Source organism: Sceloporus occidentalis, unplaced genomic scaffold, assembly GCF_023333645.1.
Source record: "Sceloporus occidentalis isolate IW3139 unplaced genomic scaffold, rSceOcc1.0.p SCAF_33, whole genome shotgun sequence".
Taxonomy (NCBI): domain Eukaryota; kingdom Metazoa; phylum Chordata; class Lepidosauria; order Squamata; family Phrynosomatidae; genus Sceloporus; species Sceloporus occidentalis.
In genome coordinates this window covers 5111825-5233720 of record NW_028317013.1, presented here as the reverse complement: position 1 = coordinate 5233720, position 121896 = coordinate 5111825, and the positions used below count along the sequence as shown (strand labels likewise).

The window sequence follows — 121896 nt, the reverse complement described above, 5'->3', positions numbered from 1 at the left end:
AATCCTAAAATAAAAAAAATATACAACATTGCTTAGGTTTTCTTCTACACTGTAGGTGGCACTACTGAACAACAACTCAATTTACCTTATAGTGTACTATATTTATTACTACTGACTTAAGGTTAGCGAAGGAGAGGGGTTTATCATTTTCACTTAAAAAAAAAAAAAAACTACTAAACTTTGTATTTTTCTATATAGAAAATGTAGAATGGTGCAATGTGGATAGAGATGCCTTCGGGGGATCTCTTATATCTTGTGGTTGCCAATGATGTATTGGCACACCTTCTATGGATGTATCTGTATTGTATGTGTGCCTTATGAGTACTGTTGCAGACTTTACACAAATGCTATGCCTGTATACCCATGGTTAGAATGTCAATGTACTCTGCACTGTCAGTCTGTCTTGTATTTAATATGTATCACCTGCCCTAAATAAGCTCCATTCAAGTTAATGGTTTTTCACAGATTGAATTATGCACTATAAGGGCTTCTTGCTTGAGAAAGGCCTTGGCCCTTGATGAATGAAATAAGGGACATGAGAACAGACCTCTGCTGCAAGCTGTCCTAGCAACTCTCTTTTTAGTAAACAAACCCTAGAAACGGTTTATGATCCTTCATAAAATCCAAAATATCTCTAAAACAGTCGTTAAAACATAAACTTCAAATATATACATTTAAGCTATTTGGCATAACCTATGATAAAATAGATTCCTTCACAACTTTAAATAAATACAAATGGGTGGAAATTCTCTGAAAAAGTCAATTGTCACATTTTAACCAGGAAATGTATTGAGAGCATAAGATTGACATCCATTTAAACCTCAGTTTACCTATATGTATTAGGTATTGCATAGTGTGGTCTACATCACAAGCGTTCAACATACAGTGTCTGCTGGTTTTTATTGATGAGGTCACGGCTTAATTTTCCACAACTACAAAAGATAAAAATATAAAACATCTGATTAAGCGATGATTAATGTTAAAGTGTGAGTTAAGAACTAAGCATTTTTAACAGATTTGTGAAAATAAAAAAAATATATTAGGTAGATTTTTGTTGCTAACCAACTAAAGAAAAAAGGACCAAAGCTGCATCACAAATGGAATAATATAAGCATAGATGTGCGCCTACTCTATTCTAGAGGTACAGGTGGCATGGCAGGATAGGGCTTGAAATCCTTATCCCAGGAAAAATCCATTGAAACAACTCGGTAATAAAGCAGCACAAAATAGGCAGTAGCCATGCTCACTGTGAATTAGCCAGCGACGGCAAGTTGCAGAAAGGAGCTAAATGTAAAACCCAGACCACAAAATGAATTTACATCATTGTGTAAATGATGCCCAAAGTCCTTCTTAAACTAAACACCCTGGTGCCAATATTATGCACATCTGCCCCCCAGAAATGCCTTATACCCGCTATATGTAACCCTGCCTCCCAGATATGCTTTTTAACCCCCTATTTGCCACTCTGTAAAAAAAACCTCGTCTTGTAATCGAGCAAATACGGTACATACTAGAGGAGCCAAGGTCTAGGGGATGGCTGAGCTACTTAAGTCACCAGCCTTTGCTTTAAAAGTGGAGTAATCCGCAGGAACGTTCTCCTAATTGTTTTTACCAGCATGCATTGTTTTTACCAACTTGTGCATAACTCTTCCATATACACAGTGACGTCTCCAGCTTTCATATTTAGGGGGGGCACATGGGGGGCCAGGGACCAAAGTAGGGGGCCAATTATAAAACGGTACATATACTATATATATATATATATATATATATATATATATATATATATATGCGTTAGACGTGCATTTTTAACTACATCATATGTACTTATCTCTTTGAAGTGATTGAAATCTGATTTATATTTGAAATATATATGAAATTATATATATATATATATATATATATATATATATATACATATATATATTAGACCCTGCTGCCGATATATAGAAATATTACACCCTGCTTCCGATATATATTATTAGCCCCTGCTGCAGATATATATTAATATTATAGCCTACCGCCGATATATATTAATATTAGACCCTGCTGCCGATATATATAAATATTAAACCCTGCTGCCAAAACATATATAAATATTAGACCCTGCTGCCAATATATATATAAATATTTGCCCCTGCTGCCAATATATATATATAAATATTAGACCCTGTTGCCAATATATTTTATGTTGAAAAAATTGGACCCTACCCAAGCATTACCTGGGCACCGCTCACTGCTCCCTTGCATGCAATAACTCCCTACCACACCAAGAAAAATATATTTGCCACACTGACTGCAGCTAAGGGGAAGGCAGTGAGAGTCAGTCCTTCTGACTGCACCGTGACATTGAAAGGTCCTCTCCCCTGTAATCATCCCTTTGTCCCCTCATTCACTAAACCATACCGCTCTTTTACTTACACCCTGTAGTTCAGGTATAGATCAAATAAACAACACATGTAAACAGCATGTGCATGTATAGATCAACTGAATAAGAAATACAAACCCTGTATTTGCAGGTATACATAAATAATGTATGGAAGCATAGCAGATACAGATCAACAGAATAACACAAAAACCCAGCTTTGCAGGTACAGATCAACTGGAAATCACATAACAACTAAGATAAAACCCCCTAAATTACAGGCATAGCTCACAGGATGCAGCTCACCAGCCCTGGTGTCCACACTGCCCACATAGAACCCGACCAGCACCAAGAAAACATTAACAAATTACAGTCGAGAGTTTGTTTGTCCCCAAACAGCCCAGCGTGCGCCGATTTTGTCCCCAAACAGCCCGCCCTGACACCAGTACAGGCTCTGCAACACCGACACCCAAACACACACACCAGGACAGGCTCTGCCACACCGACACCCAAAAAGACACTCCAGGACAGGTTCTGCCACACCGACACCCAAACAGACACACCAGGACAGGCTCTGCCACACAGATACCAGGACAGGCTCTGCCACACTGACACCCAGACCAGGACAGGCTCTGCCACACCGACACCCAAACACACACACACACACACCAGAACAGGCCCTGCCACACAGACAGCCAAACACACACACCAGAACAGGTCCTGCCACATCAACACACACCAGGACAGGCTCTGCCACACCTACCCCCAAACACACACACCAGGACAGGCTCTGCCACACCGACACCCAAACACACACACACCAGGACAGGCTCTGCCACACAGATACCAGGACAGGCTCTGCCACGCTGACACCCAGACCAGGACAGGCTCTGCCACACCGACACCCAAACACACACACACACACGCAAGAACAGGCCCTGCCACACAGACAGCCAAACACACACACACCAGAACAGGCCCTGCCACACAGACAGCCAAACACACACACCAGAACAGGCACTGCCACACAGACAGCCAAACACACACACACCAGAACAGGCCCTGCCACACAGACAGCCAAACACACACACCAGAACAGGCCCTGCCACACAGACAGCCAAACACACACACCAGAACAGGCCCTGCCACACAGACAGCCAAACACACACACCAGAACAGGCCCTGCCACATCAACACACACCAGGACAGGCTTTGCCACACCGACACCCAAACACACACACACACACACACCAGGACAGGCTCTGCCACACCTACCCCCAAACACACACACACACCAGGACAGGCTCTGCCACACCGACACCCAAACACACACACACCAGGACAGGCTCTGCCACACAGATACCAGGACAGGCTCTGCCACACTGACACCCAGACCAGGACAGGCTCTGCCACACCGACACCCAAACACACACACACACACACACACACCAGGACAGGCTCTGCCACACCTACCCCCAAACACACACACACACCAGGACAGGCTCTGCCACACTGACACCCACATCCAAAATGCTTTCCACACTGGTTTGCTGTTTGTTTGTTTTTCCCCCTTGTGTATTGATGCCCCAGCCAGCCCCCTTTGGTTTTAATGTATTTCCCCCCACACCCTTGTGTATTGCCCCATGTGGATTTGTGCCCCCAGCCAGCCCCCTTTGTGCATTATGCCCCAACACCCTGGTGTATTGATTTATGTGATGTCCCCAGCCAGCCAACCTCCCTCCCTCCCTTGTGTATTGATGCCCCTCTTTGCATTGTTAATGAGTGACCCATGTATATTTGTGACAGAATGACCTGTCATACAGGGCCCCAAGGTAGACAGAGATGGCTCCAGCCTGGCTGCATAACAAACATGGCTCAAGCAGGAACTCCATTGTGTTAACAGGATTACTGCCAGGAGGATTTTTTTTTATTTAAAAAAAAAAAAAAAAAAAAAATATCCTCCTGGCAGTAATCCTGTTAATGGGATTTGTTAACACAATGGAGTTCCTGCTTGAGCCATGTTTGTTATGCAGCCAGGCTGGAGCCATCTCTGTCTACCATGTAAACAGCATGTGCATGTATAGATCAACTGAATAAGAAATACAAACCCTGTATTTGCAGGTATACATAAATAATGTATGGAAGCATAGCAGATACAGATCAACAGAATAACACAAAAACCCAGCTTTGCAGGTACAGATCAACTGGAAATCACATAACAACTAAGATAAAACCCCCTAAATTACAGGCATAGCTCACAGGATGCAGCTCACCAGCCCTGGTGTCCACACTGCCCACATAGAACCCGACCAGCACCAAGAAAACATTAACAAATTACAGTCGAGAGTTTGTTTGTCCCCAAACAGCCCAGCGTGCGCCGATTTTGTCCCCAAACAGCCCGCCCTGACACCAGTACAGGCTCTGCAACACCGACACCCAAACACACACACCAGGACAGGCTCTGCCACACCGACACCCAAAAAGACACTCCAGGACAGGTTCTGCCACACCGACACCCAAACAGACACACCAGGACAGGCTCTGCCACACAGATACCAGGACAGGCTCTGCCACACTGACACCCAGACCAGGACAGGCTCTGCCACACCGACACCCAAACACACACACACACACACCAGAACAGGCCCTGCCACACAGACAGCCAAACACACACACCAGAACAGGTCCTGCCACATCAACACACACCAGGACAGGCTCTGCCACACCTACCCCCAAACACACACACCAGGACAGGCTCTGCCACACCGACACCCAAACACACACACACCAGGACAGGCTCTGCCACACAGATACCAGGACAGGCTCTGCCACGCTGACACCCAGACCAGGACAGGCTCTGCCACACCGACACCCAAACACACACACACACACGCAAGAACAGGCCCTGCCACACAGACAGCCAAACACACACACACCAGAACAGGCCCTGCCACACAGACAGCCAAACACACACACCAGAACAGGCACTGCCACACAGACAGCCAAACACACACACACCAGAACAGGCCCTGCCACACAGACAGCCAAACACACACACCAGAACAGGCCCTGCCACACAGACAGCCAAACACACACACCAGAACAGGCCCTGCCACACAGACAGCCAAACACACACACCAGAACAGGCCCTGCCACATCAACACACACCAGGACAGGCTTTGCCACACCGACACCCAAACACACACACACACACACCAGGACAGGCTCTGCCACACCTACCCCCAAACACACACACACACCAGGACAGGCTCTGCCACACCGACACCCAAACACACACACACCAGGACAGGCTCTGCCACACAGATACCAGGACAGGCTCTGCCACACTGACACCCAGACCAGGACAGGCTCTGCCACACCGACACCCAAACACACACACACACACACACACACACCAGGACAGGCTCTGCCACACCTACCCCCAAACACACACACACACCAGGACAGGCTCTGCCACACTGACACCCACATCCAAAATGCTTTCCACACTGGTTTGCTGTTTGTTTGTTTTTCCCCCTTGTGTATTGATGCCCCAGCCAGCCCCCTTTGGTTTTAATGTATTTCCCCCCACACCCTTGTGTATTGCCCCATGTGGATTTGTGCCCCCAGCCAGCCCCCTTTGTGCATTATGCCCCAACACCCTGGTGTATTGATTTATGTGATGTCCCCAGCCAGCCAACCTCCCTCCCTCCCTTGTGTATTGATGCCCCTCTTTGCATTGTTAATGAGTGACCCATGTATATTTGTGACAGAATGACCTGTCATACAGGGCCCCAAGGTAGACAGAGATGGCTCCAGCCTGGCTGCATAACAAACATGGCTCAAGCAGGAACTCCATTGTGTTAACAGGATTACTGCCAGGAGGATTTTTTTTTATTTAAAAAAAAAAAAAAAAAAAAATATCCTCCTGGCAGTAATCCTGTTAATGGGATTTGTTAACACAATGGAGTTCCTGCTTGAGCCATGTTTGTTATGCAGCCAGGCTGGAGCCATCTCTGTCTACCTTGGGGCCCTGTATGACAGGTCATTCTGTCACATCATTGAACCCAGCCACCCACCCCCCACCTTTGTGTATTGATTTATGTGGTGCCCCAACCACCCTGTTGTGTACTTATACCCCCTAGCCACCCCCATTTTGTATTTGTTGTCCCAATGCAGCCCCCCCCTTTGAATATGGCTCCCCTTCCTCCTATTACCCCAACTTTTAAATTTGTTTTAATACTTACGTTTTTGCGGCCATCCTTCATTGCTGCTGTCCTCCAACATGCTCTTCTACCTGTCACGAGGAACTGTTCCGCGTGACTCCGCCCCCTTGAGCGGCCCATCACATTGACGATGTGACGTGCCGCTCAAGGGGGCGGAGTCACACGGAACAGGACACTGGGCGGCACTGTGCAGGCACGCTGGCCGCTTAATGATTTTAAAGCGGCCAGCGTGTCTTACCGCCGCTTAAGGACTCACGGCCACATCGGCTGCAATGGCATCTCGGTGTGCCGGCCAGTGTAGATTCAGGGCGGCCTGGGGGGCAATTGCCATGGCCCCCTCTGGCCCCCCCCCCGCCGACGCCACTGCATATACACCCTGTGCAATTATTTGCACAAAATATCATATTGTAACTAACAAAATGTTAACTCACTCTGATATTGAATCCTAGGAGATCACTCACAACTCCTGACACCGCAGAAAGGATGACCACACGTGTTATGTTGTAAATTAATGGGTTCATTGTCAGTCCATACAGACGAAATGGTGTGTCTATTTCCTAAAAAGGATTGAAAAATTAACATCAATTAACTGCAAAAGTTAATGCAAAGCAACTGATTCCTCCAAAAAACGTAGGAATTTGTCTCTTTCTCAATTAAGCACATTGGTTGCTATCTTAAGCCAACACAGGCTCACCCAGGTATACATACTGTATTTATTTATTGGCACGCCATTGCATGTCCTTAAATTGCTTTGGTTATTTAATTATGTGACCAGTTGTTGATCACCAATTTTCTCGATTTCATGTTTTTTGGTTACTTATAAAATGTCAACATACCCCATTCATATACAAGATCGATTTTTGTTAGAAGTATCTCCAAATTATTATATGCTTGGATAATAATATATGCAAAATATGCTAATTAAAATTAGCCATTTGAATCAATAGAAATTAGAAGTCACTTCTTTCATCATTGCTTAAAATGGCTCCAGCACATCTTATGTTGCCATACCCAGCACACGTCAATTTAGCCATCCAAACTATGAATCCCCTATCCCAGCCTACAATACTACAATCCCACATACTTTAATGAGTTTTGAGGACAGCTTCAAGACGTTGTTCACTATAGTCAGTTGTTCTTTCTTGTTTGGTTTCTTTTCCATTTTAAGGTAAAGGTTAATCTGCAGGAAAAAAAATATTTATATATACACTATATGACCAAAATTCAGAGCTACTGAATTTAGGTAAAATTGAGTGCCGAAATGCATAGTGTGTAAAAATAGTCTGTCATCTGTAGCATCACTCACTGCAGAGTTTAAAATTGCCTCTGGAACCAAAATCAGCATAATCACTGTGCGGTGGGAGCATCATGAAATGGGTTTCCATTGCTGATATAATTTATGTTTAGATTTTGAATATATTTATATATTCAATTGCTTTTTTTGTGTGTGTGCGCGAGGGGTGAACAGTGTGATAAAAGCAAGTGCCCCAATGGCCAGACAAATAAATGTCTGATAATGACTTACATTTAAGGCTGTCATGGACCCAGGGTTGCAGGGCAGGAGTTCCTATTGTTTGTGGGCGTTTTGTAGGGCATTTGTTATGTCATGATAAAGTGTAGTTGAACTACCTGACCATCAGATAACTTTTTCCAGGGATATTACTTGGAGCACCTTGAAGCTAGGACAGCACAATTTGGTGCAAAGATAGCTAGGGTTTCTGGCACACCCTGGGTTTGAGGGTATCCGGTTGGGTGAGGAGATCGAGGCCTTTTCACCCCAGTTTGAAGTGTTTGCTTTGGAGGGGCTGATGACTGTTTTAGCAGTATTGCAGTGTGTTATGGGAGGGGTACTTGATGGGGAACTGCTTGTACTGCTGAATATGCTATTTTATGTTAATGACCCCTGTCTGGGATAAGTAGACCTGCCTGGTTGTAATAAAGTATTCTTGTTTTTCTAGTTTGGAATATAGTCTCAGTCTACATGTAGTCTCAGCTCATGGTGCAGAGAGAAGACTATAATCATTTGTTCTATTCAACTGCTATCTTCACTAGCTATAACAACTTCAAATACTGATTGGATCGTCTTGAGGAGGGCGCCTAAAGGTTTCAGATGACTGAGTAGTTTGACTGTGGTGATAGCAGATGGCCCAAAATAGCAGAGAAAGCTAAAATTAATGGAGGTGCTCAGCCAGAGCCCCAGGAGTCTGTTATTAAGGTGGGCCACACTTACCTCTTCTGTTAATAAAATCGATACATTACTGTATTTCTTGTTGGTGTCAGAGCCCAGAGAAGTTAAGCGCAGAAGAAATATCACCAGAGATGTCTCCCATATTAAGAACTCCCAGTTATAAACATAGTTCAGGAAAATGGTATGTCCATGAAGGACCTGTGTCAAGAGAAGCCCAGAAGAACATAAACATTAGGTTTTTAAGCTTTTGACAGGCCTATATTTATCAATTCTAAGAGCATCTTTTCAAAATCTGCTCCAGCTACGCTGTACTGGCAGCGTAATCCTGAAAAGCTATCATGCCTATTGGTACTCTTGCAAATTATGCATGGACGATAAAGGGGCAGTCATTGAAGTTGCATATTACTAATTTACCTTAACTTTTTTAGCACCATTAAGCTTAGTGAAAGTTTGGAAAGCTTTTGTAACATGTCAGTTGTCTGAAACGTTTCAATACATGTATTCTCCTTGAATTCTGCAGAGTAGAGAGTGTGACACAAAGAGAAGATATAATTTTCTTCATAATATGGGACATTGGGATTTATTCAATAGTACAAAAGTTGCCAGTTTATAGTTTCAACTCACCAACATCCCTATACTTTGGGGTTCATTCATTTGGCGTTTTCAGGAAAGTTGTGAATTCAGTTCCTTTGCTTCCCTATATATTATGAAGGCCCATCCCAAATAAGCTTCTGCATGGTTTGCTTCTTATAACGCATAGTTTAATGGATCTCCATATCTATGGGATTTTGCAATATGCTGTGTCGGCTCAGCCTAGCTAGAGGAACCTGACAGCGTTGACTCTTTATGATGAATAGTGAAGTGAGAGATAAAACCAAAACACTTGTGAGGGACTAACCTTGTTATGTTTCTGCTGCATACATGCCTGAGATGCACCTTGCTTAAAGCAAACAATTTGACTATGCATTACACTGGGACCACCAAGCTTTTTTTTATTTTTATTTATTTATTTTTTACAAAGGAAGCTGACTGGGGATGGACCTTAATTACAAATTTTTATGTCCGTAAACTGAAAAACGTATCTCCTGAATCTCTTTGCAACTCCCATTTTATTTAATAAAGCCCAGAGCAGAGATCTTCCTCTGACAAAATAAGGAGTACACAAAGATGCCTATCTATACAGGTAGCTTACTGTATGAGTAAAAGAAGGGCAATTGTCAAAACTCTAATGCAAAATAAATCAATATAAAATTTTTTTTTTTTTCCATTTTGATTTTTAGGGGCATACTGTTAATTTTAAATTGTCAGCAATTCAACTATATTACTGCCATTTAGCATTGATCACAACAATATCTATTGACCAATATACTGTATACATCATTAAAAAACAGAGTCACATTTTGTCACAGATGTAATTTGTTACATATAGTTACATGCGTCCATCAAGTTCAGCCTTTCCTATATCTGTTTATTTGTTGCTGTTGATCCAAAAGAAGGCAAAAAACCCCAGTTTGGCTCTTTCCAATTTTGCACTAACCAGGGAAAAAATTCCTTCTTGACCCAAAATGGCAGTCAGATTTCTCCTTGGATCAATAAGCTGTTTCCCCATAATTGAAGATTATATCCCTGAATATTATGTTTTTCCAAATATCCATCCAGTTGCAGTTTAACACCTTCGTGACAAAGGCTGATTTAACTTTTTGTACCCTTTGTGACAATGGGCGTTTTAACATTTCTGCGCTGCTCGTGTTTAGCTGTAATTTTCTTCTTCCCTGCTTACTGAACCCACACACAATAGATATTGTTTTTTTCAGGACAAGAAGGGCTTTCTTCAGATGACATTGTTTTGATTGTATCATATTATTTACTATTAAAAAAAGTATAAAATATGGTGAAAAATTGAGAAAAAAATGACTAACTTTTAGTTGAAAAATCTTTTACTCATCTATAAAAGGTAATGAAAAAACCTGCTAAATAGATTCTACTATTTGTCTACTATTTGAGTTTAGAAATACCCAATGTTTTTATGTTTTTTTGCTTTTTTCTACATATTATGGAGCAATAAGTACAGGTAGCGGTTTGCTATTTCAAAGCCATTTTTTCCAAATCTGGTAATTCTTCCCCCCATGTGCCATTTCAGGTATCTTTGAAGCTGGCCAATGCAATTTACCCCATCAAGTCATATATTTTTGAAAACTAGACAGCCCAGGGTATTCGAAATGCTAGTATTTTAACCCTTTCCAAGCACTAATTCTACCATTAGCCTTTGTCAAACTTTATGGTAGTAATTTTTTTTGCATTTGTTTTTTCACACACATTTTACTTCAGGTATGAATAAACAGGTTCTGGTGTATGTCACTATCATAAAACACCCCAATATGTGTTTAGCAACATCTCCTGAGTATAGCGATACCTCACATGAATGATTTTGCCTGGCTGTTTGGGGAAAAAAGGGCCACATTCGGGGCATGCGCATTTTCAATGTTGAACTTTGGCGTTTGGCGATCAACTGCCCATGCCCTATTTGGTACATCTTTGAGCCGGGCTATTTCAGTGTGCCCAACAAAACCATATATTTTTGAAAACTAGACACCCCAGGGTATTTTAAATGCTGGTATTTTTACTCTTTGCATGCACACATTTTACCACCAGAATTTTTTCAAAGTTTGCAGTAGTATTCTTTTGTGTGTATTTTTCCCCCCACACACCTATGTTATGTATGAATTTACAGCTCCTGGTATATGCCGCTGTCACACGACACCCCAATATGTGTTCAGCAACATCTCCTGAGTACAGTGATATCCCACATGCATGGGTTTGTAATTTTTGGGGGGAACATTGTTTGGTGTCGCTGGATGCCTCCTGATCTAGGCATTCCAGCGACACCATTTAAGTTTAGGAGGTGATCGTTGATCGCCTCCTAAACGCTTTTAAAATGGGCGTCCGCCGCCATACAATGACGCCCCGGGGAGGGGCCAAACATGGCCCCTGTTGCCAATCGTGGCGCCGTTTGGGTGAAAAAAAAAAATCGATCACGGATCGATTTTTTTTCACCCGTTTTAACAAATGACGGACCTGGCACGTCATTTGTCGTAAACGACTTGTTTTTCCGTGACGTGCCCGGACCGGCAATTGTCATCAAGGGGTTAAACGTCTGTACAAACTCCGATAAAACTACCTCTGCAGGCAGAGAATTCCACATCCTTATTGTCCTTACTGTAAAAAACCCTTTCCTCTGCTTTAGACTAAATCTCCTTTCTTCCAGTCTAAACGCATGACCACGTGTCCTATGTCATCAATCATATTATAAAACCCTACAAACTTCAAATGGTAGAGGGGTTGTTCACAGGGGCGGGCTTGGGGTTAGTGGTCCTTGGATGCAGTATTCCTGGGTGCCTCCCTACCAGAACTAAAACACACACACTACCTTGCTGTAACACCCTATCAGTCATAAAACATATACTTACACACACTATCTCTCTACCCCCCCTCACACAAATAACCTTAGGCTCACCCCTGACACTGATACCCACACCCAGCACTGTATGCTCACGCTAACACCATACTCACACACTTATGGATAAGTTAGTCAATTACTTACCTGAGCACAGCAGAAGAAGGCAATGGAAAGGGTTAATAAATAGACAGATGACACAATGACATCGACGGATCGCTGGGGTCCTCTTTTCTAAAAGCATGCAGAAAGTATGTTACTTTATGGAATAAAGCCCAGCTCATCACCCAGTGGCACAATTTAACTCACCATTAGGTAGGAGCGCAGTGATAACCACATTTTGATGTTTTGCACTTTCTTCAGCCTGAAGTGAGGAATTTCAGACTTCAGAGCTTTCCTAGCAGACGTTAAGTGACTGAAAAGCTTTGCAATCAAGAATCTCTGCAAGTGAGGTAACGAGAGCGTTTTACAGATCAAACGAACGTATGATAACACAAGTAGCATCCATTGAGCAAAATTCATCTGTATCATAAAGCATAAAGCCTTTATATAGAAAAAATATACACTACGCATCATGTAAACAAATACATGTCCTTAAAAAATGGGTATGTAGTAATAATACCGTATGTGAAGAATTTTCAATCCAGACAGAAAACATGTCAGCTTGATTTTTTTGGGGTGCCAGAAAAGAAATGCATTCATAAGGAATAAAATAATAGTACTAACATTAGATGCCAGCAGTAACACATGAATAATGGGATTTAATACTTATGTATGTTATATAACAAAGCAACAACACTATTTTTATGTATTTATTTGTACTCTTGCTTCACATGTATGGCATCACTGTGCCCTCCAATTTCATATACGTAGATTATTTAAATATAAAAAAGGCTATCAATGTTTCAGCTAACCCATGCATTCTTTACAAAGACCTGCAAGGATTAGTAGCTGACATCAGAAGGTCCCAGGACCCAGAGTTCCCCCCTGGTGACCTGGGTAACCTGAGCTTCACCCAAAGTCTCTGGGTAAAACCCGGATAGTTTCCAGGTTTGGTTACTATTTTGTATTTAATATTTAATAACCAAAGGCCAAGACAGGAGATTTCATCCGTTTATTCTCCATGTTCACTCATTGAAGACTGAATCGGATTCCATCAGCTCAATTACAAACATTTCTCTGTATTGACATTATTACAAACATCTCAGGGCAAATCAGCCACTTAAATGTTGACATAGTAGCAGGTCTTACATACAGCACAACACAAAATACTGAAGGTCGTCTAAGTGAAAAAGAATACAAAACTAATGTTTAATGGGTTCTACATCAGTGTAAGAATTAACATTGGTTTAATCTGGTATATATATATACTATGGCAATGATCCAAGAGCTTTTATCAACCGTTAACAATTAACGCCCACCCCCAAAAAATCATTGCAAGCATTTCAACATTTTCCATCCATTAAGGTATCGGGTGATTACTTAAATATGGATATATTGGAAGCCATTTTATAGTTTCCGGACATAATCTGTCTCTGAGATGTATTGTTAATAGAAAATGCTGCATTACTAGATTTGCCTACTCTTCTGAATCCTTATCTTTTATTTTTCCTCTTTTTCAACTGTGGCTTATTACAGTGCTGCTTGGATAATTAATGTCATGTAGCATACAGATGTGGTTTTGTTATGTGCTTTATACACTTGAGATGTACTGAGTGTTTTTTGTTTTTTCTTTACCACAGAGCTCTAATTCAATTTTGTAGTTTAATTGAATAATTTCCCCTCAGCTTATCCAGAACACAAAGAACCACTAGAATCCATTCACTACTCCATTCCTCACACACCTGTCTTATGGTACCATATGCACAAGTGATGCATGAGACTTCTATTGCCAAGTCTAGTACAATCAACAAAGAACATTTCCAGAGAAAAACAGTAGGCCTCATTACCTAATGTCCTAATGTATTGGTACTATAACAACCGCTGCATAAAATTGTTGGTGCTATATAAATATATACATAAATGTAATATGAAGCCTCCTGTCCCCTGATGTAGCCTGCCTATGCAAGAAAGAGCTATGAACAGGCAGCCTGCTGTAGCACACGTGCGATAGAAGACCCTATTTGCTCAATTGCTGCCAGAACCTTGCTTACATTACAAAGTGCCGGCTGAGCCGCCCATTTGATCCCCATTCGCACAGCCTTTACTGTGAGAATGGGGATCAAATGGGTGGCTCAACAAAAAATTTTGGTTGAGATGCTGCCAAATGATTTTTTTAAATTGAGAGGGTATTATAGGGAGGGAAAGTTAATTATGTAGGAAAGGACAATATCACTATGCTCAATGTTTTAGCAAACAGACTCCAATCTCTTTCCCTGTAACCTTAGTAAACATGGGAAATCAGCAAGCAAGCTGGGTACCTACACAGAGAAAACTGTGAGGGAAAAACCTATTGTTTTAGAAAACCAGCCCTGCTTGTAATAGAGAGACAATGCAATAAGTGCGCAGCAGAAAGCAAACGACTATGTATAGCTAGAGGGAATAGTAGTAGAAAGAGGGAGGTGGTTCTGCAACTTTACAGATCTCTGGTCAGACCTCAGCTTGGCTATTGTGTACAGTTTTGGAGACCCTATCTCCAAAAGGATATTGACATATTGGAGAGAGTTCAGATGAAGGCTACCAAAATAGTAAATGGTTTGCAGGATCCATCAGGAAACAGTACTTTATTGAGAGGGTGTTAGAGATATGGAGGCTAATACAGTAAGGGAATTTAAACATGCATGGGATAGACATAAAACTATCATGAATCTAAAGACAAGATGAAGGACTGAGTCTTACATCAGGAAAAATGGGGAGACTAGATAGGTCGAATGGTTCTTAAATGTCTTCCAATTCTATCTTTTTATTGAAAAAGTATTCCATGTGTAAGCTAACATTTTTTGTAAAATAGCACTATAGGCAAGGCCCATTATTTCCTGTCATTTACCATTTGTTAAAGCCCAACATTATAAACATACCTGTTTGTATGTCCTTTCTGCCACACACATCAAAAAGAAGAACATCCATGTAAGGCAGACACGCAGCACTAGATTAATAGCAGTAAGAGCCAGCAAGAGAGATGTTGGGGTGCCGCCACAGAAGATGGTTAGAAGCTCTTCTCCAGTTAACGACAAGATCTGCTCCAAATCTCGTTGACGGAAAAGGTGGAACAAAAATGGGAAGACAGCCAGGCCGATAGTGACTGCGTTTCCCAGCATTTGATATCCCACACCGTGGTCAAAAGCGCTCACCTGTGCACGCACAGACAGAAAATACTTAAGCGCTTAAAACAAGAAATATATTTATGTAACGTCTCCATCTAGGCAAGAATAATAAAGGGTAAAAAGTGAAAGGTAGAGTAAGATAGATATAGAAATGTAAAACATTTTAAAAAGAGAAACACACAATTGCTTCTTTACAGAAACATCCCCAAATTCACATGTAATGGCACCTGTGGAAAGGGGGGGGGGGGTAGATTACAAGTGGGAGCAAGATAAAAGGATTGGGTCCACATCTGGACTAAACTCTCTTTAGGAGAGCCACAAGAAATGCTCCAAAGAACAAACTATGTACAACAACTGCAATACTAGCTCAGCCAAATGCTGTTCCCGCACACATTGTTTTTTCAAGGCAAGTATGTTTATTTTTTCATGCTGTATTTATATAGCTGTATGTAACTCATATATAGCCTTATAAAACATAAACAAGGGAAGAAAATGGAAAAAAAATAAAACACCGTTTTCCGAATAATTATGTTTCCCTAAACAGAGAAGTTAAATAAAGTTACCCAAAAAATGTTTTCATTTACTTGATTTCCTGATTTGGAAACCCCTTCATATGTGTGGGATTTTCACTTATTAATGGAAATCACTGGGCAAGTGTCACATACCTGGCTGCCGGTGCTTCTGGGTCCTCGGACCGGCAGCCACCGAGGAGAAGGGGGAGACCTCCCACCGTGCCGCGGCAACCGCAGCCGCCACGGAGAAGAGGGAGACCTCTCCCCGTGCCGCAGCAACCGCAACCACCGAGGAGAAGGGGGAGACCTCCCGCCTTGCCGCGGGAGCCGCAACCGCCGCGGAGGAGAGGTAGACCTCCCGCTTCTCCGAGACAGCCTCCGCCGCCGCGAGGAAGGTTCCACGCGTCGGTCGTCCTCTGCTGGAGCCAGGTCTGGTCCTGCTGCGTGCACACGGTCCTCTGCGCGCCACCTAGTGGCGCCAGCCGGTACTACGACTCCTTTTAGGATTTTACGATCCGCCAATCCCAAAATGCCCGCGAACCGGAAGTGACATAACGGCACTTTGAAATTTTGGCGGGAATTCGGTAATTGATGCCTGGACTTCCTCGGCCTATATAAGAGCCTCAGAAACATCCCAACCTTGCCTTCTGATGGTTGTACCTATCTTGTATAGTGTCTGCTCAGTACGCGTTTCTGTTGATTCCCCGTTACCGACCCGGCTTGTTCCTGTTACCGATTCCTGGCGTTTGACTCTGGCTACCCTCACGACTACCCTGACTTCTGGCTTCCTGACCTCGGCTTATCCTGCAACGATCCTGACTTCTGGCTTCCTGACCTCGGCTTGCTCATTGGCTATTCTGTGCTGGACTTTTTGTGATCTGTCTATTGGACTTGCACACGCTGTTCTACCTGATTACAGGTTCTATCCTACGCTGTGCGTGACAGCAAGTTGTAGAAAGGGCACATGGCATTTTCCAATCTGTACATTTGTCAAATTTGGTATGCTGACATAAAAAGACGACAACTAATAGTATTTTGCTAGGGTCAACTGGGTCTATTCACTAAGTAGAGTTCTCACTGCATCCCATCCCCACATACAATAAAATCCCTTTGGAGGAGCCCATGTTCTAACCTGTGCCTCTCTCCCTCCTTCCACCCCCCCCCCCCGTGGGACAGAAGGGGTAATGTATAAGAGAAATCACTGTCTATCACCTTGGCATTAAAACAAGGCAAACCTCTTTCTCTATCTGAGCATATAACCTGGTTCTCCTTAAGTAACTTGTAATGACACACAACCCTGTGCACACCCATATGCAGCACTGCCCAACCTTCTACCATAGCAAATGTACTCAATGCAGATTGCATAGCTTTAATATGCTTCCTTGTCCTTACACTGCAAGAACTTATTGTCAAGAGACTTAATGTAAAGCTGTAACATGAAAAGCAAGAATTAGAAATGAATCTGTATCAATCTACTTTATTTACCGTGGGAATTACTACACATGAGCAATTTCAGACAAATAACCCCTCCGTTGACAGACATGAGCAGTTTCCGACAATTAACCTCTCTTTTACCAGGTATGAGCAGTTTCAGAAAATGAGCCCCTCTAATACTAGACATGAGTTGATTCAGAGAGAGTTCCCAGGCATTGTAGCGTGATAGTATGTCAATAACAGATACCACAGATAAATATAGGTTTGAACAGGAATATTGGAGATGCAAATGCTTGTATATTTTATCTAGTGTGAATAAGGTGCACTTTCTTGTTGATCAGCCACCATGGCTGAGCTGGTTGCTATGTAAATACAAATGTTATAGAGAACAGCTGCTAAACAGGATGGGTAAATTAATTAAAACTAATCCTAATGGTATTAACATGATTCTGAAAGTCGGTTCTGGGGATCTGTGAAGCCATACATTTTATTAATGTGATATTTATGGAGTTAACCTTTTCCCCATATTCTTGCTGAGCTTTACAGATTCAGGTATATTCAGAAATGCTGCTTTGAAGGTCAACACTGATATGAACACAATGAGTATTTAAAAATAAATTACAAGTATGCAATAAAGATGCAATCCAACAAATCAATGATATATTTAAAAATTGAACACAACTTGTCTTTTTTTCCTTTTCAATTAGGCATACAGATTTGTTTTGTGAATGCATTAAAGGCACCGTCATGTCCATATTGCACAAGGCTATTAATTTATCGGAAAGTACCTCCAGTTTAAAACACTCTGCTCATACACTTATAGTTCCATGCCCTGTTTGCCTGCATAGCAGGCTAATGTTCAATCTTGTGGGCTGGATAGTAGTGGGGTGGTTTAGTCTTTTGGTTGCCCCCAATGCTAAAATGTGTAGAGGAAGCCATTCAGAGGTGCTTTCATCCAAGAAGTGAGCAGCAGCTACCTCTGAACAAACAGCATTTCTTATGCCTGATCCGGAAAATGTGGAAAGGAGATAAAATTAAGGGAATTTATAGCTCATAGTTAAGTTCTTTTCTTGTAAGCCCACAGTCATTGCAGTACAAATGAATCATATAAATTGGCCATATGCTCCATTCTCCTAGGCTATATTATCTTCAAATGCTACAGTAAGTTCAATTAACCAATCGCAGAGCTCAGCTAAAAATGCAAGAAATAAAAAAAGGGTGGAGCTCCCTGCCCTATGGGCTGATGAGAAAAATGTAAATTTTTCCCACAAAGATACTATTTAACCCCTTACAGTTGTGAGCCCGTATATATATATATATATATATATATATATATATATATATATATGTGAAGTATATGCTACGTTGTTATTTTTCCATAGTACATAACTTTACATTTGTCTCTATTGCCACTTGCCTGTCCAGTCTCCCACTCTCTGTTCTCCTGCAGAGAAGCAACATCAATGTTAGACCACATTATCCTACCTGATTTTGTGCCATCAGCAAACAGAGACATGGCAATATGGGAGATAGTTAATAAACAAATTAAAATGAAGAGGACCTAAAACAAGTACTGAGGGACTCAATACCTTGGTCCAGTTTGAGAATTTTCCATTTACAGCCATTTTATCTTTTAGCCAATGTCCAATCACATACATACATACATACATACATACGTTTTCTCCTAAGCCTATTTATGACACATGTACATGTACAGTAACTGGTTGTCTGGCCCCCAGGCCTCCCTAAATGTTAATAAAATGGCCGACCGAGTGGCCGATGTGGCCGCACAACCGCCATGACTGTCTTTAACCCCTTCAATCCCAGGGGTATTTGGTACCTCAAAGCCCAGAGCAATTTTGCCATTTTTGGGGTATGTCGGTTTAGCGATGATTCTCTTTTCCTGTGAATAGTGTACCCATATAAACTATATATTGTTTTTTCAAGGAGAGATAGAGCTTTCGTTTGATACCATAGTTGGATGATTAGCTGAAAATTTAGAATGAGAAATTTAGTAAAAACTAGCGAAGATTAGAAAATTAAACAAATTTTTTTTTACATTTTTCCTCTGAATCCTCACAAAATTAGGTAAAGTGATGGAAAATCCCCTCCAAGTTTATCAATTCAGCTGTCCTGATTTCAGAAATACCTAATTTATATAGATTTTCCAGACTTTCCCAACACCAGGGAGCATACTATAAAGGTGTACAATTTTGTATAATTTTTATGCCTATGGCTTAACGGGTTTGGGGGTTGTGAACGGGGGCAGAAGGGTTATACTGGCTAGATGTTATGCTAGGGCAATGGGAAGTAAGGTTTTTAATAATTTTTTATTATCTTTTTTTATATTTTTTTTTTTTTTTTTTTATTTTAATTTTTTTACATTTTCTTTTTATTTTTTATATATTATTTTTACACAGAAATGGTTAGAGGTCCTCCTAGGGACCTCCTGAACATGCCAGTGATGTCACAATGACATCACAGCTCACATTATAATTTTTTTTTGTATTATATATATTATTATTTTAATGATTTATTTAATATTATTTTTTAAATGAATTAACTTTTTTTTTTTTAAATCGATCGGGCGATCGGGCACTTTCAACAGTAACAGCTTACCGGCTTTCATACTGGAAGCTGTTACGGGAGATCGGGCAGCAGAAAGCTGCCAGGGGGGAGTCCAGGCTGTCAAACGACAGTGCATTCTGACTTTTCTCAAACATCATAAGAAGATATTGCACCATTGGGTTTTCCTATTTTATTCATTTTAGATTAATGGAAGAAATAAAGAAAATATTTTTATTCTGAAGAGCCTCTGATACCATCTATGTTTGTGAGTGTATCCATATCACACATTTCATTACCATTTTTTACGTTATTACACTATTATATATATTTTTTTCCCCACATGTACATGCGCCCCTGTCTGTTGTATCTGTTGCTGAACCCTGAGAGGAGTGTTATTGGGCTGCTGCAGTATTGTGGGAAGTATATACATTTTTTAATTAATATTTTTTTTTTTCACATACATACTGGTGTTTATCTTTCACCTTTGGGTTTATAGTCTCCGGATGTGACACTCTGACCCCCCATCCCGACTTACCAATCCATCGCCAGACTCCCTAGTGGGGGCAGCCGGCGTACGTGTGCGCAAGGGGCGTAGACAACCTCTGCTGCTGATCATCACATCTGCCAGGGCTTCTATGCCGGCGCTCCGTCATAGATGTTCCCCGGCTGCCAGAGAGGAGGACACAGGTCCCCTGCAGCGCTGAAGGGGATCCTCATCTCTGGCAGCCGGGGGAAGTCTGTGTGATGCGCTCAGACAGCCTACGCTGCTGCCGGCCTTTCCGCTGGGGCTTCTATGGTGGAGCACCGGAAGGTCATGTAACCATTACCATTATAACATGTTCCTCTCATTTGGAAGGAAAGTAAATAACAGAAATCCAAAAAGTCAAATATTAAGTTGCCCCGTTACCATATGCAAAGTCACCTTTCTCATGATTATTCCACTGATATCCAGAACTGACATATCGTCCTTTTTACACTCGTTCTTCTCCCATATTATGGCACTTACTCGCTCTGATGTAGGGCTTGTACCTTGAAGCCAAAAAAGATGATTCTGCAGAAAAAGAAAAGATGTCAGACAGGAACAGCTCTAAACAACACTGAATACCTGAGGGAACTCAAGCATGCAATCATCTTGAAAGAAAAAGAAAATCCTTGTTACAGACAGAAAGTGGTGTATTCTGGCCTAGAGCCGCAGATCTGTAGGACAGCATTCCTTCATCAGGCTCTGTGGTGCACAATTGCTCAAATGGGCTGGTTGAAGAGACATCATTTCCTTTGTAAAAGGCCAATTTACACTATGGACGTGTGTGCATAGCTGGCACAAAGGCCACAAGAGAAAAACTCACAAGTGGTGTATACCCTTCAAAAGTTTGAGGTCACTTAGAAATGATATTTGTTCCATTAACATCAAGTGAATCAGAAACACAGTTTACACATTACTCATGTTTTAAATGACTTTTGTAGCTATTTTTTTAATGGACTATCTTGTTGGGGGTACAGAGAGGTCCTTCATCAGCAACCATCGTTCCTGTGTTCCAATGGCATGTTATGTTAACTAATCCAAGTTTAAGTTTAAAAGGCTAAGTGATCATAAGAGAACCCTTTTGGAATTATGTTAGCACAGCTAACCCTAAACTGTGACCCTGGGTGACCCTAAACTTTTGAACAGTAGCGTACATATATACACAAAGGGTATAAAGAAATAGTATGAAAACTCACACTCAGACTGTCCCCATATCACAGGTGTCTAAGGGCCCCTGGAATGCAACCTCTACTCCAGGTGATCTGGCGAGGAGATATGGTAATGAATAAGGATGAAAAACTGGGAGGGAGCTGAGGAAGACTCAGAAAGTGGTCCCATCATTTGTTTACATTACTAATATTTGCTTAGTCTTTGTATTTCAGACAGCACATACTTAGCCTACCATAAAATCTTCGTTACCTATAGAAATGAGTGTAAAGTTCTACACTCTACTGACCATTACACCAACAGGGACTTTTATGACACTGCATTCTAAATACATGGACATTAATATGAAGTTGGTGCCCTCTTTGCAGTTATAACGGCTTCCGCTCCTGCCAAATAGAGAAGTGTAATTCATTACTCCGAAGAACACGTTTCTACTGCTTCATAGTTTAGTGGTGGAATACTTTACACCACTCAATCCGATGCTTGGCATTGTACTTGGTGATGAGAGGCTTGCATGCAGCTGTTTGGCCATGGAAACCCATTCCATAAAGCTCCAGGTTTTGTGCCAATATAAATTCCAGTTATTAATTTTGAAAGATGAGGCACATTTTTTAGTTTTTAAAATTACTCGAATTATTTTAATAGCAGAGGAGAACAATTCAACTAATTATATAATTTTACCATTTTTTATGGTTGCTTTTTAGTTGAGATACACATTTATAACAACAATCCCCCTAAACATCAGGCCCTCTCACCAGCTGAAAGACATCTTTGGTAGGGACCTTGCGTCTTCCTCCAGCATGACGCTGATTGAAGGTGTCATCACTTTCACTTTCGCAGGATGATCTGCACTGAGGACCATGCAGTAGGTCATCTAGAAGCATATCTTCAGTCTCTGAACCCAGCCGGGTGCTCTCTGAATCACGGTGAGAGATACTGTAACTATGAGAACTGACACTCACTCCAGATTTGGAACCCTAAAAATAATATGGAGTAAAACAGGCCAGTGGGTTATGACATGCAACAATGGAGTACAAAACTAGACCCAATGCTAGTATCACAGCCACAATTTTTTAACATACAGGTACATTGTTAAATCCGTTAACCTATTTCAATGTACAAGTGGGAAGTTTTAGTTAGGGCAATTGGTTGTTGTCTAGAATGAGAAGGTCAGAGGCTTAGAGGTAATGTACGTTCTACTTTATAAGCTGAGCATCATTTCAGAAAAAACATGATACTTAAAACATTGTTTGAGGTATTTACTGCAGGAAAAATAGGCATACTTCATGGGGAGAATGGCTCTTATCTGCCATCAAATTTCTATGTATGTAATTTCTTATTCCAGAATTTCAGAATGCTTAGTGATTTTTAGCAATTCTCAAATGATACTTGGGTAATGCTTTCTGGAAGAGTGTAGTAAGCATATGTCATGTTTCTTCTATATCAGTCTTCATTACAAAGAGATTATAGCCTACAGTATTAAAATGTTGTCTTTAGCCAAATAAATGTATTTATTTAGTCTAGAAAAAAGGCAACTAGGGTGAGTATATCACAACATACAAGTATATAAGTATATTTTAAGGTTATGTATGGTTCTTTCAGGGGAAATACATACTCCAGGCAAAACATAACAAGAAGCCAGTTGTATTTCCAATGTAAATAGAGAAGGGCATCATTTACAGTGAGGACTGTAAAACTCTGGAATACAAGGTGGTGACCAGATGTACTGTGTGTTGGGGGGTTAATAATAAACCGGATTCCATTTTTGTCTATCCGTTAATTTACCTTTTTCATTTAATAGTGGAGGATCTAGTTACTATTCAGAAGGCTGCAAGGGTGCAATTAATACATCCTCATTTTAAATACACTGATCAGCCATAACATTATGACCACCTGCCTAATATTGTGTAGGTCCCCCTTTTGCTGCCAAAACAGACCCCACTAGACCTCTGAATGTGTGCTATGGTATCTGGAACCAAGACATTAGGAGCAGATCCTTTAAGTCCTGTAAGTTGCGAAGTGAGGCCTCCATGGATGATGCATCCTGGTGCCACATGCTTTCAAGGTAAGCGACACGCACTCTTACACACATGTGAAAGAAAACGTGATTTATCAGACCAGGCCTTCTTCCATTGCTCCATGGCCCAGATCTTACGCTCATATGCCCATTACAGGTGCTTTCAGCAGTTTACATGGGTCAATTTGAGCTACAATTTGGGCCAGCCTTCGCCCGCCACGTGGATCAATGAGCATTGGTCGCCCATAACCCCGTCACCAGTTAACTGGTTTTCCTTCCGTGGATCACTTTTTTTGCCATGATGACAAGATTATCAGTGTAAGTTGGTAGTGTTATACAACCTCTTGGGGTAGACAGAAGTGGCAATGTGAGCGAACTTGTACTGGCCTCAGATTTCTCTGGTTTCTCAGATTTTACTAGCAACTCACAAAAGTTGCTATGTTTATTATACCCTCTTCATCAGGAACTTGTATAATCTTACATGCAATTTGTATTTGCCAAGGCAGATTATTGATTAGGAACGATGGACACATGCCTAGGGGCCCCTAGGTCACTAAATGTACCTCCACATTATAAAAGCAGGATTGTGTGTGCCATGGAGGATCTTAATCCTGCTCTAGTATTACCTGGCTGACAACAGATTCTTCTTCTGAATCCACAAAGCTATCTGAATCGTGAGCAGGCTGACTTTTCTCTACCACTCTGTATTTCTTCTGTAAAAAAAAAAATTATTATTATACACTAAAAGTGTATAAAAATGCAAGTTAAGAGAAGAGACAATCCTAAAATTGCAAGAGCAGATCCAACTTTTTCCTCTGTATCAGTAACATCATTGTCAAATTATTTCTATTATAATAGGTTTACAAATTTTGCTGTCCTTAACCTTTCCTAGATGCACAGAAATGGCAGAAAAATATATGCTTACATTTAATTGTGAAAATGGTTTGCTTAATAAATATGCAATTAAACAGATGGTTCTCATTAGTCATATTAAACATTTTGGTAGAGCACTGCCCCCTAGCCATGCCTTTAACAACATCTTCCAAAAATGCACCCTTCTGCAGCCACTTGAAATGCTGAAGGATTATTGCAACTCTATTGGTAAGAGTATTGCACAAAGAGGATAGTAAAACTGAACTATCCATTTAACTATCAAAAAATAACATTTAGGCCAAACGGTATGCATTTTTCAAATATTTCAATTTAAAGACGTTTTAAATATACCAACCTGAGGAATTTTAGTAAGCTGTGATGTTGGATTCCTCCTTTTCAGAGTGCAGCCATTATCACTCGATGCACCATCTACGCTTCTACCAAGGGATAGATTCACCGATTCCACATCTTCCTCGCTTGTCAAATCATATGACATCCTATTCCCGTTTTGTCTTGACCAACACTAGAATAAATTCAAAGCACAATATGGGATTGGAAATTGAAATCTTTTGCCTCTACGATATACTACATTTACTTATGCTGCTGTGGTCCTTGATCTACATTTATTTAGATGTTATAAATAAATTATATTTTCCACATTATTAACTTTCAGAGCACTTCTGGTAATGCAATTATGTGCCTGTCTATCTGGCACTCAGTGGGTTGCCATATAGATTTGCCCCCTTCAATCAGCTAATCAGTGGCACACAACATTGGACAAGAAGGAGGCATTCTCCTGCAGTGCTGGAGCTGCAGTTTCTGTTAAGTGTTTTTTTGTTCTTATGTTTGAAGAATGCATATTAAAATACTCTCAAGTAAGGGGAAGTAGCTCTTGGCAGAAGGCTGGAGATGCTAAATTGAGTCATTTTTCCCCAAGTCCTACATTTTACAGTACTAGGTGAGAGACTATAAGAGCAACCATGTTTTAAGTGCCTAATTGGCCAAGACAAAGATTTCTCAGCCTGGTGCATAACTGCAATGTAAACCATTAAAAGTTAGTTGTACCATAAACCTCTTGTACACATCTCCACTTCTATACAGAACTTTTGTATCTTCGTGTAATTAAGTGAACCAATACAAGAAATTAAATTACACACACGTACCTGCTGATTCTTTTCCCGGTCAGACATGGTGGCTTTGCAAAGTGCTGTGTTCTTGCAGACATAATCTTCTCTATTATCTGTATCATCCATCTTATTTAGAAAGTTCTTCTGTTTCACCCTGTGTGAAAAAAAAAATTTAATTAGAAATGTTATACTGGCTAGAAACTACACTTTATGCTAAGCTAATTAGACATCTATAAGTAGACAATGCACTTGTATGTATATGTTCCAATGCTAGGTTTTCTCTAAACAGTTTCTTTCCAATGGATCTGAGATTTAAGGGGAAGTCCCATGAAAAATATATTTTTTCTCCTTAATATAGTACTGTACATGGTAATGCACGTTGGCACTGACAAAACTTGATCCAACCTTATTTTATGATTATCAACTAATTATCCTATATTCAACCTGGAGGCTGCCATACTGGACTTTTACTTTACAGCAAAGCTAATGAAGTCCATTCCAAAGAGTTTTTGGTCAGGCTGGGTAATTAAAAGTGAACCATTCTCTTGTTTACCACTAGCAGTAATGAGTCGAGTGTCTTATAGACTGGAGTAAGAAAACACAGTTTATACTCATAAAAATGGCGGATATGCAGCTGTCTGAAAACATTAAGTGATGTAAAAACTAGAACTAGAACTGTTGCTGGGTATTGGGTGTGCCCCTTGACATCTTTGTCTCGATGAGAATGGTGTTTGCGTCTTAAAACTACCCACCTTGTGTGTATCAAATGGGCAAAGGTATCTTATACTTCCTTTTGTCAGGATCTGTATCATTATTCCTCCCATTATGCTAACTCTCCCCCGTTGTTAAGTTGCTCATTTTGTTCATTGTTTCAGGCAGCCTATGTAAGGTTGGTGGGGAAAAAGGTGATAAAACAAGACAGGAAATTAAGTAGATAATGCTGCCGGCCCTGTCACAGACAGTCTCTCATCTCAGCTTTTATGAGGTGGCATTTTTAAATATCTCCAAAAATAAACTGTTTGACAATAAAAAATCAAGCTAACGGTGTAAATAAATTACCCCAAAGCAAATAACTCTAAAAGTTTAGTGATCTTCACATCTAAAGCAGGCTGGTGCCTTCACCGAATACTTAAAAGAAGAAAAAAAAGAATAATGTGTTTATGACTCACTGCTACTCCTGTACAATGGTCATTGATGTATTCTGGTCTAATCGGTACAGTCCTCCATAGTTTTTTTTCCAAGCTGCTTCCTTTAAAAATGGGGCACCAGGATATGATGTCATATCCAGATGCCCAGCAGTAAGAAGAGCGGTGTGGAGGAGGCTGTAGGCCCTGCATTAGGCGGTAAAGGTAACTACATCACTGGTAATAGTGATTTGCATATGTTTTCCCTTTGTGTGCAGATACAGGTTGGAACATACATAACGTGTCAGGAAAGAACTGCATTGTAACTGAAGCATTTAACATGTTTTTATTTAAAAACGTCAAGTTAGGATCGTAAAAATTCCAAACATTTAATCGTCTCCATCTTTCATGATGCTGCTGAAAGTATATATTTTGCCATTTTCATTATTGTAACTTAAAGAGGTTTACAAACTTTTTTAATACTCTATTTTAGACTTGAAAAGACTATTTTGTAACAACACCCTCTGTTTGTAAAGTGATGTAGCCATCTGCTTGTATACTCCTTGAGATAATCTTAGCTGTGTAAGTGCAAAGTGACGGTTTCTTAGTATGGCTGTACCAGGGATCAGAATATTTTATTTTATTTATTCAAAAATAGTTGTATGATTAGTTTGATTGTTGTCCTGATCCTTTAGCGCTAAAATAGGACCAGATCATCTTAAGAAGCAAATTGGTGCTGCTATTTTTTACTTGCACTCAGTCCTAAAATTAAAAAAAAAATACTTCAAAATATATTTACTCTTAGCAAATATATTGGTATAGTATGTCCTCGTCATGGCCCCATGATAAGGACTTACCTATTACAGAAAAAAGGAGGATTGTAAGAAGAGGATTCCTTAAATCTTCTGCTTAATTCTCTTTTCTCATCGCCAGCAAGTGATTTTCGATACTTTCTATGTGTAAAGAAAAACTAATATTAAATATTTTCTTACTGACTTTTCAAGATTTGTATTTTTTTAATCATTTATTAAGCTCGAAGACATTAGCAAAAAAAATGTAAAACCTATTTTCTTTATGAATCCTGTCTACTACATTGTGAATGATTTTGTGGATTTAATGATCATATATGGTTTAGAATTTGCTCTCACTTGTAGTGTTTGATATGGTTACTTTTGCACCAAAATGATTTATCAAGGTACGTTGTGGAACAAGGAAAAACAAATGAAACCATTTATATGCCAGTATTCAATCTTTTAATGCACTACCACTGTTTAATACCACTGGTTTTGGCACATAGACTCTTGGTCTATCTCAATGCTGGGGCTACTGTGCCGTTTCTAATGCTTTGGTCACATTGTATACCATTTCTTAAAGCACAAAAATATATGAAACTAGCTCATCCGAGAACCAACAGCGACCTCAGGGCCGGCCCGACAATGGAGCCGAGTGGGGCAGCCGCTCCAGGCGGCACTTTTGAAGGGGCGGCACTTCGCCGCCCCAAGCCCTTTTTTTTCCTTTCTTTCTTTCTAAAGCGAAAGAGAGAGAAAGGGGCGCCGAGTGGTTTTCGCTTACCAAGCTGTCAGTACCCGCTCGGCGCCCCTCTCTCTCTCTCCTCTGCGGCGAGTCTTCCTGTTCGGTCTCGGTGCCTGCTTGTAATGCTGAGTGCCGGAAGATTTCCGGCGCTCAGCATTACAAGCCGGCACCGAGACTGAACAGGGAGATTCGCCGCAGGACTGCTGAAAGGTAAGTACAAGGGGGGGGGGGAAGGGTAGATAATATGGGGGGGGGTAGATAATGGGGGGGGCGGCATTTTAAAATTCGCCCCAGGCGGCATTTCGCCTTGGGCCGGCCCTGAGTGACCTAATAACTTGCTCTACGGTCCCTTACTACTTGGGGACAACCCTGGTTCTAGTATACATCTCTAAGTTACTGTTCAGTCTGACTTCAACTAGTTTCATACCTCTTCAAGTTTAATGTTGAGTCCAGGCATGGAGTCTCTTGTTCATTTGTGCCTAAAGAGACACTTAACTCTATCGCTCTAATGATGCCTACGAAGGGTGAAATGTGTGTTTGGGCTTATGGGTTCCCTCACTCATGGTTCTCTTCTTAACTTGAAGTGCCCCTACGTGGGGCACTATAGGGCAGGCTATTAAGTTGCTACTCTCAAACCTCTTTGTATGAATCCAGCTTCTTGCTAATTCCAAGAGCAACTTTTATTATTTCTGCTCTGTAGGCAGATGCATGCAAAGCAACATTTGCAGACACAGAAATGTACCAAGTGAAAAATGTGAAACAATAGATAGATACATTTGGGTGGCCCTCAAGGATAGGCATTAAGTGTCCCAGAGTAGAAGAATTTGGGCTAAGAATTAGGTAGAGAAAAAAGACTAAATGAGGTTTAAGGTTTTTTTTGCCTTACCTTTGTCTCTTGCTACTTGTCCCTGATATTTTATTGCTTTGTGTTGATACAATCTGACAATGAACAGTTCCTAGCAGCAGCATAAGGCACATCGGTCCGGTTAGCTCACTAACACTTGCAGCAGGCACCATGGAATACAGTACGATAGCTGTCACTATACATATATAAACCAACTGGAGATTAGAGCCATAAAGAAATGAATGTACTTGTACATATTCTTATGTTACAGCAAAAGAACAAATTACAGACAAGGAATATATAAAATACAATAAACACAAAAACAAATGATTGCCAATATTCCTATAAGGTTTTACAGTGCTAGGTTGTGGGACTTTTACTGGCACGGACTGAAACATCAAAAGGAAAGGAGAACAAGCCAGAGCTAAGACAAATAGAATGAGCTCTCCCTTAATTGACCACTTTATGTTAGCTAGGTAACAGTGGTTTTACTCCAATTGATTTAATCGGAAGTACTTTACTGTCACCAATGAGAGAAGATTTTTCAGCATGGCTGAAAATACTGTGTCAGGTAAGTGTTTTATATTTTATTTATTTTTGTTTTGGAAGAATACATATTAAAGTGCTCAGAGAGTATATAGTAGGGGTGTCAGAAACATTAGACTGTCCCTTTAAGCTGGTATGATCATTGTAGTCACATACATTGACATTAAAAATAATCTATGGTCCCCTCTCTGTTACCTATCAGTTCCTTTGCTGCTTATTTTCAAATTCAACATGCGCTGACTGCTTCATGATACAGGCTGTTTGAGCAGAAAAGTGATTGATTAATAATTGTGGTTTAAATTGTGGTCTTGGGTGCCCTTCTAATGATGACTGAGTACTACTTTCTGTTTGTAGGCTGGACCTGTCTGTTCTCTTAGCTGAAGGGAATGTAATTAACCTTGAACATAAGGTCAGTCTTTCCATTTCAGTAAACCTCTGAGGAACAGAGCTAGGAAGCTATGATCTTGATACACTTTGGGAGATGTCTCCTGTACGGACAGTAAGACGCTGTGGGAGAAGCTTTGCTTTCAAATTTCAAATTTCCCTTACATATTCTGACATGCATTAGTAGTATTTTAGTTTTAATGTGCCAAGCACAGTGACTCTTTTCTTCTGGATTTCCTTACACGTTGAATTAAAAAAATTAAATTTTAAAAAAAAGTCTATTGAAAGAATTATACTATCCAGGAAGTTCTACTTTCTTTTTTTTTTTCTGCAAATAAGTATGTGTTTTTAAAAATATACTTGCCTGCATGGCATTTAGCTGGGTAGCATGGAAATATGCAAATGTATATTAGGATATTCTGCAGAATCTCACAATCCATTTTCAAATGAAAAACACCAACATTTTAAGAGACCATACAGCTATAATACGCATTAAAGTGCATATGATGGCCAGAGTGTTCCTTTAATTTATAAAAAGGGAAGGTTATTGAAGCGATATTTGTTCTTGAATGAGCTACTCTTGTGACCTTGTTATGTATGTAGGAATCAAATTAATACAGTACAGAGAGCTTTATAAAGCTTATTTCGTGTTTGCCGTCAATGTTCTCAGCAGAAATTAGAAATGAAATATTTCCAGGTGGGGTTTAGGCATTCAACGTTGTTTGGGAAGTTTCTAATGCTGTACTTAGTTGCAAAAATCTTAAATTCAACAAAACACAATGCACAAAACACAAACATCCTTAGCTTAAGCAAGTATATACAAGATTAACTTAGTTTTGAAATATTTTATAAACGGTCATATCCTGTTTTAAAATAACATACAGAGAACAACTAGGTTCTAACGTCTAAATGTCTTCTTACTTAACTAGAATGTTTACAACATTATCTGTCAATACCTTGTAAAATGTAAAGTACCAGTAACCAGATAAAGACCCAGGGACTGGTCACCTGCATCCACCACTTGCTAAACAATGGGAAGAAAACAACTCTTACTAAGCCTTTCCGAGTAAGAGATGTCCATGGGCTTTCAGGCTTGGCTTTGGCAAAAGTTGACCCTGGGGCAAAGGACAATAAAAAAAAAACACTCTTAAAATTGAGAATTGTTTGCATTATATATTACATGCCATAAGTAACTGTATTCCACCTATAGATATGATTCAAGGTTACAATCTAATTTACATACTCAATCAGATATGCCTCCAAGATTGTGGTTTCCATGAATGTTACTGTGCTAGGGATTGTACCAACCATTTACAGTATATGACATATATAATTATTTATTATTTCTATACAGTGGTTAGACAGGACATTACATGTAGTATATAACATAGCAATTTGACTTACAAAAACAACAGGTGAGGAGGGCCCTGCTCAAACGAGCTTACAATGTTCAGGGAGTTAGGGTTTATTATACAAGGGGTAAAAGTGCCACTGTTAATGATGGACCAGCCACACTACTATAAGTATTGCAGGAGAGGGACTAGGAAAGGTGAGTTAAAAGAATATGGGAGGAAGAGCGTTAAAGTGTAAGTTCATAGGCGGCTTTAAAAAAGTGGGTCTTGGGGAATTTTTTGAAGGACTGAAGGCTGAGAGAAAGATGACTAGGCCAGGGGAGGGCATTCCAGAGGATAGGGGCAGCCCTTGAGAAATATTGCAAGCGTGTATGAGAACTAGAAATCAGAGGAGATGACAGAAGCAGATCATTGGATGGGCAGTGAGACCGGGCAGGAGTGTATTTAGAGATGAGTGAGGAGATGTAAGTACAGGAAACCTTATGAATGGCTTTGAAAGCAATAGTCAGAATTTTGAAATTAGCTCTGAAGGCCACAGGCAGCCAGTGAAGAGATTGGCAGAAGAGAGAGGTGTTAGTAAAGGGGGAGAGATTGGTAAGAGGAAGACCAGTTAAGGACAGGATTATGATCCTGTCAAAGTGGGAGATAATGAGGTCATGGATAAGGTGGTAATATTGTACAAATATAGGTTTTTAAAATTGTTTAAAGATCATGTGCTCCTTAATGAAGTTTTTCCAACCTTAAATAATTCTCTACTGGGCAAAAACTATTTTTCTTGTAGCTGTTGGAAAGGCTTAATTTTATCATTTTGTAGAATATCCTTTTAAATAAACAATACATTTACTTCTCCACAACCTGAGGTTTATAATATTAATAATATCTGGTATTAAATCTAGGGGAGACAAGCTAAAATGTTATATGAACAGTGTAATGGGTTGCTTAGTTAGGGTTATAGATACCCTATGAATCCTTCGTCTGTCCCTCCAGGATAGTCTCCAGCCTCAAAAGGCTAATAGATGGATCTTTGTCTTAGATCACAAAAGTAGTCACGACCACCATGATTGTGAAGAACAAATGGAACATTTTATTATTGTAAAACATAGCCTTATATATCCACATAATTGAATTAACATTAATAAACAGATACATGTAGACGACCCAACCTTTAATCCCCTTTGGCTACTGAATATCCTCCTGGCAGTAATCCTGTTAATGGGATTTGTTAACACAATGGAGTTCCTGCCTGAGCCATGTTTGTTTGGCAGCCAGGCTGGAGCCATCTCTGTCTACCTTGGGGCCCTGTATGACAGGTCATTCTGTCCCAAAAAGAATGCCAAAAAGAGTTATCCTTCTTGTATGGCCCATCCAGAAGAGATACATTTTTAATATCCAAGATTCCTGATTCTATTTGAAGCCAGGCCTCTTGATTGGCCCCTTTCCTTTGTATATTAAGTATGCGAGCAATCATTCAAGCGTAATGAGTCTTTTACATGTGGCATGCCCAGTCCATCATCTCATTTTATGCAAGACAATTTCTTCATGCTTATCGTGGGTTTCTTACCTAACCAGATACAATTCGAAAAGGCGATTTGAATTATTGTCATCCAAATATTTCGTACAAAGAAGTTAAATTACATTTTTAAATGAATTGAAAACTGAAATAGGCATCAGGTCTCGGAGACTTTAATTGATTGGAAGACAGTTGTTGTAACATTTTATTTCTATAATATTCATTTGGGAATATATATAACAACCAGCCCTATTCTCCTTGTAGTTCCAATGTAACTTTAGGAATGCCAAACATCTTTTTTTTTTTTTTTTGTTCAATAAATAAGTCATTCATTTTATGTTTAATCTCTTCTATTTTATTGAATCATTCTTGTACAGTTCTGATAACGGGGCACCAGTGGCGTCGCTACAGGGGGGCAAGGGGGGGGCAATTGCCTGTTGCCCCCCTGCCGAATTCAGAAAAAAGTCGCAATGCGACTTTAAATCCTGTTTTTTTTAAAAAAAAAAATTTGAATGCAGAGGAGAGAGAGGGGCGCCTAGCAACCACTCGGCGCCCCCCATTCTCCTCCACGAGGCCTCTACCTCCGTCGCGGTGCCGGCATTTCATCCTGAGCGCCGAAATATGACGTCATATTTCGGCGCTCAGCAGTGAAGCAGCGGCCACCGCAGCAGAGAACAAAGACAGAAGCCTCGTGCTCCCGTCGCTGGACCTAAAGGTGAGCGAACTACAAAGGGGGAGGGTAGATAGTGAGTAGGGAGAGGGGTTAGAAAGTGATAAGGGAGGGAGAGGGGGGTTAGAAAGTAATAAGGCAGGGGCGTCCAACATGCGGCCCGCGCCAGCCAGTGCAACCGATCTTACCCGGGCCGCACCTCGAGCATGTACTGGCTGACTTGGCATGATAGGATTGTGATTGCTAACAGCAATCAAAGTCACATCATGCCTAGGTTCCAGCACTTACACATCCGACCAGTAAATGCTGGAACCTAGGCATGATGGGACTGTGATTGCTGTTAGCAATCACACTCCTATCATGCCAAGTCAGCAAGTACATGCTGAAACCTAGCTAGCTGCCCCCCTTGTGTATTGATGCTGCCAGCAGTATGGGGTCTGCACATCACTTACAGCCACCCTGTACCAGCATGTACTGGCTGACTTGGCATGATAGGAGTGTGATTGCTAACAGCAAGCACAGTCCCATCATGCCTAGGTACCAGCATTTACTGGTTGCCTGGGTATGATAGGAGTGTGATTGCAGTGTGGACGCCAGGGCTGGCTTTGGGGTATGCAACCTGTGATCTATGCGTGTAATTTAGGGGGTTTTAAATATACCTTTTAATTACGTGTTTTTTTGTGAATTCCAATTGATCTATACCTGCAAAGCTGGGGTTGTGTGTTATTCTGTAGATCCATATGTGCTATGCTATGTTTCCATACATTATTTATGTATACCTGCAAATACAGGGTTAATATGTCTTATTCAGTTGATTAATACCTGCAATGCTGTTTCCATGTATTTATTTCATCTATACCTGCGATGCTACGTTTCATATATTATTATTGTATACCTGCAAATACAGGATTTGTATGTCTGATTCTGTTTATTTGAGATCACAAGTGAATTTCAGTTGATCTATACATGCAAAGCTTGGTTTGTGTGTTAATGTGTTGATCTATACCTGCTATCGGCAACTGGGGCTAATGTTAATATATATGGGCAGCAGGGGCATCAATACACAAGGGGCAAAAACACTAAGGTATGTAGACGTCTGTGACGTAGATTGTGTCCTGCTGTTTGTGTGTTTTTGGTTATCAGTGTAGCAGAGCCTGTCCTCGGTGTGTGTGTATAGGTGTTGGTGTGGCAGAGCCTGTCCTGGTGTGTGTTTGGCTGTTGGTGTGGCAGAGCCTGTCCTGGTGTGTGTGTTTGGATGTGGGTGTGGCAGAGCCTGTCCTGATGTGTGTGGGTGTCGGTGTGGCAGAGCCTGTCCTGGTGTGTGTGTCTGGGTGTCGGTGTGACAGAGCCTGTCCTGGTGTGTGTGTCTGGGTGTCTATGTGACAGAGCCTGTCCTGGTGTGTGTGTCTGGGTGTTGGTGTGACAGAGCCTGTCCTGGTGTGTGTGTCTGTGTCACAGAGCCTGTCCTGGTGTGTGTCTGGGTGTCGGTGTGACAGAGCCTGTCCTGGTCTGTGTGTTCAGTTGTCAGTGTGGCAGAGCCTGTCCTGGTGTGTGTGTCTGGGTGTCGGTATGACAGAGCCTGTCCTGGTGTGTGTGTGTGTCTGTGTGGCAGAGCCTGTCCTGGTGTGTGTGTTTGGGTGTCACTGTGTCAGAGCCTGTCCTTGTGTGTGTGTTTGGTTGTCGTTGTGGCAGAGCCTGTCCTGGTGTGTGTCTGGGTGTCGGTGTGACAGAGCCTGTGTTGGTGTGTGTGTTTGGTCATCTGTTTCCTGGCACTTAACTTACAGTAGGAATTATTTAATTTATATTTATCCAGAGATAAAATGCCCTCGTGAAGTTGTAGTGACTTCAGGGGACAAAACGTTACAAGGCCCTGAAATCATTTAGTGGAAAAGTTATTTATTGTGTATAATATTTATTTCAAGGATTAGTCGCACTCAATTGTGGCTTCAGGCTTCCCATGTTGAATGATCAAGTATTATTTTAGCCCAATAACAAAAGTATAATTCCATAGCACATTACTTTTGGAAATTATTAATGCCCCCCCAGTTTGACTGTGGTATCTTGTGTGCCCCCCTATATATTGTTTCTAGAGTCGCCACTGCGGGGCACCTCTAATTCTTTTATCTTTAGCACCCATTTCTGTTTAATGACCTCTTAGTACACAATTATAAGTGCACTAGACCTTTGGGGTAGATACTTCTTTATTATTATTTTCAAGAAGAAAATGAAACATTCCTTATATAGTTTCTATCTTCCTGTCTACTAAGAAGTGCATTATTCAGGTGCCAGTTAGAAACACTTCCTCTATTATTTGTTAAAGTAAGATTCATAATTATAGCTTTGTGATCTGACCAAGTAATCTCCTGTATCAAAACTTTCCTAACCTTATTCGTCATACTCACATTCCCCAAAAATAGGTGTTTTTTAGAGTAGGCATAATACGTTTTAGAAAAACGGGTGTAATTCCTATCTGTGGGGGTGAACAATGTGGCATATATCTAAAAGTTTGTATTTATTTATCAATTGTGTAAACTTACAAGGCAAACTGTAATTTTTTACCCTAAAAAAATCACCGCTTTTGTTGTTTCTATCTATGGCAGGGTGCATGATGCAGTTGGAATCCCCTGCAATTAAAACCTTTTCTTGTCTCTATCTTCAGAAACAATTTAGCCAGATAATATATTACAGAACTATTTGGAGCATAAGCATTCAATGATACAGTACACAATTAATTATGGATTCCACTGATTATATGATGTATCTTGCTTTTTTTTTCTATTTAATGATAATTAATCTGGAAATCCAAGTCTTTTGTGACAAAAATATCCACCCCTCTTTTTTCTTATTCCCTAGAAAGGAGCATACTCTGTTAGAGGATGTATCTGGCACAGAGTGTAATGTATCAGAATTTGATCAATGGGTTTCTTGTATGAGGATTTCTTGGGCAGCTTCTTTGTTAACATAGACAAAAACAATAGCTCTTGTAAAAGGATAGACCCTAAACATTAAGTGAGAGGTGTTTTACCATTCAAAATCCTAAGACAATAATGTCCACTCCCTTGCATATCTTTCTTGTATATATATATATATATATGTTGTATTAAACAAAAATAACTAGTACCAATAGCCCAAAAGTAGACATGTCCCATTGCTCTTGATATATTGTGAGGGGACAGCAAATTTACACTGTTCTACAGGCTGTACACTCACTACTTTACATTGTAGCAGAGTGCCATTTCTTCAGAGTTGTCACATGACAAGATATAATAAAATATTTACAGAAATGTAAGGGGTGTACTCACTATACTGTATATTCAAAAAATATTTTTATGTACAATGGAGAATGGGATACCCAAAACTGGTAACTTAAAAAATTATAAAGTTAATATATGTTCAATTAGATCAAAAATCTGGACAGCGAACTTTCATTAAATACAGATAATGAATGAGGAATTACTTGGTTCCTTTGCACCCAAATGTAGGTTGTTTTATCTATTATATTTTGTGCTTATTGTTTATTTAATTATATTATTTGTAAATTGTTGATATATGTATAATAAACAAATATTGTCCGTTAGAGTAGCAGCACTGTGGTGAGGGATAGATGTTGTAAAGTATGTACTTTATCTAATGCTAAAAATACATCTAGCGAGCACCAAAGTCATAGTTCACATTCAGCCCATTATTCACTGGGCCACCCTTAATTGGGTACTTGCCTCTGATCAGGTCAACATCTATGAGGTCAGATTTGATATGCACCATCTTCTTTGGCTTGTTCTTGATGCCCTAAAAAAACACATGCATAACAACACTTTCATAACTGTTTCATGTTGGGAATTCTTTTCAACCATACAGTTGTGTTGATGTTTATATAAAATCTTATCCCTCTCACAGTCTTTTGACGTTACTGGGTAAGACCACAGTTACACTTCTTCCCATTAACCTTATTTGTTTTTTTGTAATATAATGTAACCTTTCAACCTTACTCCAGAAGGTATCCTTTATTTGTGTAAACTCAACCAGCTAAATATCCTCTGTATAAACAAACAATATGTACACAAAGTAATTTTGGTGCAAATTAATATTTATGCTTAGTGGACTAATGTAATAATTTCTATGGTGACGAGAATTGATCTTTTTGAATATCTCTCTTGTAGTCAAGCATATGAAGCTCTGTTGTTATTCTATGCCTCATTGTTATTTACTTATTCATGAAAACTATCCCAAAACATCAGTGGACATAAGGTTCTGAGTCACTAACTATAAGCAACCTATATGTAACCTGATGAGGAGGAACTGGAACCCAGAGGCCTCATACAGCATCAAGCACCAAAGCCTGCAGGCCGGTGTGACCTACCATGAGTCTGAAGCATAAAAGACGAATCAGACAACAAGAGTCCAGGACAAGCCGTGTGGATAACGAAGAGTCAGGAGCATTATAGTCAAATCTGAATGCAGGAGCAGGGTCACATGATTTACCAGGTCAAACTGCCAAAAGCTAAACTGGATCACTAGAACCAACAAACCAGAAAGTGAAGCATGGATGCGGCCTACTTGCGAGCGGTACCACAGAGGTAGCAGTTTGTCACGTGACACAGGTGCTATTACTATATTTATAATAATTTGGCTGTTACTACAACTCTCCTAACATTGATGTTTTTGTTTGCCTCTTTTGAATTGGCTTAAAACGGTAATTGAGTACCATGTTCTATCCCAGATGAAAATCATACAGTACTATGGACAAAAACTGTATTTTGCTTTCCTCAAAAATACAGTAGATGGCGCTACAAAACCACAATAAAAAAAAAAGTTTTTTAGACAGTGATGGAAAAAGAGAGTTTGAGAACAACTGAATATTAGGTTAAATACAATGAAATAATATTTTAAATCATGAATCAAAACAATCAACTCTGGTTTTGGTATCAAAAGCCTAGTCCCACTACTGAGTGATTTAATGATGCTACATACATTCCCCTTGATTCTGTCCATTTTTTTAGCCCACCATTTTAACCCTTTGGTTACACCCACTAAGTGACCGAAGCTTTTTGCTATTTTTATTATACCTTTGTTCACACGATTCCCCTTTTCTATGTTTAGTATACCCACACAAATTATACATTATTTTTTCAAGGAGCTCTCTCTTTATACTGTATGTCATATGTAGGTATAGTATGAATTAAATTAAAAAATATCCCACGCGGATAGCGTCACACACACAGCGAGGTGTTATAGACACTGATGCTAGGTAGGACCATAAGTAGTGGGTTACAACAAGGTCAAGGATGAGCCAAGGTCGGGGTGCCAGATTCCTGGTTCAAAGTTTGAAAAGCTTATGACCACAGCCACCAATGGAATAGTCCCATTCAAACTGTACTTTAAAAGGGGAAATTACAAAAATGCATAGTAATATTATTATTTATTGATATAATGCACCAGCATATTCCGCACCATTGTACTACAGTTTGCTTTAAGTTAAACTAGTTAAGTTAAATAAGTTAAAATAGATTATATACCCCCCTTAACTTATTCTGCTTACTAGAATGTGAGGTGAACACTGATGCAAATGCAGTGTAGATTTTATTATGCTGACTTCTACCTAATGCAAGGTCAGTGTATGAAAAATTGTGTTTCTGATACTCAACTAAAATCCATTATTTACTAACCTGTCCAAATTCAGTTAAGATTTTTTATGAATGTTTCTCAGTGACAAAGTAACCATGTAATCCCTCTTTCTACTTACATAAGTTTTTTGTATATTTAATTTAATAATGCATATTAAACAGTAGCCATTGTACTGTTTTATTATGACTGTAAAACGTTTTATTTACAGACTGAAAGCCAGTTGGTTGACCATCAATGATTTCCTAGAAGAATTCAGAGTGTTTCCATGATTAGTTCTGTTACTTGCATAATTATTTCCTAGACAATGAAAATGTAGAATATATTTCATAGGTTGAAGAAACATGGCACCCAGGGCCTGGTCACAAATACATCCCGTGCAGCCCCTGGTATTACTTTAAGTGATATTCCTGCAATATACATCTGAATCCTTTACCTTAATCTCCGTCTGTTCCACTGATTTCTCCCACATCTGCTGGTCATACGCTCCAATCTATAATGATGGAAATACAAAGTGTTTGAATATTTTCAATGCAAAGCCATAACATGGATCATGTACTGTTATTTTTTGTATATTTACAAAAAAAATGTGTTCAAGCAGTCTTATGAGTTTCTTTAAGTTTAATGTATGTTCATCAAGCTAAGTAATAACACTATTTCTCAAACATTTCAGAAATGATAAGTCTGGTTATTTTTTAAGAAGCATATAGCAGAATATTCAGGATCCTTTCCTGTTTCTAAGACATTTCCCATTGAAGGCACCACTTAGAGGTCGGTGAACATTATTAGAGTTTGTCTATATTTTCTGTTATTGTTTATAAAGTACTAATCATGGTTTGCTTTTTGCCACTGTTAGTTAGTATGTAATACCTCTGTGTATCCTTTGTGCACACTAATGCCTCTCATATAATTTATATAATATATAATAGACTGTTACCTTCTTTTGATACCACGATATGGCATCTCCATTTTCAGACGGTATGGTCTTCAAGCCGAACATTAAGAATTTCTAACTATAGGAAAGAAAAATTCATCAGATCAGTATTATATTAGGTGACATCAACAATGAGCTTTGATGAACCTTGGTTTGAACTCTCTTATCCAAGATGGCTATTTGCCCTGATAATCTATGTTTCTTAGTAGAGATGTAGCTTGTTTTTACCGTTGAATATTATGAATTAATAATTTGTTACAAATTAGAAAGATTGGGATGTCGCTTGCAGCTATATTGGTGGCTGCATGTATAGTTAGATGGCCCTCCTCAATACTCGCCCCAGGGGAGGCAGACTTCCAGGAAATCTCCCAGTATCCCAGTCCAGCCCTTTGTAGGTATGTACTGTAGGAAACACTGCGTAAAAATTGTTGGTGTTATATAAATAAAAGGATAATAATAGTAACCAGATAAACTAGGAATAGTGCCCTCCACTAATATTGGAACACTTAGAAAATATAAGCAAAGAATGCTGTGAAACAATTCTTTATTGTCTAACCTTTTGATCTTTTCTTCAAAAAATACACAAAAATACTCTACTCTCATGGATATCAAACAATTGCAAATATATAAATATATATGTGTGTGTGTATGTGTGTGGCACAATTATTGGTACCCCTATGAATCCACATGAGAAAAAATATATTTGAAGTATAATCCCATTGATCTTTTACATTTTTAGTACACCTGCTTGATTATGAACAGGAAATTGTTCAACCAGGGGTATAAATTTTAGGTAATACATATGCCAAATTCCCTTAGTCATCCATCACAATGGGTAAGACCAAGAAATATAGCTGTGATATTTGGCAAAAAGTTGTTGGGCTTCACAAAATGGGAAGTTGCTATAAGAAAATTGCAAAAGCGCTGAAAATACCCAATTCCACCAGTCAACTAGAAATGTTATGAATCATCCTGGAAGAGGATGTGTGTCTATATTGTCTCAATGCACTGTGAAGAGTCTTTTTTATGTTTAAAGTCTTTAAAATGTTCAAGAATTCTTATCCAAAAACAAACTCAGCCGTCTTCAATTTGACAGACACTACTGGAACATCAAATGGAAGTGTGTTCTTTGGTCAGATGAAACCAAAATAGAGATTTTGGGCAATAAACACCAGATGTGCGTTTGGTGCACACAGACACGTAGTCATATGGAAAAGTACCTCATGCCCCCGGTTGAATACCATGGTGGGTCTTTTGGGCTGTTTTTCTGGCAGAGGACCTGCACGCTTTGTTAGGATACATGGCATCATGGATTCTACCAAATATCAAAAGACATGAAATGAACTCCTGACTGCCAGAAAGCTTAAAGTGGACCGTGGTGGGATCTCCAGAACAATGATCCACAACATACACCAAAATCAACACAAAAACTATTTACTGACCACAAATCAAGGTCCTATCATGACCACCCCAGTCCCCTGACTCAAAGAAAGATCTGGAGAGTTTCTGTATCGAGCAAGGGTCTCAGATCCCTTGCCGTGTACTCTCCAACCTCATTATAGGAGAATATTTACTGCCTAGCAACTGCTGACGTATACGGAAGTGTCTCTGTAAATGGAACAGTAAGGACAGACAATCAGCATTACTATTCACCTTCTTTTACCTTCTGAGGAAGCTGAGACATTTATACCTCAAGACATCTTTACAAAATTGCACCCTTTTCTGCATATGAACAGAGAATCTACCTCATTAGAACTTCATAAACTGCTTCATTTAAACATATCTGGTGTTCACTTTCCCTTGTAAGTGCAATTTTGTATGTTGTTTGCTGCTGTTTTTTCACTTGCTATTACTTACAAAGCAACTGTATCACTAGTAGTTTTAATTTGATTATTTTGAGAATAAAGTATCTATTTTATGGGAAATCCATCCCATTATACTGTCTCTATGAGTACTATTTGATTGCTTTTCTATTATTGTATGTATTTTACCTTTTATACAAGCTCCCCGGTTTTTTGATTTTGAATTATAGGAGAAGACTCAGAGCTGCTATCCCAGCAAGGTGGGGCACAAAGTATTGACTAAAAGAGTGCCAATAATTATCCCACACACTTATATCACATTCATTTTAATAAACCTGTGTTGTGTTTGCAATTGTTTGGTATTCATGGGTATTTTTCTGTATACAAAATACAATATACAATAAATTTTTTCACGGCATTCTTTGCTTATATTTGCCAAGGATGCCAATATTAGTGGGGGGCACTGTATATAGTCAGATGTTGTAGAGATGTGTGATAAATAAAAACATAACCACAAAAAAAAACCACTATTTATAATAATTGTATATCAGATAAAAAGTTAAAAATATACTGACCACAAATTATAAAGTACATTAAACAAGCAGCATGTACCAGCACCACAACAGGAGGATACTGGAGCTGAGTGACCTAAATTACAGACTGCACCCGCAAATCGGGGGCAGTTGCCAAGTATTAAAATAAGCACACAGTGTATTTCATAACATAAATCTGTAAATACATAGAAAAGATCACACGGATGTATAGTGTAAACACTGTAGATGTGTATATCACTGACAGCCAATGTAGATATTTAAAATAATAGTTAATGCAGAGAAATATTAGTTTAGCTGTACTAAATAAAATAAAAGATTCTTAATGCCATCAGACAGCACATTCATATTACCACCCTACAAACAGAACATCAGCATTTCACACACACACACAAACTAATGCTACTGATCTAGGAGGATCTTCATTTGTTTTTATGAGTTGGGCAGGTAGCAACAGACTAACAATATAAAAGAACACCATATCTGAGTAATCCCCAGATCCACGGATTGTTACTTACAGTTTACTCTCCAGCCCTGCATTAGACAAAGTGACTAAGCACACAGCAAGTCTCCATTCTGCTCAAAGAGAAGGTGATCAGGCTACATGCATATTCATGGATCCCCAGTCAGGTGTCTGATTAGCAATAAACAGTGAATTATACTAAAAACACACACAAGTACAATCACTTCCTCTTTCCGGGTCTGTGATGAAATCCTTTGAATCTGCAGTGTACTTAAAGGGCTAGTGCCTTCAACCTTTGGAACCAAACTAGTCTGTTTTTTTAGATTATTATGTGTTACTAGCCTGTGTGATCAATGCTAATCTATGATGTCTCCTGTCCACATTGTAATAGAAACATTGTGATTATACAAACACTCTTACATTGTTACAGAGTATACTTTGATAGTGGCCTACCTTTAAATAAATCTTTAATTAAAAAAAATCAGATTTACCATGTATGAAAGTATTCTCTCTATCCAAGCAGCAGAGTACATATCTTTTTCTAGAGGAATAAATTAAAGAATTACTATTAGTAGTAGTAGTAGTAATAATAAAAATGATGAATAAAAACATATAACAACGAACAAAAATATTACATTTAGGGCGTGGCCTGACCGCAGAGCTGAATGGCGGCTTAAGTGAAGAGCTCTGCCTGCGTGTCGGCTAAAAAGCTTCGATAAAAGCTTTCCACTGCGGATTTTTAAGTTGCTACAGGTGGGCTTGTTCCCTGAGACACCCCTGCGATGGCGTCTAAACATGCCAAGCGAGGTTCCAACCGACTACCTCAATACTTTGAGAACCGGGCGCGTGCTGGCCTTCCGTCCCAAGATGGCGACGAGGCCTCCCTCGTGTCTTCGCAGCCGGACCTTGCCACTGACGACCTATCCTTACGGGAAGATCAACAAGTTACCCCCGCACTTCTTCAACATATGCTGGAAAACTTAAAGACCTCTATGACAGACTCTATCAAAGATATGCTCTCTGACTTTAAGCAGGACCTAGTCCAATGCGGACTGATCACCTGGAACAGTTTGACGAATACACTGGGGCCTATAATATAAGCTGGTTGACCGCCATAATGACCTGGCAGACACCGTTCTCCAACTCCAACTCCAACTCAAGGTGGCAGATCTTGAAGACAGGTCGAGACGCAACAACTTACGGCTTCGTGGGGTCTCTGAGGAGGTCTCGAATAGCTCTCTTGAAGAGTTCGCTAAGGACTTTTTCCACTCTCTTGTGCTGGAGCTTTCTGCTACTGATCTCCTTATAGATCGCATACACCGGCTCCCGAAGCCGAAATCGCTCCCTGTGTCGGCCACCTGTGATGTGATTCTCCGGCTGCATTATTTTAAGGTGAAGGTGTCTATTTTGTCTGCCGCCAGGAAGAATCCATCGTTTCCTGCGCCATATGACAATATCCAGCTGTTTTCTGATCTCTCCGCTGCGACCTTATCTGCTCGCCGTAAGTTTACATCACTTACCTTGTTATTACGCGAACACTCCATCCAGTACCGTTGGGGTTATCCGACGAAGCTCATTCTGTTCCGAAATGGTGTCCAATCGGTGGTGCTGTCTCCGGCTGATGGTTTCCGACTCCTCCGTTCTTGGAATGTCCTGTCTGCGGATGATGACCTACCTGTGGCGGATGTTTCATCTTCTCCACCGCGTCACATCTCCATGGAATGGGAACTGGTGAGGACTCGGCGCCCGAAGACTGGACGGTCTCCAGTACCGTGACTGCTTCTTTCGCCGTTCTGGACTTTGTTGGAGTCTCCGGTTGTCTGTTGACTGCTCCGGGAGTTCCTCTGAGCTGTTTTCCTGGATCCCGTGAGTGCAGCCGTAGGACTGCTTCGTGGTCTTCTGTTTTATTTTGGGGTTTGTTCCCCTTATCTTACACATGCCGATGTTTTATCCTTTTCTCTTTGTTTATTGTTTGTATTTATACATTGTGCATACTGATTTCCCATGTCTTTAACGTATTATGGGCATACGAGCTCATTGCTGCATCACACACACGTACACTTTTTTTTTTTTTTTGTCATTACACGCGTTGTGGCTGTGTTCCCTTAGTGCTAGGGGCTTCTTGATACGCGGTTTTTCCTGGGTTCCCTCACTACATATTGCTTAATTGCCTTATACCACATGGCCTTTATTGGGCATCTGCTCGATTGTATCCCATATTTTTGGGTTGTTTTGTGTATATAGACCCTTTGCTACATTACACGCACACGTACAATTATTTTATTTTATTATTCTTATTTGTTTCTCACATATTATGGCCCTTTACTACGCGCTGCATATCTGCCCTGTACCACATAGTCTTCTTATGACTTTTGGTGGCTCTGGACATGGTGGTCCATTATTACATCACACACATACGTACATTTATTTTTTTTTTTCTTCTTTCTTTTCATTACATGCGCTATGGCTGGGTTCCCTTAGTACTAGGGGCCCCTCATGTACCGGTCTCGGTGACTGTGTGCCCTTGTGAGCTTCCTGTTAAGCGGTTTTTCATATGTTCCCTCAATACATACTGCTTGATTGTCCTATACCGCGTGGCCTTATTGGGCATCTGCTCGCCTGTACCCCATGTCTTTGGGTTGTTATGTGCATATGGGCACACGTACACGTATACTTATCTTATTATTGTTGTTTTTTTATTTATTTATTTCATATATTTCTACACATGCTTCTAATGTGTTTTTGCCCTCTCTTGTGCCTTCCTGGCATTCATATTTGACTGAGTGCTTTTTGCCTTACCTACTGGTTACTTTCCACTCAGGTTACTGATACATTTGCATTATGTTTTATTGTCACCTGTATTATTACATCAATGTTACTTTGTTTCTGCCGACACGGAGGCTGCCTTCTGCTGGTTTTGTTGCTCCCCCCTATCGGAGTGCACTGCGGCGACACTTTTTCTTCGCCTGTCAGTTCACACCGTTTTGTGGCTCTTTGACGCCTCGTCTCTGACGGTTTGTCCGAGCCTTCCTCCTATCCCGTTTTCTCCTCCTCCCCTTACCTTTCCTCTCTCCCTTCCTCTCTTCTTTCTCTCTTCTATTTTCTAAAATGAGCCTTACCGTTCTCTCTGTTAACGCCAAGGGCCTCAACACTCCCCAGAAGCGGCGCATGTTTCTCTGTGAGCTTAAGTCCAGGAGGGCTGACATGGTGATGGTTCAAGAGACACACCTTCTGAAATCTAGCGGCCGTTGTTTTAACTTTAAGCTATATCCTACTGAATACCACGCTATGTCTGATGCCAAGATGGCCGGGGTGGCTGTACTTATCCACAAGAATGTCCATTTCCAGCTCCACTCTAAGCTCTCTGATCCTAAAGGTCGTTTCCTCCTGCTCACGGCTGATCTTAACGGGACTCCGTTCATGCTACTCACTATATATGCTCCTAATGACAACCAACTGTTTTTTTTGGAAAAGACCTTCCTGAAACTTCAAAAGGTCCGAATGGGCCGCACAATTAACCTTCCTCCTGTCCCGACGCTAGACTCCTCTGCTACCATGTCCTCCAAATATTTGAAGGCGCTTACATTGCAAGGCAACCGTTTCCACCACCTTCTTCACCGCTGTGGACTGTTTGATACTTGGAGAGTTCTTCACCTCCTTGGAAAGGACTATACGTTTTACTCCAATCCTCACTCCAATCCTCACTCCAGCTACTCTCGCATTGATCTTATTTTGGTCGATAAACTTACCTTACAGTCTGTCCGCACCGCCTCCATTGGCAATATCACGTGGTCCGACCATGCGCCGGTTTGGATATCCCTTTCGCACGGTGGCCTCGATCTTCCACCACCCCTTTGGAGATTAAATGGCAGCTTACTTCAGCAGTCCCCTGTTTGTGTCTGAGACCGAAACAGCTTTGAACCAGTATTTCGAATCCAACGCGACCCCAGACCTGCAGCCCTCCACGCTCTGGCTAGCCCATAAGGTGGTGATCCGTGGCCACTTTCTTAGGATTGTCTCTCAACAAAAGACGCACTCACTTTCCACTCTCACCGCCCGGCTTACAGCTCTCGAACTCACCGATAAATCTTCTTGGTCTCCTGCTACTCACGCTGAATTGCAAACATTGAAAGATGAAATTCACGCACTTAACCTTCAGCACACTGAACTTGCTTTGCGATGGCTTCATCAAACATATTACTCCAAAGGCAACAAGGCCGGTACTTTGCTGGCGCGCAGGCTTCGTTTACATTCATCGTCCTCGACGATTCATTATTTACAAACACCAGACGCAGGTCGGATCTACAATCCTAAACATATCGCTGACCAGTTTGCGACCTACTATGAATCTCTCTACAACCTACGGTCCCACCCACATGTGCCGCAGCCGCAAGGCCAACATATTAGACGTTTCCTGGAATCTCTTCCTCTACTTCAGTTTTCGGAAGATTGTTGGGACGATCTCACGAAGCCCCCTACAGTGGACGAAGTCACTCTAACGATTGCTGCCCTCAAGCCTCATAAAGCGCCTGGACCCGACGGTCTGCCTAATTCTTATTATCAAAAGTTTAAGCATATATTGGCTCCCCACCTCTGTGACTTATATACTCATTTGATGGGGCCTTCCCCGCTTGCCTCAGAGATGGCTGCTGCGCATATTACTACAATATCCAAGCCAGGGAAGACCCCGACTGCCTGTGCAAATTATAGGCCAATTTCCCTTTTAAATACGGACACAAAATTGTATTCTAAGATTTTGGCTGACCGCCTGAACTGTCTCCTACCAACTCTGATTTGTAACGACCAAGTCGGCTTTGTTATGGGTCGCCAGCCATCGGATAACATGTGGCGGATTACGAACATCATCCATCTCGCCTCCTCTCGTCGCCAACCATGCCTTCTCCTCTCCTTAGATGCGGAGAAGGCCTTTGATAGGCTCCACTGGGGCTTCCTCATGGCCACTCTACGTGTGTTTCACCTCCCGGATGCCTTCATCGCAGCGATTGACCGGTTATATGTTTGTCCTCATGCAAGTGTTCGTGTTGCTGACTTCCTCTCCCGACCTTTTGACATTTCGAATGGAACGAGACAAGGCTGTCCCCTTTCTCCGTTACTCTTTGCGCTAGCCATGGAGCCTCTTGCTATAGCGGTGCGATCGTCTCCGGATGTCAAAGGTTTTTCATGCCATTCTGTCAAAACGAAACTTGCCTTGTATGCTGATGACGTTCTACTAACCATTACAGATCCTCAGCGCTCTCTGCCGGCATTGCACTCTCTCCTCGAGGAGTTTGGCACTGTTTCCTATTATAAACTCAATTGGGGAAAATCCCAGGCTCTGAATCTTGGCTTCCCTTCGGAGGTGATTGCCCAAATATCGACAATGTTCCCGTATGACTGGAGATCTGATTACCTTACTTACTTGGGAATTTGGCTCACTAAATCTGTCCACACTTTGGCTAAAGTGAACTACCAACATATCTGGCGAGCGATTAAGGAAGATATCCTTCGCTGGTCCAAATTTGAATTGTCGTGGACGGGTAGGATTGTCTCCTTCAAGATGAACTCTTTACCGAAGCTACTCTACCTGTTCCGGACGTTGCCAGTGCCTATATCGCATACCCTTCTCCGTGAAATTCAGTCAACTGCTTCCACATTCATCTGGGCCAACAAGAAAGCCTGGCTCTCCATTCGTCTCCTTCAACGACCCAAAATGCTGGGAGGCCTGGGAGGCCCAGATGTTAAGAAATATTATCTGGCTGCTGCCCTCACACAGACTCTCCAACTGTTCTCTGCTGCGGCGCGTGTGGCATGGGTTGACCTTGAAAATGCTTTCGTTCGACCGTGGGCACTCAGAGACTTACTTTGGCTCCCGAAGTCTGTTCGTCCACCGCTGCCGCATCTTTTACCCACCTCAAAGTTGTCACTGTCCTTGTGGGACAAATACCATACCACTCTTGGGTTTCCATCTACCTTATCTGCACATGCGCCCATTACGGTTTTACGCTCATTATTGCCTCATGTCTCCGTTGACTCTTGGCTGCAGGCTGGTGTCCTGACCATTAACCATTTTATTTCGCGAGGTCATGTCCGCTCTTTCCAAGAATTAAAAGCCGATTATTCCCTCTCCAATAAGGATTTCCTAAAGTTTCTACAATTCCGCAACGACATTCAGAAATACTGGAAACCCACCCCGTCTACGGCCTCCATGCCTCCAATTATTAAGCTTTGTCTTCAGGCTCCCATTGTTCCGCATGCCATACATCTTCGGACCCTGAGCTCTCCAATGATAACCCGGGATTGACACCGCTCCCTCGGGATCACCCCGAAATAGTGACTCTTTTTTGGGTGGGCATTGCTGGCCATAGAACTGTATGGAGGCGCCGGACTATCTGGGAGGTGATGAGATACCTTTAATCCTATCATGTTTGTGTGTATAAATACCTTTGCTGTCCTCCATAAAGTCTCGGCTAGTGCTTGGGGTAATATGAAGGGTTAATCCATTGAGCAATTAACCTTTCAGCGGCAAGGAAGATCTCTATGGCGGAGCTACTCGGTCCGAGTACTGGTCTCCGTCACACAATGTGTACCCCTCACACAAAGACATACTTTGTGACATGCGCTTGCATTTGACCATAGTTTTTGAGACTCCAAATATCACATCTGACCAGAGAATCGGATATTTCCCAAAAGGCAGAGCTCAAAGACATCAAAGTCAATTTATAAATCAGTGACAATGAGGTCCTCTCCGGTTCACCTCCTAAGTGCAGGTTTTAATTAGTTTACCATTAAGCTTGCAATGTCCCAAGTCTGCTTTTCATTCCTAGTCCAGCCCTGTGCCCTCCCTGCCCCCGAGTACCTTTGTCCACTCCTTCACTGTGCTACACCTCTGTTTTCCTTTCCCTGTGTAGTTCAGATAAGCAACACATGGAAACATAGAATCGCAGGTATAGAGCGACTGAATAACACTCAAACCCAGCCTTGCAGATGTACTGTAGGTCAACTGAAAAATCACAGGCAAACTCAGCATTAAATATGTAGCTCAAATAAATAATTCATGGAAACCCTAAATTTACCCCAGCACCCAGATTGCACACATAGGACTTGTCCCAGTACCTGGATCGCATCCACAGGACCTGCCCAGAACCTCGATTGTATCCATAAGACTTGCCCCAGCACCCAGATTGCATCCGCAGAACTTGCCCAGCACCAAGATTACATACATAGGGTTTGCCACAGCACCCATTCTGCACAAAGACAGACTTGCGTTAGCAACCAGGTTGCACAGACAGGATTTGCCCCAAGACCCAGATTACACACTTCAAATGGGCCAGTCCGAGTCAGATCGGCCCTGATTGAAGATTTTTGGACCATTCTGGGGGCACTTGCTGAGCAAGCCTGTCCCTGGACCTGGGTGGGTTTATGGATTATAAACTAGTTCATTATAAATGCTACCTCTTATAATGACTTGTAACACAGCAATACTGTTTTGTAGCATGTAATCAATTTGTATCAGGAATTAAATCCATTTCTTGTTGGCAGAATTGTGTTTGTAGAAATCATATTATTTCAGTGAATTTTTGTATTTCATTATCCATGCTATTCTTCATTTGTGGGATAAAGTCATAAAGTAATAAGATAAAAATTATTCTCTTAACTAATAAAAAATGAACAGTGTTCAAAATAATAGTTTTCTGATGTAATTAAGGTGTAAATATACAGTGGAATTAAATACTTGCATTTAAATGTGGCAGGAAAGAGATTTTAGGCTTTATTTCAAGTTTATTTCAACGAAATTGGCCTTTATGTATTTAAATTACTGGCTTACAACAACTACTTACTGTGCAAATCTAACAGATATTTCAGCATTTAATGGATTCTTAGCTGAATTTACATAAGATATTAGTACAGATGTAGATGGGGTGAATCCAGAGCCAGATCTCGAACGGGGCGCTCACACAAACACACACAGACACGCACATCCAGACATTTGCATTAATGTATGAATACAGACTCTCACACCAACACAGCCAGATACTTACACACACCCAGACACTCAGCGCTTACACACACACCCAAGCACTCAGCGCTTACACACACACTCAGCACTTACACACACACCCAAGCACTCAGCACTTACACACACTCAGCACTTACACACACACACACACCCAGGCACTGAGCACTAACACAAATCCATACACATTAACATACACACTCACATACATTCGAACATACCTAAACAAAGACACATGTTCACACACTAATATACCCAGACACCCACAAACATAATAACATAGCCAATAGAAAAAAAAAGAAAACTTAAATGGCTTTACAAGTTGCATAATTGAGTGTCAGATTTGTTGTCACCTTATTAATAAAGCTTAAATGTAGTATATGGGGTTAACTTCCCTCCTCCTTGGCCAATAACCTCAAGTTTGGTCCTTTATAATGTAGAACTGACAGGGATTTTTCATTGTTCTAGTCTCAACTTCCTCCTCACTTCACTTATCATTACAGGCCAACACCGGAAAATTTCTCTGGCAAGAATGGCTGGGCTTGTCTTTGTAATACATGATTGGTTGAGGACCACTTAACAGAATAAAATCAGGAAATGTACTCTGCTGGGCTGCATTCAAATCATTGATACATACGGGCGTTGCATAATACTTGTGCATGTTCACACACAGAGTTTATATTTTTTTTGGCAAACATTAATCCGTTACTTAGCCTAGAATGGACATAAACACTAGACTTGTGCATTCGTTTTCAGACGAACTTTGTTTTTAATGCGAATTGCCCATTTCGTGCGTTTGTATGAATCAACGAAAACAAGGGCGATCTCTGACAAAACTGACGAAAATGAACTGTAAAAGTGACGGAATTTGGATTCTTTAGATACGTTTGTAACAGGTTCACCAAGAGAGCTGTAGTAACTCCCAGAGATCACCCACATGTATCCTCCTGTTGTCCCCGGAATCACTTCTAGCGCCAGCCAGCATGCGCACCTTGGAACCCTGCTATGTGTACCCAATAAGTAGACACAACTACCTTGAACTGAGTACAGCAGGAATGAACAGTTTATTGTTGTAAAACATAGACTGATATAGCCACAGAACTTCATTAACATAAATTAACATTGATAAACAGGTAGACAACCCAACCTTTAATCCCCTTTAGCTACTGAATATCCCCCTGGTAGCCATCCTGTATGACAGGTCATTCTGTCACAACGTTGCCAGGTGTTGCCGCCTTTAAAAGCCATTTTAGCGCTCGCCGATGAGGTAAAGTGCGAGGGACTGTCAGTAGGATGGTGCATATCAATAACTGATAGGTAGTAGTAGCCAGAAAAATGAGAGGAGGTCTCAATGGTTATGGCTGTGACTGGTGGGTCCAGCAACCTGTGGGAGGTTTTTTTTTCCCCAAATGTATTTATTTATACTTTTTTGTCACTGGCCAATTGGCATTTACAAGGGGGAAGGACGAGCATTAGCTATATATATATATATAGTGTGTTGACGCCATTTTAACTTGTCAGTAGCAGCAGTTACAGACTGATGGGAGTTGGAGTGTCAGACAGTGACAACTTAGCAGAGGCTCATTAATGCCTCAATAATGCTCATTACTCATAACCAATACGGCAAGTGACTTAATCGTTTATTTTAGTGCAGATAATGTACTGCTGTGAGGTGGATTGGAGAAGCTGTAGTGACTACTGTAGTGTATTATAGGGACCGCAGTAGACATTTTTCCCCCTGTGCCTGAGCCCATTTATGCTACTAGCTAAACCCGTAATTTGTGGACACCTCAATTTTTTTATAAATAAATATTGGTGACAAACCAGGCATTATAATATATTATTTGGGAAATTCAGTCCTGCTCCTAGGACTGCATGTGCCTATGATGTGGCAGTGCCTGCCTGCCAAGGCCCAGTGCCCTGCTACTACTACTGCTGCTGCCGCCACACTTCTTTAACCGTCCTTACGCTGGGGGATTTTTTTTTTTTGTGTCTAGGTGTCAGGGACCTCGCCCTTTTGGGAATGCCTGACAAACGTCAATCCAAATGAAATCTCAAAATTTCATCCGAAACCCCCCCCCCCCAAAAAACGAGTAAACTGGTAAACGAGATTCCTTGCCCGAAAATGAACAGCAAAAAATGCTATTTTGCTTGCTGTGCACATGTCTAATAAACACACTCCATCTGTAGGGTGAACCTTCAAAATGTATTTATTGCTTTCAGTCATAAAAGGTTATGTGCACATTTCACAACCTATTATAAAAAAAAATAAAATGTAAGCACTATACACACAAAAAATAGACCTAAAAATGTATAGCCCATTTTAACAGATTCCTAACACAATATATACAGTCTTTCTGGAAAAAAAGTTATTTTTCTTCTTTTTTCAAATGATTTACATAATAGTAAATTATAATGATTAACGATAACTAGTTATCGATAATAGTAATAACAACTATTTGCCAATGAGGCAAATTAAAGAAAAGTAGACAGATTATAATTGGCAATATTTATAAAGACTACTTTCGGAACAAAGTTCTGAACATGATAGAAAAAGATGCAATTTCACTTGATTGCTTAACATTGCCACATTAAATTGCTGTTAAGAATGTCTTATGGAGTATAGCCGTCACTGTAGTTTGAAATCCTTTACTCCACTATAACATTATGAAGAGCTATACCTATTCAGAAGCTAAAAAAAGAGGAAGAGCTTGGCTGACCCTATATAATGTATAGTTAAATCAGTGAGATTTAAGTCTTATAATACATGGTCAATGTGTGATAAGACTTAAATCTCGCTGATTTAACTATACATTATGCATATCCAGTTCAAATAAATAGTGACGCAATTGTTGAAACCACAACGCCTCTATTAGCCAATTGAGATTTAGCAAATGAAAGTTTTTTGTTTTTTTTTATATAACTATGTTCTGGCTATACAGCTTCCTTTTTTTTTAGTAACTCTGGTACTAACCACTATGAAAATCCCCCATCCTGTGCCGTTCATAAAACATAAACCTGTGTTATGCCTTGGCAAATTGCCAAAACAAGATCTATCTCTTCCAACCTCCCGAATTCAAGCCCTCCTTTCCATACTAATTAACTTTCAGCCCTGTAAGATCACCAAAAAAATTGCAGTAATTGGATTTTATAAAAAAATATATTTACGCTCATGTCCAAGTAGCCACTACCTGAGTTTTCTTTTACTCCTTGGTTTGTTTACACGAAGTTGTAAGCACATGATTCTAAAGCAGATATAGTGGGCGCTACTCCATAAACAAGTTTAAATGTATTTTGTTTAGTACAGGAGGTTTGTATGAAGCCCTCGAGGCATTAATTGAAATATCCCTGCCCTAGGTTGCTACCTAACACGAGATATATTAGGTTTCTAGATCATGTAATGCAGATTCAAGTTTTGTGGCGCAAAAAACAAAAACAAACAAAAAAACCCCAGCAACGTAAGCAGGTATTTTTTTTTGTTTTAATTGGAGTCTGAGATAATAAACGCACAATTCTCAGAGGTTATCTTTGGTAACCGATTCCAGGCCATCATCTACCCTTGAGTATGTATTCAAAAACATTTTGAAGCGTTCCAAATAAAATATAGTGGCTTTGTTGAAATAAAAGTTACAAGCGGAATCCAAGCTAGTTGTATTACATGGTACACAAGACAAAAATTGTAAAAAATACACATTTACAATCTATGAAATTCTAAAAAATGAATTCAATTATTTAAGAACCGTAGGCTTAAAATGTATTTGGCTTTGTCTTGTATACAATCATATTAATATTTATTCTACTGCTACTGATATCTAAAGTGTATAAACAAAGTGCTTCACTCACAAGAGACAACATGGAGGACTGAACTAATGCCAATTTAAAAGAAATAAAAAGGAACGCGACTGGTTGAAAAAACAAAATATTTTGATATGCATTTACCTTATACCCATAGTTGTCCATTTAAATAGTCTAAGGTGAACACTGGTGTTAGATGTCAATGTTACAGAAGAATGCCCAATAAACAGTAAGGAAATATTCTGTTTAAATTACATACAAAAATAATGACCTCTATTGGATATCACCAATATAAATCGTATAGGATTCAGGAGCATTTGTGTATGCACATACCGTATATACCCAAACTGTATGGAATTCTCTACAATATCCTTAAATAAAAATAAAATAAAGTCCTTTAAATAAAAAAAAAAACCACAAACATACTAAACAAGAACATACAGATTCAAATAGGAACTACCCCCCCCACACTGCAAAATCTACTTAAGTGCTTCATCTACTGTAGAAAATCTTGCAAGCAATATTTTCAAAGTAGCTTTTATTATTTTTTTTAAAGAACTTGTACTTTTAGTTTGTGCAGCCATCTGCCATCGTCTGTTACATGCCACGTCACTACATTCCTAATATTTAATGCCCCAGTCTTCTGTTAAAAGGCATTGTTTTTGTATTCTGTAATGTGTCATCTAACACATAAACGTGATGTAACTATACCACAGTATATCATAAATGCAACGTGTTACTCCCTATGCTACTCAAATCACCACAGCTACTTACACATCCAAGGAAGCCATAACCCCCTTACGAAACAAAGTTACTTTGGGGAATTGCACACGAAAAAGGAAAATGTCTGCTGTAAAAACTAGAAGCTCACAAAAAAAAAAAAAAAAAATGAAAAAAAAAATAAATTGAAGACACAAACTAAAATATAAAAAGCAATCTTTAGAATATTTTAATAGTAAAGTCAGTTGGGTGAATGGTACAGGTTAGCTTGTGTCTGCTGCGGGTAGCTTTCCAGCTTCTGTGGTGGAATGAGTGGAATTACAAAAGGTCCTTGTGTTGGTGGAAGTGGAGGTTGCTCTGGCTCTTGTTTCACACTTTTGGGTTCAGGGCAATTTTCATGGGGTGGGATGTCACAGTTGTTGTCAGAAGGCTGTTGGTACTCTATATTGGAGCTGTATTGCTTCAGCCGTATGTGCCAAGCTAGGCTGCATACAGCAGATACAGTCTTGAACTGATGAATTACATTACGTGGGATGAAATAGATATCATTGTCACACAGCTGGATGCGTGCGTAGCGGATGCCTTCCCTTCTCATTTGGTTGAGCTTTGCTTCATCCACCCACTGAACACACTATAAACGAATTGAAAACGCCAGGAGTTAAAAGATTTCATGAATAGATCATATTGAAGATGATTACATGAGATATAGTTTAGATTGTATAAACGTGTTATTTACATAAGGTACAAATGAGCCCACTAAGTCGGACTTGGCTACAAGGACCAAGCTCCAAAGTGCCATACGTCAAGTATGTTGGCAAACGGCTTTATCACTCAACATTCTCAGGGGCGGAAATACTACCAATCAACATCGTATGGAGAACAGAATTTTTCTCTTCTAAACTGATGGCTTTTTACTTTACACAAACAAATGAAGTGGAACTTCAACTGGCCATGGGAAGTACAATCTTAGACATGACACTGGAGTCACAACAGTTTTTGAATCACATTTCTGTGGCACATCAGTTTTACTGAGAAAACAGAGGAAAGCGATTTAAGTCTACACTGAAATGCGTAACAAAAAAAGTTCTGCAACATTTGATAGTACCTGAGAAACTGGTGGCTCATGGAGATCAAGTTGTAACCTCTGCACCACATGTGAAAAGTCCTCTGCATGAAAGCATATCACATCTTTGGTTATGCGAGGTTGATCACTCCTGAAAGACAACGAAAAACTGGTCACTGAAATGTAGGATAATATTCCAAAAGTTGCTATATATAAATTTGTAGAAAATATGACCTTACAGAACTGTTATGTTACCAATATACACATTAGTGCCAAGCAATAATCGAAAGGCTCATGTGCAGCCTCCTTAAATAATCCAGGTATGTGTTCTGGGAGTGTTTTAACTTAAAAGAGTCAAATAAACACGGAATGGATCATGGGAAATTTTGGCAAAGTTGCGTATAATGCACAGGGCATGCCTGGGTGACGTCATAGCTACAAACAAACAATATACATCTCATCTGAATAACTCAATAGCCCCCCCAAAGAGTACCTACCATTCTCCAAACTGCACAGCTTTCAGAACTCCTACAGCAGCTGTGCTTTCCCAGTCAAAACCTTGTCCAACGTGATCAGCGTGGGCTCTCGTCCTGTCCTCAAAGAGAACTTCACGGGGTTCACTTGTACGAGGTAGGTACTGGAGATTTTTTATTTCATTCATTGATCTTAAGGAAAGGGGGGGGGGAGTGTTTATTTAATTGACATTTATAGGTGTGTATATAAAAGAGAAAATTGTTTTGGATTGCTATTTCTATACATAAATTACTAAATCTGTAAAACAAAACAAAACCACACCATAGTTGCAGCACATAATTGTTCACATAATAATTTAGAGGAAAAAGAACATTCCCTAGACAGAAACCCGGCTTACCGTCTACGTTTGAATGGGGATTTTGGCATGTCTGCAGTTGGAATCATTTGTTCCCCTGGTCTCACCCACATGATTGGGCCATCATCACTTTGTGACCGGCACTCAAGTTTCAGAGTAGACATGGTCCCCCAAGGTAATGTCATCTATAAGTACAAAAGTCACTTGTTAAAAACACCTTTACGTCACTAAATATTTTTTCTTATACCTAAATATATAAGAGGTGATGTATAAACAAAGACCCCTTTGTCGTAAATTTTCCCTCGTCTATAAATGTATATATATATATATATTATATATATATATTATATATATATCACATATACACACACATTCCATCTGAATGGCCTTATGCATGGGAACAGTGAGATTTGCAACCTTTATACACAATGTAATGCAACTTGTCCACAGCAGAAATAATGTAAGCCAAAAGTGGGTAAAATGTTTAAAAAAAACCCCCAAAACATTGCGCCTTCATATACAGAGCAACAGTTACAATTATTATGCACATAGCACAGCTGCAATAGTTGTATTCTTGCACAACAGAGAGAGAGATCTCATATGAAGCACACATTTACACTACTGTTCAAGAGTTTGGGGTCACTTGAAATGCCCTCACTTTTGAAAGAAAATGCTGTCCGTTAAAATAACATTAAGTGGATCAGAAATACAGTGTACACGTTGCTAATTTTGTAAATGACTATTGTAGCTGGAGATGGGCTGATTTTAATATCTTCATGGGCGTACAGATGCACTATATGAGCAACTATCGCTCCTGTATTCCAATGGCACAATGCGTTAGATAATGTACATTTATAAGGCTAACTGTTGATTAGAAAGCCTTTTCGCAATAATGTGACCTCAACTAATTATATATATATATATATATATATATATATATATATATATATATATATATATGCACATATACACACACACACACACACACACACACACATGAAAACGTGCCTTTAGAAAAGGGGATTCCTCCAACATATCCAGAAACTCAGGGAAAAAGTCTCCAACCTCTTCATCAACGGCTCCCACTAAGCTGATCTGCCGCATTGGACCTGCTCTATATGTGCCACAGCAGTATGTCCTGCTTACCTGAAACAAACACAGAACGTCTTAATCGGGTGTTGAGTTATAAAGCCAAGAGATAGTTTATTTAAAACAAAACCAAAACAAAAATAGGAAAACTCATCTCTCATTTCTACTTAAACAGCCAATTTCACCCTATTGAGCTCCTTCTCGCATATCCTTCCCTCTATGTAAATGGTGAGGCATGGGATGCAACTGCGAGCATAAGACACAGACACTGCTCACGGCTCTGCAAGGAACGCCACATCTACTTTCTCCCGTTCTTTTTTATTTATTTTTTTGAGAAGTCTTAAATGGATCAGCTCCATTCCCTATAACTTAAGTATACAGTTTTACCTGGAGGTTATCAAGTTTGTGAAGTAACACCAAATGGAGGGAGTGAAACTGGACTTGTGGTCACCTAGAGTGATCTATAAGAGATTCCTTGACTCCCTGATACCACAGAGCATTGGCCTCATGCAGGCGACCTGTTGACACAAGGACTGTTTACTTTTCCTACTGTTGTGATGACTACTGCTGCTTCTTTGTAGTAAGCTTTACATTGATTTATAGATTGTTGGTGCTGTGACACAGTGCTTACAAATGTATGAATGTTTCAATGCCTAAGGTGTACCCTATTTAACATAAATTGACTTCATTCATGTTCGGTCTGTATATACTTGGTCAAGCTATTGATGTTTGTGTTCCATGTCACAGTATGCCTTGTATATTAAATGTATGTCTTGTGTAAAAAACAAAAAACAAGCTGGGGCCCATTCTAAGCATCTGCATAGCACGTCTGTCACAGGTATCTTTGAAAAAAAAAACATGGTTGACTGCTAGGTTTATTGAAAATAAATGGAGGAGTGACTTGGGTAAACTGGTTAACATGTTTTCATATACACCTGAGAAGCAATCTTGACTGCCCTATTTGGGTGAAAGAATCTATGATAGGATTTCACAAATGCATGTTAACAAAAAAACTATGCTTAGTACCTGCATATGGAAGTTGGAGATGGTGGTTGTCTCTATGTCTTTCTTGCCCAAGATCTCCATCTTCACTGGGGTGTTAGGGAAATTAAAAGCAAAGTAGTCCAAAAAATCCGGCAAGTAAGCAGCAGCTCCGTGAACTACGGCCAGTGCATAATAAGCTGCACTCTTGTCATTTTCTCGAAACGTCTTCTCCAGGAATTCCTCAGCAAACCTCTCCATCTCCATGGGAGACAAAAAAGAGAGTTCGTCCATGTAAGCATGCAAAACTGGTGCTCCTCCATTTGACTGGTTTTCCTCATGCATCAAACGGCTGAACTTAGACTCGGTTTTCAAGGTGCTGGTACGAATGCAGTGCTCTTGATGAGACGCAAAGGGCATCTGAACTTCCTGTGGAACTCTGTATTCTTCAGTACCCAAATCAGAGCGGCAGAGTTGCTCATCCAGCAAGTATCTGCAGGACTCCTTGTTCTCCTCAACTACAGCATCCTCCTGGTCCAGGGTATCCTGGTTGATTCGAGTCAGTCCAGCACAGAGAGTCTGTACTTCCTTGTTATACATTTTCAGCCGCCGACCTCTCAGGTCATCCCTATGTTTCTTTTTCTTCTTCTTTTTGATCTTCTTGAGGAGAAATTCATGACCTTCATTCTTGATCGCACACTGGGATTGACCATTCTCATCTGTAATCTCTGTGGATTTAAACAGAACTAAATTAGTCAAATTCTGCATAAATGTAGCTGTACATATGCATACATATCTGTACAATGTAGCTTGAATGTGGAATAACACCATGTATAACCTGCTGCTTATTCTATAGAACTAAGTCATCGAAAGTCGAGGTTTTTTGTGTAATATATAGCATTATAATGTTTAAGTAAAAGGTGGGGGGGGGGGCACATGATGGCACAGAGCATATACTATGCGCCCAGAGATCTGTTCATGTTTTTACAAAAACGCATTCATGTTGGTTTTGTTTGCAACATCAAAGAGCAGTATTAACATTGCAAAAAACAAGTTATGAAAGAAAACAAAAATCTCCCATTCAACCGAAAGAGCAGCAGAGAATATATGTTGTCTAGCAGACAATGTTTACCTTACATTGTTTATTGTTCCTCACAACCAGTTTGCATGTTGCATTTTCCCCTGAAAGGTATACTACGTCACACATTTTACTAGAGTTTTGCATTAACTTTCGCACAAACTTTATTTTTAATAAAAAAAGAAGCCCATTTCATGTGTTTGTACGAATCAACAATAAGGGTGATCTCTGAATAAATTGACGATTGTTGATTGCAAAAGTGCATGATTCGTCCATTCGTAGCAAGATGAGCAATAAGCATTAATCTCAGCCTCTGCCTAGCTACCAATACTGCAAGTTAATTGTTTATTTTTAATGCAGAAAATGTACCATCGCAGGGTGGACTGGGGAAGCTGTAGTGTATTACAGGGACTGCAGCAGACATTTTTTCCTTTGTTTCTGAGTGGCGTTTGGTTGATGAAGACAGTTGCCCATTTATGCTACTAGCAAAACCTTTAATTTGTGGATTTTTTTATTTATTTATTTTTATAAGCGCACTATATCACTTTGTATTTGATTTTATAGTGCACAGCCTGCCTTTCTTTCACTGACAGCACACTGGCGGCTGCCCAAATATTTGGAGAACCATGACAGGACCACTGTATCAAGTGTAGGCAGAGGCGCACAGGGTAAGAGGAGGGAAGGACCTGAAGCAGAGGGGTTATATAGCCTTGCAGAGGTCATGGATGAGCAGCACACATCAGCTCACATTCTGGAAGATGCAGTGGCTTGGACCACAGGCAGGTGCAGCAATGTGATTGGGGTTTACTGAAGGGGTAGCAAACATGGAAACTTTGTGGGTTTAAGTTAGACTTGGGCACCAGGGGGCTCTTAGTGTTCATCTTCGTGCTCGTCTTCGGGGGGGGGGGGGGAAATCTTCGTATTCCGCGAATATTTGCCTGTTCCCGTCTTCTCTTCGGGCGAATATTCGTGGACATTCTTCGTGTTCGGTTTTTCTTCGTTTTTTCCGGTTAAGGGGTTAATATGGGGTTAACGCAGCTCTGGCGCCAGGAGTTTAAATGTACGTATGAGCAACTCTATTTGCCGTCAGCAGGGGGCTCGTCTGCCATTGGTTGATGGCAGACGAGCCCCCTGCTGGCGACCAATAGGGTCGCTCGTACAGACTGTTAAACTCCTGGTGCCGTAACTTACCCTGCAGAACCCACTGGCCTCCTTGTTCTATCAGTTAAATGTCCGTACGAGTGACCAATAAAGTCGCTCGTACGGACATTTAACTAATTGAACAGGGAGGGAGACCAGTGGGATCTGCAGGGTAAGTTGCAGCATTGGGGTTTTAAAAGTCTGTACGAGCGACCAACAGAGTCGCTCATGCGGACATTTAACTGATAGAACAGGGAGACCAGTGGGATCTGCCGGGTAAGTTTCAGCATTGGGGTTAACTTTTTTTTTTTTTTAAAGGGTTAAGGGGCCGTGCGAATGAGCCTATTGGTCGCTTGCACGGCCCTTTAACCTACAGATTTCTGCTCCCGTTATCTAACGCAGCATCGAAGGGGTTAACGTGAGCGGAAATCCATAGGTTTGCTGTCAGGGGTTACAACTTACAAAGGCCGTGCGAGTGAGCCTATTGGTCACCTGCAGGGTCTTCCTCTGGCATCAACCAATTGGGTGATGCCAGAGGAGGTCCCTGTAGGCGACCAATAGGCTCATTCGCACTGCCCTGTAACCCGTGACGGCGAACCTGTGGATTTCCACTTCCGTGAACTGCCGCGAAGACAAGGTAAGTTAGAAGGGGGGGGGGGGGGTGGTAGACGAAGACGATCACGAAGATCTTCGTGGTGTGTGTCTTCGCCTACGTTTTACCGCCGCTGTCTTCCCTTCAGCGTGTCTTCGGAACGAACACGAAAACTGACTCTTCGTGTTAGTTTTCATGTTTGCCCGAAGACGAATGCACAAGTCTAGTTTAAGTTGTGCATCATATATCACACTTGGTGGTAAGGGCAGCTATTTCAACTGGAGGGCAGTATAGGTTTTTGAAACAGACTGAAAAGTGCCATATGATTGCCAGGTACTTTCACTGCAGCATGAAGGCAAACAAGCAGCTGAGGGAGGAGCAGGAGAAGGCAAGCCTAACCCACCACTGTTTACATCAAGATGTAGTTACCTCCTGGAACTCCACCCTGGACATAATGGAGCGGATCCTAGAGCAGTAATGGGCTCTTCACTCTGCAATTTAGGGATGTGACTGAGGACCAGAGGCAGAGCACTGCCACTTTGAGCCAGGTCATGCCCTTACCTACCTTGAACACATGTATGACTTGCTGGAACAAAATAAGGTCTTTCCATGCGGAAAAAAAAAGTGGAAAGTGGAAAGTTGATCAGTAGGTCGCATGCAAGCCACCAAGGACACCCACAGTACATGCTGGCCACCCCTGTGACCAAAAGGGATAAGGGCAAGTTGGCTCATAAAAATAATGTCAAACGTTGGAGACATCCTAGTCCATAGGGTGCATGCGAAGCAGATATTCCCAGCAGCAGTAGTGCCAGACACATGTCAGATTCCCAATCCCTTGCACCCATGCAGAGCAGCTTCACTAGACCCACGGGAACATGACCCGCAGAGGCCCTTGATACTATTGGTGGGAACAAAGCTCTCCCCTGCACCTCTTTCACTGTCCTTAATCTCTAGAGGAACATTTTTGCTTGCCGTGCGCAAGTCTAATTTTTACTGCCATGCTTAGTTTATACAGAGAAGTACTAAATTGCAGTATGCACATACTTATGATTCAATAGCTTTTAGAACCACCTTTAGCCGCAATAACAAAGTAATAATCTCTATAGGACTTTCAGTTTCTCACATGTTTGTGGATGAATTTTGTCCCACTCTTCTTTACAACATTGTTTCAGTTCATTGAGGTTTGCAGGTATTTGTTTATGCACAGCTCTGTTAAGGTACCGCCTCAGCATTTCAATTGAGTTGAGGTCTGGACTTTGACTTTCAGATATTCTGTTGTAGAGAGCTGGTGTGCTTGGGATCATTGTCCTGTTGCATGACCCACATTTGGTCAAGCTTTAGCTGTCTGAAAGTTGGCCTAACATTTGACTTTAGAATTGTTTGGTATACAGAGGAGTTCATGGCCGACTGAATGACTGCAAGGTCCTGTGGCTCCAAAACATCACTGTGCTTGACAGTTGGTATGCAGTGTTTGTGCCAATATGCTGTTTGGTTTTCGCCAAACATCACCACTTTAGCCTCGTCTGTCCAAGAGGAGTCTTGTAGTTTGTTCAGATGGCACTGCCATGCTCTTTTTAGAAAGAATGGGCTTTCTCCTGGGAACCCTTTCAAACAAATCATACTTATTCAGTCTAATTTTACTGTCATGACCTGCTAGCTGAGGCTTGCAGAATCTGAGCTATAACTCTTGGGGTTTTTTTGCAATTTCTCTGAGCATTGCATGGTCTGATGTTGGGGTGAATTTGCTGGGACATCCACTCCTTGGAAGATTGGCCACTGTCCTGAATGTTTCCCACCTTTGAATAATCTTTCTTAGTGTAGAATGATCGACACTGAATTGCTTGAATATGATCTTCTTTTCTAAGATCATCTCCGATGGCTTTCCTCCTTGAGATCGTGAATGTTTCAAACCAGAAAACCTTGTCTTTTATAGGAGGTGGTAACACTTGCCAATGACTAGGGCTGAAACAACTAATCGATAAAATCAATAACGATTTTAATTATCGATTAGTTGAACTGATTTTTATCGATTATAAAAAGGTTTTATTTAGAGCAAATGCTCTGAAAAACTCCTCTCCTTATATAATCCGACCTCAAACAGAGATCGGATTATAACTCTAGAATCCAGATCCCCCGCAACGCTGCGGGGGACCTGGATTCTCCTCACTTCATAGAAGCCTCAGCGTAAGTGAAGGGCAGTAACGGAGGCTATCTGTGCGCATCGTGCAGACCCCCACCAGCTGACAGAGAATCGAGGTTTCCTGCAGAGGATCATCCTCTCTGTCAGCCGGTGGGGGTCTGCATCGCACAGACAGCCTCCGTTACTCACCTTCACTTTCACTGCAGCTTCATAGAAGCCTCAGCGTAAGTGCCTGTCAGTAACGGAGGTTCACAAAACACCAGGGAGTCGGGAGAAAGGCAGAGTGGCGTATGGGAGGGGGGAGGAGTCAGAGGGATGTATGGGAGCCACCCTCCCATACACCACTCTGGCTCCTCCCCCTCCCACACGCCACTCTGCCTCTCTACCCGGCTCCCTGGTGTCTTGTGAACCTCCGTTGCTGACAGGAGGCAGAGTGGAGTGTGGGGGGGGGAGGAGGCAGAGTGGAGAGGGGGGAGGCAGTGTGGCGTATGGGTGAGTTATAGTGGTGTATGGGGGGTATAATGAATTTCAGGGAGGCAGAATGGCATATCTGTGGGAGTTAGAGTGGTGTATAGGGGGAGGTAGAGTGTTGTATGGGGGGGGTATAATGAATTTCAGAGTGGCATATCTGGGGGAGGCAGAGTGGTGAATCATGAATTTCAGGGTGGTACAGAGCATTTATGGGGGGGCAGAGTGGCATATTAGGGTGCACAGTGGCATATAGGGAGCTGTAAGGCATAAATGGGGTGCACAGTGGCATATTGGAAGTTATAAGGCATATAGGGGGCATAAGGCATATCGATATTGGGCATATCAGGGGGGCATAAGGCATATCTGGGGGTAAAAGGTATATCAGGGGGCTCAGTTGCATATCTCTGGCATATAAGGAGTATAAGGCATATCAGGGGGCACAGTGGCATATCAGGGGGCACAGTGGAATCTCTGGCATATAAGAGGTATAAGGCATATATGGGGGAAGAGTGGCAAGCTGGGGGTCAGATGTGCATAACTGGGGGCAGTTTTTTATTACATTATTTTAAATTGAAAATTTATTTTTTCAATTAAATCGGATAAAAAAAATGCAATCGGCCAACTAATCGATTATTAAAATAATCGTTAGTTGCAGCCCTACTGATGACCAATGAATCAAGGACATTTGTTTAGCAGTACCTGTCTGCTACTTAGCATCTAAATTCCTATGGAAGCAGCAAGTGTGTACACGTTTTCTTCATTTTAGCTTTATTTGTGTTGAATAAATCATGACATGGTATAATATGTTGTTTTTAATGTTTAGACCTGTTAAGGACCAGATGATTATGTGCTCTTATATAAAACCATAGAATTCAAAGAGGGTGTACTTTCCTTTTCACATGTGAAAGATAATAGAGCTAGATGAATTTTGCTGTAAAACTTTTTTTTGGGAAAACAAATGGTGTTCTTTAAAAATATATAGTATATATTCGATATTTGAGTAAATAGTCAACTTAATACCTTCTTGGTGAAACTGTACAATCATTTCAACCTACACCGCTTTTGAGGTTTGTTTTTATTAAAAAATTAAAATAAAAAGGTTACCAGGGATTCCTTAAACAGAATTTACGTTAAAAGCAAAACACTTTCCCCTGGTTTGATATGCATAATGTGCGTATAAGGAAATGCCTTTTGCTTTTCTTACTTCCTGTTATCAGTTATTTTCAGTTTTTTTTTTTTTTTTTAAGTTCATGCCCAGTTCATGACACCTTCAGTAGCAGTTACCTGTCTTTTGAATATGTGAAGTGTCTAAGAATGCTAACCCAACTTCCATAGCGTATACGGTAAAGCCATTTAAAGGAGCATCCATGCCCAAACTCAGTGAAGCACTCCCAATATGTACTTCAGCCCCATCAACCCCTGCCCATTTGGAAGTACTCCCCATTGGTGTATGTCCCTTCAGATGGCTACTTAAGAGAATGTAGCCAAGCCAATGAAATATCATGCTTATATATACACAAAATCCAATGTTTCAACCTCCATAAAGGACCTCACCATAAACTGTTAAGAGCTAAAATGCACCACTTACAGCTTTAAAAGAAAAAAACAAAACAAAACCCTTTAGCTTAGAGCTGGAGGTAAAGTGAGAGTCAGTTGCCCACCCCCTCTGTCAGATAAGTCCTGAGTCACAGGATGTGTGTATTCAGAAGTAATCCTGGCTCTGATGCTATGGTCAATTCAGTCACCTCTCCAAATGGAAAAGCATATATTGCTACTCATTATTTAGGCAAAAATCAAGTGATTACCAATGAGACAGGGAAGGCTTAAGGCTAGGTAGATTTTTAAGCCTGGGTACTCTTAGGAGACCCCTCCAACTTTGGTCCATCATGGAGTTTGGGTATATTCTATACGTTTTGGTTTAGCAAAGCTTTGGGGGGGAAATAGTAAAACAGATCAAGATATTATGGATAGATAACACATTTTCATAAGTGAAAACATTTGGCATTTATAGTCGACATAAGTTCATTTATAGAATGTTTTATATAAGCATTTAAAATGAGTCATGGTATAACTGTCAAGAGATAATAATCAGCCAAGAAGCAACAGCTGCTAACCATGTATTTCTAGGCTATTAAACATCTGCTAAACAAGTAAGCCATGACACACTACAAAAGAAAGATAAATTATATATATCTCTCTCAACAGGATTTAGTCAATTTAGTTTATACCCAGAAAATAATTTTCTGTATTTAAAAACAAGTCAAGATCAATTTTTAGTACAAGTCTGAGTCAGTCTGTCGAATCAGTTGTTTATCCAGTTTTGCAGCAGAAAAGCTTTTCATACACATACGCCTTAGATTGTAAGCTCTTGAGCAGGGCCTTCAAAAGCCCACCATTCCTGAGTGCAACTTTGTGTAAAAGTACCATAAGGCCAGATGGCAAGGTCACGGACAGGGTGCTCATGTCCGGATGTGTCTGTATGAATGTATATTTGTTGTGTGTGTTAGCTGTACCACTTAACCCCTTCGCGACCTTTGCCGGTTCAGGACCGTCATAACAAGAAGGTCACTAAATGACCTTTGACGGTCCTGAACCGTCAAAAAATTAAATAAGCTTAGAAAGTGATCAAGGATCACTTTCTTCGCTTAAACGGCCTTGCTGCAATGCCTCGATGTCGAGGCATTCAGCAAGGCCGAGATCGGCATCGGGGGCCATGTCTGGCCCCTCCCCGGGGCGTCAACAGCCGCCATACATTGTATGGCGGCGGACGCCCGTTTTAAAAGCGTTTAGGAGGCGATCAACGATCGCCTCCTAAACTTAAATGGTGTCGCTGGAATGCCTCGATCAGGAGGCATCCAGCGACACCAAACACTTACCGCTGCCGGTGATCTTCGCCATCAAGCAAGATGGCGGCGGCCCGGGAAATAAAACAATAAAGACGAAAAAGTTCGCTAGAGGGTCTCCAGACCCTCTAGAGAACTGGCTCCACTTGCTGGTTGAATACAGGTACTGCATTAAACCATGCAAGTCAATGGAGCCCAGCTTTCTAATCACTATGTGATTAGTAAAATATTCAAAAAAAAAATAAAAATAAATAAAAAATTGAAAAAAAAAATAAAAAAAAATGTGCTAACATTTAAAAATAATTATGCAGTGATGTCACTAGATGAACCATCCAGTACCAGCAAAATGTGTAAAAAAAAAATATAAAAAAAGTATAAAAAAAATAAAATAAAATTAAAAAATAAAGTTTATTATTTTGAGCAAGTGCTAAAATTTCTCAAAAATCTCAACAAAGAGTTAAAATAAAAGCACTTCAAATACCCAAGGGGTGTCTAATATATATAAAAAATGGCTGATGGGGTAAATTGGAGTGGCCTAGCTCAAAGATAGGGCATAGGTACAGACTGACCAAAATGGAGAAAAAAAGCGCACTTCCCAAATGTGGCATTTTAAATCTCAAACAACCCGACAAACCCATGCATGTCGGGTATCACTGCACTCAGGAGATGTTCCTGAACACACATTGGGGTGTTGTTTGACAGTGGCATATACCAGGACCTGTATATCTATAACTAAAGTACAATTTGTGTGAAAAAAAAATAAAAAAAATTACTATCACAAAGTTTGACAAAGTGTAGTTCTATAATTGGTGCATGGAAAGGGTTAAAATAACAGCATTTGGAATACCCTGGGGTGTCTAGTTTTCAAAAATATATGGTTTGAATGGGTTAAATTGAGTTAACCGGCTTCAAAGATATTCCAAAGAGGAGAGGGAGGCACAATGACCAAATGACCACCTGAATTACGCATGCCCCAAAAGTAGCCTTTTACCAGCCAAACAATCTGACAAACCCATGCATGTGGGGTATCGCTGTACTCAGGAGATGTTGCTGAACACATATTGGGGTGTTGTTTGACAGTGACATATACCAGCACCTGTATATCTATAACTAAAGTACAATTTGTGTGGAAAAAAAAATAAAAATAATTACTATTACAAAGTTTGACAAAGTGTAGTTGTATAATTGGTGCATGGAAAGGGTTAAAATAACAGCATTTGGAATACCCTGGGGTGTCTAGTTTTCAAAAATATATGGTTTGAATGGGTTAAATTGAGTTAACCGGCTTCAAAGATGTTCCAAAGAGGAGATGGAGGCAGACTGACCAGATTTGTTAAAAAAGATTTGGAAATCATAAAACGCTGCTTGTACTTATTGCCCTATAACTTACAAAAAACAGCAAAAAAACATAAAAACATTGGGTATTTCTAAACTCAGGACAAGTAGTAGAATCTATTTAGCTAGTTTTTTTACTTGCTTTTTTAGGTGAGTAAAAGATTTTTCAAATAAAAGTCATAAAATGTGTTTTTTTTTCAATTTTTCACCATGTTTTTTTAATTTTTTTTTATAGTAAATAAGATGATACAATCAAAATAATGGTATCTGAAGAAAGCCCATCTTGTCCTGAAAAAAACAATATATAACTTATGTGGGTACACTAAATGGGTGAGGAGAAAATTACAGCTGAACACAAGCACCACAAAAGTGTCAAAACAGCCTCGGTCCCACAGGGTACAAAACGAAAAATGAGCCCGGTCCTTAAGGGGTTAAATTTTACAGTGCTACGTAATTTGTTGGCACTTAATACATTTTGATATATATAATATAGTCAAAACAGGTGTCTATAATGAAGGAAGATGACGACAAAATACAACAAGTTCTCAGAGGACACAGGACTGGGTATATGGGAAAGAACATGCTGATATAGTGCATCAAAACTAGTTATGGAATCCATGGTTACACATGCAAAGCTCGGGGGTTATATAAAAATAAAAAAATATAATAAAACAAAAATTCACATTAGCATATAACATAATACAAAGACAGTTTCCTAGCTGTTGGGTCATTATGAAATAGACTTTATACAAATACTTGCCATTGGTTCTTTGGGGAATGCATACAAATACACTCTCTGTTATATTACATAAGTAACAGCAATCTAATTACAATGTTTCACCAATCCCCTTCTAATAAGCACATAACACTTAAATCCACAAACCAATGATCCAATGCTCTTATGAGGGCAACATAACAGAAATAGTGACAAGTGGAAATGTAATAAGAAAAACTTCTCATTGCATTAACAAAAGTAGCACTTTATAATAACTAAGATTTTTATTAGGTTCTCTGTTTGCATCCGGTATAGTTCAGAATAAGCATACTTGGTACAATAAAATGCATCACACGCCATGTTCTGTAACAGAAGGTCTGCAAATTTTGTCATTTAAAAAAAAAAAAAAGTTATATAGTTACTTTGTCAGCCACCTAGCTATGACCTTATTTGCCTGCTTTCAGACCTTATGCTGTTGCAGCGATCAGACCTCGAAGATCAGAACTGGTGTAACAATTTTGACTCTGTGATGATAAAGGGCAATCCCACGCCATACATAGGCTACATGTCTTCACCTGCTATTGCATATGACATTACAGGTATGAAGAACACGGCGTCCTAGAATTAATGACCCTCCGAAGTGCCCTGATCTCAACATTGAGTCTGATTGGGATTACATGAAGATAGAGATGCAACTGAGGCTACCTTAATGCCCACAGAAGAACTGTGACAACCTACCTGCCCGAGTTCCTTATACCGTATGCTAGAAGAATTGATGGCGCCTTTAAGGCAAAGGGTGGTCACGCCAAACATTTATTTGATCTAAAGTTTTCTTCTGTTCATTTATTTTGCTTTTTTTTTGTTAAATGATAAAAATAAAATGATTAACATGCCTTTTTGAAACCACTCTTACTCTTCAGCATTTTTCCCTTTAAGTGCAATGCACCTTTTGCCATACCTCAAAAGAAAACGCCTCATTACACTCCCTCAACTACATGATCCCGGATATTTATCCCACCTGCAGCATTAGAAACATCATTCCTAGAACTGCTGAATATATAAATCATCATTTGCGTAAAAATTGTCTAATTCATAAGGACCGAAATATATATATTTAAACCTTCATACGAAAGAAAATGTTTATCTACCATGGTTTAGAAAAAGACATTTAGTACAGAATTTTTTTTTTTTTTACATTAAAACGAAAACCACATTTTACAAGTCAAGCGCAGAGGACGTGAAAAAAAAATACCGCGCAAAGGGCATCAACTTTTCTCAGTGGATAAATTCAGTTTTCAACACATATTCACAAGAAATTAAACTCAGGTTTTATGTTCAGCAGCACTGACACTCTGATGCACATATTGCTTTGATGACATTGAAAATCAATTTGACAAAACCAGAAATGTAATTTAAAAAATAAATAAATAAATAAAATAAATAAAAAAGGGGGGGGGGGGGTTTGTCGTTTTATATTATAAACTCCGGCCAATACAAAAACACTACAAGAGCAAGCAAAATACACTTTCACCACAGCCCTATCAATCCAAATGCCATCACTTGTAATATATTCATAAGCTTGCCTGGCAGGACTTCTTTCTGAAGACATATTCTCAAGTTTTAGTTTCACCATTAGAAGAATCTAAAGCATTTATAACATCCAGTTGTGGCGCTTGTCACCCAAGCAACCAATAGAATCAGTAGGATCTCCATTTGGTTGCTATAGTGATAAAAATCCCATTTTCCAAACTGCACCCCAAAACAACCTCCTGGGTCTACCCGAATCAACCTATTCACTAATGTGCAATGGGATCATTCAGATAATCAACACCGATGACCAAATCATTTAATCTAAACCCCCCCCAGCATTTGGTATGAGACCTGACAACCAGTTACATCACTACACAGCCATGTATTACTCTGTGATACACCCCGATATTCGACTCACTGCATAAAAAAATGAAATCAACGCCCCCCCCCCATTAAGGCAGCTTTTGCCCAACATCGTCCCATGTAGTCTCAACTCCTTGTCTCACCCTTTTTGACAGGTTTCAGTAGATTCTCCGCTCCTTCTCCACCAGCATTCTCCTTCTTCACCCTGTGTTTCCTCTTGATCTTCTCCAGAGGTCTCTCCAGCTGAGCAAGAGTAAATAAGGCCTGGGTGATGGAGGGCACAGGTTGGGTTGCCTGAGGAAGCCCGGGGGGAGGAGGTCGGAGCAACAGCTCTTCTTTCCCATGCTGATGGTGGTGGTGATGTCTGTGGTGGTGATGATGATGATGGTGACAGCAATGATGGGTGTCACTGTCAAGCTTCCTCCTCTTGACTTGCTTCTCATCATCCTCTCCTCCGCCGTCCTCGTTTCCTTTCTTTTTCCTCTTTTTCTCGGACGACGGGGAACCCTCCCTCCGTTTCTTCTTTCGCCCCCCTTTCGCTTTGTCCCTTTCCTCAGAAAATGTACCCAGCTGCGCAGCCATTTCAATTTCCCCCAACAACGACTTTTAAATGGCCCAATAGCAGCCACTGCGCATGACCTCAGCGCAGAGCACCTTGGGAGATGTAGTTTTCTGCGGTAACTGGGACATCATTGGAGAAAGCTACGCATGCTTAGTAATCCCAAGCCTCACTGGAAATGTAGTTTATCATAGGGAGGGTTGTAGTCCGTGGTGCTGGGCTCGTGCTGGAGAGCACGGAGGTTTTCGTGACGTCACTGATTGCATATTTTAATCTTGCGACCACTGTTAGATTCGTTTTCGAATTCCAGTCACATCCGATGTGATTCAGTGTATTTAACATGATAGTTTAAGGCACTTTGGGGTACATTCGGAGTGATATTTGACTATGTTTTGCCCTGTCCTGCAAGGGCATAGCACAAACTATATCAGCAACGTGGTTGTTACTGACCCGTGCTTCCCAACGGTAGTGCTTTGTGGGGGATAGTTCAGACTGTGCCACTGTTATGGGACAGAGGTAGATCTGGTGGAACAACAGGATTCGGGACCGTAATCCTGTGCTCCTGATTTCATTTTCTGGGGTCTGGGTCACAGATTTATGCGCATGCACATTAGCGCTTCTACTTTGTGTGACCCTGTGCCCTCTAAGCTCCGCTCCCAGTCTACCGATTTTCCCAGGGTAGAAGTTAGGAGAGCCTACAATACAAGCATACCCAGGATCTCTCCGCATTTGCCCCTGAGTCTCATGTTGAAGGGCCAGAATCTGGGTCACACAGTCTGGAGCTGGCTCCTTTATAGGTACATACAAAGTCATCACGGTGAACAGATCACAATTAGGTGCTAAAGTGGCAATACACGTTTTTGTTTCTTAAATCCTTAAGGAAACACATAAGCAAGCTTCACGTATATTAAAGGTAATGGTAAAAGTAAGGTTTGTAGAATTGTTAGATAAAAACCCATTACTAAGCTGTTGATTCTCAATTCCATCTAACAACTCCCCATCTTCTCTAAAGAAACCAGCCTCCAAGCATACAGGGCCCATACCACACAATTGGGCCTTCAGTGGTGACCTGAATATACTTTATGGTTTAGAAACTGGCTTCTGTGTAGAAAAGCAGATGCAAAACTAATTCTCCCTCAACCTCCTAATAGATTTAAAGCATGCATCCTCTTTTCCTTCTGTACTAGTATGCATTATGTATGTTTATTTTATTGTTAGTTTAGTTTTTTGTTATTGTTATTGTTTATATTCACTTTCCTTCTAATAGTACTAGGAAATCTGCCATAGATATTTGATAAAGATTACGTTTTAAACTTGGGGGAAGTTCCTTTCTCCATTCATCACATATATAGAAAGGCAAAAATGTAAAGAACTGACTTGTGGCAAATGTAACATCCTGCGTAATGTTTAAAGTCACTGAGATCCTCACTATGACCCATTATACAGCCAATATTTGTCAAAGGATGACATGCCTATTTGCTGGATTTTATACACCTAAACTCAATAATCCGGAGGGGTGTCCACATACATTTGGTCACATAGTGTAATTGCTACTGTGACAAAAATAAAAAGTCTCCTACTATAGAGAAGGCTGCAACTAAGCAAACCTGTAGGTCGCAGTAGCCATCATGGCACAAGCATGGCGTGAATGTCTACCAAGTAACTGGGTCACACAAATGACATGAGCAGTTACTCCTGCCCATATTAAGCTCCATATGAACAGGCTAAAGTCGGCAATGGATCCCACAAAGTTCCATGGTGACTGTTCTAGGGCTGCTGAATGTGGACATAACTAATCCTCTACCCCCTTTTTGGGATTAGAGGAAAAACCCTCTCTCTGGTACTTGTCTTGCTGATCTCCCCACGGGGTATAATGGCCAGGTTTCCCAGACCTTACTTCAGGCTCTGCTGTAACATTCCCTTCATACATATACTCCCATTCCATCTTGTCTGCAGTGCCTTGCTGATCTATCCACTCACAATATCTGTCAAGCTCTCTTACTTCTCTCTACTTATTACTTCCGCCTCCACATTTTTAGTCTCTACATATTTACTTCCATATTACCGCATTTGGTCGATTATCAGATGACCCCATACCTCAACTACAGCTCCAGCAAATCACTCGCACTACTGCACATGCACACAACTATACACATGCGCAGTATGCATTCTCCGTTGTCCCAGACAATGAAGAATGAAATCAGGATGCATGATTGTGGTCCTAAATATCACTCTGTCCAACTCTGTCCAGAAAAGCGGGACAGAAGCAGAGTTCGGCAAGACACCAAGATAGAATGGCAAAATCAGGACAGGCCCACACAAAGCACGACAATTGGGGGAGGCAGGTAACCCTGATTATGAGACAAGTTTCTCAAACTTTGGACCTTAATGAAAGAAAAAAGAAAAGGCCTGAATATAAGACAAACTTATTGGGGAGAAAAGCAAAATCACTCTTTTTACTCTTTCTCAAATTCTGTCAATATCTCCTTACCTTCTACACCAACTGCTTTGCCACGTCCGCCTTTAATATTGATTGGTCCCTGGGCAAGCCTTCCTCACTCACTGGCATGCAATCACGCTCTGCACTTCAAACACCAATAAAAACAACACATACAAAAAAGCATTAGCCACACTGACCCTAGTGTGGCTCCACATGTCCTAACCACACAAATTTAAGGGGAGGTGAGGAACACAATACTATACAGATAACATAGCAAATGAATGCTGCAGGTCCGGCTAGTGACCCGAAACAGACATACGAGTCGTGATCAGGGCTGGCATTAGGTGTTCAGGCCCCCTTTGTGGGCCTCCCCTGTGGTGCCCCCTTGTCTGTCATCCCCTGCAGAGTCCTTTCTCCCCTCCTTAACCATGCTACACATCTTTACCTCCCTCATGTACTTCAGGTATAGATCAAATAATACATGGGAACAAAGTATTTGAGGTATAGATCAATTGAATAAGACATACAGTCCCTGTATTTGCAGGTATTAATAAATAACACATGGAAGCATAGCATTATAGGTGCAAAGTGACTGAATAACATACAAACCCAGTCTTGCAGGTAAAGATCAACTGAATATTCACATGTAAATTCAACATTGAAGGTATGGGTCAAATAAATAATGCATGGAAACCTTAAATTGCAGACCAGCCCTAGCACCCAGATTGCACGCATAGGACTTGCTCTGGAACCCAAATTACACATGTAGGATTTGCCCCAGCACCCAGATTGCATCCACAGGACCTGTCCAGCAGTCACAATGGATGGACATGGTGATGTTTTCCCCAAACAGCATGTCTCTGCCATCTTTGTCTCCAAACAGCATATAAGTGCCCCCAAACAGCATAATTGTGCCATCTTTGCCCCCCAGTCTACCTGTGTCATCTTTGCCCCCAAAAACCCTGCCTGTGTCATCTATGCACCCCCTTTACACATCCACATCCGTCCAACTGCACACTTATACATATATGTGTATATATTAATAAATACATACTCATTCACACACATTCACTAATTTACTCCCTCACGCATTCCCTAAGCTCATGTGCAGATTTCTCTGTGTTGCTTGTTCCTGCTTTCCCTGGAAAGTACAAGAGAGGTTGCGAACAACACAGAGGTAAATGCTTGGCCCATGCATAAGTGGTGGCAGGGGTTGCCCCGGCCCCTTAGAGTAGATTGGTTGTTGCAGGCTCAAGGGACAGGTGCTATGGGTCCCACAGGAACAACTGGACCCAGGGCAGCTGCCCCTTTTGCCTCACTTTAAAGAGGCAGCTCCAATTCTTCTCTCGCCTCTTGTTCTTCTGTCTCATTTCTTCTGTCTTCTTTTTTCGGCTGTTCCTCCCCAGTATCAGCTCTCTTATCGAGGTACTTCCAAAAAAAAAAGGGCGGAGCCTCCACACACAGCCTTTCCCCTGATTGGAGGAACAAGGCTCTGCTCTTATGCGGAAGTACTCCAAGAAAAGTGTTTCTGTACACCGTAAATGTATGATTTTGTCTAGTAAACTGGGCTTAGATAAAAGAGCTAGAACACATGAAAATGGCTAATATGCAGCTGTCTAAAAACACTATATTGGCAAAACTGGTACCGTTTTAACAAAGAAAATAGACAGAATATTTTTAAATGGAGTACCCCTTTATGTGCTGTTCGTTATAGAGCAAGTGCCAGTGTTGAGATTCTCTGATATACCATATACTTGGAGTTCATAAATGAGAATGGACACTATTATGATTAATATTATTTGCCTTTTCCCATTTTCTTCTGTACATGGAGAAGTCTTTAATAATGGAATGCCCCCCACCCACACTAGCATATATCATGTTTTAGACAGCCATCCAATCAGGGTTTACTTTTAAAAAATCTTATTGTAATTTATTTCATTTCACTTATACTTCGCTTTCGGTGATTTTAAATTTGATGGCCCTTTGGTACCATCTACTGTTGTCTTGTAAAATTACAACCATTTACTTCAATGGCGCTTAATGTATTTTTATGGGAACTTAAATGTGGTTTGTTTAGTGAGAATTGACACAAATAGTACATTTATGCTATAAATTATAAAGCGTAACACTGGCAAGTTTCTCCATCAAGGAGTGAACTATGCTATAAAGCATATTCAGTATGCGTGCAGACCTACCGCGACTGTCAGAGAGAATTCCCTGCACCTCTCTGACAGTCGAGGAAGGTCTGCGCGATGGACGCAGACAACTTCCGCTGCTAACCGCACCTCCTTCCGGCTGCAGCGGAAGTTGCCTATGCGAATCGCTTAGCCTTCAACCCACTGCCCCGGCTACACAGCAGGGAGTCGGAAGCACCGGTAAGTGTGTGGGGAGGGGGAGTGTTAAATGGGGGGGATAAGAGAGGAGGATCTAGTTCTCCTACAACGCTGCGGGGGATCTGGATCTTAGTCTCATAGTGAGACCTCTATTCTAAAAGACGCATTTGCTCTGAAAAAAGCCTTGTCTTATAATCGACCAAATACGGTAAATCTGGGGGGGGGGGTTCTCACCTTCTGAACCAACCTTACAACTTAAAACACTTACAAAAGCAGCATCTCCTCATTGCAGGACCACCAGCAACAGCATCACCACCAATGGATGCACATATCCACCAGCATGTTATGGGACTGAATCCCATTTTGATCAATTGAAGGTGATAAAGCAGCAGAAGCAACAACAGTAGCAGTAGTAGTAGGGCATTGGGAAGACACTGACAGATAGACACACTCAATCCCATGGTACAGGGCAATGTATTTCCAAAATTAGATTAGATCTAATTTCAAATTAGAACAAAATATTTAAATAATTGTTCCCTCAGAGCAAGGAAAGACATTGAGCCATATCAGTAGTAGAGGCAGGGCACAGGGAAGGCATGAGCAGACAGACACATGTACAATATGGTACAAGAGTGAATCCCCCAATATTAGAAAAAAGAACAAGAATTGATCCCCCAAAATAATCAGGGGCATTGAGCTACAGCAGCAGGGACAGGCACTGTCAGGTAGACACATCCATATTGTACAGGATTTACAGGGCTAAATGTCCTCTAATATTAGAATCCCCTCACCATATTAGAAAAAAAAGAACGAGAATTGATCCCCAGAGTAAGGAAGGAACAGAGGCAGGGCAAGGCATTGGGTATATTAGAAAAAAATGTATCCCCCAGAGTAAGGAAAGAGACGAGCTGCAGCAACAGAGGCAATGAAGGTCAGGGCACAGGGCAAGCTCTGCCAGACAGACACATATTTCCCCAATATTAGAAAAAAGGAGAAGAATCTCCAAGACTAAAGAAGGAGATCGAGTCACAGAGGCAGGACAGGCACTGGCAGACAGACCCATCCAGCCACAAGACGGAATCCCCTCACCCATATTACAAAAAAGAACAAGAATTGATCCCCTGAGTAAGCAAAGGCATTGGGTTGCAGAGGTTGGACAGGGTACAGGGCAGGCACTGGTCAGAAAGGACACGACTACATGACTGCCCCTAAAACTAGAAAAAATAGGAATTGATTCCTTGAGTAAGGAAGGAGACTGAGCCGCATAGGCAGTACACAGGGCCGGCACTGCCAGACAGATTGAATTCCCCCATATTACAAAAAAATAAATAATTGATCCGTTAGACAAAGGAAGGAGATTAAGCAGCAGCAACAGAGGCAGGGTACAGGGCAAACAATGGCAGATACACACATGCAGCTACTTGGGGCAGGACTGAATTTCCCAAATGTATAAAAAACAAAAAGACCACCCAAGAGTAAGGGGTCCTTGGCATAGGATTAAATTTGCCTAAATATTCGGGAAAAAAATTAAAAGAATTGACCACTCCAGACTAACGTAGCAGATAAAGTAGCAGCAGTAGGGCATGTGGCCTGGACATGAACTACTAGACAGTAGACAGTGCAGGGTCACCATCAGGGAGATACAACCAAAACAGGCCTACTTGGAGTGAGAAGTCTCCCTCTGTTTAAAAAAAAAAAAGTCTCTTTTAAAAAAAATAAAGTCAAAATTGAGAAGCCATGTGTGAAAAATAAAGACCTATGGGAAGCCAAAATATGTTTACCCATAAAGGCTTATCAATGCCTCAAGGACTTTTGGGTATTAGAAAAAGAAACAGAGATAGATTCAGATATACAGTATCTCACAAAAGTGAGTACACCCCTCATATTTTTGTAAATATTTTATTATATCATTTCATGTGACAACTCTGAAGAAATGACACACTGCTGCAATGTAAAGTAGTGAGTGTACAGCCTGTATAACAGTGTAAATTTGCTGTCCCTTCAAAATAACTCAACACACAGCCATTAATGTCTAAACATTGGCAACAAACGTCTCTGTTGGCCTATTTCTCATGCTGACCTTAAATTGCTAAACCTTAGTTTCTCAAAAGTTATATGGGGTGAGAAAAAACCCAGAATTTGGAATTCAAAATTACAAAGACATAGATTACAATTGGGATTGGATCTACCTAACCTGAGGGACTATAATGTTGTATCTTTATTTAGGTATGCTGTAGAATGGGCCACCTTTTTCCACTACCTTTACAGATTCATAGATCAATTAGTTTCTTGTAGATGTGTCCTTCACTTCTGTGTTATACCTCCGATATGCACAACTTCCCATAGAAGTTATTGACAACCCACTCCTATACTCAATGGTAAAAGCATTGAAGCAATTGAGACTCAAATTGAGCCTCAACTGGCAATGGATAGTCTTCCATTTTGTGGATAGGAAACCCTCACTTTCAGGAGGCTAGAGCTCATGTGGTCTTTCAGACGTGGAGAAACCTAGGTTTCTTCATCATTGGAACCTTTCTTGATAAAACAAATAAAACCGTGTTTTCTTACCAAACACGTAAAGACCAATCCCCTATGTTATACATACCACTTTATTCATTATATGTAGGCAAGGAGTTATATCATGTCATCAAAATTTTTAATGATCCGGACTGGCTTAACCAATTAGATAATAAAAAGAGCCTTCGCAAGACTTTGTGGTCTAGACATATAAAAGAGAACTGTGAAATGTTAAAATCCATTTGTTATGTATGTGCCATCTTACCTATGGCCACGTTTAGGGACATGCACCTAAAGTTTGGCCATTATGCTTACTTTTCACCTCTCTGACAATTTCAGATGGATGTTAGGGACTTAGCTGCCTGTCTAAAATGTGGTGAACCTGATGCAAAACTTTTTCATTGTATGTGGTGTTGTCCTGTGGTTGGGAGGTTCTGGGAGTTGATGCAGCAGTTTGGACCAATGGATACTCTTTCTCCTAAAACAGCCACCCTCTATTATATTGTCTGCGGTGGTGCTTCACCAGTTTATACATGCCGGACAACTGACCATTCTGTTATTTCAAGCTAAACTTTATTTTTTGAATAAATTAGTTGGATGCAAACTTTCAAATCTGGCAAATATATATTGATACTTTATACTTGTCACTCCGCCAACAGGTTAAACCAACATTTAAACTTACCTTGTGGTATTGCACCAAACTTGCCAGACAAGAGGTCCTGATTAGAATATAGAAATTCATTAGTCTCTGCCTAATTATGATTATCCCTGGTTACCATTGACATTGACAATGACGATATTTTGATTACTGATGCGCATGACGAGAGGGGTAAGGGTGATACCTGGGGTGAGGAGGGGAGTTTATGTAGAAGTTCAAGGTTTCAGTGGCCCCTGTATTAAGTTCTTCTATGATCAAGCTCAGTACGAGTCAATAATCACGAATGAAAACAAGAATGGAAGTTGTTAAATGTATCTCTTGCTGTGTATTGGAATGTCCATAACCCTCTTCCTTCCACCGAACATGGACAATACAACTTTCCATCATTTGATAAATGGACACCTGTATTTTTCCTGATGCTACTTATATTTCATGTTGTCCATGCTGTTTTGAAGAAAAGAAAAAATATGTACAATTTGTAAACTGTATCTCAACCTGGAAAAATGTAAATGTAAAAAATAATAAATTAACTAATAAATAAATTAAATACATTTAAATAAATAACATTTACTGAACAGATAATATTGGATTCTATAATAACAAAAAATGCAGGTCCAAAGTGATCACTAAGTCTATTCTGTAAAGGTAAATCGATACCTTATTTCTGCAAATTGATCAATTACTTCATCAAAGCTAATCTTCTTTGCATAGCCATGTTCAATTGAAAGTATGGTCAGATTTCTGCACCTTGTCTCGTATAAGGGAGTGAAATACATTTTTTAACAATTTTAATTTGGAAACCCTACCCAAAAGCCACCTCAAGGTCTTGAGTGTTCTATTCTGTCTCAGAGCCCAAGGTCCTGAGTTCGATGATGCAGGGTCAATAGTTAAGCCTCTGATAAACTGTCACACTTGAAGGACCAGCAGTACAGGTACTTGGTATGCAGTAAGGTTTGGGACAAAAGGATCAGGAGAGTGGAATAGGTAAAGAGATCTCAGCTCTTGAGACCATGGGTCAGTTGTATACAGCAAGTTGCTTGGAATAATAATAACCAATAAATACACAAAACAAAGCAAGCATTCAGAGCATACCCGGCGATTATTCAAAAAACATCTAAGGCATAAATATTGGACATTCAGTCACACTATATGGCCATGTATTGCTTAGCCTGCAATTATGTAAAAGTTTGGCCTTACATCTGACACTGCCCTAGAGACACTAGCCGATGTGAAGTGCCCCATGATCATACCTGGGAACTCTCCGGGTTTGGCCTGAAGATTGCCGGGTGAAGCACTTGACATGCCCCGCTCCCCGCCTATTTTCCCTTGAAATAGAGGTGTTTCCAGCAGACTTCAGCGGGAACGCCCCTAACATCAGCGGAAACGCCCACCGACATCAGTAGGACCTCCCCCTGATGTCAGCGGGACCTCCCGCTGATGTCAGCGGGACCTCCCCCTGATGTCAGCGGGACCTCCCCCTGATGTCTGCGGAACCGCCCACCGACATCAGCAGGACCGCCCACCGACATCAGTGGGCAGTCCTGGCCGTGTCCCGCAAGGCAAGGCTCTAGGTAGCCGGAGGCCAAAAGTTCCCAGGTATGCCCATGATCCATGCTATACAAGAGGAAGGACCTGCAGTAGGGATAGAAACAAACATCAGAAATAACCATTTATAATAAAGGAGTGCCTAGGCTTATTCCAACTTCCATGATATCCATTACTTCGTAAAAACGTTTTAATTTTTTCTCCTCTAACCTTCAGACCCCGAACTTATATAATTGGGGCTCCTAAAGCAGACCGACTTCCATTTACCAATCCGCCAAATCATGACTCGTGCATCCCACACTGAGCGTGCGGGACCAGATCTACTGCCGCCTGACAAACGGGCTCACTCGCTGAGCCAGACTGAGCAAAGGGGCTCAATGTGGGAAGGCCCTGGCTCCCCTACCCAGGTAACTGACCCTGCTGAGGGTAACAGAGGGACTCCTGGACAAGGGAAGGTCAAGGATGAAACAGGCTGAAGGATGCAAGGTATGACCTAGAATCCCTATTCGACTGGGATCCTGCCATGGGGGAGGCAGAGAGAGGGAGAGGTGGACCCACCTGCTTCACCTAGCCCAATAGATCCCTAAGCTGCTCCCTGCGCCAGTCACCCCTACACTTCCCTGGAGCTTCCCTTACTGCTCCACTAACCCCTGCAAGTCCGCCATTGTGGGAACATGCCAGGCCAAGGTACTCAATGTCCCGAAACAGCATACTGGACCACCTGTGACAATGTGGGAAAAAAAGGAATTTTTAGTGCATTTATTCTTGGTCACATAGGATTAGATGAAAGAGAAAAACTGTCTTTTCTTCTTGGCAGATGTAAAATGCACTGCAGAGATTTACACATTTATTACCTGTCCAGTGCTCAAAGGTTTATTCCTTAACCAGTGGCACCTTTTGGAATAGTAACTTAGTGAACAGACATTGTGTATAACAGTGTAGATGGGCCTGTGGGACAGGAGAGAAGATCAGTACCTGTGAGAGCTCCAACATGTATAACATGACTGGGTGATGCAAGCTGTGTTGAGCGGCAGCCCACACAGACCTACATGGGGTCACATGAAATCACTCTAGTGGCTTCAGAGAACGAGTATCCATTTGTAAATCTGATGCAGACTCCATTCTTGTTGGCTCCTCTACCAATTATTTTAGACAACCTAACAGATAGTAGATTTTGTTTCGCTATACTACATTTTAGTAATCCCCACTGAATCCACATTCTCACTTGTTATCATTGCACCAACTACTTTTTAACCTTCATCTCACATATATGCCTTGTCCAGCCTCCTCCACCAATTGAGTAGGCTTAACCTGTAGAATCCCATTGCCTCCTATCCTAGTACAAATACTAAGTATATTTGTTCTTTTTGCTAGTGATGTAATCCACCCTTTTATACAGTTCCAAATAGGACAAGTTTGGGAAACAAAACCAAATACTTGTTCCTGACACCATTTCACCTCTTAAATCTAATAACTCTTAATTAGAAACATTCTACCATCCTGTCACCAGTAAAACCTCAGAAAAAAAGATGGAATGGATGCAACTTGCTGCAGAGCTTTTGCTAAATTAATATGGCATGTCTGTAAATATTTTTGGAGACCCATGTCAGTCTAAATGTGTTTATCTCTCATAGTCTCTTTTGTAACAATATTTTAAGTCAAAATTGCTGCTCTGTTTGCAGTCTCCACAAATTGTTCGGTGCTATGCTGTGAACTGTTTTTTTTTCTCATACCATTAAGTGTAATATGATGCTACACTCTACATTCTACACCCATCTAAAGTTATGTTGTTCGAAACATCTGGAAAAGTTTTCAACAGCTGGCTCGTTGGTCTAGGGGTATGATTCTCGCTTAGGGTGCGAGAGGTCCCGGGTTCAAATCCCGGACGAGCCCTGTTTTGCGGGTACTGTTTTTTAAGAATCTTCTGCTGTGTCTTGTTTTGTCTGCTAAAGAATAACAGATCACGAGCTTTCAAGACTGTCTAGGTCTCTCCTTGAGCCATATATGTGTATGTTGTTTAAATTCTGTTTATTGATAATTAGAAGAGGACACATTTGCATATAACATGTGAAATATCAGGCAGTGTGAGTGACTAACATAGTCCGAAGAATAGCGGGGTTCTTGCAGATCAACGCAAAACTTTACAAATTCAGTTGTCATGTAAATTCATGTGTATCCTGCGACTTAGTGAAAATGTCTCTGTGGTCCAAAAACATATGAACGTATAAATGCAAAGAAAGGTTACAGAAATAAGATAGGAAAAGAGGTATAGGAGGAGGGTTAGAATGATGCATCAACATGGTCATGTAGCTTTCATAGGGTATACTGTTAAATAGTGTAACTGAGTAAGGCTTGTTTTCAGGTGTTACCTTTTAAAAAGTCAGTCCAATGAAAATATTGTCATTCAGGCAATATGCCTTTTACTTGAGCTGAAAGTTGTAAGTCCTCAGATATCCTGATGGATTTGAGACGATCGACTCTTGGTATGTGTAATAATATGGACATGGGCTCCAACAAGATGTTGGGCAGGCATAAGGACCTGAGCAACTTTGACAAGGGTCAAGTTGTGATGGCTAGATGACTGGGTCAGAGCATCTCCAAATCTGCATCTCTTGTGGGGAGTTCCAGGTATGCAGTGCTCAGTACCTATGAAAAGTGGTCCAAGGAAGGAAAAGCAGTGAACCGGTGACAGGGTCATGGGCTGTCAAGGCTTATTGATGCGCGTGGGGGTACAAAGGCTGGCCCATGTGGTCAAATCCAACAGACGAGCTACTGTAGCTGAAATTACTTAAAAAGTTAATGCTGGTTCTGATAGAAAGGTGTCAAAAAACACAGTGCATCGCAGGTTGTTGACCAGTCAAGGTGCCCATGCTGGCTCCTGTCCACTGCCGAAAGCACCTACAATGGGCATGTGCGTATAAGAACTGGACCACGGAACAATAGAAGAAGGTGGCCAGGTCTGATGAATCACAGTTTCTTTTACATCATGCGGATGGCCGGGTGCGTATGCGCCACCTACCTGGAGAACACATGGCACAAGGATGCATCGATGGAGGTCCCACCTTGAAACTTACAGGACTTAAAGGATCTGCTGCTAATGTCTTGGTGCCAGATACTACAGCACACCTTTAGGGGTCCATGCATCAATGGGTCAGGGCTATTTTGGTGGCAAAAGGGGGACCTACACAATATTAGACAGGTGGTCATAATGCTGTGGCTGATCATTATATATATATATGGAGGAATGTTCCTTTGTGGCTGGAGCACCTCCAGCAGAAATTTTTGCTATGGAACTAATTGTGGTCAGTGATTTGACAAAATGTCTGAGTTGGAGATATAGAAAGTGGTTACATTAGTATGTGGGTGTCCATTGGTGACTTAATCTGTCATTTTTGCATTATGTGGCCTAGCCTGGGATATGTTAGTCTTCCAGGGACCAATTTGTTGAAAGTGACTCCTGCAAGACCTGCGATGCAATCCACCTTTTTATACAGTTCCAAATAGGACAAGTTTGGGAAACAAAGCCAAATCCTTGTTCCTGACACCATTTCCCCACCTCTTAAAGTTAAAAACTCTTAATTAGCAACATTCTACCATCCTGTCACCAGTAAAACCTCAGAAAAAAGATGGAATGAATGAAAGTTGCTGCAGAGCTTTTGCTAAATTAATATGGCATGTCTGTAAATATTTTTGGAGACCCATGTCAGTCTAAATGTGTTTATCTCTCATAGTCTCTTTTGTAACAATATTTGAAGTCAAAATTGCTGCTGTGTTGGCAGTCTCCATGAGTTGTTTGGTGCTATGCTGTAAACTGTTTTTTTAAGTGTAATATGATGCTACATTCTACTTCTATCTACAATTATGTTGCTTGAAACATCTGGAAAAGTTTTCAACAGCTGGCTCGTTGGTCTAGGGGTATGATTCTCGCTTAGGGTGCGAGAGGTCCCGGGTTCAAATCCCGGACGAGCCCTGTTTTGCGGGTACTGTTTTTTAAAAGTCTTCTGCTGTGTCTTCTTTTGTCTGCTTTTAAATTCCATAAATGTGTGAAAGATAATACCTTTACTGGCTAACCAAAGAATAACCGATCACAAGCCTTCAAGACTGTCTAGGTCTTTCCTTGAGCCATATATGTGTATGTTGTTTAAATTCTGTTAATTGATAATTAGAAGAGGACACATTTGCATATAACATGTGAAATATCAGGCAGTGTGAGTGACTAACATAGTCCGAAGAATAGCGGGGTTCTTGCAGATCAACACAAAACTTTACAAATTCAGTTGTCATTTAAGTTCAAAATGATTATCGGTGTATCCTGCGACTTAGTGAAAATATCTCCGTGGTCCAAAAACATATGAACGGATGAATGCAAAGAAAGGTTACAGAAATAAGACAGGAAAAGAGGTATAGGAGGAGGGTTAGAATGATGCATCAACATGGTCAGGTAGCTTTCATAGGGTATACTGTTAAATAGTGTAACTGAGTAAGGCTGGTTCTGATAGAAAGGTGTCAAAAAACACAGTGCATCGCAGGTTGTTGACCAGTCAAGGTGCCCATGCTGGCTCCTGTCCACTGCCGAAAGCACCTACAATGGGCATGTGCGTATAAGAACTGGACCACGGAGCAATAGAAGAAGGTGACCAGGTCTGATGAATCACAGTTTCTTTTACATCATGCGGATGGCCGGGTGCGTATGCGCCACCTACCTTGAGAACACGTGGCACAAGGATGCATCGATGGAGGTCCCACCTTGAAACTTACAGGACTTAAAGGATCTGCTGCTAATGTCTTGGTGCCAGATACTACAGCACACCTTTAGGGGTCCATGCATCAATGGGTCAGGGCTATTTTAGTGGCAAAAGGGGGACCTACACAATATTAGACAGGTGGTCATAATGCTGTGGCTGATCATTATATATATATATGGAGGAATGTTCCTTTGTGGCTGGAGCACCTCCAGCAGAAATTTTTGCTATGGAACTAATTGTGGACAGTGTCTTCTTTTGTCTGCTTTTAAATTCCATAAATGTGTGAAAGATAATACCTTTACTGGCTAACCAAAGAATAACCGATCACAAGCCTTCAAGACTGTCTAGGTCTTTCCTTGAGCCATATATGTGTATGTTGTTTAAATTCTGTTAATTGATAATTAGAAGAGGACACATTTGCATATAACATGTGAAATATCAGGCAGTGTGAGTGACTAACATAGTCCGAAGAATAGCGGGGTTCTTGCAGATCAACACAAAACTTTACAAATTCAGTTGTCATTTAAGTTCAAAATGATTATCGGTGTATCCTGCGACTTAGTGAAAATATCTCCGTGGTCCAAAAACATATGAACGGATGAATGCAAAGAAAGGTTACAGAAATAAGACAGGAAAAGAGGTATAGGAGGAGGGTTAGAATGATGCATCAACATGGTCAGGTAGCTTTCATAGGGTATACTGTTAAATAGTGTAACTGAGTAAGGCTGGTTCTGATAGAAAGGTGTCAAAAAACACAGTGCATCGCAGGTTGTTGACCAGTCAAGGTGCCCATGCTGGCTCCTGTCCACTGCCGAAAGCACCTACAATGGGCATGTGCGTATAAGAACTGGACCACGGAGCAATAGAAGAAGGTGACCAGGTCTGATGAATCACAGTTTCTTTTACATCATGCGGATGGCCGGGTGCGTATGCGCCACCTACCTTGAGAACACGTGGCACAAGGATGCATCGATGGAGGTCCCACCTTGAAACTTACAGGACTTAAAGGATCTGCTGCTAATGTCTTGGTGCCAGATACTACAGCACACCTTTAGGGGTCCATGCATCAATGGGTCAGGGCTATTTTAGTGGCAAAAGGGGGACCTACACAATATTAGACAGGTGGTCATAATGCTGTGGCTGATCATTATATATATATATGGAGGAATGTTCCTTTGTGGCTGGAGCACCTCCAGCAGAAATTTTTGCTATGGAACTAATTGTGGACAGTGATTTGACAAAATGTCTGAGTTGGAGATATAGAAAGTGGTTACATTAGTATGTGGGTGTCCATTGGTGACTTAATCTGTCATTTTTGCGTTATGTGGCCTAGCCTGGGATATGTTAGTCTTCCAGGGACCAATTTGTTGAAAGTGACTCCTGCAAGACCTGCGATGCAATCCACCTTTTTATACAGTTCCAAATAGGACAAGTTTGGGAAACAAAACCAAATCCTTGTTCCTGACACCATTTCCCCACCTCTTAAATTTAAAAACTCTTAATTAGCAACATTCTACCATCCTGTCACCAGTAAAACCTCAGAAAAAAGATGGAATGAATGAAAGTTGCTGCAGAGCTTTTGCTAAATTAATATGGCATGTCTGTAAATATTTTTGGAGACCCATGTCAGTCTAAATGTGTTTATCTCTCATAGTCTCTTTTGTAACAATATTTTAAGTCAAAATTGCTGCTGTGTTGGCAGTCTCCACGAGTTGTTTGGTGCTATGCTGTAAACTGTTTTTTTAAGTGTAATATGATGCTACATTCTACTTCTATCTACAGTTATGTTGCTTGAAACATCTGGGAAAGTTTTCAACAGCTGGCTCGTTGGTCTAGGGGTATGATTCTCGCTTAGGGTGCGAGAGGTCCCGGGTTCAAATCCCGGACGAGCCCTGTTTTGCGGGTACTGATTTTTAAAAGTCTTCTGCTGTGTCTTCTTTTGTCTGCTTTTAAATTCCATAAATGTGTGAAAGATAATACCTTTACTGGCTAACCAAAGAATAACCGATCACAAGCTTTCAAGACTGTCTAGGTCTCTCCTTGAGCCGTGTATGTTGTTTAAATTCTGTTTATTGATAATTAGAAGAGGACACATTTGCATATAACATGTGAAATATCAGGCAGTGTGAGTGACTAACATAGTCCGAAGAATAGCGGGGTTCTTGCAGATCAACACAAAACTTTACAAATTCAGTTGTCATTTAAGTTCAAAATGATTATCGGTGTATCCTGCGACTTAGTGAAAATATCTCCGTGGTCCAAAAACATATGAACGGATGAATGCAAAGAAAGGTTACAGAAATAAGACAGGAAAAGAGGTATAGGAGGAGGGTTAGAATGATGCATCAACATGGTCAGGTAGCTTTCATAGGGTATACTGCTAAATAGTGTAACTGAGTAAGGCTTGTTTTCAGGTGTCACCTTTAAAAAGTCAGTCCAATGAAAATATTGTCATTCACGCAATATGCCTTTTACTTGAACTGAAAGTTGTAAGTCCTCAGATACCCTGATGGATTTGAGACGATCGACTCTTGGTATGTGTAATAATATGGACATGGGCTCAAACAAGATGTTAAGGTGGGGGATTGTTTGGATGGTATCCGTAACTGCACGTCAAAAGGGTAGAATCTTAGGGCAACATACACCAATCAGCCATAACATTATGACCACCAGTGGGTGGAATATATTTGACAGGAAGTGAACATTTCATCCTCCATGTTGATGTGTTAGACGCAGGAAAAATGGGCAGGCATAAGGATCTGAGCAACTTTGACAAGGGTCAAATTGTGATGGCTAGACGACTGGGTCAGAGCATCTCCAAATCTGCATCTCTTGTGGGGAGTTCCAGGTATGCAGTGCTCAGTACCTATGAAAAGTGGTCCAAGGAAGGAAAAGCAGTGAACCGTTGACAGGGTCATGGGCTGTCAAGGCTTATTGATGCATATGGGGGGGGGGGTGGCCCACGTGGTCAAATCCAACAGACGAGCTACTGTAGTTCAAATTACTTAAAAAGTTAATGCTGGTTCTGATAGAAAGGTGTCAGAACACACAGTACATTGCAGGTTGTTGATCAGTCAAGGTGCCCATGCTGACTCCTGTCCACTGCCGAAAGCACCTACAATGGGCATGTGTGTATAAGAACTGGACCACGGCGCAATAGAAGAAAGTGGCCAGGTCTGATGACATCTTTTACATCATGCGGCTGGCCGGGTGCGTGTGCGCCATCTACCTGGAGAACACATGGCACCAGGATCCATCGATGGAGGTCCCACCTCTAAACTTACAGGACTTAAAGGATCTGCTGCTAGATACCACAGCACACCTTCAGGGGTCCATGCGTCAATGGGTCAGGGCTATTTTGGTGGCAAAAGGGGGACCTACACAATATTAGGCAGGTGGTCATAATGCTGTGGCTGATCATTATATATATAGATATATATATGGAGGAATGTTCCTTTGTGGTCAGTGATTTGATAAAATGCCTGAGTTGGAGATATAGAAAGTGGTTACATTAGTATGTGGGTGTCCATTGGTGACTTAAAGGAAGATTGTTAACGCACATCGCGCAGATGTTCACCGGCTGCGGCGATGCGAGCTTAAACAACCTCCAATGCCGGCACATCTGCGCGATGTGCTTTAACAATCTCCCTTGCCGGGACTCCCCCCATGGGAATTCCCGGCAAGGGAGATTGTCGAAGCACATTGAGCAGACGTGCCGGCAGCAGAGGTTGTTTACGTGCATCGCCGCAGCTGGTGATGTTCCTTTGTGGCTGGAGCACCTCCAGCAGAGATTTTTTCTATGGAACTAATTGTGGTCAGTGATTTGACAAAATATCTGAGTTGGAGATATAGAAAGTGGTTACATTAGTATGTGGGTGTCCACCTGTGACTTAATCTGTCATTTTTGCGTTATGTGGCCTAGCCTGGGATATGTTAGTCTTTAATGACCAATTTGTTGAAAGTGACTCCTGTAAGACCTGGCAGGTATTGAGAGTTGAATGTCAGAAATGTTACGGGAGATCGGTGGTTCACTAGGCCCAGGTGGAAGTTGAGTCGTCGCCAAACCTGTGATATGCTGGGAATTGTAGAATGCGTGAGATCCTCCTGTGCTTACTGTTTAGGGTCAATCCATGCCGCCACAGGTTTCGTTGCTCTAATAATTATAATTAGGTGCAGGAATACATAATTCAACAACACTTGTGATGCTTTGTAGTAAATCTCTATGTCAGGCCTAAGCATCCAATAGATTTGCTGCGGATTAGGTATTGATACTCAAGGCTAGGGCCCTGGGAACCCCAAATAAACTTGGAAATCATCTGTTTCATATTCCGGAAAAAATGCCTTAGTATTGTAAAGATTTACCTCTGTGTACATCAGAGGTAATCAGGTGACCATTGGTATACCAGTCCCAAGTAGGCAGACGTCTTCTTGCTTGGAGTCAGAAGTTGAACTACCCTTACCACGAATCGCATGCAGCAGCCGCAGCAGTACCAATACCAGCTAACATCTTTAATCTATTACTAGTGCTAAAATCTTGTCCACCGTACCTACCAAAGTAAGGTGCGGTTTTATTCACAATTACAACCAGCAACTCATTGACCATGGAATAAAACCCTACACTACTGTAAGCACTGGCAGCACTCCACGCCAGTGATGGCGAATGTTTTTGGGCCAGAGTGCCTAATTTTCTACATCAAACCAAGTTGCAGACCTCAAAGTGCCAACACTGAAACTTTTACATGGAGAGGAAGTTTTTTTCAGTACAAAATTACTATACACAACAGTGTGCATCAATTTGCCTATATCAATTATGTTTGTTTTTTAAGCATAGAAACATAGAATGTGTCCGCAGAAAATAACTATTTGGCCCATCTATCTGCCCAAGCAGAAAAACACATGAAAAGAGGGTCTATTTGTGAAAAGGATTTTATTAAATAACATTAGAATTTGCACTGAAATTATATCAGTGTATAATAAAAAAATGGAGCCACTCATTCATTCACTCTTTCATTCACCTAATCATTAATTCTCACACATTAATTCACACACATCATTTACACATATTCATTAATGCATTTTTTTAAATCATTCAAGCAATTCATCCACGCATTAATTAATTAATTATCTCATTCATACACAATTAATTCATACATTAATTCATTCTCTCATTCTCACTCTTTATTTATTTCAATATTTATTTTACTACCCCTGTCTCACTATCTACACTCTCTCCCCCCTCCCTTTGTAGTTTACTTACCCTGCTAAAGTCCTGCGGTGGGAGCCCGAGGCCTCTGTCTCGCTGCTGTTACATTATATCCCGGCGCTCAGCATGAAATTCCAGCACCACATACAGAAAAGAGGCCTCGCACTCCTACTGCTTCAGACAGGGCAGCACCGAGGCGGGTGGCGGCAGGGAGCGAAGGAAACAGAAGGGCACCGAGCGGTTGCTGAAAACCTTTTCATGAGCGACCGCTCACATTATAGTGGGCGCAAGTTGCATTTTGATGGACACAAGTTGCAAGAAAAGCCACAACAGAAAATCCACCAGCAGTTGCCAGAGCAAAGGGCGTGAAGCCTCAGCCTTCTCGAGGAGTGTGACTGATTCCCAGAGACATGTAGGGCACATTCACTGCACCAGCCTACCCTAGAATATCTTGGGACTTTCCAGGGCCCATGGTCTGTAGGAAGGAGGCTGGCACTCAGTCCCCTCCAGGAGACCATGGCACAGAGGCTTCCATGACACCTGTAAATAAAGATAATTACATTTCGCCATACCACATGCAACCCTGGAGCAGCCGGCTCAAGGAATCAGGCATTGTGTAGTTGAGGTAAGGTATGATTGGAGAGTTTCATGAGTGACTGACAAGGTGAGTAACTGACAAAGTCTATGTTGGACCAGAAGTCCTTGGCTTTCATACATTTCCAGTTCACCGAGGTAGATCTAGTCATATACACTTGCTAGGCCAGTGGCTACATTGAATGGTGAGGGGTACCTTCTTTGTAAATTAACTGTGGAGTGATGCCTGGTTGACTAGTTCTGGAAGTTCTGGAGCTAGTAAGTGGAGTGATTCAGAGAATGGAGAGGTGTCCTCAGGTGTCTTAACAATGTGGGTAAGTGAACCTTTGCAGACTATAGTGGATCGTGGATACCCTCAACAGAACAGGATGTTTGATTTTCTTCAGGCAAAGTAGGGAAAAAAAAGGGTATGGGGATGATCCTAGTTCATTTTCTTTCTACAGCTAACACAGGATAACTGTATACCCTTATTGAATATGTTGGAGGTGTAATTTGATGCTACAGTACATTCCTTTTTATCTGAAGCTGCATTTATTTAAACATCTGGAAAAGGGTTTTCCTCTGGCTCCTTGGTCTAGGGGTATGATTCTCACTTAGGGTGCGAGCGGTCCAGGTTTCAAATCCCAGACAAGCCCTGTTTTGGGGGCACTATTTTTAAATCATCTGTCCTATATTGGTTTGTTACCTGTTAACGCTTGATTCTGCTAAATGTGATCAAGTATGTATATTTTGTTTTATAAACATCTATTAAAAACGACATTGTTTCAGTTATCAAGGCTCCCAATCTAAAGGTCTAGAAATAGGTTTCTCCATTGTACTTTTGATTATCATTGTAGACGTCATTAGCGATATGATTGTGGAGTCCATCTAGAGACCTGCCTTGAGTTCTTGCATTCTTTTCCTGTCTTCTCCTCTTTCCTTTTATAAAATCATAATTTAAAAACAACCCCAAAAAAAGTGTCGCCAAACACTAAAAAAGCAACACCAAACAAAGCCTTACAAACATAATTCTTTAAAATTAAAAAATTCAGGATACATTTTGCCTCATTTGTTTGGCATGAATCGGCCACAATCGAAAAACAAATACTGAAGCCCCTAGAACGGACAGCAAGCAGAACAGATATCACTGGACACCCATAGAAAACATATCTTGTACTGCCCATCCTAAATACTGAACAGTCAAATACAACAGGACTAGCATTTCCTCTAAGCATAGCTTTGTAATTTAAGCCACTAATAACAATGATATCACTTTCCTAAAGGTGCTCAGTGGTATCAGGTTTGGTTACCAGCTCTTCTAGGTGGTTCCATTAACATGGACCTTGTAAAGTAAGTTTTGTATCAATATAAAGCCTTAAACTAAAGTAGACTTGGATTTATTAATTCATATTGCATTACAGTTAGTAAGCTGAAATGCTGCTTGTGCTACTGTCCCAGGATCCTGAGTCCCTTTTGCTCAATCCTTAAGATGTAGTAAGAGTTTTTGTAACATCTTTGATAAAATCTTGCATACAGGTTTTGTTGGATAATGCAATGATCTTGCATGAATTTTCTTTTCTGTGCGTAAAACCACAGCACCTTTATTTTTTCCTACCATTGCAGGTATCATGCCAGTATGGCATTGAACATGCCCTGTCACTGCCTTGCCTTTTATTAAAATATTCTGACAATTACTTCTATTATGTTAAAGAGTTTATTTTCAGTATTATCAGTACTACCTTCAAGCTCCACTGAATAAAACAAATTGAGATTAATTTTAAGTAATTATCCAAATGTTTGGCATATAGGGAGGTATAAGCCATTTCAGGAGGCAGGGTGGCGTACAGAGGGTTAAAAGGCATTTCTGGAGGCAGAGTGGCATTAAGGGGGTTAAAAGGTATATCATAGAGCACTCTGCCTACAGAAATGCCTTATGCCCCCCATTTAACACCCCCCCCAAACAAAATCTTACCGGTGCTTCTGACTCCCGGTGTGTTGTCTGGGCAGCGTGTAGACGTCTACGCGATTCGCGTAGGCAACTTCTGCTGCAGCCAGAAGGAGGTGCGGTTAGCAACGGGGGTTGTCTGCATCCATCGCGCAGACCTTCCCCGGCTGTCAGAGGCAATTCTCCGGTTAGGGGAACTCTGATCTCTGACATCTGACAGCCGGGGAAGGTCTGCGTGATGGACGCAGACAACCCCCGCTGCTAACCCGAAGGAGGTGCGGTTAGCCGCGGGGCTTGTCTGCGTCCATCGCACAGACCTTCCCCGGCTGTCAGAGACAATTCTCTGGTGAGGAGAACTCTGATCTCTGACAACCGGGGAAGGTCTGCATGATGGACGCAGACAACCCCCACTGCTAACCAGAAGGAGGTGCGGTTAGCAGCGGGTGTTGTCTGCGTCCATTGCGCAGACCTTTCTCGTCTGTCAGAGAGAATTCCCCGGTGAGGGGAACTCTGATTTCTGACAGCCGGGGAAGGTCTGCGCGTTGGACGCAGACAACCCCTGCTGCTAACCGCACCTCCTTCCGGCTGCAGCGGAAGTTGTCTACACGCTGCCCCGGCTACACACCGGGGAGTTGGGGGGGGGTCAGGAGGATCCAGGTCCCCTGCAGCGCTGCGGGGGATCTGGATCTTAGTCTCATAGTCAGACCGATTTGAGGTCTGATTAAAAAACAACGCCGATTATAAGACGAGGGGTGTTTTTCAGAGCATTTGCTCTGAAAAAAACCTTGTCTTATAATCGAGCAAATGCGGTATTTAGGATGGGCAGTACAAGATATGTTTTCTATGGGTGTCCAGTGATATCTGTTCTACTTGCTGTCAGTTCTAGGGGCTTCAGTATTTGTTTTTCGATTCTGGCCGATTCATGCCAAACAAATGAAGCAAAATGTATCCTGAATTTTTTTAATTTTGAAAGAATTATTTTTGTAAGGCTTTGTTTGATGCTGCTGTTTTAGTGTTTGGCGACTCTATTTTTTTGGGTTGTTTTTAAATGATGATTTTATAAAAGCAATGAGGAGAAGACGGGAAAAGAATGTGAGAACTTAAGGCAGGTCTCTAGATGGACTCCACAATCATATCGCTAATGACGTCTACAATGAGAATCAAAAGTACAATGGAGAAACTTATTTCTCGACCCTTTTACTCAGATTGGGAGCCTTGATAAAAGAAACAATGTCGTTTTTAATAGCTGTTGAATTTATAAAAAATACATTCTTGACCACATTCAGCAGAATCAAGCATTAACAGGTAACAAACCAATATAGGACAGATGATATTAATAATAGTGCCCCCAAAAGAGGGCTCGTCCGGGATTTGAACACGGGACCTCTCGCACCCTAAGCGAGAATCATACCCCTAGACCAACGAGCCAGACAAACATCTTTTTCCAGATGTTTAAATAAATGCAGCTTCAGAAAAAATGGAATGTACTGTAGCATCAAATTACACCTCCAACATATTCAATAAGGGTATACAGTTATCCTGTGTTAGCTGTAGAAAGAAAATGAACTAGGATCATCCCCTTTTTTTTTTTGTACTTTGCCTAGAGAAAATCAAACATCCTGTTCTGTTGAGGGTACCCATGATCCACTATAGTCTGCAAAGGTTCACTTACCCACATTGTTAAGACACCTGATGACTTCTCTCCATTCTCTGAATCACTCCACTTACTAGCTCCAGAACTTCCAGACTGGATATTCTTTAGTACAGAAGAAAAGCAACGCCTTATGCTGTTAAATCAGTCCTGGCAGCCTAGATCCCAGAGGAAAAGAATGGTATAGACATCCTCCTCAGGTTGTTGAACATGCCTGATCCGTGAATCAGTGAACTAGTCAACCAGGCATCACTCCACAGTTACAGGTCGTTCCAGTCACAACAGGGATAGTAATCTGTGCACAAATACATATACAACCCAACCACTAAAGACTTTAAACATTATTCTGGCCTTCAGGTTATATTATCCCGCATAGGTTATCTTTTCATTTCCAATAGACATCTACACATAGTTTAGTCCACTCATATAGAAAACACCAAGTGCAGTGGACATACCCTGATCACTATACAACTATGTATTCTGTCTTGGTGCCCCAGTTTCTGAAGGCTCTAAACTCTCTTGACTTGTTATTTCCTCTTCAGACACAATTTTGGGAAAGACTCCTGAATGTACTGTAGACACAATGCTATTTGCAAAAACAAGTTCACCCTGACTTTATTTGCAGAGCACTTTTCCATTCCGATTGTCCCCTAAGATAAAATATCTAGGTATCTTTCTCACTATCTTCCTAACTATTAAGACAGCACTAAAGGAGGATCTCAGCTAGTCAGCTAGTCTGAAGAACACATCTCTTGGTTCTATAGGGTGGCAATGGCGAAGATACATTTTCTTCCTAGAATCTTGTATATTGTTTAAACCCTCCCTATACGTGTACCTGTAACATACCAATAAGTATGACAATCCCCGATGCACAAAACAGGTGTCAGAACTAGACTTGTGCATGTTGTTCAAAATTTCTTTTTGTTTTTGGCGCATTCGTTTTGGGGCAATGAAATTCGGGGGCCTTTTTTGATTCGGAAGACCAAAGTATAATGGCTGCTGCTCAAATGGCTGATGCTCTGGTGGGTCTAGTGCAACTTCTCCGCATTGGTGCAAGGGATTGGGATTGTATGTTATAGTATTTTAAAGAAAAAAAGTGTTATGTATCAGGAAACTTATTTTAGTCTGTCTTAGAGTTAACCTGCTTCCTGCTGCCTCCTCCACTGCAGGTATATTTTTTCCCATATTTACAGCTAACACAGTATGACTTTATACCTTTAATATGATGCTATAGTACAAGATCCATTTATTTAACCACCTGGGCAACACTAACCATCTGGCTCGTTGGTCTAGGGATATGATTCTCACTTAGGGTGCGAGAGGTCCTGGGTTCAAATCCCGGACGAGCCCTCTTTTTGGAAGACTACCTTTAATATCTCTCTTATATTGATTTGTTACTTTAGCTTGATTCTGCTGAATGATATGAAGTATGTATATTTTGTTTTTTATAAAGTCAACTACATTGTTTCTTTTTCTCAATGCTCAGAAAAGAAAAAAGTTGAGCATTTGCAGCTTTCAAAAGTTTTCTTGTCTTCCCACACCTGCCCACACACACACACCTGCCCATACACACACCTACCCATACACACACCAGCTTACAAACATACATTTACCTACACAGCTCTTACACACAACTCCCCATAAACACACACTGACCTTACACATACCAGCTTACAAACACACACACACATATATATACATATATACACATACACTGCCCTTATACACCTTTCTCTCCATCTTATCTTTATCATCTTTCATCCTGTTGTGGGAGCGCAAGGTCTGCCATTTCAGATCTCTGCTTTAGTGCCCCCTAATTATTACGCGCCGGCTATTGAGGCAGAGCGCGGAGGAAGAACGTTATATCCCACCACCCAGCATAATTTGCGCCGCGTAGTGATAATGAAGCACAGAAGCAAGGTGTTTGCAGCAACCGCTCTGCGCCCCTCACTCTCTGTGACTCCGTCGTGGTGCCGGCGTTTCATGCTGAGCGCATTTTTCCAGCACAGCGGCAGATCGGGAAGACGGACGCCTCCCGCTCCCACCGCAGGACTCCGGCAACGAGGTTAGTAAGGATAGGGAGAAAGGGGCAGAGGAGGGGGCAGTGAGAAGGGGCAGAGGACGGGGGGCAGTTAGAAGGGGCAGAGGACGGGGGGCAGGGAGAAGGGGCAGGGGGGAGGCAGTGAGAAGGGGCAGAGTGAAGGAGGCAGTGAGAAGGGGCAGAGTGGGGGGGCAGTGGGGGGGCAGAGAGAAGGGGATGGGGGGCGCCAGAGGAGTAGTCCACACAGGGCGCCAGAACACGTAAGGCCGGCTCTGCCTTCAAGTAGAAGAGAAGATTATGGTTTGTATAATTCAAATGGCAATAGAATTCTGCTTTAAAAAACGTTCATTATATTTTTCATTAGAGAAGTATATACCGTATTGGCTTGGATATAGGCCGCCCCCGTATATAGGCCGCACCCTAAAAGTTTGGTGCTTTTTTAAAGAAAAAGTTTTTTTCTTTAAAAATGCACCAAAAAAACATGCTGCCACTCTGTCTCCCCCCCGAGATATGCTGCCACTCTGTCCCCCCCCCCGAGATATGCTTCCACTGTCCTCCCTGTACAACCTTTGATAATTGTAATAAATTGTTATTTACTTTAAAGGAACCTATGAAGACGGATGAAAGACTATATACCATAGGTGTGTGGGTTTCCAATAGAGACCCGCAGGGAATTTTCTTTTTGTCTTTTCCGAAAAAGGTCCAAGCAGAAAAAGAGTTTCAGATCCAGGAAGAAAGATATATTGAGGAAATTGAGACAGGGGTAATTCGGTACCAATTTGAGTTCTTTTGATCAAATTGCCCTGGAAGCAGGATTTCATGGAGATAACGTTTGGTTGGAATGGCTTCGATTTACTGTAAAGAGTCTAAAGAAAGAGAATTGTATAGTCTGTGCAGAAGCCCGTCCGGAGTTGGCTACGGTGCCATTTCTATTAACAGAAGAGAATGATCCAGTCGGATTTGACTGCATAATAAAGCTGTTTGATAAGACTTATACCCCACCTGGAAATGAAACTTGTCATACATTGGACTTGTTGTTTCCCAAGGTTAAGAGACCTGGATTACCTCCAACAGTGCAAATATATGGGGGGAATTACACCTGTATGGAACTTCAGGGTAATAGCAGCTATTTTGATTATAAAGATTTGTCTAATTCACTATGTGTCGAGACTTTTCCCACAGGACTACGACAGCCAACCCAGATGAGAGCAGATATTTGGTGGTTGTGCGGAGACCGGAAAATAAGACCTTTCATCGATCCCAGAGGAAAAGGAAAATGTGCTATAATACAACTCATCGTACCTTTGAATCTGTTGACCTCACGGAAGGAACCAACTTCGAGGCCGAAAAGATCAATACAACCACAAGGATCGTTTGATGATCGAATATATATTGATGAAATTGGAGTACCACGAGGAGTTCCAAATGAGTTCAAAGCCCGAAACCAAATTGCTGCAGGTTTCGAATCAATCCTTTTCTGGTGGAGTACAATAGCAAAAAATGTGGACTGGATAAACTACATCTATTATAATCAACAGCGGTTTGTGAATTATACTCGAGATGCTATTAAAGGAATACATGAGCAACTGGATGCGACCTCCCTTATGGCCTGGCAGAATCGAATGGCCTTGGACATGCTATTGGCCGAGAAAGGGGGCGTGTGCAAGATGTCCGGGAACCAATGTTGCACCTTCATACCAAATAACACCGCCCCTGATGGGAGCATCACCAAAGCCCTCGAAGGACTAACATCCTTATCAAATTAACTTGCCGAGAATGTAGGAATACATAATGTATTCACCTCTTGGTTAGAAGGATGGTTCGGGGGATGGTCAGGAATGATAATGTCCGGAATAATTACTATCACTATAGTAGCCGCAGTATTGATATTCGGAGGATGCTGTTTTATACCATGTTGCCGAGGACTTTTGAATAAGACAATTGAAAAAGCTGTAAATCGGACTATGTACTCCCTGATCGACAAAGAAGAATGTGATCAATTATTAAGAGTATCTGAGACTCTACATATTAATGAAGTTATTGACATGAAAGATGAATCATCAGTGTTAATGACCGATACTGAAGATGAAGAGTCTGATATTGAATAATATTTTGATAAACAGGAGGGAAATGTTAGAAAAATGCTTATGTTATCGTAAATATTATTTGCTGACAAAGACATAAGAAAGCAGGGAATGTCTAGTCTATGATATATGCACGAGTTCCCGCCAACACGCCTACTCTATGTTATTCTATATATATATATATATATATATATATATGTGCAAAGGGTCAAGTCTAGGCCATCCTTAATTATGCAGTTTAAAGAGGTGTAACTTGCTTGAAAAGTAACCAATCATAATGATGCATGCTATTAGAAGTAGATAAGAGGTTATATAAACCATGTAATTCAAACATGTAATCAGACAACGCTTCGACTTTTGTGTGTTGTGTGCCTTGTCTCGATTATGCGCATGATCTAAATAAAGGAAAACTCTTTCTGAGGAGAATTCGACCATTAATTCAACCAACACAAGGTTTAAAGTGACAGACCTTACTCTCCCTAATGTTGGGCCGGTTAGAGGCAGATTGTGATCTCCCCAACCAGTCCTGCTCATCGGGCGCCCGCGGAGCAGGTCTGCTTGGGAGAGATCACAATCTGCAGCTGCGTTGGCACGGCCCTGAAGACCTACTGTTTCAGGGGCTTCATGGTGGATAACATTGCTTTTAGCAATGTGATTCACCATGGGTGCCCCAGAACGCAGGGTACTTAAACAACTGCCCAGTATACCCATGTTTAGATGGGGGTTCCAAATTCGGTGGGGGGGCAAAAGGGGGGCAAGGAATAACCTTGGGGGACGATGCCTCTAATGCAGAGACTTGTATTGTCGTTCCATTAACGTGAGTAGCTATGATATAGTTATAATCCCATTAAATCTGTGTGCATGTAATATGTTATATGATCTAGTGTTTCAGTGCTGATGTGGCACCTCTTCATCCATCTGTGCAGACTAATTTTTCTAGTTGTGAGTTAGACTAGAGGGATTGTTTTTGTGCTGAGTTTAAGAGGTTGTGAGTTTAAAACTTTAAGAATAAATTTAAGTGCAAGTGTCATTGTACTTGCAGTACAACATGTACCGTTAAAAAAAGATAAGCTGTTTTTGCAAACGATTTGCATCTGTGCTACATAAAAGGAAAACTTAGGTTTGTGTACAGGTAAGTGAAATAGTTCTGTTTTTATTGAACCTTGGTTTAGTAAACAGAGGTAATGTAAAAGTACATTAGAACACGCTCAAACAAAGAAGCTGTTTTTTAATATTAGAGAAAAGGCACTATGGATTGAGAGAAAATTTGATTTAGGTCTAAAATAGTAAAAGATGTGAAAAAATGTAGCTGGCAAATATGGCATAAGATTAGAATAGTTTGAATGTTATTGTAACAAGGTCGACCCCTCCACTACCAGTGGGTTTTATGCCTCAATTACTGGAGCTATTTTGCCATATTTGCCATATGTCTGTTCAACCATTATTCCCCTTTCCTGTGAATAGTTTACCCATGGAAACTGTCACGGATCCGGCTCCCGACGTTGGCGGGCGGACTGCCGCTTGCAGATGTCGGGTGCCTGATACTCCGGCATCTGGCACCGGCGGGCCGATCACCGCCCGCCAACACTGGGTTCCCGATCCCACGGTTCCCGGTACCGGAAGGAAGGACTGCCGTCCGCGGTAGCCAGAAGCCCGAGACCCCTTCCCGGAGCTCCGTTGCCGGCAGTCAAAGAATCTGCCGCTGGCACGGGACTCAAGGGGTTGAGTCTGGGGATTCCCCTTACCTCCTCTTCTGGCGGCGACTGCAGGAACTCTGGGGGCGCGGCTATGCCGCGTGGCTGGTATCGGGGTGGTGATGGACGGCTGAGGGCTCGGTCGTGACGTCACCTTGGAGGCGGGGTTTCTGATTGGCGCCGGCTTTAAAAATCCGGGAAATCCATTTCTCCTGCACCCTGTTGTGGTCCTTTACTTCGTTTGTTGCTGTGCTTCTGATCTTCGTTATTATTGACCCTTTGCCTGCCTGACTACTCTTTGGATTTTGATTCTGTACCTCTGCCCGGTGATTCGTGTACCAGTTTGGCTTGTCTGACTTCCCGCTCCGTGTCTCGACCCTCTGGCTTGTACTACTAACCTCAGTCCCATTCTACCTGTGGGGTTCGTCTGGAGATTCCTTCACCTTATCTACTCACTACCTATATCTACCTGCCCGCACTTGCTCTCCTTACTGTTGGGATCCTCTAAGTCCCAGTTCTCTGTTACTAAGGGCCCCTCTCTTGGTATCAGGAGATTGGGCAGAATAACTCCTGCGGTGAGTGCCATTGTGCGGGTAGTCCTGACAGAAACTATATATTGTTTTTTGAAGAAGAGATAATGCTTTCTTTTGATACCATAGTTACATCATTAGCTGAATATTTAGGAAAAAATACAGAAAAATAGAGAAAAAAAACAAATTTTCATATATTTTTCTCACAAGGTTAGATAAATTGACAGAAAGTACCCCTGAAATGTAACAATTCAGGTGTCCTGATTTGAAAATACCTCATTATTATATAAAATGTTCATAGCTCCCCAGCCTGTTTAGCACCCCCTTATTCAAAATACCCCCATAAAAAAAAAAAAAATTATGTAAAGCAGACAACCCAGAGTATTAGATAGTTCTGGACCCTTGCCATACAGCCATCTGGCCACCAATCATTGCCAAAGTTAGCCATATTAATAATTTCATACGTTTTTTTCACCTACACATCTGTATTCCTTAGATTTTTTTGCACAGGTTATTTGTTATGGCAAATAAATCCAGTCAACATTGTTCAGCTGCATCTCTGAATTATTGGAATACCTCACATGCATAGTTTTTTTGTCCGGACATTACACCACACAAGTTGGAACATGCCAGTATATTGAGTCCGGTTGCTTTGCTAGGCCTGTGCTGTATGTAAAGCAGCTTAGCAGTCCCTCAGGACACCTTGCTGCTCCCATATATTTTGGAAAGCAGATAACCAAGATTATTTCATCATGAGAATTGGGGCATTTGTCATGTGGCCATCAATCATTGCCAAAGTTAGCTGTTGAAATAATTCCTGCTTTTTTTTCATCAACGCTTCTTAGGATTTTTTACACATGCTATGAAATGAGATATCCCGCCAAAGTTGCTCAGTTGCATCTCCAGATTATGGAAATACCCCTACATGCATAAGTTATTTTATGCGTATTCTATGTTTTCTATTTTTAATTTGTAGGGCAAAAATGTATATGACAGGGAAGTACAGACAGATTTATTCAGCTGTATCTCCTGGTTATGGAAATACCTAGAGCTAGATTTTCATGTACCGATTATTATTAGATTGGACATTGCTGAACATAGATATTAATTATTAATTACATATTTATCTATTGACTTATTTTGTTTTATGTATCTATTTATATATTTATAGCACATTTTGCACAGGAGCAGACATGAAATCATATGTCATAGTTCTTTTTTGTTTCCTATTAAGACATAAACAGACATATCAAAGTAGCTAAAACTCTTTGTATCCTCAAGTGTAAAATAGCTTGTGTCCTTAAGGGGTTAAATATATTTAATATCAGTTAATATATGAATATGTTTGATTTCATTAATAATGAAAACTATTTTGTACGTTAGCAATTGTATTGATCTTTTTTTTTTTTTTTTTTGTGTGATTTCTGATTGATTTATTTTACTTTAACGTGTATTCATTTTCTCCCTAAGCGGTTTTTTTTTTGTGGAATCCATATATTTGTGTGATTTTATAAAAAAAGGCATTATCTAACAATTATAATAGGCCAATTAATGGAAGCCAGTTTGACATACGAAAGAATTATTTTTCAAAATAAAAGTTATAAAATACTATTGAATTAGAATTGATTTCAGATTTACTTGGGTAGCTGTGATACATTTATAAACCTTTTAAACCTGTGTGTGCCTAGAGTGTAATAAGATCCAGTGTTTCCGTGCTGATGTGGCATTTCTTCACTTGTATGTGTTATGTGCATAGTTGTTTCTGACATAGACTAGAGTATTTGTTTTTTGTCTGTGCTTGTGGCTTGTGGTCAAAACTTTTGCTAGGCATTAAGGTTTCTGAATACTAACACACTTGTAGTAGACACTGTGACTTTCGTGAAAAACAAAAATCTGTGCTTTAAAGTAATTATTAAACATTAAAATTCCATTGAAATCCTGGTTTGTTTAGAGCATTTTCATTTTTAAACAGAGGTCCTTTGAAAAACTGAAAACACACATTACAAAAAGCTACGTTTTAAAAATATTGTAGGGAATTAACCTTAGATTGAGAGGAAAAATGAATTTCTATTTCAAATAGAAGAGTGTTGAAAGTAAATGGTTTGAATGAGCAATAAATAACAAAAAGAGAGAAGTGGAAATTTTTTGAAACTTAACATTTTTGGTAAAGGGGGTGATCGGATGTTTAAACAAAACAGCACATGGTAAGTGGAAAAATCTTTTTTAGAGTTACAGACCATAACAAAAAAAAACGTGTGTGGAGCTTGTAAGTCACTTAGGTTTCTGAATACTAATATACTTGTAATAGGCTCCATAACATGGAACCTTGTTGGATGCAGTTAAAAAATAAATTCTGTGCCTTCAAGCAGGGCCGGCCTTAGGGGTGTGCGACCTGTGCGGCCGCACAGGGCGCCATTGGCAACAGGGGCGCCTGCCCGGGACTTAAATTAAAGCATCCATGGAGGATGTTAAACAAAGTTAAAACAAACAAAAAAAAACGATGTTTCAATTTAAGTCCCAGGTAGGGGCGCCGAGTGGTCGCTCGTGAAGTTTTGCAGCAACCGCTCGGCGCCCCTCACTCTCTGTGACTCCGTCGTGGTGCCGGCGTTTCATGCTGAGCGCATTTTTCCAGCACAGCGGCAGATCGGGAAGACGGACGCCTCCCGCTCCCACCGCAGGACTCCGGCAACGAGGTTAGTAAGGATAGGGAGAAAGGGGCAGAGGAGGGGGCAGTGAGAAGGGGCAGAGGACGGGGGGCAGTTAGAAGGGGCAGAGGACGGGGGGCAGAGAAAAGGGGCAGGGGGGAGGCAGTGAGAAGGGGCAGAGTGAAGGAGGCAGTGAGAAGGGGCAGAGTGGGGGGGCAGTGGGGGGGGCAGAGAGAAGGGGATGGGGGCGCCAGAGGAGTAGTCCACACAGGGCGCCAGAACACGTAAGGCCGGCTCTGCCTTCAAGTAGAAGAGAAGATTATGGTTTGTATAATTCAAATGGCAATAGAATTCTGCTTTAAAAAACGTTCATTATATTTTTCATTAGAGAAGTATATACCGTATTGGCTTGGATATAGGCCGCCCCCGTATATAGGCCGCACCCTAAAAGTTTGGTGCTTTTTTAAAGAAAAATGCACCAAAAAAACATGCTGCCACTCTGTCTCCCCCCCCGAGATATGCTGCCACTCTGTCTCTCCCCCCCCGAGATATGCTTCCACTGTCCTCCCCCCCCCGAGATATGCTGCCACTGTCCTCCTCCCCCCCCGAGATATGCTGCCACTGTCCTCCTCCCCCCTCGAGAAATGCTGCCACTGTCCTCCTCCTCCCCCTCCCCCCAATATATTCTGCCACTCTGCCCCCCCCCGACTTACCAGAGGAGACTCCCGGGTGTCTTGCGGGGCCGGCGGGGGACATCTACGTAATACGCGTATACAACTTCCGTTGCCGGCACTCAGCGGATGTGCCGGCACCGGAAGTTGTATACGCGTATTGCGTAGATGTCCCCCGCCGGCCCCGCAAGACACCCGGGAGTCTGCTCTGGTAAGTCTTGGGGGCAGAGGTAAAACACATCGTGCGGACGGTCACCGGCTGCGGTGATGCGGGTAAACAACCTCCGCAGCCAGTGACCATCCGCACGATGCGCTTAGACAACCTCCCGTGCCGGCACCCCCCCCGTGGAAAGTGCTGGCAGGGGAGGCTGTCTAAGCGTATCGGGGAGTAGGATGCAGGTCCCCTGCACCGCTGCGGGGGATCTGTATCCTAACCCCGCTGCCTGCCCAGCGGGCTAGACCCCGAATACAGGCTGCACCCCCACTTTAAAGACTTAAAGTGGGAGAAAAAAGTGCGGCCTATATTCGAGCCAATACGGTAAACATATAAATACATAGATATACAAACATGAGAAGAAATTCTATTAAAGTGCTCAGCAGATAGGTGCGGAGATAAATACCTCCACACCTTCTCCAACACAAAAACAGAACTGCAAACAGAGAGAGAGAAGAGGAATCAATAAAGAAAAAACAAAAGTTAAAAAAAAATCACAATCGTGTCTGATGTCACCTGGGGGTGGGAAGGGGTTCAGTTCCATTCACAGTCCCAGTTCTTAACTGCGTAGGACACAAGGTCTGTATATTATCTTGATAAGTCAAGGTCCTATGTTAGATACTGTTGTCCCAAATTTCCTCATATAGATCAGACCTATTCAAGTTAATATATATAGCCTTTTCCATCATATACTGGTAGTTTATTTGTATTTTTATCTCATTCCATAATGGGATGTCTATAGCTCTCCAATGTCTTGCAAGACATATCTTAATAAAAATAGTTTACATTAATTGTTACCAGTAAAACTTTTCATCAAAATATGTATTATCAGTAATGTTTTTTTTTATAATTTAAGGATCTAGATGAAATATAAAGAGCAAGGGTGTCAGTTCTAAGGGGGCGTGGAGGATCTCACTAATATTTTCAACTACCCTATTTTTCAAAGGTGTAAGTTTACCATATTCCCACCAAATGTGTTTTTGGGAGCCACTCTCAGATTTACATCTCCATGTATTAGTCATAGAGACCTGAAATTTTGATAGTTTGACTGGGACCAAATACCACCTATGTAGAAGTTTCCAATATGGTTCATATTTAGTTATGCAGTGAATGGCTTTCCTCAAAAGAGTAAATTAATTCAACCACTCCTCCATCGGAAACTCCTCTTACCATCTGACCATTACTTTCAATTTATTTAGTTTTTGTTTATATAAAGTTTTATTTATTTTAGAGACCAATATTTGTCAGCTGCCTATGGTGAGCAGGGAGTCTATTGGGCTATTCTCAGTTATTATCTTAGCTCTAATGCTAATTCTTAGATAATTAAAATGTTCCTTTTCTAAACCATCATTATTTTCACATATCTGCCAGAAGGATTTTATTGAAAAGCCAGAAGAAAAGAATCCTCCAATACTGTGCATGCCCGCTTGTTTCCATTTAGTCATGTTTAGGTTAATGATATATATATATATATATCTATATATATCTATATATATATACTCAAGACGTCAATAAGAGCATTTAGGGAAAGCTGTTCCTTTTTTTAGAGCCCTCGCATTAAAGAAAATATCTTCCACAATGTCGTACCTACCCGGCCGGCTGGGGTCCCTCGGCGTCCTTCGCGCCCGTCCTCCTCGTGTGTTGCCGTGCGTGCGGCGCGCACACGAGGGGGCGTGTGTATCGGGCAGGCACGCCTTCCTGCCACTGTCAGTCCTGATCGGGCTGCCGCTACATGTCAGCGGCGATCGAAGAGACGATCCGCCGCTACATGCTCGCGGCGCCCGACCAGTACCTCTTCTGCCTGTGCGGCGCCGCCGCATCGCTCGCGGCGGCAGAGAGGAGATTGTGGTTAGCCGCCGCGGACATGTCGGCGGCGATCGAGTGTTCGATCGCCGCTGCCTGTCCACGGTTGCTGTCTCTTCCTCCCCTGCCTGTGTGGCGCTTCCGCGTCTTTCGCGGAGGTACCACAGGCAGTAGGGTTTGTTTTGGTTCGTTGTCATCGTGACGACGCTTCTCTTGCGCCGGTCGCGATGACGTCATCGTACCTGCTTTCCCGCCATTGGTCCTATTTAAACTTCCTGGTCCTGTGTTTCCTTGCCCGTTCAACGAGTCCAAATCATTGTTCTCGGGGTGTTTCGCTTGTGCCTTTTGATTGCTATTCTTGTGTACCAGACCTTGGCTATTGTTCCTTGACTACGATCCTGCGCTGCCCGTCCCGACCTTGGCTATTGTTCTTTGACTACGATCCTGCGCTGCCCGTCCCGACCTTGGCTATTGTTGTTTGACTTCGCTCCTGTGCTGCCTGCCTCGATCCCGGCTTGTTTATTGGATTTGCTCGCCATTTCTGCATTGTGGGTCCATCACCTGCGGTGCCTGATTCCGTAACACATTGAACGGGCCATACCATGGACCCCGCGGATATGGCTAACGTCCTCTCCCGCCAGGACCTGCAGGAGCAGCTGCTTACGTCTCACTCCACGCAACTGCAGTCCTTATCCAGCAAAATGGACACTATGACTGACTTGCTACGGTCTCTGGCTGTCGCTCCCTCTGCTAGACCGCCTTTCGTACCCAGGGATCCCAGCCCTGAGGACGGAGGCGCTGCCGCTCGCTTGCCTCTTCCGGACAAGTATGCTGGGGATCCCAAAGAATGCAGGGGATTCCTGAATCAATGTTTGCTACATTTCCGCAACCATCCACGGGCGTTTCGCACCTCCTCCAAACGGGTGTCCTTCATCATTTCATTGTTGAAGGGTGAGGCACTGCTGTGGGCCTCTCCCCTTATCGAGCAGGGATCCGACCTGATGGACGACTGTCCTGCTTTCATGGAGGCCTTACGATCGGTCTTTGATGTGCCAGGCCGCAAAGAAACAGCCGAAAACTCCTTGTTGGAGCTACAGCAAGGACATAAGACTCTAGCCCAATATACTGTGGAATTCCGTACTCTGGCATGTGAACTCCAGTGGGATCAGGGTTCCCTCCGAGCAGCTTATCGGAAGGGTCTCAATGAGAAGATCAAGGACGTGCTGTTGTTCCACGATCCCCCATCTGATCTAGAGGACTTTATTACCCTCTGTTTGCGTGTGGACAAGCGCATTCAGGAGAGAAACGCAGAGAAAGACAAAGGCAGGCGACATCGGCCGCTTCCCTCCCATAGCGGTTCTCACACACCACCTACTGCACCCAGCCAACCTCCCGAGGAACCCATGGAGATTGGCACTATACGGCACCTCACGGAAGCAGAGAAAACGCGAAGGAGGACTCACGGTCTCTGTTTCTACTGCGGACAAGCGGATCACCTCCTACGTACATGTCCGTTACGTCCGGGAAACGAAAAAGCTTAGGGACCAAAGGAGGAGAACCCCTAAGCAGTAAGAACACATCTCCTCCCCATCGCATGTTGATCTCCGTCTCGCTTAGGTGGCTAGACCACTCTGTGGTCACCCAAGCTTTCATAGACTCCGGGGCGGCTGGAGTGTTTTTGGACGAACAATGGGCCGTACAACATGGGCTACCACTACGTCCCAAAGAGACTCCTTCTGTGGTGACCGCTGTTGACGGTAGCCTCTTAGGTCGGGGAGTGGTCACCCGAGAGACCTGTCCGCTCTCTATGTTCATTGGGGCAACCCACAGAGAAACAATCACTTTCAAACTAATACAATCACCTCATGCCCCCTTGATACTGGGGTTCACCTGGCTAAGGCTTCACAATCCATGCATCGATTGGGACAAAGGCGAGATACTTGCATGGAGTCCTTCTTGTCACCGCCTTTGTTCCTTACCTTGCACAAGGGTGAATCTCGTTTTGGAACTCAAGCCTACAGACCCCAAGCTGCTAGTGCCGCAACAGTATTGGGCCTTCCTGGACGTGTTCTCCAAACGACAGGCAGAACGCCTACCTCCTCACAGATCCTATGACTGTGCCATAGACTTGTTACCAGGTACCACGCCTCCTCGGGGACGTACATATCCCCTATCTGAGCCAGAAAATGAAGCTCTGGAATTATACATCAAAGAGAGCCTGGAGAAGGGCTTCATCCGACCCTCCTCCTCACCAGCAGGGGCTGGATTCTTTTTTGTCTCCAAAAAGGAGGGCTCCCTTCGGCCATGCATAGATTATAGGGGACTAAATCGTATCACCGTAAAGAACCGGTATCCTCTTCCGTTAATCACGGAGATCTATGACAGGTTGAAGGGGGCTACGGTTTTCACCAAGCTCGACCTAAGAGGGGCTTACAACCTAGTACGCATTAAGGAAAACGATGAATGGAAGACCGCCTTCAATACGAGATTCGGTCATTATGAGTACCGGGTGATGCCCTTCGGACTATGTAACGCTCCTGCCGTGTTTCAAGCCTTCATCAATGACGTGTTCCGAGACATGTTGCTGTCACACGTGGTCGTCTACCTCGATGACATCCTTGTCTATTCACCGGACATCATAACACATCGACTGCATCTACGGTCAGTGCTGCAGAGACTGCGTGAGAACGGTCTCTATGCCAAAGCCGAAAAGTGCGACTTCGAAAAAAACAGCCTCCCGTTCCTCGGGTACATCATCTCCGCTAACGGTCTCGAAATGGACCCTAGCAAGTTGAAGGCCATCCTCGATTGGCCAATCCCCCATACCGTAAAGGCAGTACAACGCTTTTTGGGATTCGCCAATTATTATCGGCGCTTCATACGCAATTATGCCTCCATCGCAGCGCCTATCATCGCCTTTACTAAAAAAGGGGCTGATCCCAAGTACTGGTCTGTGGAAGCTGTGAAAGCCTTCGAACGCCTCAAACATGCCTTCTGTTCAGCTCCCGTTCTGCAACGTCCAGATCCTGCTTTGCAATACCTGCTTGAAGTAGACGCATCAGAGACAGGTGCGGGGGCTGTGCTTTCTCAGCGGAATCCGACAACCTCCAAGTACCACCCCTGTGCGTTCTTTTCCAAGGGTTTCTCGTCCGCCGAACGTAACTACGACGTAGGAAACAGAGAACTTCTCGCAGTCAAACTGGCCTTCGAGGAATGGCGTCACCTACTCGAAGGAACCAAACTGCCTGTTGTGGTCATGACAGACCACAAGAATCTACAATATGTAGAATCCGCTCGACGCCTGAACCCTCGACAGGCCAGATGGGCCTTGTTCTTCACCCGATTTAATTACGTCATGACATATCAGCCCGGAAGTAAAAACATCAAAGCAGATGCTCTCTCCCGTCAATTCGACAGCCATCGGGACGTCGCCCAAGAGGAACCCATCATTCCTCAGGCACGCATCATCTCTTCCTTATCGTCTTCCGTGATGCACCGGATTCGTATGCAACAGACGCACATCACAGCGTCCCAACGACCTCCTTCGGGAAGGCTCTATGTCTCCCAACAGTTTCGTGCTGCTGTTCTCCACTGGGGTCATAACCCACCACTAGCCGGTCATCCTGGAGCCCGCAAGACCGAGTACCACATCCGGAAAACCTTCTGGTGGCCGTCCTTAACGCGTGACGTCAGCGCCTTTATTGCCACCTGTCCTCAATGTTCCCGTCACAAATCCATACATACTCGGCCTTCTGGTTTCCTATTGCCTCTTCCAGTCCCAAGAATCCCATGGACTCACATCGCTATGGACTTCATTGTCGACCTTCCTGTCTCTCAAGGGTTCACTACCATCCTCGTTGTGGTTGACAGGTTCACGAAGCAGGCCCACTTCATTGCCCTACGCAAGCTACCCACGGCATCCCAGTTGGCGGATGTGTTCATCAGAGACGTGGTACGCCTGCATGGTCTGCCTCTCCACGTAGTATCAGATAGGGGTCCCCAGTTTATATCCAAATACTGGAGAGCCCTTTGCTGCAAGTTAGGGATCCGGACGCATCTGTCCTCGGCTTATCACCCGCAATCTAACGGCCAGACTGAACGCACCAACCAGACCTTGAAACAATACCTACGCCTCCACGTCAATGAACGCCACGACAACTGGTCTTCCCTGTTACCCTTGGCCGAATTATCCTACAACAACGCTGTCCATGAATCCTTGCGTTGTTCGCCGTTTTTTGCCGCGTTGGGATACCATCCCGTTGTCCTGCCGCCTCCTGCCACCTCTCGCGGTGCCACTATCCCTGCCGTCGAGGAACGGGTCGCTGACATGCGTGCCCATTGGAAGGCTCTCCATGACCAGCTGGTCAAGGCCCAAGCCCACAGCAAGACGGCTGCTGACAAACATCGTGCTTCGCCTCCCCACTACAGGGTCGGCGACTACGTATGGCTATCCACGCGGAATGTTGCACTCCGTCAACCCTGTAGGACCCTAGGTCCCCGGTTTCTCGGTCCCTTCCGCGTCGTCCGGCGTATCAACGAGGTCGCCGTGTCCCTTGCTCTTCCTCCTTCCATGCGTATCCCCAACACGTTCCACGTGTCTCTCCTCAAACCCTGTGTGCGTAACCGCTATTCTGTGGCCCTTCGTCCTCCTGCCCCTGTCCTTGTCCGCGGCCACGAGGAGCACGTCGTCCGCCGCGTGCTCGACTCCCGTTGGCACCGCGGCTCCCTGCAGTATCTGATCGACTGGCGAGGGTACGGTCCGGAGGAGCGGTCCTGGATACCTGCCCGTGCTGTGCACGCGCCTCTCTGTGTCTCCCGATTCCATGCCCGCTTCCCTCTCCGTCCCGGTCCTTCGCGCCCGGAGCGCGCTCCTGGGAGGGGGGGTTGTGTCGTACCTACCCGGCCGGCTGGGGTCCCTCGGCGTCCTTCGCGCCCGTCCTCCTCGTGTGTTGCCGTGCGTGTGGCGCGCACACGAGGGGGCGTGTGTATCGGGCAGGCACGCCTTCCTGCCACTGTCAGTCCTGATCGGGCTGCCGCTACATGTCAGCGGCGATCGAAGAGACGATCCGCCGCTACATGCTTGCGGCGCCCGACCAGTACCTCTTCTGCCTGTGCGGCGCCGCCGCGTCGCTCGCGGCGGCAGCACAGGCAGAGAGGAGATTGTGGTTAGCCGCCGCGGACATGTCGGCGGCGATCGAGTGTTCGATCGCCGCTGCCTGTCCACGGTTGCTGTCTCTTCCTCCCCTGCCTGTGTGGCGCTTCCGCGTCTTTCGCGGAGGTACCACAGGCAGTAGGGTTTGTTTTGGTTCGTTGTCATCGCGACGACGCTTCTCTTGCGCCGGTCGCGATGACGTCATCGTACCTGCTTTCCCGCCATTGGTCCTATTTAAACTTCCTGGTCCTGTGTTTCCTTGCCCGTTCAACGAGTCCAAATCATTGTTCTCGGGGTGTTTCGCTTGTGCCTTTTGATTGCTATTCTTGTGTACCAGACCTTGGCTATTGTTCCTTGACTACGATCCTGCGCTGCCCGTCCCGACCTTGGCTATTGTTCTTTGACTACGATCCTGCGCTGCCCGTCCCGACCTTGGCTATTGTTGTTTGACTTCGCTCCTGTGCTGCCTGCCTCGATCCCGGCTTGTTTATTGGATTTGCTCGCCATTTCTGCATTGTGGGTCCATCACCTGCGGTGCCTGATTCCGTAACACACAATGCTATTTTTGATTCCCAATTTTTTGAATATTTAAGTGTCTATCCAATATAGTCAAGTGGGAGTTATGTCTAAGCAAGCCTGTTTCTCATATTAGGACCAAATATTTAGTGGGTTTTTGTATTTCCCTGCCATCAGATGCAAGAACATAATTGAGTCACGTATTTGAAAATGACATACATCTGTCAATTAAGTTTCTTGTTAGGTTGGCCACAGAAATGTAACCCTTTTTTGCCCCCCATACATATTTTAAGACGAGAGTATGGAAATCTCCAAGAATAGATTTAGGAATTCTTACTGGAATGGTTCTCATTGAAAATTCATTTTTCGGATGAGATTTTGTAGGTGTGTGTTTGGGTGTCGGTGTGGCAGAGCCTATCCTAGTGTGTGTTTGTCTGGGTGTCGGTGTGGCAGAGCCTGTCCTGGTGTGTGTGCTTGGGTGTCGGTGTGACAGAGCCTGTCCTGGTGTGTGTGTGTCTGGGTGTCGGTGTGGCAGAACCTGTCTTGGTGTGTATTTGATTGTCTGTCTCCTAGCACCTTACTTACTGCAGGAATAAATAGAACTATTTTATTTTTACTTATCCAGAGATAAAATGCCCTCCTGAATTTGTAGTCACCTCAGAGGACAAAAGTAAAGGTTTTCTATTATTTACTATTTCAATCTGCATATTTGATTAAAAAGGATTACTGGCACTAAATTATGGCTTTAGGTGTCCCGTGTATGATTACTTTTTTTTAGTGTACTGATTACTCCCAGTCCCATCACATAAGATTCCATCTTGTATTATCGGCCGAGCACTGATGTCATCTTTATGCAGTATACATCGATGCCGAGGAGTTGAGTTTCTGTCTATTTTATTTATTTCCATTAAATTGCCACCAAAATCCTCAGCACCAGGCCCATCACGGGCTCTCAATCTGGCCCTGCCTCCAGTGTGCTTCAGCCATCTTAAATCCATCTTGTACCCACAGTGTGTTCCAGCCTTGTGCAGTTTTATTTGGCTAACTTAACTTGTTTTAAATGGTTTGTGGACTGACTTTGTTTTACTGTTTAAGTAATTAAGTATTGATAAAATGACATACAAAAGTTGATCCAAAAACTTTTCTACTGCTTTTTTTTGTTTTTCTCAATTCACCGTTTATTAAAAGAAAAACAGACATAGCCATACATCCAAAGGACAAAGCACAGAGGCGATGATACATGAACATACAGAGAGAAATCAGTATGCAAGAAACCACAGTGGACACATGGCAGATAACAAAACCCCATGGTAAAAAGTAAACAAGGAGCCTAACGTAACGTAAAGGCCCCAGGGGTTAGGGCCAAAAGTACAATAAAACAGTAGTAGCCCAGATCTAGGCCCCACATAGCGAATCATGCAGGAGGATTCCCAGCTCAAGCAGGGCGGGAATTGAGCAAATATGAGACCAAAACAAAAAAAACACACAACAACAAGAATAAAGGAAACCAACCGTGGTGGACGGACGGAATACCACTAAGGCAAAAAGGAGGCTACACAGGCCTCCAGATGTATGTGCAGAGGTAAACCAGAAATGCAGGGACCGCACAACGGAGCAAAGCCTGGTACCAAAGGCCCAAGGAATCAGGGGAAGTCAAGGGCCGGAGGGCTCCCCGCAGACGCACCCAAGACCCTATGAAAGGAGGGAGAGGACAGAAAGGCCCTCCAGGGAAGCCATTTAAGACCATTCTTGTAACCCCTACCTCTAGATGTCAGAACTAAATCCTCCATTTGACATATAAAGTTAACCGTAGCCAGCCAGGCAGAGATAGGGGGGGAACAAGGCTGTTTCCAGAATCGAGGAATGACCGCCCTAGCAGCATTAACCAGGTGGATAGAGAGGGACCTCTTGTAGGACCCCAGGCTCAATTCGGTGTTATGTAACAGCATACACTCAGGGGAGAAGGGAAAATCAGGATCGCCCAATTCCTTAATAACCTCCCAAACCCTAGACCAGAAAGGGCGAACCAGAGGGCAGTCCCACCACAGATGTAAGTAAGTGCCCTCTCCGGCCGCACAACGCCAACACTGCGGGAGGACCTGGGGAAGGAAGCGGTGCAGCTCTGCTGGAACCTTATACCACCTCGTGAGCAATTTGTAAGCGGACTCCCGTAGCCTACACGAAGTGGCACCCACATGCACCAGGGAACAAATCTGGGTCCATTCATCAGAGTCAAACGTGCGGCCCAAGTCCCTCTCCCACAAGCTAAAGAAGTAAGGCTTGGTCGGAATACGAAACGACAAAAACAATTTATAGAGGACGGACAGAAGATGGGAATGACGGCCAACGTCCGAGCACAAAAGTTTGAATGGCGTGAGTGGGCGAGCCGGGTCAAAAGCCGGAGACAAGGAAGAGAGAAAATGCTTCAGTTGGTGATAAAGAAAAAGGGAACCAAAGGGGCCCCCAACAAATCAGATAAAGACCGAAGCCCACCATCCTTATAGAGATGGCCCAACCGCAACACCCGCTCCCCGGAGGGAAGGAAAGGACGAATGGCTCCCCGAGAAAGCCCCGGGGGAAAGGCAGGGTTAGAGGAAACAGAAAAGAGTGGACTGGGAGAGCCCACCCAGCCCAATTTAGGGAGGTACAATCTGATCACCCTCAAAGTCGCCGCAATGGTCGGATGTGACGAGAGGGAGGGAAACCTAGGTGGAGTCCCCAGCCAAGGTACTGCAGAAATCTCGAGGGGGAACCACGAGCTCTCAAGCAGCACCCACGGCCTCGGAGTCCTGGCCGTCCATTCTACCACCCTGCGCATATGGGAAGCAACCCAATACCCCTCAAGGTCTGAGAGACCCAAGCCACCACAATCCCTAGGGCCTACCAGGTATTTAAAGGCCAACCTGGGAGAGCGGTCATGCCAAATGTATTTAGTAAAGACCCTATGCCAAGCACGAAGGAGCGATTTAGGAAGGTAAACAGGGAGGGTCTGAATCAGGTAGAGAAACCGTGGTAGTATATTCATTTTCAACACCCCTACCCTCCCAAACCAGGAGATATGGGGGAAGGCCCACCTCCTCAGATCCGCCGAAACAGAGGCGAGAAGGGGAGCAAAGTTAACTGCCATCAGGGTAGTAAGGTCCGAGGGTATACGTACCCCCAAATACGTCATATAAGAAGCAACCCAGCGCAAGGGGTAAGCACGCTTAATGGCCTCCTCCAGGTCAAGAGGAATATGAGACCCCAGAATCTCGGATTTCTGTAAGTTAATTTTATACTGAGAGACAGAATGAAACGTCTGTAATTCAGTAGCCAAATGAGAAAGGGAAACCAAGGGGTCCGACAACATGCAGAGCAAGTCGTCAGCATAAATGGACAGCTTATATTCCGCACCGGCCACGGAAAGGCCCGAGATCCCAGGGGTTCTAACATAAGAATAAACAGTAAGGGCGACAGTGGACAGCCCTGTCTCGTGCCGTTTCCCAAAGGGAAGGCGTCCGAAAGCAGGCCATTCACACGCACCCTCGCCGAGGGGGAGTGATACAGCGCCCCAACCTGGTGGAGGAAGCGGGGGCCAAGTCCCAACCTCTCCAACACCTGAAACAAAAAGAACCACGAAACCCTATCAAAGGCCTTCTCGGCATCGAGAGAGACCAGCAGAAAGGGAGTGCCACGGGATTGAGCCAGAGCCAACAAGTTAAGGGCCTTGATGGTGCCGTCCCTAGCCTCCCGCCCGGGGACAAAACCGACCTGATCACTATGGATCAAACCTGGAATGAGGTGTTTGAGTCTATTAGCCAGGAGTTTCGCCAAAATTTTAAGATCCGTATTAATGAGGGAGATAGGGCGGTAGCTCCCACAAAGATCCGTATCCTTCCCGGGTTTGGGAAGAACCGTGATATGAGCCTGATTGGAGTGGGGGTCCAGGCGAGTACCCGTGGCTAAGGAATTGAAGAGAGAGACCATTTGAGGCCCAAGGACGGGTAAGAACCGGCGATAATAAAGTGGGGTGAACCCATCAGGGCCAGGACACTTCCCACGGGGCAAGGACTTGACAACCTCCCCAATTTCTTCGAGACAAACCGGGGCGTTAAGCGCCACCCGATCTGCGGCCGAGATTCGCTTGTGTAAGTGTTTGGTAAGGTAAGTGTCCACAAGCAACCGCATCTGAGGACTAGGACCCCCGTCAGGAGAGAGGTTATACAACCCGCGATAATAATCAGAAAAGCAAGCCGCAATGTCTTTGGAGACATAACGCAGGGAGCCAGCAGAATCCCGAATCCTGGGGATATACGCAGCCGCTCTCTTAGCCCTAAGTGCCCGAGCTAGAAGCTTGCCCGGCCTATCCCCCAACTCATAAAAGTGACGCCTGATAAGCAGATAACTATGCCGAAGCCTAGAATCTAAAAGCGACGCCAGTTGGGACCGCAGGAGTTTGAGTTGTTCTAGGATGTCGACCGAAAGGGTAAATTTATGCCTCAACTCCAGGTCAGCAATCCGCCTGGACAGGGACACGAGCTTGAGGTGATTAAGTCTCTTGAGTTTGGAACCCAATCGGATAAGGTGGCCTCTGATGACAGCCTTGTGGGCCTCCCAGACCGTAGGGAGAGGGGTACCACGATCCACATTCTCCGCAAAGAAATGGCGCAGGTGAGAGGAAAGCTCCGGGATGTACGTTGGGCCATCAATTAAATTCTCGTTAAGCCGCCAGCACCAAACCTTGGGAGGAAGCTGCGGGAGACACAACGTGAGGTGGGTGGGGGCATGATCCCCAAACGTCATGGAACCGATTTCAGAGGACCGCAAGTACGGGAGGTGATGATGGGATAGGAACAGAGCATCTATACGAGTATAACGATTGTGCACAGCCGAAAAAAAGGTATAATCTAAGGTAGAGGGATGAAGCACACGCCAGGCGTCTATGAGTTGATTAAGGACGACCATACGTTTAACCCTCTTAATGCGAGCGAACAAAATGTGAGAGGATCCTGTGGAGCAATCGAGCCTGGGGTCCAGAACCATGTTGAGATCGCCACCAAAAACAGTCAAGCCCTCCTGGAAATCAGCCAACCCCGATAGGAATTTGACCAGGAAAGGAACCTGGTCCTTATTGGGAGCATATACAGTGGCTAGCGTTATTTTAAGCGTCCCAAGAAAACCCTTAACCATCAAACCCCTCCCCTCAGAATCCTTCCAAACCTCCAAGGAACAAAAAGGTAATGAGCGGTGTAGGAGGATAGCCACCCCCTTGGTTTTAGACTGAGGGGAACTGGAGAAAAAGGCCACAGGAAAATTCCTAGCAGTTAGTCTAGGTTCCTTGGAGCCAAGGAAGTGTGTTTCCTGCAAAAAAACCACCTTTGACCTAAAAGAATGCAACAGATGAAGTAGCCTGGACCGCTGCTGCGGTTTGTTTAATCCCCTAACATTGAGGGAGGTACATTTAACAAGCGACCCAGACATTGAGCACGAAATGCACATGAAAATAAAGCAAAAATATATCCCAGAACCGTCCACCATAACAGGAAGAACCAGGGCAACAAAAAACTAAAAAAACAACAACGAAGGGCACGAGAAGCCCGATGCAACTGCATCGAATTGTGAGCCAACAGACCAAGGCATTGGTCCAAGACCTAGGATCCTGATCCATAGGACCAGGTAGGTAGGCTCTGGTGGGGGTGAGTGGAGCGGCACAGACAAGAAACAGCGAAACCATGAAGATGTCAGGAAGGAGACAGGGGAGAAGAAACCCAACCACATAGCGCCTAAGCACCCCCTCCGTGCCATATGTATTAAAAAAAAAGAAAAACAAGAACGTGTGTGCATGAGAATGAGAATGATGGAAAAAAGGGCAAGTGTGAAAGGAGACAAAAGAAAAAAATAAAGAGAGGTACAGCTGAAAAAGTGTGGTGTGTATTGCAGAACCTGAGTGTAAACGTGGAGGTATGCAATAGAACAGGGGACCCTGGACCCGTGTCCAGCAAAACAGAGACCTCACATGGGTGCCCAAACCGGTAGGTATAGCCGGAGCAATCGAGAGCAATCAAGAGCCGGCGCCGAGGAAAAAAGGATCGAAAAAACACAAAATAAAATAAACAGAAGTCCACAGTACATTCCAGTCCCGCATCCAGGGTCCAGCACGAGACGCAGCAGAAAGCCTCATGGGAGGAGCGGCTTAACCGCAAGGCAGAAATGTCAAACGGAGATAGTCCACAGGACGCGGAAACCGAAACTCACGACGACGGGTACGTACGGAAAAAAAAGGTTAAGGAAAAAAAGAAAAACAAGGGCCGAAAAACGCGAACGAAGCCAGGCAAGTCCATCAGACCTGGGGTACCTTCTGGCGCTTATTCCTCCTAGGCTGTGGGGACCAGTCCTTGGCCGGGTCCCGGAGCGGTGCGGGGGCCACAAAGGCGAGCTCCCAGTCCGGAATGTGGATGTGTGGAAGGCCCAGATCCTCCAGGAACCGCGGGACGTCCGAAGCTTGGCGAAGAACGAAAGAGGAACCATCCCGTCGCGCAATCAGGGCGAAGGGGAAGCCCCACTGATAGGGGATGGAAGCCTCCCGTAGCGCCGAGGTAAGCGGCTTCAGGGTACGCCGAGCCTGGAGCGTGGAAGGTGAGAGATCTGGAAAGATCAAAATCGTGTGGCCCTCCCAAACGACATCACCTGAGGTGCGACAAGCCTTAAGGATGCTCTCCTTAAGAGGGTAATCCTGGAGGCGGCACACGACATCCCGCGGAGGAGCGTTGGCATCCCCCCTGGGTTTCAGCGCACGATGCGCCCTGTCAAAGAGGATCGGCGCGTCCGCAGGCCGTTGAAGCGCGGTGTTAAAAATAGCCCGGAGCGTCTGTTCCAACAACGCCGGCAGAATCTCCTCAGGTACACCCCGCACACGGAGATTATTCCTCCTACCTCGGTTATCGAGGTCCTCCAGCTTGCGGGCGAGCAGTCGAATGGTCGACGTTTGATCGGAGACGTGACGATTCAAAGCGTCCACGGTGGCGGTGATAGCAGCGCTGTCGTTCTCCACTGCGGCCACGCGGTCGCCTAGCTGCTGCACATCAGCTTTGATTTCAGACAGGGTATCCCGGATGCTCTGAGTCGCCTTTTCAATTAAAGGTATCATGTCCTCCTTTGTAGGAAGTTGCCGCAAGACCTCTTGAAGAGAGGCATGATCCCGAAGGGGAAGATCTTCCATATACTCACTATGTGAGCTGGCGGGAGAAGACGACGCCATCTTGGAGAGCGAGTCCCCGGAGTCCAGATCCTGAGGCCCATGAAAAAACGACCGGACAGAGGTAAGTTGTTGCCGATCCTTGCTCCCAGACGGCCGAGGAGTGCCGGGAGCCTTGTGAGTCTTGCCCATGCCGAGAAAAGCACACGTACAGCGGTGCTACACGGAGAAGGTGCTCAGAACCCAAAACTTATGCGGCCATCTTGGTCGGCTGCGAGACCACGCCCATTATCGCTAAAATTAACTCTGTATTAATATGCAGTATAAAGCTAAAAGGCCATATTTTCTCTCAGTGAAAAATGAGTGCGGCCCACGCGCACATACGTTTCTGAAGTGGCCCACTGCAGGAAAAACTTGGACACCCCTGCCTTAAGGGGTTAAAAAGCACATGGAATGTGGAAGGCTCTTTTCAATGTTATAGAGCATAGTATCATTCAGTTATGTTTCTATCTCAATGTAGGAGAAATGTGCTGTATCTGGCTCGTTGGTCTAGGGGTATGATTCTCGCTTTGGGTGCGAGAGGTCCCGGGTTCAAATCCCGGACGAGCCCTTGTTTTTAGTATATGTGTTCATGTAAGAAAATGTACATAGCAGAAATGCTTAGTTTAATCCCACATATTTAGGCATAATCTCATGAATTCAAATAGAATTACAAAACTTGTTACACAAAAGGAAAACATAAATTAACATTAAGCATAACAGAGGGAAGAATCTCATCCACCTTTTATGTGTTTTAATTCCACAAGTAACAGACACAGATACATAAGTGACAATGTTTTTTAAGCAAAATATTGTCATCTCCTTAACAAGGAACAGGCCAAGACAAATACCTGGGGATTCTCCATATCTGTGCTGTGTAAATGCAAATTACCAAGCCTCTGAGGCAACACGGACATGTTACATTTTGTATTTATTTAAGTGATCTCTTTTGGTTAAGATAAAGTGTAGTGTGAGTGAGAGAGGGAAACATTTTGTCCTCTTCCCTTAAGGTCAGAGAGCTAATGGAGACAGCAATATTCTTGGAGCACAAGGATGATTTTCATAGGGTTCACAACAGTGTTTTAGTTAGTAAGAGCACCAAGATCACACTATGCTGGGCCATTGGCAATGGCATGCCCTTTTTAATTTTTATATACCTCTCTGCCCTAGAATATAGGCTTCTGGCTGCTGGGGGGAAGTATTTTTTTATACCAGTCATAGGCTTGGCCTGGTATGCAACTAATGGTTTTTATGTACATGCTATTTTTTGTACATGTATGGATAAGGTCCCTGGGAATTAGCATAGTTTGATGTACAGGGCACATGTATGAGTGTGGGTGAGTGCGTCTTGATTGGTGGGTGGATGTCGGGGGGACGTATGCCCCAAGGGGATATAGGGGTAAACTTAGGGTGACCT

At 42.3% G+C, this 121896-nt stretch overlaps 2 protein-coding genes and 4 non-coding genes across 6 annotated transcripts; 4 read left to right on the top strand and 2 right to left on the bottom strand.

Annotated features, from left to right (window-relative positions):
- Positions 1 to 911: 911 nt before the first annotated feature.
- On the bottom strand, positions 912 to 40275 carry LOC149298378 (protein PHTF1-like). Its single transcript, XM_089487519.1, has 18 exons — positions 40237 to 40275; positions 39736 to 39792; positions 37397 to 37466; positions 31105 to 31263; positions 29261 to 29414; positions 27699 to 27794; positions 25754 to 25871; positions 24946 to 25113; positions 24344 to 24430; positions 22456 to 22677; positions 20933 to 21061; positions 15251 to 15523; positions 12543 to 12674; positions 12381 to 12467; positions 8822 to 8977; positions 7676 to 7771; positions 7023 to 7148; positions 912 to 932 (listed from the first exon to the last, which is right to left on the bottom strand). The coding sequence occupies exons 2-18, from the start codon at positions 39769 to 39771 to the stop codon at positions 912 to 914; spliced, it is 2130 nt and encodes a 709-aa protein (XP_089343645.1). The 5' UTR covers positions 39772 to 39792; positions 40237 to 40275.
- A 15544-nt stretch (positions 40276 to 55819) lies between these two features.
- Positions 55820 to 72329, bottom strand: LOC149298377 (lysine-specific demethylase 9-like). The gene is made up of 7 exons (XM_089487518.1): positions 71891 to 72329; positions 59586 to 60268; positions 58479 to 58616; positions 57513 to 57655; positions 57139 to 57306; positions 56684 to 56792; positions 55820 to 56209 (listed from the first exon to the last, which is right to left on the bottom strand). The coding sequence occupies exons 1-7, from the start codon at positions 72327 to 72329 to the stop codon at positions 55820 to 55822; spliced, it is 2070 nt and encodes a 689-aa protein (XP_089343644.1).
- Positions 72330 to 83620: 11291 nt separating this feature from the next.
- Positions 83621 to 83692, top strand: TRNAP-AGG (transfer RNA proline (anticodon AGG)). Its single transcript has one exon. It is a non-coding gene; the product is annotated as a tRNA-Pro (tRNA).
- Positions 83693 to 85697: 2005 nt separating this feature from the next.
- Positions 85698 to 85769, top strand: TRNAP-AGG (transfer RNA proline (anticodon AGG)). Its single transcript has one exon. It is a non-coding gene; the product is annotated as a tRNA-Pro (tRNA).
- Positions 85770 to 88365: 2596 nt separating this feature from the next.
- On the top strand, positions 88366 to 88437 carry TRNAP-AGG (transfer RNA proline (anticodon AGG)). The gene has a single exon. It is a non-coding gene; the product is annotated as a tRNA-Pro (tRNA).
- Positions 88438 to 120978: 32541 nt separating this feature from the next.
- On the top strand, positions 120979 to 121050 carry TRNAP-UGG (transfer RNA proline (anticodon UGG)). The gene has a single exon. It is a non-coding gene; the product is annotated as a tRNA-Pro (tRNA).
- Positions 121051 to 121896: the final 846 nt, after the last annotated feature.

Excerpts from the sequence above, each read along its gene's own strand:
- LOC149298378 (XM_089487519.1), bottom strand. The coding sequence starts at position 39,771 with ATGTGGGAGAAATCAGTGGAACAGACGGAGATTAAG. Across the intron at positions 31,264-37,396 it reads AGATGTTGACCTGATCAGAG|GGTCAACTTTTGCCAAAGCC; the intron begins GCAAGTACCCAA and ends CCTTTGCCCCAG. Across the intron at positions 7,772-8,821 it reads CGATTTTATTAACAGAAGAG|ATTAACCTTTACCTTAAAAT; the intron begins GTAAGTGTGGCC and ends TTTTTCCTGCAG.
- LOC149298377 (XM_089487518.1), bottom strand. The coding sequence starts at position 72,329 with ATGGCTGCGCAGCTGGGTACATTTTCTGAGGAAAGGGACAAAGCGAAA. Across the intron at positions 60,269-71,890 it reads ACTGAAACCTGTCAAAAAGG|AGATTACAGATGAGAATGGT; the intron begins GTGAGACAAGGA and ends TTAAATCCACAG. Across the intron at positions 57,656-58,478 it reads AGGAATCCCCTTTTCTAAAG|ATGACATTACCTTGGGGGAC; the intron begins GCACGTTTTCAT and ends TTGTACTTATAG.